Source organism: Ambystoma mexicanum, chromosome 14 (genome assembly GCF_040938575.1).
Source record: "Ambystoma mexicanum isolate Mex_15411 chromosome 14, UKY_AmexF1_1, whole genome shotgun sequence".
NCBI classification, from domain to species: domain Eukaryota; kingdom Metazoa; phylum Chordata; class Amphibia; order Caudata; family Ambystomatidae; genus Ambystoma; species Ambystoma mexicanum.
The window spans coordinates 482,605,478-482,749,656 of NC_090940.1; positions in this window are offsets into that span (position 1 = coordinate 482,605,478).

Below are 144,179 nucleotides of genomic sequence, written 5' to 3' on the forward strand. Positions count from 1 at the left end.
TTAAGATGTCTGCAATTTCAGTAGCATGGGCTACCACTGACCTAGAGTTTATGAGGGACCATGTTAGCATTAGGGTACTGTCAGGGTTGGCAATTAGCGAGGTTTTGTGAGAGAGGGTATCTCGGGAAGTGTGATTTTTAGGGGGAGTTTTGTCCGTGGTATTAGTAGTTTGCGTTAGTGTGGAAAAGGGTTTCTTAGACCGGGCAGTCGTTCGATTATTGACATTGTTAGGGAAGTTTCTATAATGTTCATAGATAGGATACAATCTAGGCCTAAGTCTCAGATTTCTATCCTTAGGAGGGTTTGTTATGATGGCAGTGGCCATAATGGTTATGAAGGCACAGGTAAGTAGTGCCATCTGGGCTAGTTTAGTCAAGTAGGCAGAGGTCATTGTCAAACTATGCTGAGGACATACTAACATCTAAGTGTTAATTTAGTGTAGATGAAGGGGGGCGGGACTTCTGTGCTATACCTAGCCTATGTTGTAGTTAGAACACATCTAGGCTAGTCAATGCAAAACACACATAAACTAAATGCAATTGTAGGCACAGAGGACATCTAGGCTAGTCAACGCAAAACACACATAGGCTTATTCGATAGAGCATTTTGTAGGTTAGTACACCATGCTTTATCCTTTGGGGAATTGTCTACCGGTTCAATTGGGGATTCTAGTTCGCCAAGGATGGAGAATAATTCTTTAGTGTTGGATTTAGCTTTCTCAATCCTGTCATTGAAGGTGTTCTTTTTGGCTTTGGTTATTTCTTTTCTGTACATTCTCGCAAATTCCGTTAGGTTATTTTTGTTATTTTCAGAGGGGGAGTGACGCCAGATAAACTGGAGTTTCCTTTTTTGTGATCTTGAGGATTTGAGTTGGGGGGTGAACCAGGCATTCAGGTGCGCTACTTGCCTAGCTTTGCGTAGTTTGACAGGAACAATCATGTCCAGTGCCTTAGTCATAGCATTGTTAAAGGTATTTACCAATGCGTCAGGGTTGTTATTTTCCATTCCAGAGATGGCAGGGAGGAGAAGAGGGATACGTTTTTCAGCAGTGATGTCCTTATTACTTCTGGTAGGGAAAGGCGGTGTCATATTATTAGGCTTGGGGCTGAGGAGGTCTATTGCGGCAAAGAAATATATTAAGTGATGATCTGTCCAAGATTGTGGGACAATATCGGTAATGTTGATGTTGCACTTTAGTTCGGATACCCAGTCAAGGGTCCTTCCTTTGATATGCATTGGTGAGAGGACTTTTTGCGTAAAACCGTGGTCATTTAGTAAGGCAGCAATAGATTCAGCATGTGTGTTGTCAGTATCATTAAAGCCTAGATTGAAATCTCCCAACAGCAGTGTTTGGGAGTGATCTTTGGTTTTGTCGGCTAGAAGACTGGTTAGGTCGTCTTCGAAGGTGCCTAGAGGGCCAGGGGGTCTATATATCAAATGGATATTTAGAGTACGGTTGTTGGAGAGGGGCAATTTGGCGGTTAGTACTTCACAGGATGTAAAGGGAGCTGAGGTGGCAAGTCTAATAGGGTGGGTTGTTTTGAAGATGATGGCTAGGCCCCCACCTCTGGCATTAGGCCGGTCCACTCTAATGATTTGGTAGTTGTCAGGAACTGCTAACATGAGAGTTGGTCCTGCGGCCTCATGTAGCCAAGTCTCAGTTATACCCAGTAAATCGAGATTGTCATTATTTAAGATGTCTGCAATTTCAGTAGCATGGGCTACCACTGACCTAGAGTTTATGAGGGACCATGTTAGCATTAGGGTACCGTCAGGGTTGGCAATTAGCGAGGTTTTGTGAGAGAGGGTATCTCGGGAAGTGTGATTTTTAGGGGGAGTTTTGTCCGTGGTATTAGTAGTTTGCGTTAGTGTGGAAAAGGGTTTCTTAGACCGGGCAGTCGTTCGATTATTGACATTGTTAGGGAAGTTTCTATAATGTTCATAGATAGGATACAATCTAGGCCTAAGTCTCAGATTTCTATCCTTAGGAGGGTTTGTTATGATGGCAGTGGCCATAATGGTTATGAAGGCACAGGTAAGTAGTGCCATCTGGGCTAGTTTAGTCAAGTAGGCAGAGGTCATTGTCAAACTATGCTGAGGACATACTAACATCTAAGTGTTAATTTAGTGTAGATGAAGGGGGGCGGGACTTCTGTGCTATACCTAGCCTATGTTGTAGTTAGAACACATCTAGGCTAGTCAATGCAAAACACACATAAACTAAATGCAATTGTAGGCACAGAGGACATCTAGGCTAGTCAACGCAAAACACACATAGGCTAAATGCAATTGTAGGCGCAGGGCACATCTAGGCTAGTCAAAGGAAACACACATAGGCTAATTGCAATTGTGGGTGCAGGGCACATCTAGGCTAGTCAATACAAAACACACATAGGCTAAATGCAATTGTAGGTGCAGGGCACATCTAGGCTAGTCAATGCAAAACACACATAGGCTAAATGCAATTGTAGGCGCAGGACACATCTAGGCTAGTCAATGCCGAACACACATAGGCTAAATGCAATTGTGGGTGCAGGGCACATCTAGGCTAGTCAATGCAAAACGCACATAGGCTAAATGCAATTGTAGGCGCAGGGCACATCTAGGCTAGTCAAAGGAAATACACATAGGCTAAATGCAATTGTGGGCGCAGGGCACATCTAGGCTAGTCAATGCAAAACACACATAGGCTAAATGCAATTGTAGGCACAGGGCACATCTAGGCTAGTCAATGCAGAACATACATAGGCTGAATGCAATTGTGGGCGCAGGGCACATCTAGGCTAGTCAATGCAAAACACACATAGGCTAAACGCAATTGTAGGCGCAGGGCACATCTAGGCTAGTCAATGCAAAACACACATAAGCTAAATGCAATTGTAGGCGCAGGGCACATCTAGGCTAGTCAATGCAAAACACACATAGGCTAAATGCAATTGTAGGCGCAGGGCACATCTAGGCTAGTCAATGCAAAACACTCATAGGCTAAATGCAATTGTAGGCGCAGGGCACATCTAGGCTAGTCAAAGGAAACACACATAGGCTAATTGCAATTGTGGGTGCAGGGCACATCTAGGCTAGTCAATGCAAAACACACATAGGCTAAATGCAATGGTAGGCGCAGGGCACATCTAGGCTAGTCAATGCAAAACAAACATAGACTAAATGCAATTGTAGGCGCAGGACACATCTAGGCTAGTCAATGCCGAACACACATAGGCTAAATGCAATTGTGGGTGCAGGGCACATCTAGGCTAGTCAATGCAAAACGCACATAGGCTAAATGCAATTGTAGGCGCAGGGCACATCTAGGCTAGTCAAAGGAAATACACATAGGCTAAATGCAATTGTGGGCGCAGGGCACATCTAGGCTAGTCAATGCAAAACACACATAGGCTAAATGCAATTGTAGGCACAGGGCACATCTAGGCTAGTCAATGCAGAACATACATAGGCTGAATGCAAGTGTGGGCGCAGGGCACATCTAGACTAGTCAATGCAAAACACACATAAGCTAAATGCAATTGTAGGCGCAGGGCACATCTAGGCTAGTCAATGCAGAACACACATAGGCTAAATGCAATTGTAGGCGCAGGGCACATCTAGGCTAGTCGATGCAAAACACACATAAGCTAAATGCAATTGTAGGCGCAGGGCACAGCTAGGCTAGTCAGTGCAGAATACACATAGGCTAAATGCAATTGTAGGCGCAGGGCACATCTAGGCTAGCCAATGTAGCCTAGTAACAATAATAGGTTAAGATGCATGTAATTATTTGAAGCAATGAAGGTAAGTCTAAGTATGGTGGACACAGTGAAGGCTATGAGTACATGTGACTGGTAAAGCAGTGATGGTTCTGCTAAATGCTCTAGACCCCTACAAGGGCTGATCATACAACAATAGTAGGGGCTGTTGTTACTTTCATCAGTCTAAGGTCAATAGTTAGTATTAGGCAGTAATTCAGTGGATGCAGCACGTAGGATACATTTGTCTATTTATCATCTCGCAAAAGTGGGCGGTCATGTAAAGCACTATGCAGGCACATGATATATTACAGTCACAAACGTTGTTTCCTGTGCCTTGGTGAGGTGGGCCGGCTTTACGCCTGCCAGCGCCCGATAGGCCAAGAAGTAGCACCAGTAGCCTATCCGGAGCCAGGCAGTTGGGCTTAGGCAGAGTTAGGTGGAGGTGCTAGTCAGCCAGTTCTCGGACCTTCATCTTGGAATAAGCACTCCTCGTCATGCTCAATGGTGGATTCAGAGAGCAGGGGGCATAAAACGATTTTGGCAACGTTTTTGCATTTGAAATAAAATCGGATGTGCAACATGCACGCACTTCGGAATTTAGAAGTGCTCAGATGATTTTTCGAGCGGCTGTGGAAAGTAGGTGCAGAATGGCAATCTGCTTACCAGAAATGCTCTGGAGGGGGGCTCTTTCATCCTAGCCTGAACACTGCTCCTGCAGTGCCCAGATGGAGCTCCTGCTCCACTGTAGGTCGTAGGTCCGACAAGCAGCAGAAGTGTAATTAGAAAATCTAGTGCAATTCAGCAATATATATGCATATTACAGGGCCTGTGGTAGCGGCCCTGTAGTTAAGGTTAAGTTGCTCAACTCATAGGAAGAACTCTTTTTGGGCGGCTTATAACTTTGCTCCCCTTGGACGAATCCTTACCAAAATTTGCAAAAAAAAAAGTATATGGGCCGCTTTGAATTATTTTGGCACATTTGGTGAGGTTTGTTTAGAGGGGCAAAGTTACAGGGGTTCCCACATTTTTTTTCCATAGATGCAATGGAAATTCTTTTTTGCTCATGCCTACAGTCCAAACCGCTGGACGGATTTTCACCAAATTTGTGGTAGGAGTGGCAGCTTGGTCCAGAAAAGCATGCTTTTGTAAATCTGGTGTAAATCTGTCTAGTAGTTTTCTTTAAAACAGACAAAATGTGGGTAAAATATACCTGGGTCTGGTCCACAGACTCACTTCCCTGTTCGCGGACAGGACTCCGATTGGTCCGGAGGGCAGCGCGATGTCCGCAGACACCCAACACGCCGACTGATTTGTTGGTGAAAAGCGTGATGTGCATCACATCTTTCCGACATACTCGCCATGTTCTATCCGCGGATAGCGGCATCAGTCTGCGGACAGCACAGTGGGGAACAGGGTTGGGAAACATGTTATGGGATATTTGGTGTTGGGAAGAGGGTCGGGGAGGGGTGGGAAAGTGAAAGAAAGATATATGGGACTGTTTGTTTAGGTGGAAGAAGTGCGTACGGGGTGCGGCAGTCTGCATAGTCCGCGGACAGGGTCTTGGGCGGGCGGCTTACCTAGTGACTCCAGGCAGGCTTTATTAGGGTAGGGGAGTAGAATGTAAATGATATGAGAATGTTTGCATAGGTTAAATATAGGCCATGCACCAGAGAATCTAAGCAAAGGCACAACAGCCACAGTATAATACAGTCATGCAACCAAGATTCTGGCCACAACCATTGTAGTAGTAAGTGTTTGGTGGTCAGTTGGAGAAACACATTTGTGGTTATTTGGTGACTACAAGAGGGCTTGTTAGAGTAGGGGAGTGGGATCTAGATGATATGGCGATATTGGCATTGGTGAAAAATAGGGTTGGCGGTCTATTTTGATGTCTGCAGACGATGTCTGAATTGGGAAGTTAAGGGCAAGTTGTGGTGTGTTGGTTGTGGCCAGTGGCCAGATTCTTGGGCACAGGGCCATATTATGCTGTGGTGGTTATGGCCAGTCCCTAGATTCTTGGGTGCATGGCCGCACCCATTGTAATAATGTGTGTACAGAAATGGAATTTAGCCATTGGAAAGAACCATTACAATATTATGTGTATAGTCATTATTCTCCATGTAGAATTAAAAAACCCTAGCACATTTATTTGACGTTATTAAGCCCCATCCCCCTTTGCAAATCCCTGTCGTATCGATCAAATGTTTTGGATTGAGGTTGCCCAGGTTCAGCCTACCCTGAGGGATTTCACACTACATGTGTTTATGATGGCACTATTTTTATCCTTCTCCTTCTTGAGATAATCATAGGGCAGTGTCTTGGACTGTGTGTGTGCACCCAATCCATCATTATTCCCTACCGTTCCCATTGAAGACTGTTGTACGGGGCATTTGTGGCTTAGAATGCCTGTGTCATTTCCCATGTAGCTGCCCCAACCGTCCCTCTTCTTTACTCCTGCGGTTGGTAGGTGTGCTCCCATATCTGGTGCTGAATTAGCACCTTTCACACCTTACCCCTTCTGTCGACCTTTCAATCAATACTTCTGCCCCTCTTATCCCTTTTCCCTTTTTCTTGCACACCCACATCCTTGTTACCCTGGTCCTGTCCCCTTCTTCGTCGTACCCATCCAAATCTTCCCCAAAAATCAGTATCTTTGTTCCATCAGGTGAACACTCTTCCCATAATGCGTCATAATTTTCCAAATCTGGTGGAGGTGCTCTGAACATTATTTCTACTTCATTCTCTCTTTCATTCATACTGGGGTGTTCCTCACCTAACATCTCCTCAAGTTCAATTTTCTGTAATGCCATTAAGGGAGCATTCTTATACTGGCGGCACTTACACCAATGGATGATTAGATGACTGATGCAGGTGGTGATGAGAATTGCAACAAGAACAGGGACAGTTACCTTAAATGCTGCCACAAGCCAGTTGGGTGCTGTGAGGGAGGCATGGTATCACAAGTAGATACTGATAGAAGAGCTGCACGTTTCAAAACCTTTATTGATGGTTTAAAAGGGGTTGGGAAACTCCTATCTTGCCCTATAACTAAGATGGGAGTATTCTCACCCATCAAACAAAAAGAAAATACAGTCCTAGTCAGTCCTTAGTCAAAATAAAATGGCCTATACTAATGAACTTAATGCATGCCCTCTTTTGTTTGTTTATTTATTTATTTGGTAATGCGCATTGAACCCTTGGTTTGTCAAGGATATATTTATTGGCTCCAAAGTATAAGGCGTTGCAATAATCCAGTTTTGACAATATTAATGCATTAGCGCGGGTAATGCAACTAGCTTTGGTTAGAAATGGTCTGCATGCTCTGATGAGCGTGCAGGTATAAGCAGTCGAGAATGCCAAGGAATTAACCTGTTTCCTTAGGATTAGGGTGGAATCGAGGTAGAAACCTAGCATTTTTACCTCTCTGACTACTTTGATTGTGTTACCGTCTATATTGAAAGAGGAGTAGTTAGGGTTCAATTATTTTAGATTGGCATCAGATCCAAGGATCAGGATCTCTGGTTTATCGTCATTCAGGCAGAGGCCATGAGCTGCCATCCATGCCTGAATGAGGAGATATATTTTATTTACCAAGACCGTATCTGTATCAAAATTGCCTGAAAGGGGTATGAGGATCTGGGTGTCGTCTGCGTAATTGGTGTAGGTGACACCCAGTCTGTCCAATTTGTTGAATAGCGGTTTGGTAAATATGTTATACATAGTAGGCGAGACATATGATCCCTGTGGAACGCTGCAGGTCGTCTGGATCAGGTCTGTCGATGTCATGGAGGAGAAGACTCTCCTTGTTCTATTTTCTAAGAAGGACTGGACCCAGGCTATTGCATCACTCGAGAAGTGGGTGGCCGATGCTAGGTGTTGGCCTACCAGGTCAAAGGCAGCCGACAGGTTAAGGAGGAGCAGCATGGCCGTTTTGCCATTGTCCTTAAGCTCGTGTATTTGGGTTTTAAGGTCAATTAATGCTGTTTCCGTGCCATGTTGTGGCCTAATCCGGATTGGCTGGAGCTTAGTAGGTGGTTAGTTTTGAGGGAATTATGAATTTGCAAATAGGCTACTCTGTCGATTATCTTAAGGAGGAATGGTACAGTGGTGATGGGTCTGTAATTAGTGGGGATAGATGGGTCTAGGGTCTGCTTCTTGAGCAGAGGTAGAACCCAGGACTCTTTTAGGTTAATTGGGATGTTGTTGGGCTTGAAGGAGGCATTAATTTGTTTTGAAATGACCAGTGCTAGGTCTCTGGCGGCATTTTCATTATTTGGGCCAGGCAGTTGTCACCCTGATAGTTAGATGGCTTTAGGGATGAGATGATTTTCTCAGTTTCCTGGATAGTGACTTTAGTAAATCTAAATGGAGCTGGGCTGTTTATGGCTTCAGTAGGGGATGTGGGTTGTGTCTCAGTGGGAAGCACGGTAGCTTTTCTGTTGGCTATTTTGATTGGGAGTGTGGTCATTTTGTTGGTCAAGGCATTCTGAATGCTGGTGCACCATTATTTGCCTTTAGGTGCATTATCTAGGGGGGAAATAGGGGATTCTGATTCCCGAAGGATCACAAAGAGTTCCTTTGTGGTTCTAATACAATAAATGTGTAAAAGGAATGTGTAATGCAAAAACGAAAATCAGTGTTAAAAAGAAATGTCAGTATGGCTAAGTAAACTCTCTTCCCCACATTTTGTAGCATGGGGTAAGGTGGCAAACTTTGGACCTTGCGACACACTCTGGCTTCGGACACAACAATGAAGTTTGTTTCATGGACCAGGGCCCACTTGGCCTTCCACGAAAAGTCACAAGTTTATCCACTGGACCTGTCGGCTTTCTCTCACTCCAGCCCAGGTCACCTTTTAACTTGTGATACATTTCAACAAAAGTGTGTTTCCTTCAGGTTCCCAAAATTCAGGTTATTTTTTTTAAGAAACTTTCAGAACAGATCAGTTTATTGGAACCAGTTTTCTGTTGTGCCGGTAACCCGTAAGTTCTGCGTTCAATTAGTTCAGACCAGTTAAATCTGACAAATATCACCAGTTAAGTGTCAGTGCTACCGACATAGAAGTTTCAGTGAACATATACCCTATCCCCAACTGCCGTCAGGGATATCATACAATAGAGGGGTCGACCGGTTTCAATGACATAGTCGGTGTAGTCACCATATTCAGAACCTGTATTTTTAGTGCGTATGATCAATCGCGCTGTCCATTTGATAATGGACAAATGATAATGATAATGGCCCCACCCATTTGAGGGTGGGGCCTCCATGCCCGACATGGGGAAGAATTAAAAACATGTTTTCACCTAAGTGTGCTGAGTTAATTCCAAATTCACTATAGGATATCATACAGATCATAAAGATCTAACAGTGACCTGATCACTGTTGGGGGAACTCCCCACCCACACAATGGTGCTTCAGCGTCTATCTCCCATGTGGTCCTAGGGGGGCATCTCTTATCCTTTACTGACCAAACAATTTGGACTACAGCCAATGAGTAATCCATAATATTTACCTCATATCCCAGCTCATGCGTCTCAGTATGGGCTAGAGGAATGTTCCTTTTCTTTATGGTGCTGTCTCCCTGTGATTGCTTCAATACAGGGCTTGACTTAACAAAAAATAGAAAAGGGGAAAAGGGGGCTGTTAGATTCAGTTTTTTGTTCACTGTCCATTTCTAGACAGGTTATCTATGCAGGAGACACATTCTTGTAAAAACGTAGTCTCATACTACGTGTCCGCAATGTAGTGCAGGATTCGGTTGTGCCTTTTATTATTAGAACTAATGTAAACCATTTTGTCACCTATTGTTCATGCCTGATTGCAAGGATTGAATAGCCTTTCCAGCGATCACGGGTGTGGTAAGCATGCATCTTCTTATACGTTTGCGGTGGGTGTAATAATCAGAAGATGTTGTTCCCAATCTGGGAACATGTTTTCATCCATGCACAAACGTAACTTTATTACAGTGGAGGTGCAGGTAGCATGCATCTTCTTATACGTTCGCGTTAGGTATAGTAATTAGGTGGTGTTATGTGTTTTCATTTGTATCCATGCGCACACGTAGCATTGATAACAATGATCTGGAGTGAACAGTCGTCTCATTACATTGATGCTTGGTACCTGCTCATTCCTTCTGATTTGTATTCAAATTTCCAGAGGAACTGTGCTTACTGTCGGGTGATGTGCCCTTTTTCCTCGAGAATTCTTCCTGCCGCGGTTCGACTCATGCGTACAGCAAACAAACTGGTTGCTAAGCGAAAAGGTTTCCGAGGATCCCAATATTTATCCTGGTCCCTAAGGATTCTGGGACCTGGCTGTCTAAAGTGATGGCCATTTTGTAATGGCAAGTTTTGCACTACCATTGAAGTAATTTTTCACTGTTTTGGGGCCCAGGTTGATGGGAGGCTCTTATTCTACTCAGCTCCAGTGGAGTTATTTACTACCAGAATATCTGAGAATGACATAATCATTTATTGATGAAATTATCAGGGTTGATCAGTGGTCATATCTAATCAATGTAAATCAATGTATATGATGGAATACAGAGTCCCCTAGATATTCAGCCCGTCAGTGTGTGCAGGAGATGTATATACTGGCGTCTTTCGAGATTAAAGCGGTTGGCATTTTTTATGAATTTAAGGCTGCAGAGCACAGGCTGACATATCTTTTGTGGGTGACAATGGAAAAAAAGTCTTCTATATTACTCATGTTAGTTGTGTGACACGGGTAATATGTCTAGGTTATAATTGGCCCCATTCCCAGTATTATGGTAACAGTGTCCTCTATCGGATGTGAGGCTCTCAGTGGAGGCTCCAGTTGAGGGGTACATGTAAACATCTTATAGATGTGTCCTTATGATGAAGGCTCTTGTGGTACATGGGGTAGGTCAATGGTACTGTGAGCAGGACAACAATGTTTCGAGGTGTAATGTGGTTGATATTATTTCATTACAGCCAACTCATGCCATTGGATTTCCTCATTTAGACCATTCTTTACGGTATCAAGTTGGAAAATCTATTGTTGTTCCCATCGTAGAAGGAGGTTAGCAAAGTTGCCACACCTCGAGGAGGACTGATCTTTTCCAGAATGGTCCATTTGAATTGTTCAGCGGAATGTCCAAGAGCTTGGAGGTGGGCTACAAGGGGAGCCATCAGTCTTATTGTCCTGATACAGGACTTGTGTTCTATCAGTCTTTTTCTGACTTCTCTGACTGCCATTCCTACATAGCGAAGGCCACATGGGCATTTTATGAGGTAGACCACTGCTTTGCTATTACAACTAGTTAGTTTTCTGTGTTGCCATGGAGTTTTCCATCCAATGTTGATGCTTGTGCTGTAGATGGTCTGCGCGCACATTATGCATCCGCCACAGGGAGTGTGGCCTGAGGGTCTACTGGTTTCCCAAATGGTTTGTGGGATATCTTCATGGTTGCTCTCATTGAGGGTATGCACCAGGTGATCCGGAAGGTTCTGTCAGCGTTTGATCGCAAATGCGGATAGTTCCAGGTTGCTTGACCCGGTGTTAAGTACGAGCCACAATCTCTTAATCTCTCTCTCCGGAGAATTGAAAATGGGCGAATAACTAAGCACTGCCATGATGTTCTCCCGTGTGTTAGGATTTGGATGTTGTTGCAGAGTAGTTTCCCTCAGTATTTCTCTCGCTCCTTTGCAAGTACTGTTGACAATTCTTTGGGGGTATCCTCTAATGTTGAGTTGTTTTTTGAAAGATCCTGCTTGTATTTTATAGTCTTGGATGCATGTACAGGCACGTGTATACTTCAAGAACTTCCCAAATGGTAAGTTGTCACATAAGGCTCATGGGAGGTAGCTGGAGGTAGCTGGGGCATATTAGAAGCGAGTTACGATCTGTTTCCATCTTGTACACCGAGCAATTGTCTGTCTTGTACTGTTATCAGTAAATCCAAGAAATGAGTTTCCTTTTTACTCGCATCAATTATGAATTTGAGGTGTGCATTGCAGTTGTTAAGCCAATGATTTTTTTAACTCCTTTATGCTTGTTGAACCAGTACACCAACTGATCTGCACTGTATGCACACACTTCTTTGGGGGTGAATAAAGAGAAACAGCACCAAGCCGGAAGGAAATGCTGCCTCCTTGAAATGTCCATACAAAATATAGATCTTGTTCAACAACTCCTGTTTTCAATTCTGTTGTAATACTACCCATTGTAGAGGCAGGGATAGATTCTCTCTGCTCTTTCCTATTAGATAGGCAGCGCACCAGCTCTGACCCAGGGACAGCACCACCTTACAAGGATAGGGTGGGCTTCATCCTAGCAATAGTGCTATCGTACAATTTGGGTGTCTGCTTTTGAAATGCTCATGATATAAATAAGAATTATGCTCTATGGTTGTTATTGTGTGATACAAATCATTTAATACTCAACCGTAGGGCTAATACCCCCTTGAGGTGTTTTTACCTTAAACTGGTTCACTGATTGATGTTGGATACCACAATTCAGTACAGGTGTCCCTCAGCCGGGCTCAAACCTTTCAATCACAATTTATGGGGGTTCGCTTCCACAAGTTTCAATCACACCTTCATAGGCTTCCCTAAGTCGGGCTCAAGTCTCCTTTCCCCTTTCCTTCTGCTGTTGAAGAATTTTGCTTTTACCTCGGCATGACCACTTTGACCTTCTTTCCCCAAATGTCACTTTTTCTCTCCGACAACAAGGCCTCTTGATAAATGTAGTTTCAAGCACAGTACTTATTTCAAAGTTCAAAGATATCTCTCACATCCACGTTTCCCTCTGCCATGATCAAACCTAACAACATTTCAAATCTTGCATCTCAGTTTCTTTCTCTTCCCGCTGCTTCTATGGCCACTGCTTTGCATTTTCTTGCATCTTATTGGCACACGCGCAACCTTCATTTATCGGATACTGCTGCCATCAATTTTCATTTAATACAGACCGGACTTTCATTGCTTTCATCAACTCACCTGCTGTGTTAATTCATTTTCTTCATTCACTGCTTTGATCCTGAAGTCAAGGCTGATACCACAACTGCTGCTACACCTCCCCAACTCTGCCGTTCACCCAGGAGGGTGGTTGGTATCTTTGAAACAAAAAAGAGGCTTGTCTATTTTCTCTGGCTGGGCTTCCTTGCACAACCTACAACGCCCTTCGGAGGTAACAATCTCTCGCCGGGGTGTCCAAGGTTTCCCTGTACCTTTGTTTCATCCCTCAGCCTGTCGCTCTGCTCTGCTCTGCCTAGTTCGCTGTCACCCTGGAAGAACGGCTCCTTCTTGTGCATCGCCTTGCCCAGAGTGTGTCTCAGTATTTTACCTTTTAACCATGTGGGGAGAGCTAAAAGGTACCAGGTGTATTTAATTAAGATCAAGTGCCTGACCCTGCCTGATCTTATTAGTGGGACATGTCTAATGTATCACATGAGTGGTACTCATTTTAGCCCAAGACCTCCTTTTCTTAGGCTCAGTGTTTGTGTAGGAAAGATGGGGGATCCGGGAAGTTGGATTATCCTATAAATTAGGATGGGACAGGGGTATTTGGAAAGGGGGAATACCATGTTTTACCATCGGGTGTTCCTCCCTCACTCCCTGAGGACCCCTCACCCAGGCGATCCTCCCGTACTTGTCCACCACCAGGGTTTGGATCGAAAAGTGATGGCCGTGCTCAGGCCACCTGAGTAGGGGATCCCTGGGATTTAGGCAGTGAAACACCCTCAGGTTTTTCACATACCCTTTCCCTATGCAGTGTGGATGGATCTGTTTAGCAGGGGGACTGGGAAAGGAAGTCAACGTTCCCCTGGTCATTACCCTTTCAATGTTCCACAACAAAACAGTATAGTTGCAAGTCCAGCAATCAACACATGAAGCAAGGGTTAGATTCCTTCCTCTAACTTATCCAAACTAAGGGTGAATGATCAGTAATAAAGGTACATTTCGTTCCCAATAGGTAGTGCCTGGGATGGAGGATTGCCCATTTGATGGCAAAGGCTTCTAGTTCTAACACAGAGTAGTTTTTCTCTCTGGGAAATAGTTTGCAACTGGTAAATAATATAGTATGTTCCAAGCCATCATGTATTTGAGACAGTATGCTTCTAATCCAGTCAGGCAGGCATCAGTCTGTAAATCAAACTCTTTCGATAAGTACGGGGTTTTGACACAATGTTTGTTTGTGGTTGTTATAACAAACATCATCCTCATCGGTCCAACTAATATTCTGGGGTTTTGTATTTCGTAATTTATCTGTCAACCGTGATGTTTTGTTTGAAAATGTTGGGATAAACCCGCGCTAATACCCAATCAAACCCAAGAAGGCTCTAAGATCTCTTTTGGTCTTGGGTGTGGGAGCATCTAAAACCTTTCCACCTTTTCTTGCTGAGGTTTATACACTATCATTCCCCAAGAAGAAGCCCATATATTTCACGACTGATTTAGTCAGCTTACACTTCCTAGGGTTGGCAGTCAATACAGCCTCTTTATTTATTTATTTATTTATTTATTTATTTGCATTTATAAAGCGCACAGAACTGCCCTGGGGCATCGTGGCGCTGTTACAGCAGACTTAGTCATGAACACAAGCATAGGAATGTGTTTACAGATGTAACCGAGTTACATAGTACATTTCACATTGGTAATAAACATTGAGCTTAAAGGTTATGCTATGCTGTGGATACAATGCAAGCATGAGAGTGAATGTGGCAGACTTTAGCGGAATAGGAGGGTTTTGAGGTTTTTACGGAAGGTATGGTATGATTTTTCGTTCCTTAGTGAGGTAGGTAGGGAGTTCCAGTTTTTTGGTGCGAGGTGTTGGAAGCTGGTTCCTCCCGCCCTGGATCTTTGAAACGTGGGGACATCAATCATGTTGGTGCGGTGAGCTCTGGTGGGTCTGATGGAGGCTTTCGGTGTGATTCTTTCTGCGAGATAGGGTGGGGCATCCAGGGATAGGCATCTGTGTGTGATGGTCATGGCTTTGAACAGTATGCGTTCCTTCACAGGTAGCCAGTGGGCATCTCTCCTTGCTTGCGAGATGTGTTCTCTTTTTGGAATGGACAGTGCTGCCCGGAGCGCATTGTTTTGCGTGATTTGGAGTTTTTTTAGGTTGTGGGCGGAGGTGCCTAGGAACAGTGCATTGCAGTAGTCTAGTTTTGTACCTATAGTGGCTCTGGCGATGGACAGGCAGTTTTTGGCGGAGAGAAACGGCTTGACAGCATTTATCATCTTGGTGGTAAGTGCTGAGGAAGAGGCAATGGCGTTGACTTGGCGAGACATAGATAGTGAGGCATCTAGGTGAACGCCTAAGGTTTTAACAGACTTGGAGACTGAGATGGTGGAGTTGTCAATGTTGAAGGATTTGTATTGGGGGGGGAGTTTGTTGAGAATTTCATTGGTCCCTACTATGAGGATTTCGGTTTTGTCCCCGTTTAGGCAGAGGCCGTTGGCCGCCATCCAGGTTTGGATGGCTGTGTAGATTTTGGTTAATGCAGTAGCATCTTCTTCGTAGGTCCCAGTTAGAGGGAGTAGTACCTGCGTATCGTCTGCGTAGTTGGTGTACGCTATGTTACGACAGTCGAGGTCCTTGAAGAGAGGAAGGGTGAATATATTGTAGAGAGTGGGGGCGGTGCAGGAGCCTTGTGGGACGCCGCAGTGGATGGTGGTAGGGGTTGCCGAGGCAGTGTCTGAGAAGACTTTCATGAGTCTGCCATTTAGGAATGAGGCAACCCATGCAATGGCTTCCGGGGAGAAGTGTGCTTCATTTTTTAGGTGCATGCCTAGGATATCGTGGTTGACAAGGTCAAAGGCGGCAGATAGATCCAGTAGGAGAAGGAGTGCCGGTTTGCCTTTATCCATAGTGTCTGCAAGCTGTATTTTCAGATCAAGTAGGGCTGACTCTGTTCCGTGACCTGGTCGGAAGCCTGACTGTCTTTTTCCTAGGATATGGTTGGTTTCGAGATAATCCTGGATTTGTGTGTAGGCCATTTTATCCAGAATCTTGAGCAGGAAAGGCACAGTGGTGATGGGCCTGTAGTTGGTAGCTACTTCAGGGTCGAGGGTGGTTTTTTTTAGAAGCGGGCGCACCCAGGCTTCTTTTAGACTGTCAGGGACAGTGTTGGCTTTGAAAGAGGCATTGATGAATGATTTAAGGAAAGGGGCGAGTGTTTCAGTGCAGTCTTTGATCAGGCTGGCGGGGCAGGGGTCTCCTTTACAATTGGATGGTTTGATCTTGTTCATTATCTCAATAACTTCGTGTTCTGTGACTTCCCTGAATTTGAACGGGGTAGTGGGGGCTTTGGTGGATGTGGTTCCCGAGCTAGGGGTGGGCATGTGGCTCGTGGTGGTGTGAGATTTGAGGTGCAGTGATAGGTTTTTGTGGTGCTCCTTAATTTTTGTTTGTAGGAGTTCAATTTTATTTAGCAAGGCAGATTGTATGGAATTGCACCAGATTTGGTCTTTAACAATGTCTTGTGATTTGGTGGCCGGTGTGGTGAGTTCGTTGAAAATGGCGAAGAGTTCTTTGGATTCGGAGCTTGCATTAGCAATTCTATCATTATAAGAGACTGATTTAGCTGTGATTATGGCTTTTTTGTATTGGGCAGTGATTTTTTTGTAGGAGGATAGGGTGGCTGGGGAAGGCGATTTCTGCCAGGAGTTTAGAGCTTTTCTTTTCTGTGAGCGGAGTTCTTTGAGTTCAGTGGAGAACCAGGTGTTTGAGTGTTTGATAGCTTTGGCTTTTTTGGTCTGCAAGGGGGCAATGGCGTCAATGGCGGTGCTTATGGTGCTCTTGTAGATATCTGCTAATTCTGACGGGTCAGATGACTTGAGGTCTGTGGAGAGGATGTGAAGGTGGGGAGTAATTTTATCTTTAGTGAGATTTTTTACACATCTTGCCAGTGCTGGGGGAATGGGGTTAGGTTTGTTTGTGTTAGATACAGCGGGAATAAAGAAGTGAATGAGGTGGTGATCTGACCAAGGAGTCGGGGTGATGGAGCTAATGTCGACGTGACAGTTGTGGTCAGCTATCCAGTCCAGGATACGGCCTTTGTTGTGTGTGGGTGAGGTTATTTTTTGGTCGAAGCCTAGTTCTTTTAGGGCTAGTGCAAGAGATTTAGCAGGCTTGTCCTTTTTGTCGTTATACCCCAGGTTAAGGTCACCTAGAAAGATGCTTTTGGAGGTGGGTTTTAGGTTTTCTGTTAGGCGGTGTACAAGGTTCTCATGGAACTCTGTTAGTGGGCCGGGCGGGCGGTAGACTAGGTTGAAAGTGATGGTGGAGTTAGGGGAGAGGGCAATTTTTATAGCTAGAGAGTCTCCTCTCCTCCTCTCCTCTCAGAGAGGCCTCATAATATTGTAAAGATGGGAAAGATGGTCCTCCCACATTTCACTGTTTATAACTATATTGTCAATGTAGAATAGGGTTGTAATATTATGTAATTGAAAAGTTGCTGGGACCCCAAGCAGATCAAAAGGGAGAACTTTAAATTGGAATAGCTGTATGGGTGTCAAGAAGGCTGTTTTATCATTATCCAGTCCATTTTACACAGACCTGCCAAAACCCTTTTGTTGAATCTAGAGTAGACAAGAACACTGCATTTCCCAGTCATCCATGCATGGCAAAGTATATGCATCAAAGGCGGAGATGGCGCTGACTTGCCGAAAATCTATGTAAAATCTCCTAGACTGGTGTGGTTTAGTGACCACCACGATAGTGGAGCATCATGGGCTTGAAGAGAGCTCGATAATATTTGCCTTCAGCATATTCTTAACCTCATTAATGACTATTTTCTTTTGCGCTTCTGGGAGTCTGTATGGCTCTCCCTGGTTTTTCACAAAATATATTGGGGGAAAGAGGGTAACAAGGTCATTTAAATTTTTTTGTTTGTCTTTAGGTAGCTCTTGGGGAATTAGTGTTAGGTTATCACTCTCCTGGGGTACCAAACAGGATAACATGGAGGTTTTAGAGGCAGAAGGGTTCTGCTTCCATTCTTTCAGGAGATTTACATGGTAGAGGTGGGTGTTTTGTCTTCTAGCAGGTTGGGCTACCCTATAAGTACATGTTCCAGTTTGCTCTAGTATTTCTTAGGGGCCATGCCATTTTGAAACAAGCTTATTTTCAGAGGTAGGACAAAGAACCAGAACTTTCTGACCTACTGAAAACTATCAAAGATTTACCTTTTTATAGTAGGAAAGTTTCTGTTGTTTTTGAGCTTTTTAATATGTGCATGAACTAGAGTTCTGACTAAATTCATGTGTTCTCATTTTCTCATAACCCGGTGGCTGGCTCTGAAAGCCATCGTTTCCCCATTCTTCCCAGGTTTCCCTGAGAATGTCTAAGACATCTACCAGAAAGAATTTTGTTATGATAAAGTGTGAACACGCGTGATGAAGAAATGTTGTTACGTGTCAGTCCCGATGTGGCAGTAATATGCCAGATGGTTCAGTACACCACTACGTCCGTCACCTACTCTATTTGTGTAATAACATTCACTATTATGACGCCATCTAGGATCCGTTAGCAGACTGCATCTGTGGTAGTCTATTGCATGTGTCATTTAGATCGCGCATTTTATTGTGGGTCTCCGTCAGTTCTCTACATTTAAAAACACATTTAGAAGTATTCGGGGGAAAAAACTGTTCACTTTTACACTTTGAAAGCAGAGTACTCGGGTTTGAACACAGTAGGTATATATTGCGGTGACTGATGGCCCCTCTTTTCATTTGTGTGTCTTAGGCTTGTGATTTCGACCAGCCTCATATTAACTATATGGACAGGGACCAGCACCTCTGTCCCTAGAGCGGGTAAGCATTATTCTTTAACTTTCTATTACCTGCTCATTGCCGTTTGTCTGTATTATGATACCCTAATGGGGTTCTTTGTTTTTTGCAATTTGTTTTTAAAATATAGCTTTGTGGGACTTTCCATACCAGACCATCCTACTCATAGTGTTTGATGGGGCCTGCCTGAGTAAGGTAGGATTCTGGTGGGTCCGTGCAATTTTATTGCAATTTACCTTGTGTTGAAAGCACTTTGCTGCCCAATGTGGGAGACTCACAGTTATGTATCTCCTCCATAGATAGTTTGCTCTGAATACGCCCATTTATTGAAACTTGCTCCTACATGGGGCTCATCTCCGAGTGGGGATCTTGCTGGGCTATCTCTTCACAAGGTCGGAAGCCCTGCCAAATGTTGACTTTCTAAGTTTATGTGTAGACACATTTATATGTTCTCTTTGAAGAAATATGTCACTCCCCTTGCATCTTATTCCCCCGTAGACACAATACACATTGAACACATTGATGCTAGAAAATATATTTTGTGCTAATGGAGGCTGTATACTTGTGACACCGCAGTGGGTGAAAAGACGACCGAAAATCATTGTGTTGACCGTGTACATACAGGTACCATCAGCACTGCTTAAATTAGGGTGGGTGTATGTTTTGCTTTAGCTTGGCAAAGTGAGGAGAACATTTACACTTACGTTTCCCCGGCACCCTGGCAAAACAAGTCATTGGACTCAGACAGGCAAGAAATCATACATAGGATAATTGTTATAATAAAACAAATGGCTTATGACAGGCCCTTTATTCAAACAATATATGTATATATGAACTTGGCAAACATGAACAAACATACAAAATGGCTTCACCATTAGTAAAAATAGATAAAAATGGCTTCACCATTAGTAAAAACATGGAAGACACCTTCATCTTGGCCACTACGACACTGCTTAGTCCCTCGGCAGGTAGGCGAAGAGATCACTCGTGCTAACAGGGTCTGAGGCGGATCGTCCTCCCGATCAGCGAGACTTTATCACCTGTGGGTCAAACTTCTAACTAACTCTGTCACGTAATGCACTCTCCTATATTGGGACATATCCCCGCCCTTCTCAGTTGTGTCTGCCCTCGGCCGAAGAGTAGATCCCAAGTGGAAGGGACAGAGGGTGGGAAAAACCAGTCGGAAGTGGAAAAACCCAGCGCCCCTCTCCTCGCATTCATTCCCAGGACCCCTTATCATGCACCTGCTGGATGCTCTGACTCCCTCCCCGTATTCGTCCTTCAGTGGACAATACAATAACTATTCTCCACAGTAAGTCCACTCAGCAATAATATTTATGTAGCTATGTGACCTTGCTCTGCTTTCGCTACTGAAATGCTCATTTATTTTCCGAGGCCTGCAGAGACGCAGGCTTTATTACTGTGATAAGAGATAAGTGTCCAAAATGGCTGCGCACCGACGCCATGTTTTTCTAGCTTGCATTTTAAGCATTACATACACTCCACCCCTTGGACACTCAACTGCCATAACATGACAGGCGTTCAGGGGACACCCAAAACCTTTGAATCATTCTCCATAAATTAGGAATACATGAAGCACAACAACATAAGCTAATTACGATAATAGCGATACCAAAACCAAACCGGCCAGCGCGGAACGCAGTGCTTCAGAAATCCACGAAAATAGGTTTTCCCACCAATGCTCATCCCGATCTTGTGTTACTCGGGTCCCTAGATCCTTTATACCCTTAATATGTTTTTCAATAGAACGAAAATGGTCACCCAGGTCGAAACAACACATGCCTTCCACTGTTTCACAACCTAAATTATGCTTCAAAAACAAATAATCTATAGCTGCTCTGTTTTGCAACATAGCTTTCCAAAAGTTTCTATTGTCTAACAGCAGTTCAGCCAAGGCTTGAGAGGTCTCTTTAAGCCCCTTAACCATCAGACAGGCTAATTAAATCATAGTTTTATAACCCCCAGCAGCTAAGCCTCAAACTCCAATAATGTAAACGGCTAATGCTTCTGCCTCCGAGAGCAAATGCACTTCAGAATTGCAGTCTGGCGCTAAAACAGTATTGTAAGTGAAGTTCCCACAGGAGAATAACCAACCAGGTGGAAGTTTTACATGGTTCAGGTGGCTAGCACTAGAAATAGTAAAATTACATACCATATCATTTGAAACATCAACACAAACATTTATAGATCTTGTGACAATCGGTTTTTAAAATCAGTTTTTTTAACCTTGTTAAGTTTCTCTGTTGTTGACACTTTCCAATGTGGGTCGATCATAAATCATTTGACAACACACGTTTGCAGGAGTCATGTCATGTGTCATGATACGGGTCATGTTTCTCCATTTGTGAAAAGTGTAAAAACAGAACCTAAAGTATTCCTACACAGAAAAAGAATTCTGGCCATCTGACTGCTCCACTAGGGAATCATTATGCAAGATTCCAAATAACTCTTTCAAAATCAGGGTAGGCATTGGTATCGCCACAAGACATGTTGAGATTATATCAGCGGAGCTATACACATCAGTTAAGCAGAAATGCAAAATGTTCCAAACTCGCTGGGCCAAATAGACCCACATGTTTTTGGGTTGTCTGACAAGGGCTGAATAACCATGATGTGAAAAGGACGTTGAAAATTCCAGAACAGGGCAAAGGCAAGATCTTATTTCGCTGCTCCCATCGTTTCCTCAATGCACCATGATAGGCTGCAACAGACGCATCCTTAAGTGTAAAACTGGTAGGAGGATCATAATTCTTCAACCATATCCCCTGTTCCACTTGGAGAATATGGACATCTGCTACATACCCTGACATGAACCTGGACCCTCCCGAATGGACTCCAACATGCATGAATGCACATACATTCAGCATGGTCAGGATCTAAAAAAGGTCAGAATTCAAAAACAAGATATCAGTGGAGTACATCACTCATGTAAATAAGATTTGTCAGCAGGGATATGAGTTCACTTCTTTTTCCCCGGTTCCATCACTAGAACCACTTGATCTTCCCTGGCTGCAATCACATCCGCCGGCACAGGCTGACCAGAAGGTTTCTCGACCCATACATTGGCACCTGGAACCATTGCATCTGATGAGCCAAAACCCCTGTCCCCAGGAACTGTCAATATCGCGGGGGCTCTCCTTTCTTAACCATGAATAGTTTAACAGGAACTAGTATCAATTGGGCGACTCTGTCCGCTTTATGTATCGGTAGCATATTTTCACCACTGTTCAAAAGAATCACCTTAATCACACCTTGATCGTCAGCATCCACAATCCCTCCCAAAGCTTGAATACCCTTCAGGGCTAAACCTGATCTCGGGCAATTAATCCCATATGTGCAGATGGTATTTGTACTCCAATTCCTGTATCAATCACAGTAATTTCTCTTGGTTCAAGTCGAATTTCCTCCCTTGCATGCAAATCCACCCCAGCAGACTCAGTAGTGGCACGATAAGGGGCCAACACACCAGGGGATACTTCCCAATACATCAGAGTTTCAATGGCTCGAATTGTTACATAAGCACATTTTTGTACAAACAATTTTATGGGCACCTAAAAACACTATATTTACATTCATATAGTACAGGGCGCTTGAACATGCAGTGAGAGGGGAGAATATATTGTAACTCAGTGTGTTGCTCTTATTCCAATACACATTTCAAGTCTTGAGACTTACTTTACTATATGAATGTAAATATAGTGATTTTAGGTGCCCAGAAAATAGTTTGTACAAAAATGTGCTTATGTTACAATTGAGAGTCTGCAAATAGGCCTTTTTTTTTTTACAGTTTTTTACAGTGTATGATGACTTATTATATATTTTTTGTAATAACAAATATTTGTGATCTGCTAAATGAGGAATACAGAATAACTGAGTAATCTGTTTGAGTGGTGTCCTTTTCATATATACATTTAACTTAATCCCTCATTACATAGGCTCCTGGAAAACAAAAAAGAGGGTTTCTCTACCCCATACTTTATTTTAAAATGGTGTTAACATATGCATTAATGGGGTCTCACCGTTCGCAATGGGACAGTTATTCAGGATCTGAACAGCTTCAAATATATGTTCTCGCCAACCTTTCAAAGTACCATCCCCTATTTTGCGCAATTGTTCTTTCAATAACCCATTCATTCTCTCAATCAATCCAGATGTTTCCGGGTGATAAGGGACATGAAAAATCCATTAGATTCCCTTCTCTTGACAATAATCCAGGACCATTTCCCTTTGAAGTGGGACCCGTTATCACTTTGAATTTGCAAATGGATACCATAGTATACAGCCACTTGGTCCAATTATGTAATTATATTCAATTGAGTAGCTTTCTTACATGGCAAAACCATCAGGTAGCCGGAATATGTGTCCACAATAGTGCACGCATATTGACATCCCTTACCAGTGGGCATAGGACCAATGTAATCAATCTGCCAAATCTGTCTGGGTAATTTAACACATTTAAATGTACCATGAATTTTGTGTGGAATAGATTGATATTTCTGATGTTGACACGTAGGACATTGCAAGATTATGGTTTTTACAATTTCCAACAGGACGCTGATTCCCCTGTCTTGTGCCCACCTGATATTAGCCTTCTCTCCGAGAGGTCCACTTTTCTGGTGGGCCCATTTGCCAATTCCCTCCAAATCATCCTTGCGTCCATGACTTAAATCTTTGCATGTTCGTCTGCAAACAGACTTGAACCAACTTTCTAATGAGTCCATTGCGCATTGTGCGTCAACATGAAATACAGTCACAGTAGTATGCATCAGCATCTCGGCAATGTCTTGCCATATTTCCTTTCCTCACACCTCCTTAGCATGAATTTTCCATCCATTCTTTGTCCAAGTTGGCAGCCTCCTACAACCCATTTGCAACAGACCATGAATCAGTATGAATATGACAATTTCCAGGCGTTTCCTGCTTTAATGCCTCATATACAGCATATAGATCCGCAAATTGGCTACTCTTCCCTTTCCCTGAGGTGGTGAGCACCTTTTTCAGTTTTGGATTGTACGCCACCACTTACAATATTGTTCAACTCCTACATATTTGGCTGCCCCATCAGTAAACCATGCATGTTCAACTTGTACACTTGATAATTTCCCATATGGGATCCCCCATTTAACTGGAGATTCCTCAACAATCCTCTCCCCCTCCAGTTCAAGATCTATCAGCAGGACACTTGCCACTTGCTCATGTAATTTCGCCATGCCACTCTTACCGGACTTGGCACAATCTTGAATGTACCATTTCGATTTAATAAAACTAGCTTCTTGTGCATGACCAATTATGTGTGTCTTTGGGGAACTCAGTACCCATAGCATACTTGGTATTTCAGGTCGGATCACTATATCATGGCCCACCATCATTTGTTCAGTATCTATGAGTGCCTAGTAGCATGCTAGTAATTGTTTCTCCAAGGGGGTATATCACTCACCCGCATCGGGCAGCTTTCTACTCCAGAATCCTAAAAGCACTTGTTTTCTGTCCTGTTTCCCCATAAACTTCAATAGGCATAGGCATCCTGTGTGGACACATTCAACTACACCTCACCATCCCTTAATGGCCACAACTCAAGCACTTTTTGAATGGTGTCTTTCGTTAATCGGAACGCTCTTTCTTGTTCCTCACCCCATTCGAAATTAACCTTTTTATGAGTAACTTTGTAAAGGGGTGCCAAAATCTGCCCAGATGTGGAATGTGCTGCCTCCAAAATCCAAACATCCCAATAAACTGTTGTGCTTGTTTTTTGGTCCTCGGAGTCAAAAACAAGAGGATCTTCTGTTTCGCTTTCTACACCATCTCACGGTGCCCATTGTGCTATTGTATCTCCAGGAAAATAACGTCTCTTCCGGACCCTGGGTTTTAGCATCATTGATTTCCCATCCCTCTTTGCGCAATCCTTCTCTAATGAGATCCAAGTGCAACTGCACACTCTCTTCATTTTTACCTTGAATCAATATGTCATCAATGTAATGCACAATCTGTACATCCGGTTTGCATGGAATTTTATCCAAGTGTTCCGCCACCTGCCAGTGACATATCGTTGGACTATGCATGTATCCCATTGGCAAACGATTGAGATGTACTGCCTCCCATTTCACGAAAATGCAAACTGCTCTTGGCATTCAACCGCCATCGGTACAGTGAAGAAGTGTTAGCCAAATCCAACACCGCGTACCAAGTAGCCTGTACATTTATGTACATTTTCAACCAAAGTTACTGTATCTGGTACTGCTGGTACTAGCGGAGGAGTGTATTTATTCAACTCGCGATAATCAATCGTCATTCTAAAGCTACCGTCTGGTTTTTTAACAGGCCAGATAGGATTGCTCCAAGCCATGGTTACGGAACGTAAGACGCCTGCTTCATCATACCTTTTGATGGTTTCTGAAATGTCCTTTTGCCCCCTGGGAATCTGATATTGTTTCATGGACACTCTTTTCGTGGCTATCGGAACCTGCACCAAGGGCATTTTTAATTGACCAACCACTACAGGCGTGCAAGTGAATGCACTCACTCCAAATTTGTGAATTTTACCCCCTAATCTTAGGGTCAATCCTTCCAAAATATAAAATCCAACAATTTATTTAGTAAGAGGAACAATTAATATTTGATATGTGTCTCTTTTTAATTGACCCATTTTCATGTCAATTTCTGTTTGGACTGCTGAGGTTTCTTTACCTTCCAATTCTGTAATCATAAAATGTTTTTTTTCTTTAAATCTGGAAGGGTTTCCCTGTATCAAAGAGGCCTCCGCCCCGGTATCAATTAAGGCTTGAAACTCCTGTGTATTTTCCGAATGCCAAAATAATTTTACTTTTACATGAGGTTGTCTGTCCACCTTAACATGGGCTGTTGTCTCCCGAGTTTGACCCTCATCTTATTTGTTTTTAGAGTGTATGTACTTGGATTCTCTTTCGACCATCGCACTAACCATTTTTCTTAAGTCAGAATAAGTTTGCTGGGAAGGTACCGATTTGTCGGACAACTCATTGTCTCCGGCCTCTGGAGATGATCCAAAAGGATCTGCCTCCTTCTTTGGTTTATGTACATCCTGTCGTTTCGCTTGTTTGTAACGCTCCTTCCCATCTAGACCTCGTTTTTTATACAACAAGTACATTTTCGCATTTTAATTCCATCAATATCCTCTTGGAGCACACCATCCTTCAACAAAGCCAGGAACATGTCCTTTCTATACACGCGAGAATCTCGGCTGTCAACCTTCTGTCAGGAGTGCGTTTTTCATGTCGCCCCTCCCGCTCTCTAGATTGTTCCTCTGGTTTGTCCCATTCTCCTAGATCTGCAAGTTGTCTAATTGTATCGACTACTTCATTAGTTATCTTACCCATCATACATACCAATAGGGTCATTATGATGTTTTTATATGCAGGAGGGGCTGTTTGAAATAGGGAGTTTCTAGCAGAAACAGGCAGGTTTACCATCCCCATATGCTCCGGAGTTTCCAGATGAATGTCCTCCTTCATAGCATGTTCCCTAACTCTTTCAATAGCTTCTTTCAATGTGTACCACTTCTTATCATCAGTCAGCCAGTCCGACGTAATAGGGTATTTATGATTACATCCCTGTGCTGCATAGAAGAGACATTTGTCCTTCGTCACCATTACCCTCACGAGGATAACCTACACGCAGGGTCTCCTGTACCTGAACATCATGTGACAAGGGCATAAATCTAGCAGAATCCGTTGCATCTACCAAGTGACCCACCGCCCCTCCATCTAACAGTCTAACCATCCAAGCTAGCAAAGATTCACCAGCCCTCTGTTTCAATCAGTTAATTGCCTCTCTGACCTCCTGTTGTGAATAATCCTCAAGGGCTGTAATCTCCACCACAACACCATCTGGATTCAATGGATGACGACCCATCTTTCTTCATATTATAGGCTTAACCATCACCTCGTTACATGCTGGTTCCGGCTTGATTAAAAGGTCTGGTTCAGAAGCACTATCTGTAGTAGTACTATCAAACACATCACTATCCCACTGATTGGGGTCCCAATCTACACCTGCGGAAGCAATCACAGTTGCTACCTTATGAGAATTAACCCTTCCTCTTCTCTTCCGGTATTTATAGTGAGCCACCCTTACCGCAGCCCGTTCAGCTACCGCTTGGTATTTGTCTGCCTTATCATTATAAAATTTCATTTGGAACTGCTGGATTAAAGCAATTTGTTTTTCAACACTCGCTTGTAATTCTATATTCAGTTGATGCATTTTTCAAAAAGCATGCAACAGAATCCAACCCCTTCTCCCAAGAGAGGAACATTCTTTCCCCTTCTCCACAGAGACTTGCTATAAGCATTTTGTCACTTCGACTGGACTCGCTTCTCCTATACTCGTATCCCAGCTCTCAATTAATCCTGCACCACATGCCCAAGTTTGTGAAATTTTACCATATGATATGATATGATATGGCATTTGTAACGCGCCTATACACAAGTGTTTCCCTTTGTCCACCCCGCGATAATCACCTCTGGACATTCTCTGCCTGCAGAGCTACCTTTTTCCTAAACAGGGAACTCATTGTATTAAATGGATGTTCCACTTCCCTATCGTCAATACCTCAACACATACACACTTACATATATTTTCTTTCAACATGAAGGGAGAAAGGAAAGAAAATCTTTTTTTATTCTTTGCCGTTCTGTGTCCAGAACTTTAACTTCAATTTATTAGCAGGATCCCATGGCATAAATATCAGCACAAAGACACTGCACACAGCGCCAAAATGTTTTGCTTTTGCTTGGCCACATGAGGAGAACACTTACAAGTTATTGGACTCAGACAGACAAGAAATCACACATAGGCAAATTGTTAAAATAAAACAAATGGCTCGTTACAGGCCCTTTAGTCACACAATATATGTATATATGAACTTGGCATACATGAACAAACATACTCTTAGATTGATAGTAGTATAGATATAAATGGCTTCACCGTTAGTAAAGACTTGCAAGACACCTTCATCTTGGCCACTATGACACTGCTTAGTACCTTAGCAGGTAGACAAAGAGATCACTCGTGCTAACAGGGTCTGAGCCGGAGCGTCCTCCCTCTCAGCAAGACTTCATCACCCTAACTAACTCTGCCACGCAATGCCCTCTCCTTATTGGGGCATATCCACGCCCTTCTCAGTTGTGTCTGCCCTCGGCCGAAGAGCAGATCACAAGTCCAAGGGACAGTCAGAAGTAAAAAAAAACAGCAACCCTCTCCTCGCATTCATACCCAGAACCCCTTATCATGCACCTGCAGGACGCTCCGACTCCCTCCCCGTATTCGTCCATCAGTGGACAATACAATAACTATTCTCCACAGTAAGTCCACTCAGCAATAATATTCATGTAGCTATGTGACCTTGCTCTGCTTTCGCTACTGAAATGCTTGTTTATTTTCCGAGGCCCGAGGGGTTGCAAGCTTTATTACCTTGATGGGAGATGAATGCCCAAAATGGCTGCACACCAACGCCATGTTGTTCTAGCTTGGATTTTGCACAAGCATTATAGTGTATTACAATGAAAAAAGGAATTGGAAGAGGATACTGGAAAATACCAGGGTTTTGATTTTTGTGTCTCTATTAGATATGTGTTGTTATCATTGTATGAAACATTGTATGAGAACCTTGTTCTGACTAAATGAATGTGTATAAATGTACTGTTTTTTAATTATATAAAAAAAGAATAGATGTGTTGTTCCGGTACAAAATAATTAACAGAGGGTTTGATGAGACACTGAAAAACTCTATGGTATTGGTCCGAACATTTGAGGTTGGGAGTTTGACATTATAGGATTGGCGATTTCTTGCTTTTTTGTCTATATTGAACCTGGACGACCAAGGCTTACCAGGAGCCCTTATTAGAGATGTTGGTTCTCTACCATACAATAATTCCAAGGGGAAGAATTCAGTAGATGCTTGAGGGGTCTTTCTCACCGCAAACAGTACCCAGTGAATCATGTGATGCAAATATTTTCCATCCTCGTCTACTAACTTTCTTAGAATAGTCTTGAGGGTCTTATTAAATCTTTCTACCAATCCCTTGGTTTGGGGATGGTACACCAAGGTCCTTAAGGTTATAATATATATCAATTCCTTTATTTCACCCATAAGCTTACTTATGAAATGTGTCCCCTGGTCAGTCAGAATTTCTTTGGGGAATCCAGCTCTAGAAAATAATGGTAGCAAATGCTTTAAGATTTGCTGGATGGTGTTATTTCTCATGGGAACGGCTTCTGGGTACCTGGTGGTGTAATCAACGATCACAAGAACACATTTGTTGCACAACTTAGAGGTTTCTAATGGTCTGATGATATCCATCCTGATTCGGGAGAAGGGAACTTCGATTATCGTTAGCAGATTTAAAGGGGCAGGTAGAGGAATATGCAAGCTGGTCTTTTGACATATCTCACATATCTGAACAACATTTTCTATATCAACATGTATCCCTGGCCAATAGAATTTTCCACTAATGTGAGGTGAGCTAGGGTCTTAGATTGTCCTAAGTGTCCCCATCTCAAGTGAGAGTGTGCAATTTCTAACACAATTTTCTGATGTGTTTTGGGTATTGCCAATTGGGTTTTACTTATGCCTTCACCTGTGGTTTCTCTATGATCTAGTAGTCCCTGTTTCAGAGAGAAAAAGGGATTTATTTATTCTTGGCCTTCTCTCTCAGGAATTATTTGTGAGAAAGCCTCTGCCAGAATTGGGTTGTTTTGTTGGACAAAGGCTAAGTCTGGAAGGATGGTGGGTTCATCTTCCACTTTTTCTCCGATTTTAAGTTTCTCATTGGCCTCCCCAAAACTCAAGTTACCTCTCTGTTTCCTTTTTTTTTTAAACTTTGTTTATTGGCATTTCGTCAAACACAATTGTTAGCAATTCAGTTAAACAATAGTGTGCATCATAACATACTTGGCCAAAAACATTTAACAAATGAAAGGGGGAGATAGGGAGAATAGGGTGTGGGTACGTATTAACTAGGAGAAGAGAGAGATAGTAAGAAAAGAGAGAGGGGATCAGATACCCAGCCATTTAGGCAAATGTTGTACATGTTCATACCGTTTTGTGGCTATGCAGCAGCTTATTACATTCAGAGTTCCAGAAAAGGCTACAATGTAATATGATCCACACAGTGCCTGACATTGTATAACTTGCATCTCAGGAGTCAAACATTACTGAAAGGGCCAACACGTGGCCTTCTATTCTCAAAAGCAGTCCACAGGGGTTTATCATCCAAGGGATAGAGGACGGATTCAACTAGTGTCTTCAAACAGGAGTCCTACCTCACCTTCATGCACATCAATAGCATGGCCCCATGCATTAGTTTTAGCCACACACCAGTGCTACATTTCTCTGAACCATACTTCGAACTGTGGACCTCTATTCGATTTCCAGGTCATGGCTATATACCTCAGACCTAGTATACAAGCTAATCCCATGAACCTAGAGACGTGTTTGTGTTTACTGGTTCTCATATACATCCCCAGTATACATTCCCGTGGGGTCCATTTATATCTGCTAATCCCTGCATTTTCGCTAGTGTTTTTGATTTTGGCTCAGAACCTTTGGACTACCCCACATTCCCAATGCATATGCATTAAGTGAGCCTTGTCCTGGTCACATCAGGGGCAGAGAGATGATGCTTCATTCTTAAATTTAGCCACCGTAGCCGGGGTGAGGTATATGTGGTGAAGCACATTAATCTGGATCAGACGGAATCTCGCATTGCGTGACACATTTATTACATGGCTGAGCGCCCACAGTCAGTCTTTGTCTGTGATGACTCCCTCTAGATCCATCTCCCATTTCAGCTTAGCTCTTCAAGGTCTGTGTTTGTGTGTTCAATGAAGGCTTTGTACAATCTCTACAAAGCCTGTATCCAAGTCGTACATTACTGTCAGGAATGCGCTCGGTTGGGGTTCTGCTGGCAAGTCCGACCAGGATACATTTGTCGAATTTTGGTCACCTTGACGTATATCACAAACTGCCCCTACAGGAGGTCGTCTCTCTGAATGAAGTCAGTAAATTCTCTATAAGTACCATTCTCATACAAATCTCCCCATGTTGTGATGCCTGCCTCCTCCCAACATCATGCCATTTTCAGTTTTTGGGGGTCCCACTGTGTGCTGACCAGAATGGGTGCTTGGGAAGAGTAGGGACATGTGAACTTTAGAAGTTTTTGTGTCCGTAGCCAGGTCTGTCTGCCTGTTGTCAATTCTTGTGGGCAGGTTACCCGCTTGCTTGGAGGGTGCCATAATGCTTCCTGTTGTTGCATAGGGCTAAGTAAGGCTTCTAGCAGACTGTGCTCTGTGGTGGTTCATCTGCTAACCATTGGCAATGTGACTGAGCTGAGCTGCTAGGTATTAGTATTCAAGTCTTGGTAGCTGGGCTCTGCCTGGTTCGAAACGGAGTGACAGAACAGTAGTAGTCAGTCTGTGCCTCTTAGGACCCCACAAGAAGGTCTTCAGCATGGTCTCTAATTCCCAGAAGAATGGGGCTGTCATGTAGTGGGGAATAGTTGTGAATCCATAGAGTAGGTTGAGTAGTATGATCATCTTTGCAATGGCCACCCTTCCCAGGAGTGAAAGTGGGAGACAGGACCAAAACACCATTGATTTCTTAACCCCTTCCATTGCCCTCAATGTGTTTAAAGTATGCATTTGTTCTGGTGTGTGAGCAACCCATATGCCCAAGTACTGAAAGACGTCATTCTCCCACTTTAGGCCCCAATCCAGTGCAGAGGTTAACCTGGTGTGATTCAGCCCAGCTAGAGTAAAACAAGCATGATTTGTTTTTGGCAAAGGTGACCCCGGAAAATCTTGCAAAGCCATCAAGTACTTAAATCACTATGGATAGATTGTGATGTAGTTGAGATAGATAGAGCAGAACATCGTCAGCGTACAGTGAGAGTAGGTGAGTGGTATTTCCTATGCATATCCCAGCCTCAAGATATTCGTGCTTGAGATATGCTGCTCTGGGATCTAGCACGAGTATATAGAGCATTTGGGGGAGGGGACAGCCATGTCAAGTTCCTCTCTGTATGTCCCATGGCCTGGAAATGTGTCTCCCTGTTCTGACTCTTTTGTAACCTAAGGGATAGCCTGTGGTCGGGCAGGACGTTAAGGCTGAAATGATATTTAGTACAAGGGGGTAGTCCTGACCTCAAACATTTAAACTACAATGGTTTGCTGTAGAAACAATTATAACACATCTCCATATTAAGTAAAATACATCTTCATAGGTATGCATCATAGGAGGGAAACGTACAAATCCAAATTCTGGAAGAACTGGAAAACCAGTTATTAAGACCTTTATTTATTTAGGTCACATGTTACAGCATGGATAATTCAATTTTGCTAGCTGAAAGACTTACATATAGATAATAAGCAGTAAACGTAGTCACCTGCTTGCTGAGTTTTGTAAAGCAAGGACACAAATGTTTAACACAAAAGCCACAAAATGCTGCCTGTTATACTTAAAGTCATACAGAAATCTAAAGTGACTTTTTATAGGCACTCTGCCAACATGTGTGCATGCCGTGCTGGTTACATAGTCAAACTTTGATAGTCTCTCCTAGGTAGCCAGGCAGTCCCATCGGGCCTCACTGAGGGCTCGTCCATCAGATTGTTCAACTGCCTGCCTTGACTCTAGGTCTCTTACTATGCCTCAACTGCTTCTGGACTCCCCCAGCTCCAGCAATTACCTTGCCCTGGTGACCACCATCAAGGTTTCTCAAACAGTCCTCCAGCTTCCGACACTGCCTATGTTTTCTTCTAAAAAAATTTCTAATGTTTTGTGTAGTTGCTCCCGAAAAGGCACATCTGTTAGTGCATCTGTAGGCATGTGCCACATCAGCACTGGAGCACATGGTATCTGGTGACTCCAAATCACAATATGCGGAGTCTGTGATCCGATATAGTGCGACCCATATATCCTGCGCCCACAAAGTCTTGTAGATGTTCAGTGCTTGCGAAAATATAGTCTAACCTCCTGTGAAGTTTATGGGGTGAGGAGTAATAGGAATATTCTCTCAGGTCTGGATGGATTTGACGCTACACATCCGTCAAGACCAATTCCGCCAGTGCTGCCTTAAGAACTGTCGTGGCTGGGGAAGTCTGGGACCTAAGTGGTATGGACCTATCACATGTGGTATCGTGAGCACAATTAAATTCTCCGCCCCATATGAAAAAGGCATCTCTGTGGAGTGTTATGGGGGCGCACAGTGCCTGGATATGCGCTAGTATGGTATGGTTAGGGAAGTAAGAGTTGACTATGATCACCTCTACACTACCCATTTATCCCCTGAGAATGACAGATCTGCCCTCAGTGTCTGTGTCACAACTCAGGAGCTGAAATGGGAGCGAAGCATTGACCCATATGAGGACCCCTCTCGCATACTTAGAGTTAGGGGGCCCATACACTGTGCCTCCCCAACATTTTGCCAAATGTTTCCTGCTTACTGATCGCTAAGTGAGTTTATTGCAGCAGAGCTATCGAAATCTTTTTATGCTGAAGATATGATTTGACTATGTTTCTCCGTATATACGTACCAAAGCCTCTTAACCTGTGCCATATATCATGCGTGTTCCTTCAACCAAAAAGCATGTATATACTGAATTCTGCTGCACACAAGAATGCAAGAGCAAAGCCACCACTATGTGTATCTCAGAGGATAACCAGTCTAGCACATCTTTCAGTCTCACATGATGGGTAGAACAGACAATACAAAGGATCACATTGGATGTGTAATAGGGGATAAACATAAACAACCAGCCCCGAAACATAGGGCTCCAACTATGCCCAACAGATGGAATCTGTTTGGGCCTTCTGATGCATGCTTCAAGAAGCGGGCACAAGCCCAAAAGGTCAACAAGAGTCTCTGGTCGACTGTCCATATGGTTTGGGGTGAGTTCCATCAGAGCCCAATGGGCCAGATCGCTGGCTCCAGCATATTAGCTGCTATGTCCACGGGTTCTTATATGTATGATTGTGGGTTGTTGCTTGATTATAGGCCGCCTCCAGCAGAGTTCAGGACTGAGCCATCGACATCTATGAAGCTAGAGTGCATCATCTGCCATGCAAGTCTGGGCATCCCATATCGATGAGGTGCAGTGGTGATCTTTATTGACCACTATCTAGGAGGCCCCAGTCTCTGTCGCCTGTTGCATGGAATCTTTATTCGTGTCCACATTATTGTCTTCCAGCCACATTGATATGGCCTCTGGGCTCTCAAAGAACCTCGATCTGGCCTCATACAGTACATTAAGTCTCGCTGGATATGTGAGTATGTATCGGATCCCTTTTTTCCACAGTCTGCCTTGACTGAAATAAGCCTGTTCTGTTGCTGCTGCACCAGAGGCGTATAATCTGGGTAGATGGCTACACTTGATCCACTCCGTTGTATCACTCTGCCATCTCTAGAGAACTGTAAAAGCACTTCTCAGTCTCAGAAGTTCAATATCTTGGCTGAGATGGGGCGGGAGTGCAACCCGGTGGAGGCCTTTTTTGCAGAGACCGATGAGCTCTTTCCACCACAAATCCTTGCCAGGTCCCACCTCATGCAGGAATAAATGTTCAATATATGTCGTTGGATCTTTACCTTCTGTATCCTCTGGTATGCCACGGACCCGTATGTTGTTTCTGCGGGATCGTCCCTCCTCATCCTCGGCCAGGGAGTGATTTTTGGCCTCTAGAGTTTTCAGTCGGGTGGCAAGGTTAAGTGGTAGTGGCAGCAGTGTATTTTAAAAGTTCCTCTGCATTAGTGACTAGCTCCACCAAAGAGCAGACATCTTGGTGTAGAAGTTGAACATCCACCTTGACCTCAACCATTTTGTGTTCTAGAGAGGACCTGAGTGCCGCAATTGCAGCCAGTATTTTATCTTCCTGAGGGTTTGTGCATGCTCCTGCATCTGCAGTCATCGCACTGCTCCCCATCCTACTCTACACCTGCGTCTTACCAGTTCACGCAAAGGAGTCCATGATGGTGGCTTTCTGTTTGTTCTTTGTTGCGGGCATGGCATCCGTCTAGGTAGTCGTTAATTCACAGCAACACTTGTGTGTCTGAGTATGGTGTGCGGTATGCCACATGCTGCGCTAAAGATTACAGTCTGGGGGGATCCCCTGGTGTTTTGTGAGACACGTGAGATCTATGCCGACCACGCTGTTGGGTTCTCGGGTGCCACCTCACACAGCCTGTCCTTGTGCTGTGTCGTCACGCTGTAATCTGCAGCGCAAGGGAAAGGAGTATGCCCATTCAATTCACTAATGCGCTATTTGGTTGTAGCACCATATGAGGGACACAGGCCAAGCGCCCCGGGGCACAGGAGCAACACAATCCAAACTGAAGTCGGTCATGGGAGTGTGAAATCCTCCAGGCACCCCCTCAGTTTTCCCCCAAAACTATAAACAGGCACCTACAGTCAGGAAGAGCTAACTGTTTAATGGCTGTGGTCTTAGGGGGCCCCAGGCACCGAACATGGGCCCAGCAAAGTTGGCTGTGCCCCAGCAATGCGAGTCGCACTCAGTAGCCACCCACACACATCCTGCAAGTTCCAAATCTAGTTCAATATGTCACACAGGCAATTGGGGGGCCTCTCAGCAGGCAGCGTATAATGCAGGGTATACATCTACCAAGGGAGGGAACAGCCACTCACTAGTCCTCTGGCCGATCCTCAGTATAAGCACCCACAGGATCATCCAGGACCCAGCTGAAGCGCTATAACACAACAAAGTACCTGAGTGTTCTGTAGGGAAAAGAGAGTTCCACTGGCGTGTGTGCGCTTTCCGTCTCTGCTTCAGCATGCGCACTGCATTGGAGTCTTTGCTGATTTAATCAGTCATGCTCTGCCCCACTCAGTCTATGCCGCGCTTCCCTGTGTGGAGGGCACGACCAGCGGCCACAGAGAAAGGAAAAAAGGAAACGGGGAAGCAGGCTCAGCGTCGTATTTGAGCATATATATCTGCTCACTTTCTGCATGAGGGGAGCAGCGAGATGACTGCGAGCAGCGAGAGTACTGGCACCAAGTTTCCCCTTGGTGCCAGTACTCAGGGAAATGCTACTTTGATGTCCATACCACAGCGTAGCCGTGGAGCTTCAGGAGCGCCCTCGAATAACGCCAGCTGCGCTGAGCCCCAATTGCGAGGGTGGCACTGATCTTCCTTGCATCCGTTATATTTCTTATGTCCGTGGGGTACAGCATACGGATGGCTGAATGATCATTTGCAGCGCGCCGGTTGCCAAAGGTGCAGTGTCCTTACCGCATGAATGGAAGCAAAATCAGGCGGACTTCTCCCAGTGTCACCGTGCCTCGTTGCAATTGACCGGAGTCATGAAGCCTGTTTGGCCAGCTTTTCCCCTCGGGTGTACGAATCTCCTACGCTGTGTCTAGTGAGCCATTGGGGGCATTGGGGAGAGCACTCCTGTTGTACATGAATAAAAAAGACACTGTCCCTTTAAGGGCAGCCAAGGAGAAAGAGCGGGAGGAAAGACGGAAAGGGAGGGGCTGGAGGGAGGAGACGGCAGTTGGAGTTTGGAGGTGAATAAAGTTGGTTCACCATAGATTTGGCTCCGCGTCATTTGTAGGCCTGAGTGTGTACGTATGAGCGGGGTCCAACACTGGCAACGAAGCCGATACGACCCTTTGCGTGCCGGCAGCAGTTTGGAGGGCCTGTGAGCCCATCAGTGCGAGGAGGGCCCGCGCGCCCAGCAGCGTTCAAGGAGGGCCCGTGTGCCCAGCAGATAAGGAGGACTCGAGAGCCCAGCAGACCCGGTGGGCCCGTGTGCCCTGCAGCGTATCAGGACCGGAGAGCCCAGCAGAGTGGTGCTCAGCAGTGGTGGCCTGCCAGCAGCAGACCAGCCGACCAGAAGATTGGAGGGGCCCGTGCGCCCAAGACTGGAGAGCCCGGCAGTGAAGACCAGCGGACCAGAAGATCGGAGGGCCCGTGCGCCCAAGACTGAAGAGCCCAGCAGAGTAGAGCCCAGCAGCGGAGGCCTACCAGCAGCTGACCAGCCGACCAGGTGATCGAAGGGCCCGTGCGCCCGAGACCGAAGTGCCCGACGGCAGAAGCCCGCCGACGGCAGCCCAGCCGACCGGGAGATCGGAGGGCCCGTGAGCCCAGGACCGCAGCGCCCAGCAGAGGAGGTCCCGCGACTGGGAGATCGTAGGGCCCGTGAGCCCAGGACCGCAGCGCCCAGCAGAAGAGGTCCCGCGCCCCCCCTCGGCAGGAAGAGGACCGCGGACGCCAACAACGAGAAGAGCCCGCGAGCTGGAAGAGGCCCACAAGAAGAAGGAGACCACGAGGGAATGCAGCAGGCCCACACGTCACGGAAGAGGAGACCCGCAGGCTCGCGGCATCCACCCCTCAAGTAAGGTGTCGGAAAGGGGTAGCAAAAGGGGAACCCCGAGTCTCCCACCCACGTGACACATCAGTAAAAACACCCAAAGGGGAACCCCGAGTCTCCCACCACGTGACACATCAGTAAAACACACCTAAAGGTGACATTTACCACATCAGTAAACAGTAAAACACACCTAAAAGTGACATTTACCACATCAAGAAACACACCTAAAGGTGACAATTGCAAAGAGGAACCCCGAGTCTCCCACCCACGTGACACATCAGTAAAACACACCTAAAGGTGACATTTACCAGAGCGCCGGTCTGCACACAAGAAGCAGAAGGTGAACAGCGTGCCCCAACATGCGAACTTACACCGCAGCAGAACAAAAGAGCCATTGTGCAAAGCCTACTAGGGCACCCTGAGCACCTGCGACGCAGCACTCCACGCTGCACATCAAGAAAACCCACAACCAGGTGATAACATACGCACACCTCAGTGGACGTAGGACCACCAAGCGACACCACCATGTCAGCTGCAGACGCGCCAAACCCTAATGTACCACCACCAGGAGCTCCCTCCTCTCACGCAAGCCTCATGAGGAGACCTGCCCCGTTCACGCTAAACCCACACCATGACCAGGGGCAAAGATGGGAAGAATGGATGGAGGAATTTGACGACTTTGTAGGTGCCATTGGCACGCAAGAACCTCCCAACATACTGAGCATATTTGCAAATGTCGCAGGGAGAGAAATAAAAAACATTATACGCACAATTCCTCCACAAGATCGCACCACGTATGCAAGACTCCTGCAAGCCATTAACGAAAAGCTGCTCATCACACCTAACCGGGACTATGAAAGATACACTTTCAACCAATGTGGCCAGCTACCTCACGAATCAATAGGGGAGTTCGTAATACGTCTCCAAAGGAAAATATCCAAATGTGACTTTGCTAACTTTAATGATGAAGAAGCCATTAGATTACGCATCATAGAGGGGTGTGTATCCTCGATGTTCCGGAAGCACCTCCTCAAGAAACCCTTATCTCTAAAAGAAGTGCTAGACCTAGCCAGGGTCTACGAAAGAGTGGACATTCAGGCAGCAGCCATTGAGAATCCAAAAAAGGGAGAAACTATAGCCGCAATACATCCCTATGCCCGCCAGCCAAACCCCCAACCAAGGACCAACCAGAGGTACCCGACACAACGAGCACAGGGTGACCGCCAATGCTATCGCTGTGGATTCGAATATCCACACAGAGGACCATGCCCCGCCATCGGGCAACGGTGCATGAGATGCGGAATGGAGAACCACTTCCAAGTGATGTGCAAGGAGCCACTACCGGAAGGGGGATCAACACGCCCACAACCTGTCCCTCGCGTGATTGATGCGCATAAAGAACAGCACCACCAAGTGGACAGGAATGTACCTCTCGCGCCATCATACCAACGCCCAAACACAGTGAGAGCCCTGGAGGGACTTCAGATTGAACCGGACAGGAAAGACCACAAACTATATGATGCCTATCAGGATGACTTCATGCGGGAACTAGAACGCGAAGACAACCGCAAAGCGGAAGCACCAGACATCCGGGAGCGCGACAGGGAGCCATACCCTTATGCCCCACCACATTATCCACCAGGAGGAAATGAACAACCTCAATACCTGCAAGACGGCTACGACCGAGAGTATGTATGCCTTCTCAGTGTGGAGGAAGAGGACACTGCGGCTCCCAGAGTAACAATTCAAATGGGAAGAGCCCAAAACAGATTTATCGTTGACACAGGAGGAACGGTAAACGTCATGAATGAAGACATTTATCGTGAAATAGCCTCGGCATACCCCATCCAAGAGTCTAAGACACACATCTTCCAATGGGGAGCAGCCCAACCCATGACATCTAAAGGGAAATTTCAATGCGATCTACGGCACAGAGACATCACAACAACCGCCACGATACATGTGATAAGAAGCCCAGCTATTGGCCGCTGCCTTCTCAGTTACAGGACAGCTAACGCACTTGCCCTGATTGACCTACATTATGACCAGTCGGAGGTCATTGAAGGACTACCACTACCACGCGAATCCGTCAGGGCAATGATAGACAGACCATTGGAAAAAAGGGAACTCAAGAACACTTTCCCCAAACTGTTCAAAGGAGTAGGAATGTTAAAAGGACCATGCATCAAACTACACATAGACAAAAATGTCAGGCCAGTTCCACAACACCCACGGAAAGTGGGTTTCCACCTCCAGGAGCAGGTATCAAAGGAAATACAACTTCTCCTCCAGAATGACATCATAGAGAAAGCGGAGGGGCCAACACCCTGGGTGTCACCAATAGTAATTGTCCCCAAGGACAATGGTCGCCTTCGTATATGCGTAGACATGCGCATCCCAAATACCGCCATCCAGAGAGAAAGGCATCCGGGACCAGGACTGGAGGACATGCTAATCAGGTTAAACCAGGCGAGATTCTTCTCAAAACTCGACCTCAACCAGGGCTACCATCAACTCGGTCTGGATCCAGAATCACGGCCCATAACCACATTTGCGAGACATGACGGCCTGTTCCGATATAAAAGATTAAATTTCGGCATCTCATCTGCCGCGGAAATATTCCAAGAGACCATCAGGCGTCTCATAGCATCAGAGACGAATGCATTAAACTACAGTGATGACATCCTGATATTCGGGAAAGATCAAGACCAGCACGATAGGGCTCTCAGAAACATCTGCTCCATCCTACAAGATGCAGGGCTAACACTGAATGAGTGCAAGTGCGTCATTAACAGAACAAGTCTCAAATTTTTCGGACACACATTCTCAAACAACGGAATATCCGCAGACCCGGACAAAATAAAGGCCATCACTGAGCTTCAAGCGCCGACAAACACAGCAGAGTTACGCTCGCTATTGGGAATGGCAGGATATTGTGCGCGATACCTTCCGAACTACGCCACAACGACTGACCCGCTCCGCAACCTCCTGAAGAAGAACCAACCGTTCATATGGGACGCACCCTGCCAGGAGGCATTCATAGCGATAAAAGAGGGACTTACCAACAACAAACAACTGGCATATTTTGATCCTAACTGGCACACCATCATCACAGTTGATGCGAGCCCGGTGGGGCTGGGAGCCATCCTAGCACAAACTGACTCTGCAGACAACGGCCACCATGCTATAGTTGCCTACGCCAGCCGAGCCCTGTCACACACGGAAAAAGCCTACTCTCAAGCAGAGAGAGAAAGCCTGGCCGCGGTATGGGCGTGTGAAAAGTACCACCACTTCATCATTGGCTGGAAATTTACCCTAGTGACAGACCACCAAGCCCTCTTATCCATCTTTGGGAACCCCAGGACGAAGATGCCACCCCGCATAGAGCGATGGGGGATAAGACTACAGGAATACGATTACACCATTATCCATAAACCAGGAGGAGACGCAAACCCAGCGGACTATTTATCCAGACACCCCCTACAGGACAAAGATGACACTTTGGCACATGAGGCCACTGAATATGTCCTGTACCTATCGTCAAATGCCATGCCGCCCACCATCTCGACCACGACGTTCGAGGAAAGGAGCAAAGCCGACCCAACGATCAGGGCCGCTATCACACTTACCCACTCCAACAAATGGAGAGAACGCCACTCAAGCAGAACTGAAGAAGGAGATGTAGACCAGAAAGAATTGGACCGGCTAGCCAAAGTAAAAGATGAGCTTATAGCAACTGACCAAGGGCTGCTACTACGAGGAAAGAGGTTAGTAGCACCAAAAGACCTAAGAAAGACACTAGCAACGCTGGCACACGAAGGACACAGGGGAATCGACAACACAAAAAGGTTCCTCAGGAACTATGTCTGGTTCCCATATATGGACATGATAGTGGAGGACATGCTCAAACACTGCAGACCCTGCCAACTGGCAGCCCAAGGACCAAACCCAAACCCCCTCCAACTCACCACACTCCCAACGAGACCCTGGCAAAAGGTTGCAATGGACTTTTATGGACCCGTAGAAGAGGGAGGGTATCTATTAGTAATAATAGATGAGTACTCAAGATTCCCGTTTGTTAAGCAAACACCCTCGACATCCTTCACTGACAATGCACCCATAGTGGATGAACTTTTCAGCGAATGGGGCATCCCCAATGTCGTGAAGACTGACAACGGGTCCCCTTTCCAGGGACGGGAATTCGCAAACTTTGCAAAGTACCTAGGCTTCTCCCATCAAAAAATCACACCACTCTGGCCCCAAGCCAATGGGATGGTCGAACGGTTTATGGCCACAATCAAATTGACCCGACAAAAGGCAGTAGCGGAACAGACACCCCATCCGAAAGCCATCTGCAGCATGCTCCGAAGCTACCGGAACACTCAACATGACGCAACTGCAAAGCCACCCGCTGAACTCATGGTGAGATACCAACCCAGGACGCGTATCCCACGATGGGAGGACTACACACGGGAAGAAGACCTAGCCATCAGGGAACGCGACGCGGAGAAACGAAGGAAAGCCAAGCAATGGGCTGACGCAAGGAGGAGAGCAAAGGAACAACAGCTGGAAGTTGGACAAACAGTACTGGTCCGACAAACACAGCGCAAGAAAACGGACACTTGATACCATCCAGAGCCAAGAATCATCACAGCCATCAAGGGGCCCATGGTCACGGCAACCGGAGAACTAGGGGACATTACCCGCAACTCCTCATTCTTCAAGAAGCTATATCTGGAAGAACCTGAACCACCAGAGATACCCGACGAGAGCCTCAATGAGGAAGAGGAAACGGAACCCCCAATAGAGTCAAGCGGCGAGAGCCGAGAATCACCAGGGAGACCCCCTAGGACAATAAAGAAACCGGTGAGGCTCATCGAACAGATGTAGCTGGACTGTCATGATAAGTACGGGGGAGGTGTTGTACATGAATAAAAAAGACACTGTCCCTTTAAGGGCAGCCAAGGAGAAAGAGCGGGAGGAAAGACGGAAAGGGAGGGGCTGGAGGGAGGAGACGGCAGTTGGAGTTTGGAGGTGAATAAAGTTGGTTCACCATAGATTTGGCTCCGCGTCATTTGTAGGCCTGAGTGTGTACGTATGAGCGGGGTCCAACAACTCTGTCAGTGTCAAGGGCTCCACTTCACCGTTACCCGGGCTTCACAAGGCTCAAGGAGAGGGGTCAGCAGTGATTACCAGCTCCCTCATCTCTGCCGCTTAGTGTCCGCTGGTCATCATCTGCAGGTCAGAGAGTGTTATGGGCGCCGGCCACCATTTTATCTCTCCATGTTGAGCAAACCTCTGATCGTCTTCTTGCTCTTAGGCACCAGTATGCATATCTTGCACGTCCCGTTCTGTGTGGCAGAGGATATACTTGAAGTATTTCCGCAAAAGGCAAGTTATAGCAGTTTACACGCCGTGTGCAGGATCTTTTAACGGATGGATGCCAGAGCTCAACACAAACACAGCCTCACACCATGAGCTCCAGGCAACCCCCCCTCCACCCCCCACCTCTCTCTGTTTCCTTATGCTCTATCTCGTCCTGAATACAGGGAAATAAAGCTTTCTCATGAATTCCCTTTGTAATCTTGTCCCCAGGACATCTGTCATGCCTGCGGTAACAGCTAGGGTTAAATTACGCCCCACTGCTCTCTCAGGTCACACTATTATACAGAGCAACATGACACGCATTCATGCAAGCAGTAACAACATAAGTTTCCCCTCTGTACACAGGAACATCAGGTTATGCAATCCGCACTACAACTCCCACAAATGCTGGCGCTTCAGTTTCAAGAACCGCTACAGCATTGAATGGAGGTTACCATGGAGATTGTGGCCACGTACAGAAGCTGCGGCTCCCCAGCATCCGCTTCAAACACATGACGCGGACCATGTCATTTAAGCGTCTAGATCCCCGGCAGCGTTGCTTCTGATTCTGCCTAAGTGTTTCACTACGTACTTTCTTGTTTCCTGTTTTGACCATTGTTCTTGCTAACGGATATCCTCAGCCTGCCCCTAGTCAGTTGTATTGTTCTGGACCCTGCTTGCTTTTGCTCCTGCTTGAAATCGGACTGTTCCTCGGATTGCTTTCCCTCGTTTTCCCTTGGTACTACGCTTTGAACTTACTGAAACTCCTTGCACCTCGACCAGGACTGTCTATTGGATTTCTCTTGCTTCACAAGTTTTGGGATTCCACGCCTTGTACCAGCATTTTCAACAGCGCCGGAGCCAGCAGTTTTCATCCAACACCTGAGTGCGACCCCTTTTCATACAGAGCTATTTCCTGTAGATCAAGTGTTTCGCGTGGTGTACTTATCACCTCACACGGACTGGGACTCTGTGTGTTGATGGTATTCCTCATAGGCGTACATGTTCCGTCGGGATAGCCATTGGGACTAGAGACTTTCATCCCGTCCTAGGCATCCTCCTTCTGTCGGGACAGCTCCTTGGGTTGCTCCATCCTCTAAAGTGCTTTCATTGTTGTGCGTGGAAACGGCTGCCTGTTCCCTCATTGGTAAATTCAGTTCCATTTCACACAGACACCACAGACAATCACCTTCATTTTTCTCGTACCATCACTCAAGGGTCATTCTTATGACATGACAGATCCTGGTGATGTCGTAGAGTCCTTGTTATCGAATCCCTTTGGGTACTTGAGTGGGAGTGATATATCCACCTGCTATTTGAAGGTTAGTGGTTGTCCATTAGGAATTCACAGTTATTTTCTCATTGTAAGAAATATTGATTATTTCTTCTTGTATCCTAGGTTGACAGTTGTTTGCTTGTTCCATTCTTTTGAGGAATACTTCCTCCTGTTCTGCACTCATTTCAGACAGGGTGTTCTATTGCTAAAACAAATTCATCGGCTACACTACAGGGTCAACAGTACGATGGATTCTGACAACATCTCTCAAAAGGAGTTTTTCCATGATTTTGCAAGAGTACTTTTATGTCTCCCTTAAAGTCCGGATCTATAACTTCTGCAAATACATACGGACCAAATTCCAGCCTAAACCAGATTTTGGTGCCAACCTAACATAACAACCAGAAGAGGGTATTAGAACTAAGCCAGTGGGAATCAGTCCTCTTTTCCCTAGAGGGATGGTAACCTCTCTACTGCTGCATACATCAAAGGCGATAGATTCTTTTGTGGTGGTAGTGGAGTCTGAGGCTCGGTTACTAGGTTTCTGAAATGTTATGGTTCCCCAACTTGTTTAAATTGAATCGTATGCCACTTCTAACACCATATGTGAGGGGGGCATGGTATCGCAAGTAGACACTGATACAAGAGCTGCAAGTTTCAAAACCTTTATTGATGGTTTAAAAAAGGTTGGAAAACTCCTATCTCGCCCAATAACTAAGATGGGAGTATTCTCGATCCTTCAAACAAAAAGAAAGTACAGTCCTAGTCAGTCCTTAGTCAAAATAAAATGGCCTATACTAATAAACCTAATGCCTGCCCTGTTTCTAATACAATAAATGTGGAAAGGGAATGTGTAATGCAAAAAGGAAATGCAGTGTTCAAAATAAATGTCAGTATGCCTGAGTAACTCCCTTCCCCACGTTTTGTAGCATGGGGTAAGGTGGCACACTAAGACCTTGCAACACACTCTGGTTTCGGACACAAGGATGTAGTTCATTTTGTGGACCAAGGCCCCCTTGGCCTTCCATGAAAAGTCACTAGTCTATCCGCTGGACCTGTCAGCTTTCTTTGACTTCAGTCCAGGTCACCTTTTAACTTGTAATACAGTTCAACAAAAGTCTGTTTCCTTCTCGTTACCACAATTCAGTACAGGTTTCCTTCCGCCGGACTCAAACCATTCAATCACTTTTTGTGGGGGTTCCCTTCCCCAAGCTTCAATCACACCTTCATAGACTTCCCTCCATCAGTGTTAGGAAAGATTTCCCTTAGGTGAAATGTTCCCTCCGTTTGTGAACACCCCCACATTTTTTTCTTTTGTTTGGAGTACCTAACTTGAATTTTTCAAGTGGCACACTGACTTCATTTGCGCTTCTCTGGGATTTTGCTCATTTGTTATGAGGAAACTGACACGCCCTTCAAGCTGTCAGTACTGGGAAACTATGTATCCCTTAGTGTTTGACTTGGTTGCCATTTCTTGGTAAATTTGTATCTATTTGTCAAGTACATTACAGTACTGTTCATAGGGGTCCTCTTGTTTTATGGCCCTAGCCACCCTCTAAGGATTTCTTGGTGTTTGTACAAGTGTGCCTAGGATGAACTGACTGGTGGCAGCAGTTTACCTTTAAAGTATTTTTACTTTATTTTAATGGACCATACCGCATTTACAGGGTTTAGCCCAAGACTGTGGGCAGAGCCAGAAATGGCAATGCCACTAAGTCTTTTGTTCTGTCCTTTGGCCATTTTGTCCCTTTGTCTTCCCCCTGGTCGAGAGACCCGCATATTCCTTATTTGGGCATGCAGCATCCTGCAAAAAACACACCTTTTGCGGGATCCTGTATGTCAAGTGTGCTAGTGCCCAGGAAGAGGGTTGGGACTGTCTGGTCCCAATCCACATTACTGGTGCCAGTATGTCTGGTAGCAATGAATGACTGGAACAACCGTAGGCCATGATTGGCCACGTCTGGTGTGCATGCAAGAGAGCAGATCTTCCGTTGGCTATCTGAGATTTGAGTGTGAACTGAATCTTGGATATGAGATGGGGCTCTAGATCCATTCCAGGTTGATCTACTGAGGTTCACACCAAACCTCATAAGGAGCCAAGTATCCGTAAGAAGAAAGCAGACTCGAGGAACCAACGGTGACGTGCTAGGAAGGTTTGGCACCCTGACCCCACTGTTGTCCCATCAAACCCCTGTTTCTTCATCAAACCAAGAAGGCCTGCAAGGGTGCTTCACCCCTTTGGAGTAGTGGGAACAACTACTCTAAAGCTTCTCCTACTTAACCTTGCAAAGAGCCTCTTTGGAGGTGTTCCTGGGCCATCCAGTGAACTGACCAGCTCGAACCCAGGGTATTGCACAGGATCACCGCCATCTCAAGTTGAGAGTTGATACTTGGGGAATTGTTAGCTTGTAGTCCTGGGCCCTAGCTCCTCTGGGTCAAGATTTATCAGAGTGCACCATGTAACAAGAATGTGCAGTCCCTGTGTTGTCCTGCAGTGGCAAACCTCGCTGAAAGTGCCTGCAGTTCTTGCCTACCATGTCCTGAGATGAATCGTACCAGAACGGACCTTCTTCTCCATTCAAGGGCTGAGAAAAAGAAACCATCCCTTTACAGACTATCGTCCTGTACCACAGCCGCTGAGAGCCGGAGCATCCTGAAACTGCAGGGTTAACACCAACAGGCAAAGTGGGCTAGACTGCCAAAATTTGGTCTGGACTGTGTTGAGGGTCGGTGAGTACTATCCTAACTTACTGGTGGTCACCTGGCACATCCATTCATTTTTACGCACGAGTGTCCCTCAAAAGATACTCACCTTGGCTGGGATAGCCTGGCTCCCCAGCTATTCCTAAACTCTGAAAGTCACTCTATCCGCAAGGGTAGACCCTCTTCTAGGAGTAGGAACTTATTCTTCATCGCATCAAGCCCCTTCCTGAGAAGTTACAGCCCCCTGAAGAGAACCTGCTTTTTCATTTACGCACAACCATGCGTTGTTAACGCGCATCTGTACTTTGAGCGATAGGCTCCTCTCTTCGTAGGGCTGGACTACATACGTTAGGGATTGTTGATGGACTGCCTAAACTGATATCTGTGCTGATTTAACACATTTACTGTTACAGGCCGTGGTTATTTTCTTTCCCCATAATCAGCCTTAGGCTAATCGCATCATTGTATATATGTTAAATAGTGTATGATCGTGTTTGGTGTTGTTTCTTCATAAATGTGGTTTATTTGGGTTTTGATTATAAGTCCTAAAATAAATGTATTTTTGAAACATCTGTCTAAGGGTAATATATGGAATTTTACTGTGTGTGCTCATTGTGGGCTTCCGACCACTCTCACCCCTTCTGACACTTAGTCTTGACCTCCTGCCAAGCTACTGTAGATTGGTCTGGTTTGTCCAGAAGGTTTCCCAGTTCCACTAAACTAGGGTGGCCTCCTAGACTTCTGCCCACCAGGTAAGATTTTAGAAATCCATTTGAGCAAATCCCACCCCTGAATTAGTCTCATGTTCTGGTTGACTAAACTTTCTGGACAACCCATCAGCATTTCTATGTTGGACACCTAGCCTGTGCTCAGTGGTGAAGTTAAACCCTTGCAGGGTTATGGACCACCTGAGCAATGTTGTATTCTCTCCCTTCATGTCCATTAGCCAATTTAAGGGAGTATGGTCAGTTTGCACAGTGAAGTGGGTCCCATAGAGGTAGGGACTCAACTTCCCTGGGGTAAGAAACATTCTTTCTCTACAGTGGCCACCTGAGCTCTCTGGCCTTAAACTGGCAGCTAATAAATCCAATCAGGTGTTCCTTGCCTTTCTCATCTATCTGTGATAGTACAGCACCTATGCCAGTATCTGAGGCATTTGGCTGCACAATAAAAGCATGTTTGTAGTCAGGGGTCATAGTCTAACATGAAGTTCCCATAGTACCCAGTGAGACCTAAGAAGGCTCTCACCTGAGTTTGTGTACTGGGAGTAGGCCGGTCTTGAGCTGCTTGTACTTTACTGGGCAAAAGCTGTATCCTCCCTCCACCTACTTCGTGTCCAAGGTAGACCAAAGATCCTTGTCCAATCTAGCACTTGCTGGCCTTTATGGTCAAGTGGGCCTTCTGAAGAGCCTGCAATACTATTCCCAGGTGTTTCACATGCTCTTCCCATGTGGCACTGAATACTTCTATATAATTCAGATATGATAAGCAGAATTCATCCAACCCATTTAGGACATGATTTACAAGCCTTTTAGAGGTAGCAGGTGCATTCTTTAATCCAAAGGGCATTGCCCTGAACTGGTAATGACCCTCTGGGGTTGAGAATGCTGTATTCTCCTTGGCATGTTCTGCTATGGCTATTTGCCAATACCCTGTAGTGAGGTCAAATGTGCTGAGGTACTTGGAGGCACCCAAGGTATCCACCAGCTCATTGGTTCTAGGCAAGGGGTGAGCATCTGTCCTGGTGACAGCATTCAGAACCCTATAATCCACACACAACCTCAGCTCAGAGGTAACTGCCTTTGTGACCAGAACCACAGGACTGGACCATGGACTACTAAAGGGTTCAATCACCCCAAGATCTAAAATTGTGTTGACCTCTGTCTTGATGTAAGATCTCACCTTATCTGAAATCCTGTACCCCCTACTTTTGGTAGGTACACTGTCTCCTGTGTCAATTTTGCGTTTGCACCAAGGTGTCAAACCAGGAGTCAGAGAAAACAAGGTGGGAGAACTGCCTAAGCAACGTTCTTACTTCTTCTTGCTGGGTACAAATCAGGTGAGGGGCCACAATGACACCCTCAATAGAGCCATCTGAAGGGCTACCTTGGAAAGTCAGGCAGAGGCTCGGATTCCTCTTCCTGTATGTCTGATGCCAAAAGTAGTGCTGATATTTCAACCCTATGGATGAATGCCTTCATCCTATTTATATGGAACACTTTAGGGGCCTGTCCAGGTCTCTTAAGGTCCACTAAATAGTGTACCTCACCCAGCTGCTCCACAACTGTGTAAAGGCCTGACCGTTTATCCTGTAGGGCTCAAGGCCTTATCGCATTCATGATTAGGAGTTCTTGACCTGGGGTATAGTGAATGAGGGAAACCTTCTGGTCATACCAATGTTTCAGAAATACAAAGGGCCCCATTCCGAGTTCAGAGGTAACCACACCGCTATTTGCGGCATGGCTGCCTCCGAACTCATCCGGACTCCGGCCTGGTGAATGAAGTAATTACCGGTCCATTCCGGGGTCGGAGGGACCAGTAATTCCCCATTCACCAGGGCCATTCCCCATTCCCATTTGAGCCCCCATAGGGTTTAATGGGAAGGGAGAAGGCGGCAATAACGGTACCGTAAATTACAGTACCGTTATTGACCTCAGAGTCCCTTTGCGGGTCCCGTCCTTAACGCCTGCTAAAAGCAGGCGTTAAGGAAGAACCCGCAAAGGGAACTCGTAGTAGGGCGGTAAGGGTTTAACGGCACCGGTCTCGTTACCGGTAACCGTTAACCCTTACCGCCCTACTCGGAATGAGGCCCAAAGGGTTGGAGGTCTACCCCACCATTAATTGCTTATAGGCAACAGGAATTTCACATAAAAGAACAACATATGGGATTGTCCCAAGGTAGGGATCGTCCCGCGATTGTTCAGATACGAGACCCAAAGATTAGAGGTGCATACACAGGAAGAGAGTAGGATAGATCTGAAGGCTAAACTATCTTGCCTATATTGCCAAACTCGCTAGAGAGCACTGGTGTACCTTTTATCTAATAGAGACAGGAAACGTAGAGGAAACTTTAATCAATTCTAGTAAGCACCTATCATGCATGGATTAAGATGGGTCTCACATCAGAATAAGGCACACTGCGTACATATAAAGTGTATCCTAAATGAGAGCAGTCAAAATTGGGCTAGATAAGATAGCACAATCACATCCCGTATGTCAATATACTTATGGTAACAGTAAATGTTCATTTGCCTGTAGAAATTGACTAGGGGTGTGTAGATGTTGATATAAAATGAAGTAGGTCATCAGATTACAAAAACAGGATGTGGAAATATTGCCCAACTCTTATATATCAAAAACCTAAGAATGTGTATTCATTCTAGAGTTTCTCAAAAGTGAGCAGATGACAAACATAGCCCCTTCCTCAGTCTGATGGAGTGCCAAGGAGGGCACCCACCCTAGTGTGGAAGGTAGAACTGACAGTTGTTAACCAATGTTTCACCAGAGCTTGACCTGCTTTCAACTTGTCACTGGCCTGAGCCATCAGAAGGACCATTATTTTTCTTAAGCCCAACACATAGTTAACTACATTGGTAGTGATAGGAGTAGGGAGCCCCCACCCTTCCTTGACTATGGCAAATGGTTCCCTAACAGGGTGACTGAAAAGAAATTCAAAGGGCCTGAAACTAGCAGCCTCCTGAGGTACTTCTCTGTAGGCAAGAAGTAAGCATGGCAACAGGAGATCCCATTTTCCCCTTTGATGTGCTTCCAGAGCCCCAATCATGTTATTGAGAGTTCCATTAAACCCCTCAACTGAGTTATTAGTTTGTGGTGATAAGCTGATGAAGATGTATAAGTAACCCCAGACTCCTTCCACATGGCTTGCATGTACTTAGACATAAAGTTGCTGCCTCTGTCTGACACAACTTTTTAGGGAAGCCAACCCTAGTAGAACATGCCTAGCAATGCTTTTGCAACTGACTTGGCAGTCACTGTCTTCAATGGGATGGCTTCAGGATATCTGGTGGCTAGACCAACCAGCACCAAGTTAAACCTATTGCCAGAGGATGTCTGAGGGTCAAGGGGAGCAACAATGTACATCCATACCCTTTCAAATGGCACCCCCACCACAGGGTGTGGGACCAATAGAGCCTGGATTGTTGAGACTCTCTTACCAGAAATCTGGCAAGTGGCACAACTCCTACAATGGCCTTCTACTTGGGCCCCATCTTGGGCCAGTAAAAATGCATGGATAGTCTCTGTTTGCTTCTCCTGATCCCAAGGTGACCAGCTAGAGAAACTTCATGCGCCAGTTGTAGGAAAAAGGGTATGACTTGAAGGGGCACCACCAACCTCCTATGGTCACCTTCAGTAGACTCTGTGGGCTCACTGTACAGGGGCCCACCTTCCCAATAAATCCTCTGCTTGCCAGGAAGTTCACCCTCAAGCTGGAAGCAGGCCTGTCTCCTAAGGCCTTCTAGTGATGGGCACTCAGTTGGACCTTACTAAAGTCATCCCTATCAGGACCACCTTCAACCAACAAACTTTGGAGTTCAGGATGGTCATGTGGGTTAAGAATTTCAGGCAGCACCTCTTCCTCGTCATGTTCAGGTGCTTGGCCAACTACCTCCACCACAGTGGTAGGTGAGATAGGGGGAATATTCTCTTTCCCTCTTTTTGATTTCTTGACTATCTTAGCCTTGGGTTCCACTTTGGCTTTGGCTCAGTCTTGGATGTGGCCAGGGCAGCCTTTGTTTGTGATCTTGAGCATGGTCGGTCTGCTGTGTCCCCCCACAATACCTAAGTCTCTGAGGTCATTTCCCAGCCGATCCTTCCCAGGGACTTGCCTCCGGAGACACAGGAATAGTTACTACTGTACCTTTGATAGTTAGATGTACAGGCATTACTGGGAACTTGAGAGGGGGCCATCAGCTAACTTGGTGGGCATCGAGGGAGCTCTGGCAAGCTCTTCTGGGTTTACCAATGTGGCATCCACCACAGTTCTGCTGGCCCCACTATCCCTAAGGGCAGGATTTTCTACTCCATTGATCAGCACACTGTCTTTAAAGTAGTGCTTGGTGTTGTCAGGAATACTAGCATAAGCCTCTGAGACTCTCGGCTCCCAGGATCAAAGCGATTCTAAGACTACCTCAGAATCTATCCCACTGGGGAAGGAGTCTGAGGAGAATGATGCCCCTGTAATAATTTCTTCCTCCTGATAAGAGGGAGAGGCCAGACTCAAAGAGTGGACCACCAAGGTGTTCACCTTAAATCTGGGGTCCCCCTTCATGGGTTCACTCACTCCACAAGCCACACAAGATCCACTGGGTCTTGTGACATAGGGAGGCTTACTGTAGCCAGATTTATTCTTGGGAGGATGACTCCCACTATTCTGAACATTCTCATGTGACTTACCCTTGTTATGCTTTATGTGGCCCTAATGGAAGGACGTTTTATCAGATCCCCACCATCCTTATCTTTGTGTTCTTGCCCTCCTCCTGCTTACCAGGAGCAGGCGTGTCCCTATGGGACATTCTGTGTGACACCTATAGATCTGCTGCACTGGCTAGTTTCTTAGAACATATCTCCTTAGAATCAGCCAAGTGCTGCTTAAGCTCTGGGGAACAAGAAGCAAAACATCAAGCATGAGTAAACAAATCATACCATCAAAGGTGGCGACCTTGTAACCTTCCACCCAGCCAGTCAAGTTTTTCAAAGAATCAGTTACATATGAGAGCCAAGTAGTACCATCTTTCTTTTCCCTGAATCTTTTCAAGTATTGGGCAGGAGTCTTCCCAAACTTTAAGACCAGGGTTTGTTTTAATTTTGCAAAGTATTTTCTGTCAGCCTTAGACATTTCCATAATGGCACTGCAGCCAGAATGGGATAGTCGACTGAGCACTCATGCAATCTTATCAGCATCCACAACTTCTTGCACTTCACATGCATGCTGAAATGCAATTAGCCAATCCATGATGTCAATTTTGTCATCATACACACTAGGCATCTCTTTAGGGAACTTTGATTGATAAGAGGAGCTAGACCCATTACAAGATCCTCTAGGGAGCCATTGGTAGCTTGTATCCTAGCAAGCTCCAACTGGTGATGCCTGTAATTCTGCTTTTCTGCTTTCTCTAGTTATAGCTTATCCATGCAGAATTCAAGCTCCTTCTGCTTAAACAGCAGTTCTTGTCTTTTGAATTCCAGCAGGGCTTCGGCCTCAGAGCCAGCAGAGGAAGCATGGGACTCTAAATCATCCTGAAATATCACCTGTTCCTTTGATGAAGGCAGCATCAGCCCTTTCAGCACTGTCACTGAGAGCATCCCCAGAAGCTTCTGCACGGTCATTGGAAGGATAAGCTGTGGTCTGGTTTTCCTGCCATTCCATGATTTTTTGGATAATTTTATCTTTTGTTCCAGAGGCTGATAAGCCTCTTTCAGAACAGACCTTTTCAGAGTTTCAGATTTGGAAGCAGTCAAAGTTATGTTTGCAATTGCTTCCATGTTATAAGTGAGACAGGTGGCCCACTGTTAAATTAAACTAAGGTAACTGTGTTTTCTGTGTAGGTACATCCTGGGTATTTCACCAGTGTGCAACACTGGGTACCTCTGGTCTTATCCCACCACTTTACACCAATTTGTTAAGAAGGATTTCTAAACTCTGACCCGGTGGGCAGAAGTTTAGGAGGCCACTATACAACATTTGGGTGGGGGGATCCAAGTCCTAAGTAAAGTCACAACTCCTTAGACTTCTAAGGTAGCCCATTGGTTTTCTGGACTTGTCATTCATTTCTGGTTTGCAGATTGGCGTACGTCTCCACTTTTGATTATAAACTACCACGCAGTAATTCTTTTGGACCACTGAATATCATTGATGAGGAGTCTCAACTGTCCATAAAGGACTCAGTGCCTGTCGTCTGAATTTGGCTCTAGTGCGGCCATCGGGAAACCGCCCACAGCTGAAACTGCAGTGTCAAACTCACTCCTTCCCGGCTCGAACCGCTCCGTAAATCTGCCTGTGGCAGAAAAGAAAAAGTTAGCAAATGTACACAACTCATGAACAAAACATGCTCGCAAACACACACCCTTCGCAGTCCACTAGAAAAGAAAAAAACACTCAACAAAATCCTTAATTACATATAAATTAACCAATCCTCATAACAAGCAATCAACCTCTTTAATTACATATAACTGAAACAATACCCATAACCTACTCAGTAAATTTCTGATTCGTGCCAATGCTATCCTGCCTAACGGGAGAGGAAGGGTGGGTCTTCAGGCGGGAGGCTTCAAAAGACAATGAGCAGAGCAGCCCCCGTGCCTTATAATAGCTCCACGGATCCCAGCCGGAAGTGGCTGGGCCCAGGGACGGCCCTTCCTACCACGGAAGAGGCGAGGTATGAGTACCCCCGGTGGTGGTGATGGCCAGAGCCCCCCCATATTAACATTATTGTTTATATGTTAGATAGTATATAATTGTGTGTGGTATTGTTTCTTCATAACTGTGGTTTATTAGTGCTTTGATCATAAAGCCTATAATAAATGTATTTTTAATACATCTGTCTAAGGGTAATCTGTGGAGTTTTACTGTGTGTGCTCATTGTGGGCTTCCACTCACTCTCACCCCTCCTTAGACTTGGTCTTGACCGTCTGCCAAGCTACCATAGATTGATCTGGTTTGTCCAGAAGGTTCCCCTGTTCCACTAAACTAGGGTTTAGAAATCCATCTTAACAGTCAGGCTTAAGCCTCCTTTCACTTTCCTTCCACTGTCTAAGACATACAAAACTACAAGGCTTTTGCTCTTACCTCGGCACGAACACTTTGACCCTCTTTACTCAAATGTCACTTTTTCTCTCCTACAACAAGGCCTCTTGGTAAATGTAGTTTTGAGCACAGTACTTATTTCAAAGTTCAAAGATACCACTCACATTCAGGTTCCCCTCTGCCGGGATCAAACCTAACAACCGTTCAAATATTCCATACCAGTTTCTTTTTCTTCTCACTGCTTCTACAGCATTAGACATTTCACAGAGATTTTCGATTGGGCAATCTTCTTTCACTGGACCACTCTGTTACTTTGTATCTTTCGTTTACAGTTCTTGACAATGCTTTGCTTTTTCTCGCGTCTTATTGGCACACGCACAACCTTCATTCATCGGATACTGTTGCCATCAAGTTTCATTTAACACAAACCGGATTTTCATTGCTTTCATCAACTCAACGGCTATGTTCATTCATTTTTGTCTTTTGCAGATTTGTTCCTGAAGGCAAGGCGGATACCACAACTGCCGCTACACCTCCCCAACTCTGCCGTTCAGCTGGTGTGGTGGCCGGTATCCTTGAACCACAAAAGGGGTTTGTCTCTTCTCTCTGTCTTGGCTTCCTTGCACAACCTTCAATGCCCTCCACATGTAATGTTCTCTTGCCTGGGTGTCTAAGGTTTCTCCGTACCTAAGTTCCATCCTTCGGTCGGTCACTCTGCTCTGCCTGATTTGCCGTTGTCCTGGAAGAACTGCTCCTTCATTGCATTGCCTTGCCCAGAGTGTCTCTTAGTGTGCCACCTTTTGACCATGTGGGGAGAGCTAATAGTGGGACATGTCCAATGTATTGCATGGGTGGTACTCCTTTTAGCCTCAAACCTCCTCTTCCTCAGCTAGTGTTTGCGTAGGAAAGAGGGAATCTGGGAAGTTGGAATATCCTATAAAATAGGATGGGACCGGGATATTTAGAAAAGGGGGATACAATGTCTCGCCATTGGTCATTCCTCCCCACTCCCCGAGAACCCCTTACCCAGGTGATCCTCCCACATTTGTCCACCTCCAGGGTCTGGATTCAAAGGTGATGGCCATGCCCTCACCACCTGAGTAAGGGATCTCTGGGTTTTAGGCAGTGAAACACCCTCTGGTTTTTCACAGTGCCCAGGTGAATAATGAATACAGCCAGGTTGCCAATTAAATGTCTTGTGTTTCTTTTACCATTCTCTCATGTATTGTTCTTATTTCTTCTACTACATCTATAATTGTTCCATTTGCAGCATCATTAGCAGGAATTGCGGTACAGTACATGCTCCCTATCTTATGGCACACCCCTCCCTCCATCGCCATCATAAGGTCTAAAATAACATGATTTTGGAGGGTCATTAATCATAGAACACATAGTTCTTCACACACCGCGTTGAGTCCCTTTTCGGTTTCATTTGCTAGTTGAAGCAGTTCATAGAGTGTGATCTGCAACTATTTGCATTGGCTGTAGCTTGTACCCCGGGGAGCGGGAGAGAAGTAAAAAAGGCAGATGCTGAGCTGAACCATTTCAAATGGGGTGGAATGTTCTCCAGGCTACTGCCTTGGTGGATTCTGCCTAGATGGAATTGCTCTTGGATCTGACGTTTTTGCTGTCGTTTGGGGTAGCTAACACTGGTACATGTGCCAGTGCATCTTTTAGTTCTGTGAAACTTTTATTCATTTCAGGTGTCCATTTTATGCCCTTCTGCTCTTTTTGTGCCTCCTTAAGGCCCAGCAATAGGGGTTTAGTAAAAGCGGCATAATCAAATACCCATGCTCAGCAATAATTACATAGACCTAGAAACTTCTGCATCTCTTTCACAGTTCATGAGATAGTGGTGGAATGAATGGCCTGTGTTCTTTCGGGTGTTATTCAATGCCCTTTAATGGATATTATTTGCCCCAGGTACACAACCTCTTCTACGCAATATTGTAATTTTGCCTTATACCCTTTTTCTGCAAGTAGTAACAAAATGTGTACTGAGTCTGTTCTACACTCTTTTTCTGTCTCATGGCATATTAACAGATCATCAACATATTGAATCACAGTGCTTGATGTTTGCACATTGCATAGGTCAATTTGTATTCTCCTAGAGAACATACTCAGTGACTCACAGTACCCCTGGGGCAAACAAGTGTGTTTGAATCTAAATCCACGATACGTGAAGGTGGTCAAATATCTTGAGTCTGGGTGCAAAGGTATAGAGAAGGAGGCATTATTCAAGTCAATGACCCAGAAGTACTTTGCCTTCACTGGAATATTACACAATATTGTAGCAGGGTTTGGAACCGCAGGAAATTCAGCTCCCACCACTTCATTCACGGGGCACAAATCCTGGATGAAACTCCATGACCCACCCTTTGATTTCTTTATCGGGTAGATTGCTGTGTTACAGGTTGATGTAGATGTCTAGATTATCCCTTGCTGGCATAATACATGCAAAGTGAAGTATATCATGTCATCTGCTTCTCTGATCAATGGGTATTGTTTAGCCTGGGCAGCAGGGTCTAAATAGGAATTCCAAAGCCAGTCGAAACACCTTCCCCTGTATTCCCAGGATCCATCCCAGCATAATGTCGACCCTGTACAGGAACATGCTGTGGTATAGTGGCTGTGCTCGCTAAGTGCTGTGCTGCCAAGAGAAGAGCTCCTACCCGGACATAGTAAATGCCGCATGTGGAGCAAATCATCCCTTTCTCTGTGAATGATATGGTGGCATTCAGTTTGCTCTGCATGTCTCTCCCCAAGATAATGATGGGTGTGTCTTAGGAGTACAGTAAAGGAGCTACAAGATGTTGTGTCCCTAAGGTTAATGGTACGTCTTTTGTTACTAGAACCACAACCACCACCCCAGAAAAGCCCTGAGTAGCCATCACTTTGTTAGATAGGGCAACTTATTTCAGTTTTATTTTTACTGCCCCAGTCCCTTTCAGTACCCCCACATTGTGAGGTCCCTTGGTCCAAAACTCATAAGCCACCCTTTTGAGATCTCCCTGTGTGTGTTTATTTTCCCTCTTCACTAACTGTGCCAGAATGGACACCATTGTTTCCAATATCTCAACCTGGCAATGTATTTGTATCTGGAACACAATCTCTCTTTCCTCCTCCTCATCGGCGAACAATTGTTCATCCGATACTCCTGTTATTGTCAGAGTGGGGTTAATGCACTGCACTGTTCGCCACTCTATGTTGTCATTATCTGTTGCACACAGAATCACCATGTCTTTGTGTATTACTAATTCTTTCAGCTGTAACACCACTGTTTTCCCCTATAAGTCATCCTACTGGCACTGTGGTCTGAATAGGAATTCCAAAGTCAGTCAGAACACTTTCCCCTCTATTCCCGGGACCCATCCCAGCATAATGTCGACCCTGTACAAGAACATGGTGTGGTATAGTGGCTGTGCTTGCTAGGTGCTTTGCGTGTGTGCTGCCATGGTAAGAGCTGCTACCCGAACATAGTAAATGATGTGTGTGAAGCACACCATCCCTTTCTCTGTGAATGATATGGTAGCATTCAGTTTGCTCTGCAGGTCTCTCCCCAAGACAATGATGGGTGTGTCTTTAGAGTAGAGTAAGGGAGCTACGAGGTGTTGTGTCCCTATGGTAATGGTAAGTCTTTTGTCACTGGAACCGCGACCACCGCCCCAGAACAGCCATGCTTATCCATTGCTTTGTTAGATAATGGGAATCCCCCCTCCTGGATGCAGTATTTGGTTGCTGCTGTATCTATGAGAAATGAAAACTCACTTGGTCCTATTTCACTGACACCTCAGGTTCCTCTTCGGGGTCATAAATTACTGCTAGGACTGGGCACACTTGGACCTTCTGTTGGCCCCCCTATTGCTGTATGTTACTTGGCGGAAAGGAGAAAAGGTTTCCTCTTTCACGCTGACTCCTGTGTAATGGGGCACCATGTTTTGCCCTTGCACTACTGTGGTTCCCCCTGCTACCATGGGTGGCTCTGCCATTGCTGGGACTATTACCCCACTGTCAGGTGTCCTTCCTTGGGGCTGCACTTCTCCCTGCTGTGCTGGCATCGTGGAAGACACTGTATCTGCGGCCACTGAAGCCCTTGCTGTTGCGCTACTTGGATTGCCTGTGCCTGTTGCATAAATGGACAGGTGTGTGTCACATGTCGATTGTTCTGACATATGTAGCATGGTCTGAAAACCCTGTATCTTGTCCCTCGATACCCCCCCTTGCCTGTTGTGAAAACCCTCTTCCTATAGGAAAGTATCCCCCATGCATATAATTCCCCTGTGGTGGTGTTCCCTATTGTGGTCCATACTGCGGCTGCATGTACCCTCCTTGTTGTGGTGTTTGTCCTGTGGGAAACCCTCCCTGTGGTGCTGTCATCACGGCAGTGACATCTCGCACTAACATTGCTCCTACCATGGTCTATTTGGCAAGTTTCTTTTGTATTCATTTGTTTTCTTCCTTTGCAGTATTCTTGGCTGCCTGCCTCTCGCTTTCCTGCTTACTTTCACAGTAATGTACTATTGCTTGTATTTAGGGCCAGCCCTTAGCTTCCATACCCACTACCTTATCCAAGGAAGCCTGAACTTCTGTTGGCTGACCTTCTACTAGTATGTGATAGAATAATGGTATGCATTCATCCCAGGACCTTTGAGTCTCTTGGGTCCATAAATCCTGGACTCACTTTATATATTCAGCTGGGTCATCGTCACCTTTCATTTTATAAGCCACTACTGTCGCCAGGTCATAGCTGTCTGCGTACATGCTACTTAGAACTTCCCCGACATGCGCTGGACAATTGTTAGATGGAGTTCCATTATGAGCATTGGTGCTCAATTTCACTCCTTTTTGCCAGCTTGATTCCAAATGTTGTCTACCTGTTCTATAATAGCGGCAAACAGACTTATCATGTCCACTAATGCCAGCATCACCCCCTCTGTCTTTTTCTGAAGTGCATGTATCCATTCAGAAGGGAGGGCAAGCAACATATTAGGTTGTCCCAGTCCATTGTTTGCCAGGGCACATAATGGGCTCACCCTCTTCCCTTCTGTAGTAACAGCATTACCTGTGTCTTTGGTCCCATCTCTCCCTCTCTAACAGCTTGTGTTAATCCCATTTTACCTTCACTCTCCTACTATGTAAGAAGGTGGATCTGTCCCTGTCACAACCATCACTGTACTGTCATTTTTGCTCTTTTCGTCCCCTTCTCCTAAGTATGTCGGGTGTCCATTCATCTCTTTCCCTGTCACTCCATTCGTCTCCTAATAACCCTTTGTCTGAGGCTGTGTCTTCCTCATCTAAATCATTTTTTTTATTCTTCCTCTTTGTCCTCCCCATCGAATGTTTTTTTTTAAAAAAAATATAGTTTTTATTCGCATTTCTTTAAGGTTATTACAACAAACATGTCATTTCAATCCGATGCCATTCCCAGAAAAAACGTTCAAACAATAACCCTTTCCCCCCCACCCTCTCCCCACCCTCCCCTAGCCAGTGAACAGGTGCCCGAGTTCAAGCTTATTTTGCAGGGACGCGTTATGCATTTTTCGAGTTCGGACTGTCGAATAGATTAGTGCACACATAGTCTAGGGCTCAACCTAGCAGCACCCCACGGGGGGGGGGGCGCGTGCCTTGTACAACGGATACCTAGTAGGTCCTCCATTTTCTCTGGACTCAAAACCCAAACAGACCAACAGTTCATGGGCTCACCCCTCAGGTCGATCGCTCATACTTTTCAAAGAAGGGAAGCCATAGTTCCTCAATGTTGGATCTGGATTCATCCAGGACGTGGGTTAAAAATTCTAAGTCATATATCGTCCGCACCTTCGTTAGCCATTCCCTCTCATCAGGCATGTGCGGATTCCTCCACTTCTGGGCCAAGCAGCACCTGGCCGCTATGAGCATGACCTGCAACATGTGGCCCTGGGTGTCCTCCTGGTCATCACCCACCTCAATACCGAATAGAAGCAACCAGGGACAGAGGGGCCTAGAGACACCAAACACCCCCTTAACCCAGGATAGGACCTCTCCCCAATATGACTGCACCCTCAGGCAAGACCACCACATGTGCATGTAGTCCCCTTTTTTCTTTTTGCATTTCCAGCAGTGTGGGTCGTAGCCCGGACTCATTCTGGCTATCAACTGTGGGGGGTAGTGCCATCTGTGTAAAACGTTGAGGGCTTGGTGTCTGTACTGGGGGAGGTCATTGAGCGATGGGCCCGGAAGCACATCTTGGTCCACCTTTTATCATCTATTGCCGTGCCCAAATCCTTTTCCCATTGTATCCGTGCTGGCGGTGGATCCCTGGGTATCGAAAGCAAGAGAAGTTTGTACAAACGAGATATGACCCCCTTGGAGCCCCGTGTGGAGATGATCGTTTTCTCGAAGTCCGTGAGTTCCCTCCTGAGTGTGTCCCCCAATGAGGGTTCGGAGAGGACTCCCTTCAGTTGGAGGTAACGAAAAGGTGAAAGCTTGCCCAGCCCCAGGGCCTCCTCCAGGTCCAGAAGGGGCATCAAGGAGCCACTCACCCACAAGTGGCAAGCCCTAACAAGGCCCGCCTCATACCACCTCTGATACGCGGCCGGCTCCGCAACCTTAACTATGAATGGTGGTGCCCAGATGCAACTCAGTGGGGAAGGCCAGGTTGTGAGCCATCTATAATAACCCCCTCCTTCCAGACAGATCACAGGACACCCAGTACCGGGTGGTCCAGAACACGCCTGGGGATGTGCACTCTGGGAACCCACAACCACTCATCGAGCGTGACCGGGGCAAGTAACCTATTGTCCAGTGCTACCCACTGTTTTTCTGACCCAGGGTTGAAATGGTCGACCAAAATCCTCAGCTGGGAGGCCCTATAATATGTATCGAAGTCTGGGAATCCCACCCCACCGTCTTCCTTGGGTCTCGTTAGGACATCGTAGGAGATCCTATGTCCCCCCCCCACGAGGAACCTGAGTAGGGTGCGTTTCATGGACTGTAGGAACGCGGCTGGGACCTGAGTGGGGAGCATCTGGAAGAGGAATAGGAATTTGGGAAGTACCACCATTTTGATCAGGTTGAGTCGTGCCATCCACGAGAACCCCGAGATCGCCCACCTCTCTACATCTCTTTTGACCTCAGTCCACAAAGGGGTGAAATTGCTCGGGAAGAGGTCCTTTGGGTCAGGTGTTATTTGTATTCCCAAGTGCCGGAACCCCTCTCTCTGCAATTGGAAGGGAAGGCCCTCCACATACTCTCTCTCGGTGTCCAGTAGTCGACCTCCCATAAAAGCCACAGATTTGCCCAGGTTGAACTTGTACCCCGAGAGGCTCCCATAACGCTCCAGTGCCCGCAACACATGAGGGACCATCAGTGTCGGTTTAGTAACATAGAGGAGAGCGTCATCGGCGAACAGGCTGATCTTGCAGTGGGAACCGCCCATCTGTACTCCAGTGATAGCCTCATTGTTACGCATCAAGATCGCCCAGGGTTCCATGACAAGGGCGTATATCAGGGGGGATAGTGGATAGCCCTGTCTCGTTCCACGCTCTAGGGGAAAGGCTTCTGATTCCATCCCGTTGGCATCCACCCTGGCCGTGGGGGTTGAATATAGTGCAGCCATCCATCCCAACCATCTCTGGCCCATCCCTATTGCCGAGAGGACCTCCACCACGAAGGTCCAACTCACCCGGTCGAAGGCTTTTTCTGCGTATAGGGACAGCAGGAGGACCCCCTCGTTCCGGGTTTCCCTTGAGTGTAGTACATGGAGGGTTTTGCGCATGTGGTCCGAGGCTTGTCTGTTTAATATGAAGCCCAACTGGTCTGGATGAACCAGGCGGGGCAGGCATTTCTCCAGGCGAGTGGTCAGGATCCTGGCAAATATTTTAGCATCCAGGTTCAAGAGGGAGATGGGTCTGTAGGAGCCGCGTTCTGTGGGGTCTTGTCCTGGCTTGGGGATTACCGAGATGAGGGCCTGTAGGAATGTGGGGGGATCGTCTCTTTTTTGCGGATGTGCTTGAACAATTTGGCTAAGGGTTCCATCAGGATGGGCTGGAATTGTTTATAGAAATCAGCCGTATATCCATCACCCCCGGGGGCCTTCCCTACTTTAAGTCTCTTGATAGCTGCCTCCACCTCCTCCACCGTTATGTTCCCCTCCAAGTCCTGCAGCTCGGCCTCTGTTAAGCGGGGTAGCTGGTGTTCTTCCAGATAAGCCCGGATCTCCTCCAGCGATTCCCCCTCCTGTTTTGTGTATAGGTCCCTATAAAAGGTTGCAAAGGAGCCCACTATCTCTGCCTTTTTGTTGAGAGCCCTGCCCTCCCCATCATTAATAGGTCCAACCCTCCTCTCCAGTCTACAACCTCTAGCTCTACGTGCCAATAGGGTCCCCATCCTATCCCCCTTTTCGTAATACCTGTGTCGCGTATATCTCAATTTCTTGACCACCTCCCTGATGACCACCGTGTGCAGAGCCTGGCATTTCTCGCACATTTCCAATAGGAGGGACTCCTTGTCAACCCCCTCTTGGGTAAGCCTACCCCGCAGGCTCTTGAGTTCAGCCCGTATCTTGGCTTCAATGAGCCCTCTCTCCCGCTTGCGCCTAGAACCCTCGGCTATAAGGAGACCACGGAAGGTGGCCTTCGCCGCCTCCCACACTGTCGCCATATCCGTCTCCCCATCATCGTTTATCTCAAAATACGCCTCCATTTCGCCTCTCAGGAATTCCCTGAAGACTGGGTCCCTCAGGAGCGTATCATTACACCTCCACCGGGCCGACCTGGGGGACAGGGGGAACGACCAGTCCGCCACAAGAAGCTCGTGGTCGGACCATGTTATTGCCTCGACACTCGGAGCTGTAGCCACCCCGCTCCCCTCTTTAGAGGTCAAAAGGAAATCGATTCTGGTGTAGGTGTGGTGTGGGGGGGGGGAAAGAATGTGTATCCCCCGTGCTCCGGGTGTGTCGTTTGCCAAACGTCCTCCCAATAGTGTTCCCTCAGCAGGGTCTGGAGCGTTAGGTTGTCCTTGGTTATCCCTTTCGGTTCAGTCACCCGTGCCGTCCACCTGTCCAGCCCGGGGTCCAATATGAGATTGAAGTCCCCCCTCAGTATCATGGCCCCTTCAGCCCATTCATCCATTACCCCCAGAATCTGGATTAGGAAACCTATCTGGCCTGAGTTGGGAGCATAGAGGGTGGCTAGGGTTATGCGTTCCCCTTCGTAAGTACCCTTGATCCCCAGGAACCTTCCCCCAAAGCCTCTCTTGGTTTCTGTGTTAGTAAGGTGGAGTGTCTTGCTCAAGGGAATCCCCACGCCTTCCTTCTTTGAGCTTCTGTGGGAGGCCCAGAAGTTGGCGCCAATGTCCTTCCCCCTGATGGGTGATTCTTTCCCCTGTCTGTAATGGGTTTCTTGAAGGAACAGCACCATTAGCTGCTGTTTGCGGAACATGTTACTGGTCAGGGACCTCTTGTTTTGTGAATTGAGGCCCTTGACAATGAGTGTGCCTATCTTGCCTTCAACCATTATCGTCTAGGTAGTCCATCTCTAACTTCACCGTAGTGTAATGCTTGCCTATGGCACGTTGAAAAATTGAGGATTCCTGTTTAGGCTGGCTAGCCCCCCCACTCCCCCTGTGCACCCCTCTAAACGCTCCCATTTTGGCCTTGATGATGGTCGTTCTCCCCCCTCGACCCTGCTCCTTTCCCCCTCCTCTCTCCCCCCAATCTTGAGGCGTTCGTCCATGTCACCCGATCTTCTTCGGGGACGGTCAACGAACCACCAAGGACTCTTACCCAGCCCCGGGTAGTGTAAACATGTAGATAACCCATTCTCTTTTAAATGAGAATGAATGCATGTGAACCTTTAAACAAAACTTGTGAGATGTAACCCTGCTCCCGTGGTCCCCCGTGTCCCCAGGCAAAAGCCCAACACGGAGGTCCATCGAACCAAACAACAAACATTATGAAAGTTACAGTCACTTCAGGTGATCCTCAGAGGCCGATGATGGGTGCCTGGTTTTTTTAAACTTGCGTGCCCCCTTGACCTTGGTGTTGCCGCTGGGTTGTCCCAGTCTGTCGGGCCCCGCGGTGGGTTCCTGGCCTCACCCCCCACTCCGCTGGACGAACGGGCACGATCTCCCACCAGGTCGCCAGTGGTACGCACAATGTCTTCCTCTGTCACAAGGTGGTGTCTTTCCCGCGACCACTCGAATGCCAGGTAGAAGGGGTGGCCCCAGCGATATCTGACCCCCTTACCCTGTAACCATCTGGTAAGGGCCCCACATTTCTTTCTCATTGCGAGGGTGAGGGCCGAGAGGTCCTGCTAGATTGGCACCTTAGAGTCTCCGTATTGGATATCACCGAAGTTCCTCGCCTTCTCCAGGATCCTGGCTTTGTCCCTATAGTAGTGCAGTTGAGCCAACACCGACCTCGGGCCTCTGCCACCTCCGCTGGCTCGGTGGACCCTGTCAAATTTGATCTCGATGTCGGCCTCCTCCCCCATGACGATTCTTATGATGTCGTGGACCTTCCCTTCCAGTGCCTGCGGGCTCTCCCCTTCGGACTCCACAAGGCCAAAAATGCGCAAGTTGTTCCTCCTTTCCCTGTTCTCCATGTCGTCCACCTTGAACCATCATTCCTCCTCCCTTCGATGTACCTCCTGGAATCTGGCCTCCATTTGCGTCTCCAAGATCGCCGTGGAGAGCTGGTTGTTCTCGACTCCCTCCACGCGATCCTCCAGGTTGGTGACCTTAGTGGTAAGGTCGGCCAATTTAGCACCCATGTCGGTTCGAATCCCACGTATCTCCTCCAAAATCATTTGGATGTTATTTTGGATGGCCCCCAGGTCGGGAGGCGGCGCCAATGGGGACCCGACGGCCATTTTGTCCAGTCTGGCCACAAACTGATACTTGGAGAGGGCCTCCTTCCAACTCATGGGGTGTTGGTTGCGGCTGAGTGTGTGGGGAGGGACGCCGGGTGGGGGGGGTGCCCTCGGAGTGATAGACTATGGTTGTGCCAACCGAATAACTCAAGGGGTTCAACGCCGGTGGGAAAGCGGCCTATTCATGAAGTCCTGGCCGAGGGCCTCTCACCTGGCATGTGCCTTCACCAGTGCCCTCTCCAGCCGGATTTAGTGTGGGCACGCTCCCGCGACGGCCCAGGCTGGGGAGTTCTGGTGTTCGGTTAGGTGGGCCCGTTCAACCCCGTGGGTGGGTGGAGTGTTGGGGCGATTCAGTGCGCGTACAGCGCCTCCGATGTCTCCGTTCAATATCGAGAGCGGCCTTGCGCCGGCTGTGCGCCACCTCGGCCCATCCGGGGATGGGGCACCAGGGGCCCCGGGGTGCGGTGGAACCTCCGAGGTCCCCCACCTCCGGCTTCTCCTTGCTCCAAGTGGACACTCCCTCCGCAGGCTTCCCCGCTCCTGTGCTCTGCTGCGGCCTCTGCGAGCCTTGGCGCGCACCGCCTGCATGTTGTTCACGACCGCGGGGGGAGGGGCCGCAGAGACCTCGGATGGTCGAACTCGGTCCGTGGATGTCATCAAAACTCCTGGTTTGGAACACCTGGCTGGGCAGGGGTTCACACGCCCTTTCTTGAGATGCTTGCGAGAAATGGACACCTTCTTCCTGCTAAACTCCGCAAAGTTCCCGGGGCTGGGTGCGGAGCTGTCGGCTCAGGCGGCCATCTTGCCTGTGCCCCCTGGCGGCCTTCCACCCCATCTAATTTGAACGGTATTCTTCCTGATAGCCATTCTCCCTTATCCGACCTTGCTATTTTTCTTCACCGCCTCCTCGATCACACATTCTGCTTCACTGAATAACACATCCACCTGTTGGCGTGTATTCTTTTCAATGTCTGCTAGATATTTTCTTTTGTCCAGTATGTGCATCTCCTCTCTTTGTGCTTCTTTCTCTTTCCCCCCACTGCATTGCCCTGGTCTCGCATTGTAGTTTCTCGCCACGGGTTAGTATATTCTGTGGCTGGTTTCAAGGTGGGATGTAACCCATAGGGCAGGGGCGGGGAGCTCAGCCTGCTGCCTCCCTCTGTCTATTATTCTTCTTTCTTCAATTTCTCCCCTTTAATCTCCCCATATAATTTCCAGAGGCCCAATATGTTTTGCCTGCTCTTTAGCTTAGAGCCTTTATATTTTGTTAATAGGTACGAGAACATATTCTCTATTATCTTACTGCCAAATGTTCCTTCCTATTAGGCAGAATCCTATGAAGTTAGTTCCCTTAGGGAGCACTAAAGAAGATTAGGACTACAGGTATATGCAATAAATCCCCTTTGGTATCAGTCTGTACTGCACAGATTTAGTTGGTAGCTGTGGCTGAGCTGCCAGACTTATCTCAAGATGGATCTGAGCAGTATTCAGGGTTTACACAATAGGACTACAGTACTATGGGACAAGAAAACACTGACCAAAGCTTTGTATCAATAAGAATATATATATTTATTTTTCACACTCTTAATTCCACACCAAGTCACTATCATGAAAGCAAGTTTAAACTGTCAAGAAAAGTATACACAACTCCCTATTTAAATTGTAGACAAGTTTGAGCAAGAGTGAAAACTGAGAAAAATGGCACAGTGTAAACCAAGCAGAAATGGCACTCTAACAATTTCTTCAGAGGGAGGGAAATGTCAAGTTATACAGGGTTAGACTCCTAAACACAACAGCAACACTTCCCAATTGGATTGTGAACACGATAGGCAAGGTGCTACTTTAGCATAAGCAATACTTAGGTGAAAACCGAGCAAAATGGCACTTCAACAATATATAAAGGGGAAGGAAAGGTGGTTATAAGAGTTTTAGGTGCACCAACACATTTCTTGATGAAAAGCAATTTAGAGAAGGCAGTTGTAAAAGAATTGGCCAGAGTCAATAGGCCTGTGCCAGAGTCAGTGGTACGAGGCAAAGTGCCCAGGTTCAAAGGGTTCTAGTAGCTGCAATCAAGTCTTTGTTTAACGGTTGAAAAGGAGGGTGCAGAAGGTAAAAAGACCATTTTGGAGAGGAGATTAAATTCAGTGGAGAAGCTATGGTCCCATAGTTCTCTATGAAATTCCTGTAGTACCCAGTGAGGCCTAAAAAGGCTATCATCTGGGTTTGAATAGAAGGGGTTGTCCAATTTTGCACAGCTTCTATCTTGCTGGGCAATGGCCTTATTTCGTCACCTCCTACTTCACAACCAAGGTAGACCACTTTACTCTGACCAATTTGACATTTGCTTGCCTTTATGGCCAGCTGGGCCTGCTCACGAGCTTGCAAAACATATCCTAGGTGATCAACATATTCTTTCCAAGTAGGGCTGAACACTGCAATGTAATCGAAGTATGCCATGCAGAAGTCCTCCATCCCATTCAGAACCTGATTAACCATCCTTTGGAATGTAGCAGGTGCATTCTGTAATCCAAAAGGCATAACCTTAAATTGGTATAAGCCAGCTGGGGTGGAGAATGCAGTTTTCTCCTTGGCATTCTCTGTCAAGGCTATTTGCCAATAGCCTGACGTGATGTCAAATGTGCTGAGGTATTTGGCTGAACCAGGTCTATCCACCAGCTCATCTGTCCTTGGCAAAGGATGGGCATCGGCCTTAATGAATGCATTTAGAGCTGTATAGTCCACACAGAATCTCAACTCCTTGGATCCTGCCTTTGGTACTGACACCACTGGGATAGACCATGGACTAGTAGAGGGCTCTATTACCCCGAGATCAAGCATCTTGTTGACCTCTCCTTTGATGTGGGTTCTTACATTCTCTGACATTCTGTAACCCCTGCTTTTGACAGGTAAACAGTCACCAGTGTTAATATCATGCTGGCCCCATGGGGTCAAGTCTGGTGAAAGTGAGACCAGGGGGGCAAATTGATTGAACAAAACTTTGCAGTCCTCCTGTTGTTCAGAAGTCGGATTAGAAGAGAGATTAACTCCTTCTATATTCTCATCTAAAGGTTTGCCTCTGAGAAGGTCAGGCAGAGGTTCACTCTCCTCCTCCTCTTGAGCTGAAGCTAGAAGCAAAGCTCCCACTTCTGGTCTCGAGACATAAGCCTTCAAACGGTTGGTGTGAAAGACTCTGGGAGCCTCCTTAGGATTGCCTAAGTCCACCAGATAGTTCTCCTCTCCAAGTTTTCCCACAATCTTGAAGGGTCCTATCCATTTGTCCTGCAAGGCACTCTGCCTTGTTGGCACCATAACAAGAACTAGCTGGTCTTGAGCGAACTCAACCATGTTGGCCTTCTGGTCATGCCAATGCTTAACCAGTGTCTGACCTGCTTTCAATTTGTCACTTGCTTCAGCCATCATGTGTGACATTCTCCTCTGGCGTCCTATCACATAGTCAGTCACTCTGACTGGCTTGGGGGAAGGAGCACTCTCCAACCCCTCCTTAATCAGGGCCAATGGATCTATGACTGACTGGCCATAGAGAAGTTCAAAGGGACAGTAACCCACTCCCTCCTGAGGGACTTCTCTATATGCAGAGAGAAGGCATGGCAGTAGAAGATCCCACTTTCTTTTAAGGGGGTATTCTAAAGCTCCTATCATGTCTGCATGGTTCTGTTGAACCTTTCTACCAACCCATTTGTCTGAGGCTGGTATGCGGTACAGAACCTGTAGGTAACTCCACAGTTTTTCCACATGGCCTTCATGTAGTGGGACTTAAAATTCGACCCCCTGTTGGATATTATCTCCTTAGGAAACCCAACCCTGGTAAAAATACCAAGGAGGGCCTTAGCCACAGCCTGGGCTGTAACAGTTCTCATAGGAATAGATTCAGGGTACCTAGTAGCATGATCTACTACAAGTATAAACCTATTGCCTGAAGAGGTTGGAGGATCAAGAGGACCAACAATGTCGATTCCCACCCTCTCAAATGGTACTCCCACCACAGGGAGAGGCACTAAAGGTGCCACGTTCTTGGAGCCACTCTTACCAGAAGTTTGGCAGGTGTGGCAACTCTTGCAATACTTATCTACCTCAGCCCCCATTTTAGGCAAATAAAAGTATAGAGAGAGCCTTTCCTTGGTCTTCTTGAAACTCAAGTGACCTGCCAAATGTATCTCATGGGCTAGTTGCAAGAATTGGAGTCTGTTATCTTGGGGCACTACAAGTCTTTTGTAGTCTCCAGGGGTTGACTCCGTCGGTTCACTGTAGAAGAGGCCATCTTCCCAATGCAACCTATACTTCCTAGGCTCTTGCCCTTCAAGCTGAGAAGCTGCCAGGTGGTGAAGACTTTCCAGAGTTGTACATCCTCTTTGCCCTCTACTGAAGTCTGCCCTGTTGGGTCCACCTTCTGCCAGTAAAGACTGCAGCTCAGGATGGTCTACAGGGTCCAGATCTCCAATCTTCTAGTAGATCTGAATCCTCAGGTTCTAGTTCATCCACACAGGGTGGTACCTCACTCTCAGCCTCAGCTGGAGGAGGAGTCAAAGGTGTGACTTTGGACAACCTTGGGGATGTCCTTGTTGGAAGCACAGGAGTGCTTCCTGCTGGTTTCTTCTTAGAAGTTTTGGGTTTCCCCTTTGCTTCTGGTTGCTCAGAAATAGCAGTTAGTAACTCCAGTGGAGTAGGAGTGATTTCTTTTTCTATCATCTCCTCAGGGGAGCCCCTCAAGGTCCTCTCCCTTGCAGGTCTGGTGAGCTCCTGTAGTCTTTTGCTGGGAGGTCTGGGAGTACTTGACACTACTCCAAGATCTTTTAGGTCATTTCCCAACAGAACCCTTCCCGGTACTTCAGATTGCACACTAACAGATATCCTTACAGTCATGTCATTGCACTGGATGAGAGCTGGTAACTGGGGAAGCATCTGCACAGGCCCTCCATCTAACTTGGTGAGGTGTTTGGGTGCCTTCGCAACATCCTCCACCTTGAAAAAAGATTCGTCCACCACAGTTATGTCGGCTCCAGTGTCTCTAATAGCAGGGGTTTCCTGACTATTCACTAGGACACAGTCCTTATAATACACTTTAGTATTATTTGGGATAGAATTACAGACATCTAAATTATGTTGATCCCACAACCCCAAGAACACTAAAGAAACACTAGCTGAGACTCTTATGGGGTCTTTAGCTAGTATTTGAAAGTTTCCACTGGCCATTTGTACTTCCTCCTCAGGAGCGAAGGCTAAGGAGACAGTGTGGACCCCTGAAGGTTTACCCTTGCATCTGGGATCCCCTTTCACATAGTCAGTTGAACCACAAACATAACATTTCCCAAATGTCTTTATGAATGGTGGCTTGTTCTGACCTCCTTCTGGTCTGGGACCAGAAGGTACACTAGCCTGATTCAGTTTCCCTTGCGGCTTACCATTAGAGTTTTGTTTGTGGCCCTCTTTGGAATTGGAATTATTTGAATTCTCTTTGTTGCCTTTCTTAGGCTGCTTTCCCTCATCCTTTTTCTGAGTGACCCCAGAATCCTTGTGAGTAGCCCTGTTGGCAACCCATAAGTCAGCAGCCTTAGCTAGCTTCCTGGAATCTATTTCCTTAGAATCAGCCAAGTGCTGTCTGAGCTCAGGAGAGCACGCATCACAGATAGACTCCAACATGACAAGATTTTTCATTCGTTCATAAGTGTTCACTCTGTAACCCTTAATCCATTCCTCTATGTTTTTCAAACACTCACTCACCCAGGTAGACCAAGGGGTACCATCATGCTTTTTGAGGGTCCTAAACCTCTTAAGGTACTGGGAAGGGTTCTTCTCAAATCTAGCAATTGAAGCTAGCTTCAAACATTCATACTCCATCCTATCCAACTCCCCCATCCATTACCACATCAGATGCAGCAGGGGGGAGCCTAGAGAATAACCAGGGAAGCAACTGATTCCTTGTGATTTCCTGGAGCCCATGATTGTATTCAAACATAGCTAACAAATCTAACACATCCAACTTAGGTTCATACATACCCACAATCTCGTTAGGCATCCAGGGTCTCTTTGGACTGGAAGATCTAGAGGATCCGGGGAGAGAAGAATTTTCCACAGACAATTTCTTCATTTCTAACTCACGATTGAGCTCCATTTCTCTGAGCCTTAGTTCTTGGTGTTTCTGTTCAGTCTGGACACTAATTCTTTTGAATTCAAGCTCAAGCCTCATTTTTTTAGTGAGATAAACTCAGGACTTAATGTGGGACCTGACAAAGGTCCAGTAGCCAAGGCTTGAGGCCTTTGAGCAGGCAAAGGGTCAGTGGGGGCTAAATTGTCAGCCTCCTCTTCCTCATCTGTCTCAACAATAACATCATCAACATTATCATCCTCAATATTTGCTACAGTTGCTGGAGGAGTAGGCACTACAGCCCACTCTCCAGACTTTGTTTCTCCAACAATCTTTCAATCAACTCTGATTTCTTGCCTTTGACAACAAGACTTTTCTGTCTACATAGATCCCTTAAATAATCAGCAGTGTTTACAAGGAGGGTCTCCTGGCTATATCTTTCCATATTTGACTTGATTTTTTTAAATTAGCTTTATAGTGATTGTTAAGCCTTGTGGTTAGTTGAACCAAGGTACTAGCAGCACTCTAAAATGTAAACTCAATACTTTATCCTCACCACTGTACACCAGTGTTAGGCAGAATCCTATGCAGTTCCCTTAGGGAGTACTACAGAAGATTAGGACTACAGGTATATGCAATAAATCCCCTTTGTTATCAGTCTGTACCACACATATTTAGTTGGTAGCTGTGGCTGAGCAGCCAGACTTACCTCAAGAGGGAGATGAGCAGTATTCAGGGTTTACACAATAGGATTACAGTATTATTGGACAAGAAAACACTGACCAAAGCTTTGTATCAAAAAGAATATATATATATATATATATATATATATATATATATATATATATATATATATATATATATATTTATATTTATGCTTCACACTCTTAATTCCACACACAAGTCACTATCATGAAAGCAAGTTAAAACAGTCAAGAAAAGTATACACAACTCCCTATTTAAATTGTAGACAGGTTTGAGCAAGAGTGAAAACTGAGCAAAATGGCACAGTGTAAACCAAGCAGAAATGGCACTCTAACAATTTTGTCAGAGGGAGGGAAAGGTCAAGTTATACAGGGTTAGACTCCTACACACACCAGCAACACTTCCCAATTGGACTGTGAACAGGCTAGTCAAGGTAATACTTTAGCATAAGCAATACTTAGGTGAAAACCGAGCAAAATGGCACTTCAACAATATATAAAGTGGAAGGAAATGCGGTTATAAGAGTTTTAGGTGCACCAACACATTTCTTGATGAAAAGCAATCTAGAGAAGGCAGTTGTAACAGAATTAGCCAGGGTCAATAGGCCTGTGCCAGTGTCAGTGGTACGAGACAAAGTGCCCAGGTTCAAACCGTTCTAGTAGCTGCAGTCAAGTCTTTGTTTAACGGTTGAAAAGGAGGGTGCAGAAGGTAAAAAGACAATGTTAGACGATTGGGACGGCTAGCCCCGAAGGTAAGTAAAGGATTTAAAACACCTTTAGCACTACCCAACGAAATGGGAGGCCTGGCGGAACAAGGTACCTTAAAAGTGGAAGAGGCTCCGGCGGTGGCGGTAGTTCCTGACAGTTCCTGCAGTTCGGGAGATCCAGCAGAGGAAGAGAGGCTCTCATCGTGGAGGAAGGTTCGAGTCACTGCACTGCCCAGGGAAGAAGCCGGCCGCAGTGATGCCAACACAGAATAAAATGTACTCTCCTTTATATCGTGGTCATGGTGGACGGGTGCATGGCTATCTGGTCTCCTAGTGCGTGGCACTGGTGATTCGACCAAGGCAGGTCCGAGAAGGCGATTGCCGAACTGGTTGTCCCAACCAGCTCAATGGAAGAAGGCTCTTGCAAGTGAAGATCTTCTCTTGTCGTTGGAGAAAAGTGGTGATAATCTGCCGCAGGGCTTCGCCGGTGGTTCAGTCATTGCAGATGTCTTCGGCTTCTCTCCTCTTCGGATTTCTCAGGTCCAGTGGCGACGTCTTGTCCTTCAGTCCTCAAATCCCTGCTTTTATGCAGAAAAAAACGCATTCATACAGCCTAGCTGTCACTCACGCAGCGGGGTGGTTATCCCGGCGGGATAACCCCATAGCCTATCAGGGCACAGTGTGACTTGGGTTGCTTAGGCAACCCTGTCTAGGGTGCCTACTCCCCCTCCCACACATCCTGTCTACCCCAGACTCACTGGTGCCTGAAGGAGGGCTTCTGTTCAGAAGCCCGCCAAAAGGACGAACAAAGGGGGCCCGACCGGGGTTTGGATTAGAGAGCGAGACATGAGAAAGAAATATCAAAGATCTGGCAAAAATAAACACCGGAGTAAAGTTAATAAAAAGATAAACCGGCGGTATGTTAAAGGCTATCATAAAAAGTGGTAGCCTTGAACAATGGGAAAGTCCCGTAGGAAAATATTTGCGGCTGAATATTAATGGTAGTAACCACTTCCACCAACCAGAAACTTTGGAGAGAGGGACTGGACAGTACCCTCTCTAAAATGAACACCAGGGAAAAACTATTAACCCTTCCCAGTATCTCCATAGTAAGATGGTGTGTACTGGTTTTGTTCATAACTATTGACTAGCAAAGTTAATGGTAACTTTGCATGCCCTGGGAGACAGTAGTCAGTCCCAGGGTATAAAGTCTATGTTGGGGGGTCACTATGACACCCCTGTGTTACTGCCCTGAGGGTGCTGTGTAACACTCATGAATAAGATGATACCTATGGGGGGGAAAAAAAACATAGACCATAAGCACAAGAATAGCCTCAAACACACATCAAAAATATGCCTTAGAGTGGGAAAAAGAGTCTCACTCTTAGCAGGAGAAAAAGAAACCCTGGAAATCCAGCAAAGGTGCCGGGGGACACTATAGGTAAGGGAAATTAGCCTTTAAAGAGAATTCTCCCTAACACTTCCCCTGGCCATGCATAGAAACACTGCCCTGCAGTCTCCACGGCCCACTGAAAATTATATTTTAATAGTTTATCGCAATACTGGGGCAATTTGCGGCACATGTCTAGAGGGCTGTCCACATAAGCAATTATTTCCTTTCTTTTTATTCTACTACCCTGTGTTTCCCCCTTCTGTTCTCCCAACTCTTTCCCAATCACACCTCTCAACGTTCACTCTGGCCCTCTCCACAGGCCCTACCTACGCTCAACCCATTCCCAGTGGCCCTCTCCACAGGCCCGACCGCTCACTCAATGTTAGTACTTGGCAGCCCTCTCCAATGACTCACTGTTCCCGATGTTAGTGCAATTACGTCCGGTGTCTAACCATGCATCACCATCACACTCCTATTGGAATGCAAAAGCCTGCTATTTTACACAAGATAACTCATGGTGTTGATTTGTCCACCACAAGCCCTCACCACTACATGACTAACTACCACACATGTGTCCCTCTCCACACAAAAAACCAACACATCTTGTACCCCAATGATGCAACTATAAAATTGCCTGCACTACACACCCCTCCTGATCTGCTGTAGGCATGCACACACCAGCGCCCACTCCCTATCGAGTGGTACACTCTAATATCTACATACTATGGTGATCATCCTCCCTTCTCTGAGGATGCGTCCTATACACCATAAAAAGAATGTATCCCTCCCCCACCGGAGGCATGCACTATTGTGCATTGTCTTCTTGCACGGTTATACTCACGTCCTGGATACTCTTGAGCCCCCCAGGTGCTGAGCCTCCACACTTGCGTGAGTGTGGAATGGCGCTTAGTACCTGGCAGACCTTTGCAAACTCAGTGTCTGCAGAGCCTCTGTGGTGATATGCTGTGAACAGGTCTGCGGTCACCAAACCCGTGCCCCCAGGGAGGGTGGCAGAGGAGTTGCTAGGGGGGCATTGGGTGCTATAGCCCTTATTCTTTTGGTAGCAGCCCCGGATAGAAGCTCAGGGGCTATAGCTTTGTAGGTTTGGGTAGGTTTGTTCCCCTGATGGCGCTGAATTAGCACCTTTAACAGTACCATGTTGAGGCTTTTTATCTGAAAGGGGAATAGTTGGGGTGCTCAGTGTTAGGTAGCTGGGTGTGTTTTTGTTCTAGACCCATTGGGAGGAGGAATATGGATGTACCGGTAATACTGGGATTACTTACAGGTAATTTTCATTACTCCTAGCCCTGCTCTTACTCGTCACAATACCTTTGTCCCGCCTCTGCCACCAACTCTGATTTAATGAGCCCCTGGAAAGGACATATCTAATGGAGGACATGCAGGGAGAGGAGAGGACTATACAGGAGAAGGGAGGCATGACATCCAAGGAAGAAAATCATGGAAAAGAGAGAATGGATTCTTGCACAAGAGGTAAAATACTGCGCAAGTACTGAGACGAAGAAGAGAATGACTAGAATCAATGAAGATTACAGTAAGTAATCTCAGTTTTGTAAAGCTTTGTCTAACATGCTATGCGTTCCTGAAATCTTGGCTTTCTGCCTGTAAAACTTCCAATTTGCAGTTCAAAGAATGCATTGGAAATAGGGCCAGTGTTGCAGTGCTTCTGGCTGAAGGCTGCCCTATTCCTCCCAGACTGCTCAGAGGTGATGTAAAGTAATGGGGAAATAAAATGACAGACGCGGCAACAGATCAAACAAGACATTTCAAAGCTAGGGAACAAAATGAAGAAAGAAGCAAGCCAACATTATAATCCCCCAATGCAGCAAAACAAAGCGTGTAACTGTGTACGCATGGCCACTGCTAACACCTAGAGACCGGCAGTGTGTGATATTTTACACAAAGCAGCGCAGACCAGTCTCCAATGACTACATGACCAGTTATTGCACTATCCGTGCTGAGGCACTCTGAGGGGCTAATTAGTGCTTTTAATATGCAAATCAGCGACCGAGAAGATTGCATCTAGGAAAAAAACAGCTGGTGAATATCTTATTTTAATTATCATTCCAGAGAAATATGGCGGTGGCGTGAGATGATGACAGAGCAGGCCCTCGGCGCACACACCTACCTGCCCGAAATCACGCGGCCCTTGTCTCGGGGCGCTGCGTCTGATTATCAGTCATTACAGGGACGCAATCAGTGCCTGCTGCACAACTGCATTCATTTAGCAAACGGGGCATCCACTGGTATGCATGCTGATACAATGCAATTATAGCTTCGAAGTGTAAAGGAATCCTAAATATCAATATAACAAGTGAGAGCAATAGAGGCATGTCTTATATATCACTCACGGGTGTAATTGTACTTTCTTTAATAATCCTGGAAGGATAAAAAAGCTGTCTTTGGTGAAAGGCTGAGTCTGCCATCCTATAATTTAAATATTTGAACTTCATGTCGTACATAGATTTTAGTAGCAAGCACTCTAATCTGCTGTGACAGAATGTTTTGTGTTAAATGTGGCCTTCAAAGATATAATACAAAGGAAGACTTTTAAAGACATTCCGGTCATTTTAATTGCAGAGCAAATTGCATGAAGGGGACCGCTTAGATTTGCCATTCTATGCAGAACTTCCCCTACATGCAAATGTAATAATTTCTAACAGATATTTAACAACAAACGTGTAAAACAGGCAAACATGCGGTTACACCTTTGTTTTCCACTTTTTGTGTTAGAAAGAAGTGTAAAACGAATTAACTTGAGTGGTAGGCATATACCATGGACTAACTGCATCCTGCCCAACATGCGCTGATCTCTCTCTCTCTCTCTCTCTCTCTCTCTGTCTCTCTCTGCATTTTCTTTCTATCTCTCTCTGTCTCTCTCTCTCCTTCTCTCTCTCTCTGCATTTTCTTTCTCTCTCGCTCTATCTCTCTCTGTCTCTCTCTCTCTCTCTCTCTCTCTCTCTCTCTTTCGCTCTCTCTCTGCATTTTCTTTCTCTCTCCCTGGCTCTGTTTCTTTTTATATAGGCAGTAGTTACGCTGTGAAGTGTGCGTGGAGATGTTTTGGAATGAAAGCTATTGGACAATTAAAAACAAACGGAGATCATTTGATTGCTGTAGTTTACTAAAATTGTAAACTGACTTAAAAAAAAAAAAAACAATCTGACAATGGTCTTTTCGCACGATCATTTCCAGTATATGTTGGCATCGTAATAAGAACTTACACGCGGCCTACAGATCAAGCACATTATCAAATCCCACTAACCTGATACATTATTTTCTGATAGGTTATCATTGCAAGATGGACATGCTGGTGTCCACTCATTGTACTCTTCTGAAATACTCCCACGAGAGAGGGGAAGTGAACCAATACCCTTGTGTACGAGCACTGTGTCTGAAACACTTGTGTAGGAGCGCAATGCAAATAAAATATCAATATCAATACTGCCAATATGGATTCTTTAGTGATTTAATTTTCCACAACACTGAAATGTTTGCGACCATGAATCAGGTCTATTGATTCAGATAGCCTTAGTGTTTGCATGCGAAGTTAAATGGCTGTGTCGTATAGCACTCTATTTGGGTATGGGCTATCCTGCTTAGAATTTTGGAAGAAATGGGGCCTATAGCGAAAACTCGTCTCATTGTAAGTATGTCTGTGCACATGCTCAGTCGTCAAGGCACAGTCATCCGTGTAGAATTGCATATAGAGGATTCCAATTGAATCCATCTGATTTTACCAGTATAAAAATACAGCCAGAGTCCATAGGAATCCATTGGTTTAACATGCTGGCGTTGAACGATACCATGTTTTGAAGCGTAGCAGGGATGTATGACGGATATGGTTACCCTCATTCATTGCCCCGACTCTGCCCCACAACAGCAAGACAATCCCCCAGATCTGAAAAAAGGTGTGAAAACTCACATGAATGTGCCTCACCTGTCTTTATATCTTGTTTTTTGATGCATTTTGATCCCTAAATGGTCTGCATTGAATCGTTGCTGCCATCACATGTATCACTAGTCTAGGTTTTTAAACATTTCTAAATATTTCCACTTAAGTTGTGGTCTGAATTAGTCTTTTTGTAACCACAAAGAACCCAATATATTGATAATAATAAACATAATAATAATATTATAAGACAAATTGTTGCTTTTTATAACCCGTAATGCTGAAATCCTCCAGCTTCGAAGCGCTGTAATAACCAGTGTCCCTAGTATTGCCCACTTCTGCAGCCCAACATATTGACCTGTACGGTTGAGGGGATGAATGGCTGCCCCTCCCAGCTTGTAACACAATCCAAGTCTTCAATCTGGGCACCTGACTAAACCCTTTTTATCCTGAGTGGGGAACCAACAATGGAACTCAACTAGAAAATCCAGGAAACTCCTAGTAATTCTGAAAAAATATAGCTTATTAGCCATTAAAAGGGGATAGAGGTGTAAAATGGTATCGAGGTTTTCAGATAATTCCTAACACTTTTCTTGTTTGCCACAATTGTACACTAGGCTGCAGGATCGTGTCTAAACATCTGCAGACTTTGTACTGTGCACTTTTCTATATAAATATTCTTTTTTGTCAGTCAGAAAAACACACTCTGCATCAATAATCATTACATTGGGCATATGTCAGAAAACATGAAAACACACTCTGCCTCAATACACATTGCATTGGATCAGCAAAGCACTTCAAATGCAAGTGATTTCCCTCTAATCTCTGAGATTCTACTGGCACTTTGGCTATGAAAGCAAATGCAATATGAATACAGTTTTAGTTCTCATTTATTCCCCTAACCTTAGATAAAGTTGGGTTACTAGCAAGATTATGAGATTGTGAAATTGGGCTTCTGAGACTGTGACCTCTTTCTGCATCAAGGAAACAAACCTAAACAAATACTTTGGATTCTGGGTACTTTGTTAATCCTTTGGTACCAGATTACAAATGTTCTGTCTTCTGTGACCTGTATGACACTCTGCTAGTTATAATACCTTGCAGAAGGGGGTACTAATTGATTGCAGACCTATTTATATACTCACACTAAGCCCATTGCTCGCTGGCTCTTTTGCCGCCAAGTACGATCAGCTCGTCTCTGCCAGGACACTGGCCCCATTTGAATTGTGGAACTCCCTTCTGCAGCTACATCGGTCTCCAGAGACAGCTACGCAGGGCTGCCCCTCCAGCAGCCCAGAACAAACCATCTGAACACAGGAAGACCACCGAAAGCCTGAAGAATCAACCAGGAAGCACAGCAAGCCCAGCAGAAGACCCCTCCTTTCCCCTGCCCCCCTCTTTTAAGCCTTATATATTCCCTTTACCATTTTCCAGCCTCTTTCATGGATTCAGCATCCCATGTGCCAGAACCTTCTAGCACCTCTCCTGCCCCCTTCTGTGTCTGTCCATGTAACTTTCCAGCCCAGGCTTAAATGAGCTATGAAAAGTCTATGGCATAAGACTGCCCCATAATGTTGCTTATTCATCCTTCCTCTTCCTGCTCAGAACAATGAACAACTAAGGCCCATCGTGGATGTTCTGTCTTGTAAAGAACTGCTGCCAGCTCTCAATTTTGCATTATTTTCCATAAAATGCTTAGAATCAGTCAGAGATGTTCGTGTGCCTGCTATGCTACACCACACAGTACACTCACAGCCTGTGGGCTAACAGTGTCAACCCCTTTGTTGTCCCCAATACTAAATGTTAGTACCCATGTACTACACTAGACACAGCATATGCTGCACAAAACCTTTAGCTCACAACCTCTCCTGTATATTCCCCCTTTTTCTGCTGAGCAGACTGATTAAACATAGGGACTATGCAGAACAAATAACTTGACTAGACATCACGCGCCCCATGCAGATGTATATTTCATCACTGTCCACCCAGTTGAACACATGTATAATTTTATTGTGAGTGTCAATGACCATATGAAGATACCAAGCATAAACACCACCACAAGGATCAATCGTTTTTCTGTCCATTGCAACCTCCCCCACATGTGCACATCTCCGTCTGTCAAACCCAGATCACTCCCTGTGATATTATCCTTTTGTATATTCAATTGGATTGTGTGTGCTTCCTTGTGTTTCAGGAGAAACGCTATATTAGGGTACAACGGAAATTGGTTTCTTTGGAATAACTCAATATTTTCTACTTTTCCTTCCCATAGATCACCACCAACATAAAAGAACATTAACCAACCATTATCATGGTATCCTTAGGCACAGGGACAAAAACACTTTATATTGCAAGGCCCTGACAACAAAAGAACTATGATTGAGGTGTCTGATTTTATAATTCACTGCACATGTACTGTCCAGCCACCTGCACTTAATTAATTTGGCATATGCCAATTCGTCAGATTTTGGATTACTAACAGATACCATACATCCCTCTGTAACACTCCAATCTGCCTGCAACTGACACAGTGCATTTGTCGCATCCGGAAAGAATGGTTTCCCCCATGTGTAGTTTTGCTCTTTGAAATGTACACAAGTATCTAACTTTGGAATGAGGTGCAAACCCGTCTACCATGTCTGAAAGGCCACCATTTTGGGAGTCACAATTCTTACATATTTATAATTCTGCTACATATGTACTAATGTGGTCTGATATATCAATTCTGGTGTGTTATATGAAATACTCAAGAGAAAACCAATCCGTTGTACATCTATATACAGGGTAATCATGCTTCCCATTTCAAATGCAATCCTTTCCTGCATTGCCTCAATCTCTCTTTGAGTTATCCGTGTAATTATTTGCCAGATGATATCGGATGAAACAAAATACAATGCAACGTGACCCTGAAGCAACTGGGATACCCCATATTGAACCTCCCTCACACATTTTGTCAGTATCATCCCCATAGGATTCACAAAATTCAGAATATCCTTTAATATTCCATCTTGCTTAACCATCACATTAATACAATGCTCTAACACTGTTGATTGATCATTCAGGGTCACAATGGTCTGAGTCCCATACTGAACTAGTTCCTTCTGTTCCACTCTAACCTTGTCCAGTCTTTGTATCATTCTCAAATCTTGGCCTTGTTCTCGGCCGTGTCCCCTCACGTATTCCCTGACACTGCGTTTAATGTTGATAGAGTTGTCCACACAAAAGCCCCAATTATTCTACCAATAATTGCAATCAAAAACCCTGCCATTCTGCGTTCTCTCCTTCTCTTGATACTTGATGTGGTCATAAATGTCTTCAACTGCATTCATATCTCTCTCACTGCTCTTTGAGCCCCTCTCTGTGTATTTGAACCCATTTTCTTACTTGAGGGGATTTCATCTTTGTAAAATTTAAACTCTTTTTCAAAACCCTATCTTGATTTACACTTGTATAGATATTCCGATGTAAGTGTCGTCTATTCCCTAATACGAATCCAGGGGCATCCTCTATCACAATTCCCGATGCTGGCCCCGTCTCTTGTCCATTTGCTAGTGTGGCAGGTGTCCAGGTTATTCAACATGTAGTAACTAGTATATTTTTAAAGAAAACAACATGAAAACAAATCCTTTTCTTCACTCATCCATGGACATCTGGCTCCAGAGAACCTTCTTGGAGGCAATCAAATAAAATGTTCTAAATAGGAGAGAGACAAACAGTTAAGTACCAAGCAACAGTAATCTTTCCTTTCAGGTGCTTCCTCCTTAGAATCAAACCTTAGAATTCTCTCAATTCCTTCTCATTTTGTATTTTTTTAAATTTATTTATTCATCTATTCTATACTTTTTACAATTTTACATGTTGTCACATTTTTTATTCTTCACATTTACACCTCCACCTTTTATTAAGTCCTTTAGGTACACCACACCCAATGCACCTACGTACCTGTTATGATGAATCCCCTTAGTCTTAATCTTGTGTTCTTCCCTTTGTAGACAATCATAAATTGATCTACTCACCTAGTTCATGAGGTACTTTTGCTTTCCTCTCAGTCCCTATCTTTTTCTCCAATTTGCTCCATATTTTGGGTGAAATGGTTTTATTTGATTCACATGGAGAAGCAGTTACACAACTAGATCCCCTTCCTTAATCAACATTATGTACACCAGAGGTCAAACTTTGTCTACACCTTTTAATGGACCACACCAGGATTCCATGAACTTGGAATTCTTGCTTTTTCCTTTCATAAAGTTACATTTGTACACCTGGTCACCTTTTTCATACTTCCTGTCATAGTACGATTTTGCACCCTGAGCAGCTCCTTCTAGGTTTCGCTGTGCGAATGCAAATGTGTGTTGCAAATGTTTTCTCAACTCTTCCACATACTCATGAATTGTGAATGCATTTACTAAGGGCCTCATTACACGGATGGCGGTGGACCAAGGTGCTATTTGCACCTTGGTCCATGCCGGTAAAATACCGGCACCGCCTTGGTGGAAAGGGGAATTAGCGCCCTATTCCAAGGTTGGTGGGGCGGTAATTCCCCCTTCCCCCATTGCCCTTCCCCATTTTTGCCCCATAGGGCAAATTGCGGACCGTAATTAGCTCCCTGGTCCCTTTGCGGGTTGGTTTTTAACGCCTGCAAAAAGCAGGCGTTAAATTCCCCAACCCGCAAAGGGACCTCGTAGTAAGGCGGTAAGGTTTTACCGGTACCGGTAAAATACCGGTACCGGTAAACCCTTACCGCCATCCGTGTAATGAGGCCCTAAGACTTGCTCATTGGTCTTGTACAACAAAGGTTGGGGAAGTACCATTTTCCTGCCTTCGATAATCTCATGTGGACTGGCATTCGTACATTTTGATGGTGTCGCTCTAATGGCAATCAGTACCAAAGGGAGTTGCAAATCCCAACTAGACCCTGTTTCAGCCACAAACCTTTTAAGTATGTCAATTATTGATCTGTTGCTTCTTTTCACCCCACCACTGTAGGATGGCCGGTACGAAATATGTAACTTCCTTTTTACTCCTGAATGTGCCATATCTTGGTCATTACTGCACTGGTAAATGGCTTCCACAATCTGATTATTTTCTTTGAGGCAGACCAAACCTAGAAAATATGTGGTTCACCAACAACTTAGCTGTGGTCTGTGCACTACAATCAGGTGCAGGTATAGATTCCAACCATTTTGACATCAAACATGTAGCGTTTAGCATGTACTTGTTTCCTCGTGATGATCTTTGGATTGGGATAATGAATTAAATTTGCAAATCACACCAGCGAAGTATCAAACCTTTCATTAACGGTGCTCTATGTGTAGGGGAGGCGGGCTGGAATTGTGCATACACTAAACACCCTCAGCTATTAAATTCCACATCTTGAGACACATGAAGCCAATAAGCATATTCTTTTAATATTTCCAATGTTTTCAGTGAAACGCCATGCCCTGATGTTATCACATCATGTGTGCAAAGTATCAGTAACCCCTGAAATGACACAGGAACCACCCTGAAATATATTTTTGGACCAACAGTCCACCTTACTGCTGAAACTATCTTTTATTCTTCATCATCACCCTCAATTCCTCTCTACCCTGCCCGATCTCCTCTGTTAAGGTATTATTTTCTGTATCTGACACACAAGAGTACAACATACCTATGATTGGGTCTTCTTTTTGTGCTTGATCAATGCCTGATTGGGCGTGTCAAAGCTCCACTGCAACATTGGTTGATTACTTTTTCCTTGGGATTTGCAACGTCACCACGTCCACTTGTAGGTAACTGAGCAAGTGTTACATGTGATACTGTTCTTCCATCACTGCCCCCATTTTGGCCAATTGATCAGCCTTACTGTTCCCTTTCTCATCTTCTCCTGGTGTTTTAGAGTGCCCTCTTATCGTCCTCCAATGTATGTTCATCTCATTCTCTGACACAAGATTGCCGATGACCTGAATCAGCTTTCCATGCTTTAGTGTTTTTTTTTTAACAATTGATCATCCCTCTCAGCTTCCACCCAAGTAAGTATTCCACAAAACTATTCTGAGCAAAGTCGATAACAAACACTATTCCTTTTCATTTGTTTTCTAATGCTGTGCGTATTGCCTTTTAAATTGCAGCTAACTCTGCTACCTAACTGCTCCTGGGACCTCCCCTCATACTCACTGATAGGATACCTTCACATTTGACCCACACATTCCCAATTCCTGCCACCAATTCCTTTTCAGGGTTGCCACCCACGCGGTTTGTACATCCATCCACATACACAGTTTTGAAATTTCTACACTTATCTTCAACAAAGGCCTTTTGCGGTGACTGTTCAAATTCAATCAAATCTGTATCTATTGCTGTACTATCTGTAGTACCTACAAATGCACAGTCATGAAATTCTGCCAGCCCCTGAGCTACTGGACTTCTCTTATTCTGCCCATATCTCACTTCTACAGGGAATCCCTGTAATACCAATGTCCACGATGTAATTCTTGACTGGGCTACATCTGATCCTTTCACTCTTTAAAAATTGCAGGGGTTGACGAGTAGTCTCAACAATCATCTGCTCTCTTTGAATAATGGGGTGGAAATGTTGTAATGCCCAAACAGTTGTCAATAGTGCTTTTTCACATGAATTAAACTCGGTTTCACTTGTGACAAGGCGTTGCTGGCATATGCAATGGTCTTGTGATTTGAATCATGCTTTTGATACAAGACTGCTGACATGCATAGGTCTGTGAATCCTACCTGCAGGACGGCATCTTGATTCCTCTTTGGATATGCAAAACATGGGGCCCTTACCAAACAATCTTTCAATTTGGCTTCTGCCTAACATTGTTCCTGATCCATTTCCAGGGCACAACCTATTTCAGTAACTTAGTCAACGGTTGTGTGATTTCTGCATAGTCTTCAAAGAATATTCTATTGTAAATTATCATCCCTCACAAGCTCTTCAAACCTTTCAAATTTGTGGGATTCTTCAACTTTTGAGTGGCTTCTACCTTTTCCTTTTGTGGGTTCAATCCCTAGTTCGTCATTTTGTGTCCCAAGCAATGTACCCTTTTTCTACCCCACTGCACCTTCTGCAATAATACATTTTGCCTGTGCCATTCAGTACATGTCTGATTTAACCGAAATGGCCTTTTATGTCCTAATTTTCAATCAGGACATCATTCACATAAACTACAGTTCCTGTGTCGGCTCCATCCGCGAGTGCTTTATACAGGGAGATTTCAAACTCACTCCCACTATTGATAAAGCCAATATTGTGTCCCTTCGAAGGTAAACACAAAGGATTTTGTTTATCCTTTGCTAAAGGCACACACCAATAGCGTAAAGACCTTTGACCATTGGATTTGTTCAAGGCCTTCGTCAATGAATGGGAGGTACCGCCTTGACACAGGTACCCTTTTATTCAATTCTATCCAGTCTGGACACAACCATCACTGACTATTGGTCTTAAAAAACACCTAATAGTGTTGTGTTTGTGGTACTGTTGATAGGTCTAATGATTTCTCTAAACTCTACATTTTTAAATACTTCTGCCAAAGCTTCTAAATAGGCCAAGTGCAGCCTATATTGATGCACAAAGATAGGTCCCTACCCTAAACTTTTGGCAATGTAGTGACATGTAAATCAGTACGCCCACAATCATAGGCATCTCTGGCAAACACATCTTTGAATTCTAATAAGATTTTTCGCTACTGGTCTTTCTCCAGCTCATGTGTGCATGCATCCGCAGCTTGGACATGTTCCTCTACCATTTTAGAAAATTCAGATAAATCTCTGTGCTTTCTTATAATTGTGTGGCAGAATCTCTTTGGATATATGCCACTCTAAAGTGTCTTGGCATTTTAGAATCTGCCCAGCTGTTTCTCTTCTGCCTCATTTTCAGTCATCTGTACCAGAATGCAATCATCCTGGTGATGATACATGACATATTTTGGTTCATAAGGATACGCTGACTGAATTCTGAAGATCCCTTCGGTTTGGAGTCTAAAGGCTCAGGCAGTTCATCTTGTGTAGTGACATAGCTTTCAGGAATATTCCCAATAGCTGGGTTGTTAAATATGCAGTGTAATATGATTTTTGCTTTGCCATCTCTAATGGTATACCTTCATCCAAGTAAATATCCTGACATCCCTTGTTATCCAATAGTATCTGGATGGGAGCATCTCCAACTTGTACCTCAGGTGTGTAGTCACATTTTAGCTCCTGCTGTCTCGTGGATTCATTGAGACACACCAAATGGACCAGGCTCTAGAATGGTCTGTCCCTTTCTGTATTTTAATGCTATTGTAAACTGCCTTGTGAATGCAGGAATGGAAACATCCTTCTTTACTTAAAGTCCATCTGCATATGGCATCATGTGTGCGCAATGGTATGATTGCTTTCTATTCCCAAATGCAGGTGCTGTCCCACCAAGACTGGACCAAACATTTTGTTTAAAAAAATCTAAAACCATACTCATTCTGTGCATTCCCCATATACAATTTGGCCTTAGTTCCTCTGACGATCCATATCTTGTGATGAATGCGTTTAGAGCCTATTGTTATTTTCAACATGCATCTCCCAACAATTATGTTTCCCAAATCATGGCTGTCTATACTGAGTATTTGTTGTTTTCTTATTTTAAAACTTCTTTTTCATCTCTGTCAAGCATTTGTTTGAACAATTTCTCATTAATGAAACTCCTCTCCTGTTCCAGGCCCAATACTGTCTCAATAATGTATGGATGCCCATTCACGTGCAATGGTATCTATGCCTGTCCTTCATTCATGTGTATTTCTGCAATGGTTGAAATATATGTTCCTTGATCTGATGCCGAAGCATCACATTTGTTAAAATCGTCATCACTGAGATAGAACCGTAATGTGTTCATCTACTTGTGATTGCCAGCTTTTCTTGGGATCTAGATGAATCTACAATGACTGCTTTTCTTTTCCCCCCTGCATTTAATCCTGGCATATGAGAATGACAGTGACGCTAGGCACACAGCCATTTTGAAAATATACCTGTACTGCTCTCTTTGAGTTGGCAATGGTATGGAATTCCTTTGCACTGCTAGTCTGGCTCACCACATTTTGAGGCTTCAGGGGCTCCTTGGCCAAAGACCTGTAGAATACTGTGGTACATGGCATTACTTTCAATAGAAGCAGTCAGTAAAAATAAATGCAAATAGAGGCAGCAAATTATTTACTGCAGGTAGAGGCAGCAAATTAAAAGATAATGCATTGGGTTCATGTGGGGCAATGAACTAGACTTTCAATGGAATCAGTAAAGTGAATGCAAAGACAGCAAATGGAAATACATTGAGCACATGTAAAACATTCCCTATTATAAATGAATTCGACATCTGTGTAGTTTGCAGTGAATAAACTAACCCAGATTAATCCATTAACAAGTCTGTATTAAATATCATTGAACTCTATTTAATCTGTGTTCCCTTTGACAGTGAAATGCAACGTGGCTCAGATGGAAAAATCTGTTTTACGTTCAGTGGAAATTTGAATGTGCAAGAAGATGTATTTGCTGTTTTGAGTGACAGTGCTGATCTATAAATGTAGGAGGAAGAAAAGGTGGGAGCAGTCGTCATTTTGCAGAGAGAAGAGATCAAGTCGGCAGCTCGGCTGTGCACGTGGGCATAGCCAGGCTGTAATCTGAAAGAGGTTCGGGTGAAGTCGCCAACTTCTAACTGGGCTGTCAAAAGCTGCGACATTTGCAACATTCCGTTCGCAGATAAGACGATCCAGATAGGGGCTCCTTCAGCACGGAAATGCTACACATTAGAGTAAGTATGTTAACTTTGAGGAGCGTGCGAAGGAGAGCATGTGCATTTTCTGTCAGTTAGACAGTTAGGATTAAATAGTATTTTAACAAAGTCTTTGCTGTTTTTTTCACGCATGTGTAATGAAGGAAAAGTTACATGTTTTGTGCTCTGTGTATTATATCTTTTCTCTTAGACAAATACGCTCTGTAACCGCATCCTGTTTCAAGATTTGGTTAGACATTTTTTTTTCCACTGTGCACAAGGCTGACATGTACTTTCTACTAAAGTGTTAACTGTGTAATATATGTATTGCTAAATCTTTTTAAAAATGTTACATGCATAAAAGAAAATAGTTACATAAACCGAAACAGTAGGGCTGCGATTTTGTGTGTCTGTTATTTATTTATTTTTTAAAGGGGGAAATAACAAGGAAGTATCATAGTCCAACCCAAAAGCGGTAAAATATTTACCTCAGTGGTAAAGGTTGGAGAACCAGCTAGCAAGCTAGAAATCCTGTAATACATGTGTGTGTGAGTGTGTCTCAGCTGCACATGCTGGTAGCTGAGCAAACCCATTAAAGACGGTAGGCCTATTTCGTAAATAAGTTATTGGCAAAACAGCTGATGATGTTATGTTCCTATAAGTGTAAAGTCCAATAATTAGTACTTACAGTCAACCATAAACAGAATACGAATATGAGAGGGAGAAATTTGTCTCATCATATAGGGCAGTACCATAGCTATGCTAACCATTGTTATACCACAATGCTAAACTTTTGCCACTTTAACAACAAAACTAAAATGCCACCCAAGTTATGTAATAGCACTATGACAAAAGCCCTAACATATTCTGGTGCATTGGCCTTGTGGGAACAGACTGTAAAGCAGTTACTGGACGTGGCAAGTGTGTTCTACACAGCCATTGGTGCATTTAAAGGGAACTAATTCTATGAGGTGATAGTGTAGCGCTGCACACTGTATCATTATGTCCCAAATAGAGGTCACATTCTCTGAGCTGGTGAAATACCTGGAGACAAATCTATTTGCTCATGGGGTGTGGTCATAAGAAAATGCTTTCCTTGGGCCTGACCGCATTTGTGGGGAAGTGCAGAAAGAACCATTGAATGATATTTTTGAAGAAGGCAGCATAATCCAAGTCTGCCTTTTGAGACTGTTTAGAGCTGAGACAAAAATGCTGAAAAAGACTGCTTAATAAGGCTATGTGCAAAAATGTGGTTTCCCTTAAATCAGTCTTTGAGACTGCAGGAGAATGACGATGAGATAATTAACAGATTTCAGATTAGTTTGGATGAGGCTAGTAAGCAGGAAAAGAATTTAAAATTGGAATTGGAGTCATGTAACAGAGAGATGCAATCTAAATGCAGTGAGTTAGACAGGTTCCTAGTGATAGTTTCGAATGACATAGTTTTGAATGTCAAAGTGTCGAATAAATATGCGTCGAAAAAATGCATTTAAAAAAAAAATTAATGGGGTCCCCCCAGGCCCTGTTCTTTTACCCATTAACACCCATTTTAGTTATAAAAAAAAAGTTTACCTACAAAAAAAATGCATTTTTTAAATGCATTTTTTTATCAAACCTTTGTCATTTGAAATTATGTTTTTGAAACAATGCCTGGATACTGTTAGACATATAGCTGTCTCAGAAAAGAAGGCAGTTTGAGGAGAGTGAACAGGAGCGAAAACAATTAAAAGGGGTGGTAAGTACCATTTGATAAGATAAAGATGATGCCATTTTGGAGATGCAAATGCTTCAAAAGGATAACATGGAGAGGGGAAACGAGTTTGAGGCATTGAACAAGAAATTATCGAAATGCTACAGGAAAATGACAAAAAGAATTGGGAGTTTAATCAGTGCCAAGTGCAAATAAATGAAATGCAAGACGTGATTAACAAGATTAATAATGGGAACTCTAACCTTTGTCAGGAGATAGACTGTCTTCACAAAAGGTGCAAAGATTTTGAACAGCAAATATCCAGTTTTAAATTTCAGGAAAAAACAACAAGGCACCATGTTTAATGGGATTGAGAATAGCCCCAACTCTGCACAAGGGAATAATATACTGATGGCTATACCGTGACTAGTCCTGATTGTAGCCCATTTGGGGGGTTTGATTCACCCGCAGGTGGTTACCATCAACCCTGTCCACCTGAGAAAAGAAATGAGCGACAGAATAATGCATCCTCGAATATTGTGCTAAGTAGTCCTATTAAGATAATGAAATCGATCAAAGCTTTAATTAAACTGTTAAAAAAGGGTGGTGATTGTTGTATAGAAGATGACTTAGAATAAGTGCTTGAAATATTTAAAGCACTTCTAATACCAAGGGACCAGTATAGACAGTACTATCACCTAACTCTTGATTCTGGAACTGCAAGCATTATCAGGGGTCTCAATGAATGAGAAAACTTGTCCTGGCAGACTTTGGAAAAGAGGTCAGACAACATATCAGCCGATGCAAGATGCCAAGAAAGCGGCATATTCAATGACAGCAAGGCCAGATATGTCACCTCGCTGGTCTCTTCAGCAGTTAAAAAGAGCATTTTCCCATTTTGATGTGTCTTTTGATCCTAATTCTGTAGAATTCAAGACTGCATACTTGTATGGTCTGCAAAAATACATTATATGACAGTTAATTCGCAAATTTGATCGTGAGAAATAGCTAGAGTGGATTGTTGAACAGGGGACCAAATTATATGAGGTAATCTATAGTAATAGAGAGACAAAATCAAAATCTAAAGAGTCCACCCTATCGGTAATGAAGATAAAATCTGCAAAAATGCCACTAGAATCATCCCAAAATCAGAAAAGGAACAATATGACACACGATCAAAAGGGTGCGCCACCACAGAGGATGCCACCCCAAACACCTATGTTCCAATCACATGATCCGAGCAATAGAGAAAATTACATTAGTCCTAGGTATATGGTAGAAGCCTCTGCAATGATAAAGTATGGAATCCCATGAACCAGCTTTGTGTAACGGTCCTGAATTGCTTGTTGATTCAAACATGAAAATACCCATCAATGAAAGTGAGATACATAGTACACACCCACACAAAAAGGAAGAGTGGTTCAATTTAGAGTTGCACCAGACTATCGAGGTATGCGCAAATGAAAGACAGAAAAGAGAAAATGAACAAGAAAATCCAAAGGAGCAGAGAGACGGATTTCAAAGCAACATCACATGCTATGATAAAACACCTGATGAAGAGGTAGGATTGATTTTTAAAACATCTTCCCTTGGTAGTCAAAATGCTGATGAAATGTAGACAAAAGAAATGAGTGCTCAAAAGGAGGGTACAGGCCAGTCACCTGAAGAATACTTTGAGCCACACATATTCCAAGAGACCGAGAGAACAGGAACCATACAAGATGCAAATGGGTGTTCTAAGCCAGAAAATGACATGCTACCACATGATTTTTATGAGGATGTCCAATCAAATAATTGCAGTGTGAACGCTGATGGTCCCCGAACAGAGGGGCGCACAGTGGTTATACTACAGATGGCTTCTGAACATGGAATGATAGACAAAGATTCCCAAAATGGAATGGGCGAAAAGGGCGGAAAGGTATCATTTCCCTTGCCCATGTGTTTGGCAAAAAGTGAAAAGGGCCTGGGAAAGGAGTCCTGAAATCAGCAGAAATTCACACTTTGTGTGTGCTGGAAGAAGTTGAGGACAGATATTATGCTCCTATCACTGTGGAAGATAAATGCAATGCATTTGCAATGATTGACACAGGTGCACAACCCACAATCATGTCCAAAGTGTTGATGAAATGTATCAATGAAAGGATCTCCCCGCAAAGTCATATTAAAGTGAGGCAAAGTGAAGGCCCAGTGCACAATTTTAATGGTGAGGAAATACCTATCGAAGGTGTCACTGAGGTTGACATAAAGATAGGAAAACATAGGATGAGACAGGGAGTGTTTATCACATCTATCAGTGAAATTCTGTTTCTGATGGGGACAGATTGCCTAAAAAGGTTGTCACCTCTCATTGATGGGGTTAATGGGGTCTTGTGATCCCTAGCCAAAAAGCTATTGAGACCTAAAAAAGTGAGGTCACAAAACAACAGTATAAAAGAATGCCATAATGTGACTAAATCGGGTGATGCAGTGCAAGTGTATCTTCAGAATGGCTGTGTGCCTAGTGTCACTGTCATTCTAACATGTCAAGGTGAAATGCAAGGTGATGAAGAGAAACAGACTGTAGAGATTTGTTTGGACCAAGAAAAAATAGAAAACAGAAATAGATGAGAATACATATGCTTTTTCTTAAAAGAAGGAAAATGCAAGACACCTGTCTTTTAAGAGATGAACACAGAGAAACACATTTCGACCCTTTCTGAAATAAACATAGGAGATACACAGCCATGGATCCCTATCCGTGTGAATGGTCATCCTGGAATGATAAAGGCCACTACAGCACTTGAGCAGGAAATAAGTTTCATTAATGAGAAAATACTCCAACAAATAACTGACAGGAAGGAGATCCCAAAACACAGAATAAAAAAAACGACGCTTTCTTGGGTTGTATGATCAGAGTGGTAGGAAGATGCATGCTAAAAATTACCATTGGCCCGAAAACTATTTGTCACAATGTGTGGATTGTGAGTTGGACACAGAACAGCGTTTATTTGGGAAATTACATTATGCACAGAATGTGTGTGGCGTTGCACTTTCATAATCAAAAAGTGTGGTCCAGGTTAGGGGGACCTGCACCTGAGTTTGAAGACATGAGACAAGCTTATCATTGTGCGCAATTGGTGCTATGTACAATTGAGGTACAGGTGAAGAAGAATGTTACTATTCCTGCATTCACCAAACAATATAATAACGTTAAAACATAGAAAAGGTTAGCAGATGAAGGGTTCTCGTGCATTTGTGTGTCTAAATGAATCCATGAGGCAGCAAGGGATAGAATGTGAATGTATGCCACTGGTTGACACTGGGGATGGACCCATTAAGATACTGGTGGATAAAAAAGGAGGTCAGGATATTCATTGAGAAGAGAATGCAGCCTTAGGACTGGCAATACAAAAATCACATTATACTGCAGATTTCAGTAATGCAGTAATTGGGAATATTCCTGAAAGATATGTGAATCTGCAGGGGGGGCTGTCAGTGTCTCTGGACTCCCAACCTAAAGGAATCTTCAAAATTCAGTCTGTGTACCCTTAGGATTTAAGTGAGATGGTGTGCTGTCACCAAGGGAATTGCATATTATTTGATTTAAACGAAAATGAAACAGAGAAATAAAACAGAGAAACAGCGTATTGAAATGGAAGCAGAGATTCCAAAATATTTAAAGGTGGCAACTCTACAAATAGATACAACCACACGGTTAGAGGAGAGTGCAGAGGTTCCTCCATTTGAGGATTTCCCAGAATTTTCAAAAATGGTGGAGGAATAGGTTCAGGCTGTAGATGCATGTACTAATGAAAAGGAATGAGTTGAGAAAAATATTCATGGACTAGCTGTACCCGGCCACGCGTTGCTGTGCTCAGTCTGATTAAATGGAAAAGAAAGAAAAGAGAAAGTGCACTTTTCTAATATGTTTAATTTCACAATGCTTGTGGGTTTACAATATTTGTTGTTGTTCCGTTGTCTGTGCAGATATATAGATTGTTTGGTTTGTTGACTCTAGAACATGCAGCATATAATTATCCATGTGAGAAGCAATCCGTGTCTAGATCTAAACTGCACAATTCTAAAGATTGGCCTTGAGCTTTGTTGATGGTGATTGTAAACGCAAGTTGGCATAAATTGAGCTGTTACAATTTCTGCGCTGAACAACGTCATTTGGAAGCATGAGTTGTATTTCCTGATGTTAGATAGGGAATGCCTTGATTCAGCTGTATATCCAGCAAGCTAAGTTTTTAATGGTTCTGGCGGTTCTCCAAGTTGAGGCAGTATAACACATTCCTTTCGTTTCTCTATTAAATTTCAAAGCCTTGCAATAAGGACACACTTCAATCATAGTGCCGATGAGAACATGCCGGCTCAAACTGCAATCATCAGCTGGGTTGTACCGGAATGCAAGGCGATTGTAATCATGTGAGCTGATGCTGATCTGCTGTTTCCCGTTGACGTCTTTCAGCCACTCTCAGCCTGTCATGTTCATTCTGTTGAGAACGAAGCAGATCTGAAGCTGCAGAATGCGATTGCCGTGCTCGCAACCATGCATCCTGAAGTCTGGCTGCACGTCGCTCTGCTGCTTCCTCGGCATGTATTTGAGGCATTCTAAATCGGAAACATTGAAATGGAATCATAATATATTTACAATAGCGTGTGTTGCTTTTACGTCCTCCAGATGGCACTGTTTTTCTGAAAAAGCATGGAAATATTTAGTATAGCGTGTGTTGCTCTTACGTCCAACAGATGGCGCTGTTTTTCGGGAAAAGCATGTTTTTACTTGTCATAGGTGTGACATCTATGTATGGTAGGTATATAAAAACACGCGCGTATTCAAATGCAACGTTGTGTCAACATTTCAAAGCAATCGGTGAAGAACTTTCGAAGATTTAAGATTTTGAACAAACAAACATTTACATTTTTATTTAAATAGATTTTAAAGAGGTTTTTTCCAAAGACGCATATGATTGCGGCATAACTGATTTGCATGTTGCCACATTACCAGAGGGACATGGTAGAGAACCGGTGTTTGTGCGTCAATATCGGTTGCCACTAGCATGTTTGGAATCATTGGCTGAGATAATTAAAAATTTAGAATCCATAGGAATTATTAGGCCCATTCACAGTACCTCAAACATTACCATTTTGGGTGTGTTGAAACCAAATGGTCAATGGCGTTTGTGTGCTGACTTAAGAGGATTAAACTAAAGAATGCCTATTTCCAGGTGGCCACTTGCATTTATTGATCAGGGCCTCGCACAGGTCCATGGGCCAAAGGTATTTTCCACATTGGATCTTACAGCTGGATACTGGTGTGTGCCACTGGCAGAAGACATACAACATTTGTTCACATTTTTGTTTGATAAAGATTGTTGAAGCAGGGTGTACCCTGGAAATGGGAAAAATAGCAATGTGAAACGGTGGCTAAGCTGAACGAATGTCTCATCAAGGCGCCATGTTTGGCCTATCCCATAAAGAACCAGGATTTCTTTGTAGAAATAGGATTCACTGACCACTGTATGCCAGCTGTATTATCTCAGAGGCATGATTTAAATCACAAAGCTATTGCCTATGCGAGCAAGGCCTTATCTCAGGTTGTAACTAAATTCAGTGAATGTGAGAGAGCACTCCTAACCACTCTTTGGGCATTGCAGCACTTCCGCCCCATCATTCAAGGAGAAAAAGTAATTATTGAAACAAATCACCAACCCCTACAATTTTTGCAAAGTAAAAGAATTAGATCAGGTCATTTGGCACAGTCCAGGATTACTTCCTGGACTTTGGCATTGGAGGAATTCCCTGTAGAAGTAAAATAGGGTCCAAATAAAAAGAGCCCAGTTGCTTAAGGGCTGGCAGATCTGCATGATTGTGCAGCTAGATGCATGCCTGATGAAACAGAAATAGGACCCAATTTGAAGGAACTTGAGCAATCCCCACACAAAGCTTTCAATGAGGAGGTCTGTAGAAGTTTGCCAACAGTGTATGTGGATGGATGCGCATATCATATGGAAAATAATGAAGACAAACAACTTGTGGTAGGGAGAGGAAATATTTGGTTTATTTGTGACAACATCCCAAGAGTGAGCCTAAGAATTGGAGCTAGGAGTAGCCAAGTAGCAGAGTTGGCTGCCATATATATAAGGCAATTGTTACCGCAGTTGGAAATAAATTCAAAGAGATAGTTTTAGTGACTGATTCTCATTATGCGCAAAACAGTTTTGTAGAGTATTTACCTGGTTGGAAGGCAAAAGGTATGCTCACATATAAAAACAAACTCCTTAAACATGGTAAAATGATTCAAGCCATGGACAAACTAGTATCAGAAAATGATTTAATAGTACCCTGGAGAAAAAGTTCTGGCCATTTAAAGGTACCAGGAGAGGACAAGGAGGGAAATGACAAAGCAGATCAGTTAGCTAAAATTGGTGCAGTAATGGGAGAGTTGTTTCCTATTGAACTTCTATTGGGTGAAATACAGGTAGATGCGATCATACGCTCCTAATCTTGAAAGGAAATCGAACAGCCTGTAGTGCAATGGAGTTATGATACCCCAGATGAGGATCTGATCAAGGCGCAAAAAGAAGATACAATTTTAGGTCTATTTTATAATCATTTGCTAGATGCAGAACAAAATCCTCTGTCTGAAAACAATTGCAAAGGAAAAGAAGAGCTGAGGGTGGTGTTAAAAAACAAAATGTGAATTAGGCTATGTAAGGGAGGAAGGGTCTCCCAGGCCCCCGTTCATTCCAATGGAACGCATGTGATATGCTCATTCCGCGGTTGACAACGCACCTCTGGCCAAGGTGCGAGGTAGCCATTGAATGACACATAAATGTGTATGGCGTATGAGCAGCGAGACTCCATTTTGTGTTAACTACCAACTACATTTTCTATTAGGCAGCATGTAAATGCTGAATACAAGCCTGCACCTCTCCCCTTCATTCTCTGCGCACAGCCAGTATGTCAACCCCTCACCTCCTCCCCTCTGCCATCTCCACGGCTGTGCTGTTCTCACGGAAGCTTGGCCGTGAAATGTAACAAGCTAAACACTGTATCTCTCCTCTTTCTTTTACATCACTGCCCTGTGTGTGACCGGGCCAGAGCCTGGTCCTGGAGAAAACCATAAATGTCCACAAACTTGCCTCTACACCAGCAGACCCCTTCTAAAGAAATAAGGACCACGAGCCCCCCTAACCCCACACCTCTTTTATGTAACCGTTGTAAGCCCCTCGCCCCTGGGCCACCCTGGCTCACCCCCCTGTCACTAATCCCCTGTGGCTATATATTCTTCTTGTACTAACAAAAAATAAGACACCCGCATCAAGATGTAAAGGGATGTTTCATTAATGTGTTTATTGAAATACTGTGTTAGATAAGGCACCTGGGCCAATGTACCCTAACTGTTGATGGCTCAGGTCAACTGCTTAAATGATATATACAATGTGCATTGAAAATTATGTGTAGTACTAAAATGTGTGTGGCAAAAGGGCAAACAGTTAGATAGCATGAATTATAGCAACCTGGACATCGCCTGATCCTACACCCCTCCCAGATGAGCCCAGCTGACCCTCATGCTCCACAAAGTTACAAGTCCAGAGCTGACCAATAAGGGAGCAACAAACCTAAAGAAAAGATACTGTCCAGTCCCCTTTGCCCAATAACCACGACTTACTGTATCCCCTATAGTACACATCATAGATGACGTGTTTTTGTAATATAATGTGTATCTTCTCTTGTTTTGGCAGAGCACTCTCGGAGTAGCAGAGTCCTCTGCATTCCCCATTTTAACTTTATATAAAGGCTTATCTTTTACCTTGCATGCACTTGGTCCTGGTCTCATTCCCTACTGGGGTGTGTCCATTAGTGTCTCTTATTTGGTTATTTCACTGTAATTGTGGGGAGTGCCAGCTTTCGTTTGGTGACCCCCAACGTAATAGCGTTCTTTAGTTCTTTTTGGTACGAGACATACAACAGCGAGATCCAGGGTGCGCCCTGTCAAGGCTGCCCACCTACGGCAACCGGTACCCTTAGAAGTGCGCGCATTAGGACAGAAGGTTTTACAGGTCCCGGCTTTGCAAATACCCGGCCGTACCGCTCGCCGGAGCCGGGTGTGGCCGTTGAGTGTGGGCCGGCACCTTGACAGACCGGGTCTGGAGGCTCTCGGATCTATACGGACACGTGAGTATCAAGTGCGAGAGATCCTAAAAGAAGGTGGGGGGGGGACGGGGAGGGAGTCATATTGTTAAGAATCTATGGTAGGTATGAAAGTGGGGAACTTTTCTTTACTGCCCTTTTCTTTTGCATATGGCCTTTACGATTTTTGTAAGAGGTTAAGAGGTGAACCGAGGTATGGGAACCTAGCTCCGCGAGGGGATAGAAGGCGGCACTGCGTAGTACTATCTTGACTAATACAGGGAATTAAATGGTGGAAAGGTGAATAAAGTAGTCTTGAATAAAGAAAAGACTCAGAGTAGTTTTTAGAAATGCTTTTTATTTTTCTCTTTCCCTTTTCTCCTTTAGAGGGTGGTCCAGGTGGGGCCAGAACAGGGTTGAGATTCTGGGTGAGCTGAGGGAAGGGGGAACAGGGGACATTACGCAGGCAGGATCTATGTTTTAATGTCCATGCATAACGCTTTGTTCAATGTTGCATGATCCATGTTGTGTCTGTCCAATTGAGTGTTATATGTCACGTGGCTAATGTCCTTTTTAATTTTGGTTTAACAATGACAAAGTGTGTTAATTGAAAATCTAAGAAAAAGTATTTTGTGAACAACATTGCTATCATTTTGGTGAAGAAAAGATAATTGCTCTTAAGAAATTGGTTGAAATTGGTATTAGATTGTCCATACTTGCACACACACACTATAGGCCACAATCAAGGCGCGATGGGGGCAGCGACACCAATTATGCATATATGTCAAAGTTTATCAGGGTATAGCGAAAAAATAAAAAAATACTGTGAACAGTGGTGTACAGAAATGAAAGGGCAGGGTATGCCCCAGGTATGGCCTGAAGGTGGGTCATTTGATAAATCGGTACTAGACATGGTAGCAACATACTTGACCATTAAATACAAAGGCAAACAGTTTCAAAACAGAAGAGAAGTGTTGGATTTGTGGAGGTTATTTGAAGAAATACCCCTAAGCAAGAATAAGGGCCAAGGCACGTCTCCCCAGGCAATGAATAACAGTGAGGGGGGAGGGTAAAGAAAAAATAACACAACCTACAAAAATATACCCAATGCGAACGAAACCTGCAGAGGGATATAGTGACCCTGTGTATGTATCAAAGCCAAGCACACCCCCCTGGTCACCAGCAACAGCCTCAGCCCCACCCCCATATGATCCATAAGGGTCATTCGGACAGATGTGCACCCCTCCGCTAAATATAGAACATCTAACACAGGACTTAGAAACACGATTAACAATGACACAAACAGAACTATTGCGGCTCAGAGGGCTATGTGGACAAAGCACGCCCTTACAGAGGGGCGAGCGGACCCCGTCGCCCCAGGCGCCCGCTACCCCGGTAAACATAGTGGGTGAAGACTGGAAAAGGGGAGAGATTCTATTTCGAATTAATGACGCCCCCGCCAGAATAATACAAGTAGATCAGGGAGAGGAGCAGGTGAGTACGGGGCAAGAAAGTGTGTCATCTGAGAGGAAGGAGGAATACTGCAGTAATCTATAAGAAGATGGGAGGGGAATGGAGCAGTTGAGGAGGCAGGTGAGGCATCAGGTGGAGCGTCACTGCTCATAGGATCATCGCCCGGTGAGAAAGGGGAAGAGGAAGGGTGGCACCAAGGGAGACTAAGAAATAGGATGGGAAAGTTGGCGGTAGCAGGAGAAAAGGAGTAAAGTTGAGTAGGGGAAGAGGAAAGAGCAAGTTACAGATGCCATTGATACACAAGGAGGTGGGGAAGCCACATTATGGCGCATGGGCACAAATTGACAAAGCAAATCTGTTGAAAACATTACCTCCACTTTCAGGGCGAGCAAGCAAGTGGATATACGCATTTGAGAAAAATACTGCCGGGGTCCCCCTAGCAATCTCTGATGTTAAGAGTCTGTTGGTTTCTGCAGTAAGTGATCAGGCTAACAGGGTGTGGGCGAAGGCGGGGTTCCCTGGGCTCATGCTGGATTGTGACTGCCATGATGGAGCATCATTTAGCACTGTGAGAGCCCGGGTATGGGACGCACCGAGGAGTACATTCCCAGACACTCCTGATTTGAAGTCAATAATGAAGTGCACCATGGGGGAGAACGAAGATGCTTCGACTTACATTCTTTGGGTGCAGGACATGTGGAGAGCAGAGACAGGCACGGCTTGGGATCAATCCACCTCCCTTTTTTACTTCATAATTAAGAGGGGCCTCCAAAAGGAAGTACAGAAGGCACTCGATAAAATTGCCAGGATAGATGCCAAAGGCTGGCCAGAAATACAGAGCATCATAGTGCACCACTGTAGGAGGATCAAAGAGAGGGAGAAGGAGATAGTGCAGAAATGGTTGGCAGATGGGGCAAAGCTAGTACAAACGAAATTGGTGATGGTCGCAGCAGTAGCTGCCGCCCTCCCCGCAGAACGCCAAGGAGATGGGGAGGAGGGGCCAATAGCAATACAGGCAAGAATGGGAGCAAATTGGGCAGCAAACGGACAGGAACAATGGGCAGGCGAGGAGCAGTATGGAGGGCCACAATGCCAAGGAAGAGCCGGAAGAGGAGGAAGAGGTGGGTACAGAGGGTGAAGAAGGGGGTATGGAGGTCAGGGGCCCAGAGAAGGAGGGCAAGGAGTGTGTTGGAACTTTGGTAAATGGGGCCATTTTTCAAGAGAGTGTTGCAGCCGTCCCATGGCATCTTACCAAAAAGAATAACAGCATGGCCACCCCCACCCGGGTAGCCCATATGGCTTGCGAATGGGTAGATATAGACACGAAGAAGAAGCAGATTCCCAGTATGCCTATGAACATAGAGCACTCCCACAAGGCACACAGAAATATCCACCATCACAGAGTCACATGACACCTACACGCGGCAAACCCATTCGCTACCACAGCAAATAGCGCACCGGCTCCATTCAGAGGGACAGCAGTGGTGGGAGAAAATGTTTTCAACAATCATGAAACAATGAGACACCCAGCATAGGACAGCCCACAGAGAGCACTTGCATGTCCAGTACTATCAACGACCCTCCGCGCAAACGAGGAACCACTAGTGGGGGCGGAGATAGGAAACAAACAGTTAATCTTTATGATGGATTCGGGAGCAGAAATATCATCTCTAAAAGAAGGCCGGTTTCCGCTTTCGAATCGAAAAATGGAGATGCAGGAATTTTCTGGTGCGGTGGTCGTGGATCCATACACTGAATATTTGGCTGTAACAGTGGAGGGAAAAACAGTGCGGGCACCCCTGTTGTATTATGAAGATTCGCCCATAAATTTATGGGAAGAGACCTCCTCAGCAAGCTTAACATGACCATCTCTTTTACAGAAAGAGGCATGGGGCCTCATTACGACCCTGGCGGTAAGGGGTTAGCGCCATCGTTAGCTGCGCCGACCCCTTACCGCCAATCACGAGTTCCCTTTCCGCCATGGCGGTTTTTACACCTGCTTTTAGCGGGTGTAAAAAACCATGGCGGTAAGGGAACTTGGTGTTAATTACTCCACCGTAATTTACGGTGGCGTAATTAACGCCTTCCCCACTCCCATTATGCCCTATGGGGCAAAAATGGGAATGGGGAAGGGTAAATGGGGATTGGGGATTTACCGCCCCGCCAAGGTCGGAATGGGGCGGTAAATCCCCTTACCGCCATGGCGTTAACGTAGTTAGCACCATGGCGGTAAAGTCACGGCCCTGGCGGTAACTTTCCGCCAGGGTCGTAATGAGGCCCATAGTGTGTTCAACACCAGGGATATGTGCCATGAGGGCCATGTTGCTTATACACACACAAGCCAATGAACTAACAGTCCGTGGCATACCCATTGACCCAGACATGTTTGTTCAAGGGATACAAGTGTTTGCGAGAGTGGTGCCAGAGATAACACGCCAAGAGTGGCGAGTACCATCAGAATTTGTATTTCGCCCCATGGCAACCCCAGAGATGGTGCCCGGGTTGATAATGTACATAGATCTGCACGGTGTGCAAGTATCCGCGCGACGGATAATGATAATAGGAATGGACATGCATGGGTGTGAGTGGCGGACAGTGCTATGCATAGATCCCAATATAGCACTGCATGACATATCAGATGAGGAGCTGTTCACTGACAATGCCACTGATGGAGAAATAATAATGGAGATTTCCATCCCATGTGAGATAATGATTCAACATAGATAAGTGACGACACCCCTCATGGCCATTGGCAGTGCACCGCCAGCATTTTTTGATCAAGACATGCAACAAGTACCTTCCATACTGTGGACCACAGAGCCCCACTATGTAGGACTCCTGCAGGAGGTAACCCCCGTTAAGATCAACTCAAACCAGGCGCAATACTACCCTGTGTAAAACAGTACCCACTATCAAGAGAGGCAGAGGAGGGGATGAAAGAAATGATACATGCCCTGTTAGAGCAAAGGATTATTGTGGCATCAAATTCACCCTGTAACACTTGTATTTATCTGATCAAAAAAGCAAAGGGCGGGGCTTGGAGGATGATACAGGACTCAAGACCTCTTAATGATATCATACAAAAGGAATTTCCACTTGTCCCAAACCCTGCATCCTTTCTGTGCAGCATTCAAAAGTCAGCAACATGTTTCACAGTGGTAGACTTGAAGAATGCGTTTTTCTCTTGTACCACTGGAGCCAGAGTCACAATACATAACCGCATTTACATTGGGGGAAAGAGATAGGAGCATTGCTGGCTGCTCCAAGGATACTGCGAAAGTCCAAGTATCTATAACAGGGTACTACATGAAGACCTTGGGAGCATTGACACAAAAAGCATTATTATTCAGGACATAAATGATCTGCTAATTTGCGGAGAGAATGAGGAACAGTGCAGAAATGTTTCAATAATATTGCTCACCTTGTTTGCCCACAAGGGGTACAAAGTAGACAAACAAAAATTGCAGTATTGTCTAACTGAAGTGTTGTATTTGAGACAACTGATATCAAAAGATGGGAAGAGAATAATACCAGACAGAGCAGCAGCAGTGCGCACAGTGAGCAAACCCAGCACAGTAAAGCAAATGCAAAAATTCCTGGGCATGTGCAAGTATTGCCGAGCCTGGGTATTAGACTATGCACCATACACAAAACCACTATTGCATGCACTAAAAGAAGCACAGAGAAAAAAACACCACATTTACATGGACACCAGAAATGAGCCCAGCTTTCGACACACTTAAGGACTTGATTTCAACCGCACCAGTTTTAGCAACCCCTGATTATGACCACAAGTTCTACCTGTTCTCACATTGTGATGGAATATTGATGACAGCAGTACTGACACAAAAAACGTCACTAGGGCACAAGCCTTTAGCATACTACAGCGGAACACTTGACACAGTAATGCAAGGATACTTCGCATGCGAACAGGCTCTCGCAGCCGTTGCGTTCATGATCGAAAAAAGCGCCACAATTGTGATGGGATGCTCAGTGACTTTGTTTGTTGAACATTCATTGTTTGCCATCCTTGAAAGGTCAAAATCCACACTGACAACACAGAGAGCCACAGCATATGAGATTATCCTGTCCAGCACAAACATACACATAGTGTGGTGCAAAACAGTAAACCCAGCTACGTTTCTTACTGAGGCCTTTACAATAGAAGATATGCAAAACCATAACTGTGCCACCAACAGGGGGGAAGATGATGATATGCCCAAAGCAAATGAGAATGCCGTGGAGGAAGGAGAAGTGTACTTTGTGGATGGGTCAGCATCAATAAACTCAGAAACAGGAGAACAACATAGGGGCAGCAGTAGTGCGACTGGAAGAAGGGGAATATGAGACAATAGTACAAAAGAGATTGCCAGCACACTTTTCATCACAAGCAGCAGAGTTAGTAGCGCTAATTGATTCATTACACACAGCAAAAGGGTGTGCAGTAACTATTTACACAGATTCAGATTACATGACCACAACAGTACACGGGGGAATGTCACGATGGGGGAGAAGAGGGTTCAGGAGAGCAGATGGGTCCCTGGTACAACATGCCAAGCTTCTAGAAGAGCTGATAGAAGCATTAACAGAGTCAACAATGGTGGCCCTGGTTAAATGCCAGGCCTACACGAACAACAATGATGTTATCTCCTTGGGAAACACGGCAGTGGATGATGCTGCCAAAGAGGCAGCCTACCTAGGAAGGGAGGTACAAGGAGAATTCAGAATAAAAGGAAGTGTGAAGGAAGAGAAAGGTGATGGTTACAGCTCAATGCCAATTTCACAAATAATTGATTTGCAAAAACGGGCTTCACCTGAGGAACAGGAGTTATGGGCACACAAAGGGTGTACCCAGTCGTCCACTGACCTCCTCTGGCAGAAAAATTGTAAAGGAAAAGTAGTAATGCCTGTGGAATTATGAGAGATAGAATTCCAGCAACTGCACTTCCCCGCACACACTGCAAAACAACACATAGCAGCAGAAATCCAAGAAAATTGGTTCATGCCAGGGTTAAAGGAACACGTGGCAAAGGTGGCGATAGAATGTACAACCTGTCAGACATACAACTCAGGATTGACTTTGAGAACATTGAGAGGAACACTGCCCCGCTCCATCGGACCATTCCGTGAACTGCATATTGATTATGCAGAAATGGGAGAAAGGTGTAATGGAGCACGATATCGGATTGTGGTGGTCTGCCCCTTCTCGTGTTGGGTGGAAGCAGGACCCTGCACCCACCCGGATGAAAAATGTGCAGCAAAATTCTTAGTGAGGGAAGTGTTTCCCCGGTGGGGACGTCATACGATCCATGTCAGGAGGACGCATGTATACCCCCATATCACCCCTAAGAAGAATGTCTGATGCACACAGAACAGCCACAGTACTGGGTGAGGAGTTCCAAGATTACCTAAGGAAAATGACTAGAGCAGCAAGGATAATAGCAAAACAAATAGCTTTGGCCTTTATACGGGAAAGTGAAAGTGACACAGTGACTGCGGCAGGAGATAGCCCAAATGTACAACTAATGCCTGGGGAGTCGGTATATGTGCGCAGCTTTGTACGGCGATGCAATGCTCCACGATCTCATGGCCCATATGATGTTACTGTACACCCACTGCGGTGAAAATAAAAGGGCTGAAATACTGGGTTCATCTATCGGACGTGCGAAAAGCACATGACAATGTTATAGTGGAAGGGGAAGAGAATGTTGAGGAAAGAACAACGCAAACGTAGCATTAATGATCATGCAGAGAAGTTATACAGTGCTACATGAACAAAATAAATACAAAGGGGAACAAAGAAAAATGAACTGCAAAGAAATGGAAGAAAAAGGTGTACGTAAAATAAAGAAAGAAATGTATATAAAATTAAATGATACTCGCAAAATGCAAAATACATATGTCTGCAATTGCAGGAATTGAATGATTCTGATGTGTGTCTCTCTCTCAAACTCTTTCTCTTTCGTTCTTACTCTATGCTCTCCCAGTGTCTTTCGCTCTCTCGTTTTTCTTTCTTTCCTTCTCTCTTTCTCATGAGTACGATAAAATTAAGATGAAAACGTAAAAATACTTCTATGAAAATAAATGCAACATGAAGTTAAATATACAGTGTATGCTTAACCCAATTGTATCTCACTCTGTCGGTACAAAGATGGCAGAAAATAGGGCCCTCAATGCCACCAACTCTACAATATATAGTAATAGGAGAAATGTTAGCAGTACTAGGATGTATTCTGTCGAGTGTGCGCTTTGTTTATCTGCAATTCTGTTTTTTACACTATTGTTTGGCTTAGCATTATACTGGGCAATATCTTTCATATATATATTGATATGAAATAGGGGGAGCAGGAGTAAAACTAATACAAGACGGATCCCACTTATTATGGGACGGTTTTAAACTAATTTGGGCCCATAATGTTCCTACAAACCTCACCACACTACACAAAAATAAAACTGTCAAAGCCCCACTGATGAACTATTCCATAGCCGACTACTATGAGCATGAATTTAATGTGTACGACATGAATGACCCCAACCCTTGTGCATTTACATTTTCATATGATAATCTCTATACAACCACACAAGTTACCTCAAGTAGCGATTATGTAAATGATGAAAAACAGACTCCCGCCCTGGCTTATGGTAAAATGGGTGGGCAGCAAAGTGATGGGAGGGGAGCAAGGGTAATGGCTGGAATATTCCCAATCCGATACCAGATGTTAGTAGAAATCCAAAGTGGTCCAGGGGAGAGCAGGATGCAGAAAAGGGGGGGCGGGACGGAAAAGGTATGATGAATACCATGGTCTAAGTTTAGATGCAGTAGAAGACTGATGACACCCAGATCAGTCCAACAAATGGTACGCAGACATGAGCCTAATGCCGAAGCAAGCTACGAATTAAAGCTGATTCATATGCTCTTTGATTCCCCATGCCTTAGGGACCCCTAAAGTGTTGTTACCACAGGAGTCGCATATTGCGGAGGCCCAGTGTCTGATCCATCTTGCACTCTGTAGAATCAAAAGCACCTATCAAGCGCACACCGTTTCACTGCAAATGCTGCAGAATGGAAAAACCTGCTACAACAAACCGCAAGGAGTGATCTGCATCAAGGAACCTTTTTTTGTGATCCAAGGGACAATGTTTACAGACAACAAGTGGCAGGAAGAACAAGTAACGTGTAAGGCAGAGGCTCTGTGAGGACTGTCGGACGAGAAGCTGCAATGGATTAGAAGAACATGCACTCCAATCTGGTCTCAGCACATCACCAAACTAACGTGGGTTACAGCTCTCGAGAAACCGATCAAGGTGCAACATGAAATATTATACGAACTGTGTTTCCACTGAGGAGGGAAAGTGCCCTTAGGAACAAACAAGAACTGTAGCAAAAACTCTCATCATTCCAGACATGAAAAAAGGAACAGCAGCTTTAATGGACACTTACTTGGTATGCAGCAAACAGGTGTATTTGCACCTTCCACAGTCATGGAGATGCACCTGCGCTCTGGCAACGCTGCACTCAGCCTTGATGGCGAAACCAGAAAGCCACATCTGAGGGGAGTGGGTGCCAGCAAAGATGTCCCAGGTAGCCCCGTCAAAGACCGAAGAACCCCTGAATATGAAGTTTTATCTGAAGAGCAGCTACAAAACGCAGTATCCCAAAAACAGAGATCATCAAACTATATCTCCGCACAATCATCTGAACTTTTGGCGCAAATCCCTGACAAGTTTAAGTTATTTACTTCAGCAGAATCATTCTTTGTGTCCCTCGCTCCAAGCATCCAAGCTCAAACAAATACGAAATGGGTACAGGAAATCCGCTGGGAGCTCACCCAGCTAGCCAATGACACAGAAGAAGGATTCAATGTCATCAAGGTGGAACTGAGAGCTCTGCGGCTGATGACCATGCAAAACTGGTACGTCCTGGACCTTCTAACTGCAATGGATGGCGGTGTTTGCCGAAAAATAGGGAGTTCATGTTGCAGTTGCGCACCTTCTGCCGATGTGGAAAACGGAACATTATCACATGAGATAGCAGCAGTGCATAATAGTGGAGAAAGAATTAAGGAAGGAGGAGTGCAGTCCAGCACATGGCTCGACAACCAGTTTGAGTGGGTTCCGTCGTGGCTTGGGATGGCCGTGAAGCTGCTGATACCCATCATCGTCATTTTCTTACTAATTTTCTGTGTGTGCCAATTGGGACTCAGGTGCTGTGCAAAGTCTATTCCTAGCAGTGCAATGATGATGGTGACAATGGGCAATGCAGCAGGGGTAGTACAAGTAAAACATGAGGCCCAGGTACAAATGGGAGAAGACTCAGAGCCAAAATATAGAATGACTGCTAAATATAACACTGGGTATATTGTAGATCCACTATGGTACACCACAATAAAAGAACCCCATGAATTAGAATTGTATGATGAAGTATGGGTAGATCTGGAGGGGAACGGGCTGCGTATACATGACTTGTACCCCAGATGAATATGCATGAGCAGGGGAGAGTCTCAGGGCGGTGTGTCGGGCCTGGATGCCAAGAAAGGGAACCCCAGCTTGGGATGAAGCAGTAGCTGAGGAAGCCGAACGGAAATGTTTGGGAGAGTTGCAATATTCGTTACTTAAGTAATTGAAGGGGGGAATGTAAGGGAGGAATGGTCTCCCAGGCCCCCCTTCATTCCAACAGAATGCACGTGATATGCTCATTCTGTGGTTGACAACGCACCTCTGGCCAAGGCGCGAGGTAGCCATTGAATGACACATAACTGCGCATGGCCTATGAGCCGCGAGACTCTATTTTGTGTTAACTACCAACTAATTTTCTATTAGGCCACATGAAAACGCTGAATACAAGCCTGCACCTCTCCCCTTCATTCTCCATGCACAGCCAGCATGTCAACTTTCCACCTCCTCCCCTCTGCCATCTCCGCGGCTGTCCTGCTCTCACAGAAGCTTGGGCGCAAAATGTAACAAGCTAAACACTGAATCTCTCCTCTTTCTTTCACATCACTGCCCTGTTGTGACCGGGCCAGAGCCTGGTCCTGGAAAAAAAACATCCGTCTCCACAAACCTGCCTCTACACCAGCAGACCCCTTCTAAAGAAATATAGACCATGAGCACCCCTAACCCCACACCTCTTTGATGTAACCATTGCAAACCCCTCACCCCTGTGCCACCCTAGCTCACCCCCTGTCACTAATCCCCTGCGGCTATATAGTTTTCTTGTACTAACAAAAAATAAGACACCCGCATCAAGATGTAAAGTGATGTTTGATTAATGTATTTGTTGAAATAATGTGTTAGATACGGCACCTGGGCCAATGTACCCTCACTCTTGATGGCTCAGGTCAACTGCTTAAATGATATATACAATGTGCATTGAAATGTATGTGTAGTTCTAAAATGTGTGTGGCCAAAAGTGAAAAAACTTAGATAGCATGAATTACAGCAACCTGGACATCGTCTGACCCTACACCCCTCCCAGATGAGCCCAGCTGACCCTCATGCTCCACAAAGTTACAAGTCCAGAGCTGACCAATAAGGGAGCAACAAACCTAAAGAAAAGATACTGTCCAGTCCCCTTTGCCCAATAACCACGACTTACTGTATCCCCTATAGTACACATCATAGATGACGTGTTTTTGTAATATAATGTGTATCTTCTCTTGTTTTGGCAGAGCCCTCTCGGAGTAGCAGAGTCCTCTGCATTCCCCATTTTAACTTTATATAAAGACTAATCTTTTACCTCACTTGCACTTGGTCCTTGTCTTATTCCCTACTGGGGTGTTTCCATTAGTGCCTCTTATTTGGTTATTTCACTGTTATTGTGGGGAATGCCAGCTTTCAGCTACAAGATGGTTTAATTATTAGGGAATCTATAACAGGTCAAATCCAGTGGGTGGTGCCACTGTCATTTCGGGAACTGATGTTGCACCATGCACATGATGCAGTAACTGCAGGACACAGGGGTTCACAAAAGACTTTGGACATTTTGAAGGATTATGCGTACTGGCCACATATGTCCCAAGATGTTGAACTATACACCAGAGGGTGTTTGGCATGTGCACAATTTCAACCTGCTTCACCTATGCATAGGGCTCCATTAAGGAAAAGAGGTTTGACCCTTCCATGGTCAAATTTGCAAATCAACTATGTTGGGCCTGTAAAAAAGATCTGCTAGGGGTAACAAATATATATTAACTGTGGTATGTCTGATGTCCAAGTGGGTGGAATGTATTCTCACACCGGATTGCAGTGCGCAAACAGTAGCCACTCTATTAGTGAATCATATATTTTCAAGATTTGGGTTACCTCAAAGGATAGAATCAGATCGGGGAAGTCATTTCACTAGTGTATTCATGTATAAAGTTTGGCAGATATTGGGTGTAAAGAGGAAGTTGCACATATCTTATTGAACATCTTCGTCAGGGGGGTTGAGAGAAACAATAGATCTATAGTAGATATACTAAAAAAATGTGTATCTAAGGCAGACTCTAGTTGAGATCTTTGGTTGCCTTTAGTATTGATGGCCATTAGGTCAACTCCTGCTAAGGCAACAGGTATCAGCCCTCATGAGATATTGACAGGAAGAAAAATGGTATTGCCACAACATTTACGTTACAGGACGCATGAGCAAACACTTGTGAATGAATCCACAATTCACGAATATGTGGAAGAATTGAGGAAGCACTTACAACATGCATTTGTGTTTGTGCAGTGAAATCTGAGAGAGCTGCTGATGGTGCAAAAACATATCATGATAGAAAGACATCTGTAAGGGAATACAAAATAGGTGACCAGGTTTATAAATACCGCTTTGGAAAAAATAAACATAAAAACTCTACATTTCTAGTGGCATGGCAAGCGCTGTTTGAAATTATAGACAAGGGGGTCGATTCATGGAAATAATGTGCGCCGAAAATTCCCGCGCAGAGGTGCAAAAACGTGCGAATCACAGAGCAAGTGCGAAAATCGCAGTGTAAGTGCGAAAATCGCAGGGAAACCAGCGAACAGCGATTCATGGAAGTCCGTGCGCGAGAACAACATTGGATGTGCGCTAAAAATGTGCGCCGCGCACGCCGGCGCACAGGTCATCCACTGCGAAATCGCACATAGCACGGCGCACATCACAAAAGTAGGCGGAACAGGGGGCGTAACACTCGGAATGGGGAACAACGCGTGAAAATATGGGCGTCACGGGGGAAGTACAGGAGGCAAGTGCGCGGAACGCCCACACGCTCGCCTACAACCCGTATTCATGGAATCAAATAGGGCAAACCAGCGCACGGTCAAAGACGCGCACAGGGCCAAACAAGTACGCCACAAGAAAGCAGGCGGTAGCGCCCCTGCGACTTAAAAAAATGTGCGCCAAAATGTGCGCTTACAAAAAGCACCCACATACAGCCATGATGAATGGGCCATACAGTGGCCCTCTAGGACAAATGAGGTGCAAAGGGGTACCGACAAACACGGACACCCGCTGTGTGAAAAATAGCGTGTGCGTGTGTTCCTGGGGGTGCGGGAAGTTCCACACGCGATTGGCCTGGGTACGTGTACTTCGGGGTGCGCTGGAAGTTCCACACGCGATTAGTCTGGGTACGTGTACTACGGGGTGCGCAGGAAGTTCCACACGCGATTGGCCTGGGTAGGTGGGGATGCACAGGAAGTCCCACACGTGATTGGCCTGGGTATGTGTACTTCGGGGTGCGCGGGAAGTTCCACACGCGATTGGCCTGGGTACTTGTACTACGGGGTGCGCGGGAAGTTCCACACGCGATTGGCCTGGGTAGGTGGAGGTGCGCGGGAAGTCCCACACGTGATTGGCCTGGGTACGTGTACTTCGGGGTGCGCGGGAAGTTCCACACGCGATTGGCCTGGGTAGGTGGGGGTGCGCAGGAAGTTCCACACGCGATTGGCCTGGATACGTGTACTTCGGGGTGCGCGGGAAGTTCCACACGCGATTGGCCTGGGTACTTGTACTACGAGGTGCGCGGGAAGTTCCACACGCGATTGGCCTGGGTAGGTGGGGGTGCGCGGGAAGTTCCACAAGCGATTGGCCTGGGTACGTGTACTTCGGGGTGCGTGGGAAGATTCACACGCGATTTCTGCAGGGTACGTGTATTTCGGTGGTGCCGGGGAATGCTACACGTGATTTGGCCATGTGGGTCCTCCCAGGTGTTCCCTCTACACCCTCCACGGCCCCTGCAGGCAGCCCACACCACAGGGTAATACCCTGCACCCCTGCTCATGTCCCACAGGCAACCCATCCACCATGGCCATGCCCACCAGCCAACCCACATGTCACCTTGCACTACTGATCACCAACACATGTCTCCCATCACCCCCACCCCCAGCAGTGCAGGGGCAGCCTCCACCAGGCCCCCACTCATGTCCAACTCATGTCTCCCTGCACCCCCACCCCCCAGCAGTGCAGGGGCAGCTTCCACCAGGCTCCCACACATGTCCCCCTGCACCCCCACCCTCTAGCAGTGCAGGGGCAGCCTCCACCAGGCCCCCAAACATGTCCCCCTGCACCCCCACTCCCCAGCCACCAGGGGGAGCCTCCACCAGGCTCTCACTCATGTCTCCCATCACCCCCACCCCCCAGCAGTGCAGGGGCAGCCTCCACCAGGCCCCCGCCCATGTCTACCACCACCCCCACCCCCCAGCCACCAGGGGCAGCCTCCACCAGGCTCCCACACATGTCCCCATGCACCTCCACCCCCCAGCCACCAGGGGCAGCCTCCACCAGGCCCCCACTCATGTCCCCTATCACCCCCACCTCCCAGCAGTGCAGGGGCAGCCTCCACCAGGCCCCCACCCATGTCTACCACCACCCCACCCCTAAGCAGTGCAGGGGCAGCCTCCACCAGGTTCCCACACATGTCCCCCTGCATCCCCACCCCACAGCCACCAGAGGCAGCCTCCACCAGGCCCCCACTCATGTCCCCTATCACCCCCACCCCCCAGCAGTGCAGGGGCAGCCTCCACCAGGCTCCCACACATGTCCCCCTGCACCTCCACCCTCCAGCAGTGCAGGGGCAGCCTCCACCAGGCCCCCACCCATGTCTACCACCACTCCCACCCCCCAGCCACCAGGGGCAGCCTCCACCAGGCCCCCACTCATGTCCCCTATCACCCCCACCCCCCAGTCACCAGGGGCAGCCTCCATCAGGCTCCCACACATGTCCCCCTGCACCCCCACCCCCCAGCCACCGGGACAGCCTACACCAGGCCCCCACTCATGTCCCCTATCACCCCCACCCCCCAGCAGTGCAGGGGCAGCCTCCACCAGGCCCCCACTCATGTCTACCACCACCCCCACCCCCCAGCAGTGCAGGGGCAGCCTACACCAGGCCCCCACTCATGTCTACCACCACCCCCACCCCCCAGCAGTTCAGGGGCAGCCTCCACCAGGCCCCAACTCATGTCTACCACCGCCCCCAGCAGTGCAGGGGCAGCCTCCACCAGGCCCCCACCCATGTCTACCACCACCCCCACCCCCCAGCCACCAGGGGCAGCCTCCACCAGGCTCCCACACATGTCCCCCTGCACCCCCACCCCCCAGCAGTGCAGGGGCAGCCTCCACCAGGCCCCCACCCATGTCTACCACCACCCCCACCCCCCAGCCACCAGGGGCAGCCTCCACCAGGCCCCCACTCATGTCCCCTATCACCCCCACCCCCCAGCCACCAGGGGCAGCCTCCACCAGGCTCCCACACATGTCCCCCTGCACCCCCACCCCCCAGGGGAAGCCTACACCAGGCCCCCACTCATGTCCCCTATCACCCCCACCCCCCAGCAGTGCAGGGGCAGCCTCCACCAGGCTCCCACACATGTCCCCCTGCACTCCCACCCCCCAGCCACCAGGGGCAGCCTCCACCAGGCCCCCACTCATGTCCCCTATCACCCCCACCCCCCAGCAGTGCAGGGGTAGCCTCCACCAGGCCCCCACCCATGTCTACCACCACCCCCACCCCCCAGCCACCAGGGGCAGCCTCCACCAGGCTCCCACACATGTCCCCCTGCACCCCCACCCCCCAGCCACCAGGGGCAGCCTCCACCAGGCCCCCACTCATGTCTCCCATCACCCCCACCCCCCAGCAGTGCAGGGGCAGCCTCCACCAGGCCCCCACTCATATCTCCCATCACCCCCACCCCCCAGCAGTGCAGGGGCAGCCTCCACCAGGCCCCCACTCATGTCTACCACCACCCCCACCCCCCAGCAGTGCAGGGACAGCCTCCACCAGGCCCCCACTCATGTCTACCACCACCCCCACCCCCCAGCAGTGCAGGGGCAGCCTCCACCAGGCCCCCACTCATGTCTACCACCACCCCCACCCCCCAGCAGTACAGGGGCAGCCTCCACCAGGCTCCCACACATGTCCCCCTGCACCCCCACCCCCCAGCCACCGGGGCAGCCTCCACCAGGCTCCCACACATGTCACCCTGCACCCCCACCCCCCAGCCACCAGGGGCAGCCTCCACCAGGCCCCCACTCATATCCACCACCATCCCCACCCCCCAGCAGTGCAGGGGCAGCCTCCACCAGGCCCCCACTAATGTCTACCACCACCCCCACCCCCCAGCAGTGCAGGGGCAGCCTCCACCAGGCCCCCACCCATGTCTACCACCACCCCCACCCCCCAGCCACCAGGGGCAGCCTCCACCAGGCTCCCACGCATGTCCCCCTGCACCCCCACCCCCAGCAGTGCAGGGGCAGCCTCCACCAGGCCCCCATCCATGTCTACCGCCACCCCCACCCCCAGCAGTGCAGGGGCAGCTTCCACCAGGCCCCCACCCATGTCTACCACAACCCCCACCCCCCAGCCACCAGGGGCAGCCTCCACCAGGCTCTCACACATGTCCCCCTGCACCCCCACCCCCCAGCAGTGCAGGGGCAGCCTCCACCAGGCCCCCACTCATGTCTCCCATCACCCCCACCCCCCAGCAGTGCAGGGGCAGCCTCCACCAGGCCCCCACTCATGTCTCCCATCACCCCCACCCCCCAGCAGTGCAGGGGCACCCTCCACCAGGCCCCCACTCATGTCTACCACCACCCCCACCCCCCAGCAGTGCAGGGGCAGCCTACACCAGGCCCCCATCCATGTCTACCACCACCCCCACCCCCCAGCAGTACAGGGGCAGCCTCCACCAGGCCCCCACCCATGTCTACCACCACCCCCACCCCCCAGCCACCAGGGGCAGCCTCCACCAGGCTCCCACACATGTCCCCCTGCACCCCCACCCCCCAGCCACCAGGGGCAGCCTCCACCAGGCTCCCACACATGTCCCCCTGCACCCCCACCCCCCAGCCACCAGGGGCAACCTCCACCAGGCTCCCACACATGTCCCCCTGCACCCCCACCCCCCAGCCACCAGGGGCAGCCTCCACCAGGCCCCCACTCATGTCTCCCATCACCCCCACCCCCCAGCAGTGCAGGGGCACACTCCACCAGGCCCCCACTCATGTCTACCACCTCCCCCACCCCCCAGCAGTGCAGGGGCAGCCTCCACCAGGCTCCATCCATGTCTACCACCACCCCCACCCCCCAGCCACCAGGGGCAGCCTACACCAGGCCCCCACTCATGTCCCCTATCACCCGCACCCCCCAGCAGTGCAGGGGCAGCTTCCACCAGGCTCCCACACATGTCCCCCTGCACCCCCATCCCCCAGCAGTGCAGGGGCAGCCTCCACCAGGCCCCCACCCATGTCTACCACCACCCCCACCTGCCAGCAGTGCAGGGGCAGCCTCCACCAGGCTCCCACACATGTCCCCTGCACCCCCACCCCCCAGCCACCAGGGGCAGCCTCCACCAGGCCCCCACTCATGTCTCCCATCACCCCCACCCCCCAGCAGTGCAGGTGCAGCCTCCACCGGCCCCCACCCTTGTCTCCCATCACCCCCACCCCCCAGCAGTGCAGGGGCACCCTCCACCAGGCCCCCACTCATGTCTCCCATCACCCCCACCCCCCAGCAGTGCAGGGGCACCCTCCACCAGGCCCCCACTCATGTCTACCACCCCCCCCGACCCCCCAGCAGTGCAGGGGCAGCCTCCACCCGGCCCCCATCCATGTCTACCTCCACCCCCACCCCCCAGCAGTGCAGGGGCAGCCTCCACCAGGCCCCCACTCATGTCTACCACCACCCCAACCCCCCAGCAGTGCAGGGGCAGCCTCCACCAGGCCCCCACTCATGTCTACCACCACCTCCACCCCCCAGGAGTGCAGGGGCAGCCTCACCAGGCTCCCACACATATCCCGCTGCACCCCCACCCCCCAGCCACCGGGGGCAGCCTCCACCAGGCTCCCACACATGTCCCCCTGAACCACCCCCCCCCGCAGCCACCAGGGGCAGCCTCCACCAGGCCCCCACTCATGTCTACCACCACGCCCACCCCCCAGCAGTGCAGGGGCAGCCTCCACCAGGCTCCTCTCATGTCTACCACCACCCCCATCCCCCAGCAGTGCAGGGGCGCCTACACCAGGCCCCCACCCATGTCTACCACAACCCCCACACCCCAGCCACCAGGGGCAGCCTCCACCAGGCTCCCACACATGTCCCCCTGCACCCCCACCCCCCAGCAGTGCAGGGGCAGCCTCCACCAGGCCTCCACTCATGTCTCCCATCACCCCCACCCCCCAGCAGTGCAGGGGCAGCCTCCACCAGGCCCCCACTCATGTCTCCCATCACCCCCACCACCCAGCAGTGCAGGGGCACCCTCCACCAGGCCCCCACTCATGTCTACCACCACCCCACCACCCCCCATCAGTGCAGGGGCAGCCTCCACCAGGCCCCCATCCATGTCTACCACCACCCCACCCCCCAGCAGTGCAGGGGCAGCCTCCACCAGGCCCCCACCCATGTCTACCACCACCCCCACCCCCCAGCCACCAGGGGCAGCCTCCACCAGGCTCCCACACATGTCCCCCTGCACCCCCACCCCCCAGCCACCAGGGGCAGCCTCCACCAGGCTCCCACACATGTCCCCCTGCACCCCCACCCCCTAGCCACCAGGGGCAGCCTCCACCAGGCTCCCACACATGTCCCCCTGCACCCCCACCCCCTGCCACCGCGGGCATCCTGCACCAGGCTCCCACACATGTCCCCCTGCACCCCCGACCCCCAGCCACCAGGGGCAGCCTCCACCAGGCCCCCACTCATGTCTACCACCACCCCCACCCCCCAGCAGTGCAGGGGCAGCCTCCACCAGGCCCCACTCATGTCTACCCCCACCCCCACCACCCAGCAGTGCTGGGGCAGCCTCCACCAGGCCCCCACTCATGTCCCCTATCACCCCCACCCCCCAGCCACCAGGGGCAGCCTCCACCAGGCTCCCACACATGTCCCCCTGCACCCCCACCCCCCAGCAGTGCAGGGGCAGCCTCCACCAGGCCCCCAATCATGTCCACCACCACCCCCACCCCCCAGCAGTACAGGAGCAGCCTCCACCAGGCCCCCACTCATGTCTACCACCACCCCCACCCCCAAGCCACCAGGGGCAGCCTCCACCAGGCCCCCACCCATGTCTACCACCACCCCCACCCCCCAGCAGTGCAGGGGCGCCTACACCAGGCCCCCACCCATGTCTACCACCACACCCACACCCCAGCCACCAGGGGCAGCCTCCACCAGGCTCCCACACATGTCCCCCTGCACCCCCACCCCCCAGCAGTGCATGGGCAGCCTCCACCAGGCCCCCACCCATTTCTACCACCACCCCCACCCCCCAGCAGTGCAGGGGCAGCCTCCACCAGGCCCCACCCATGTCTACCACCACCCCCACCCCCCAGCCACCAGGGGCAGCCTCCACCAGGCTCCCACACATGTCCCCTGCACCCCCACCCCCCAGCAGTGCAGGGGCAGCCTCCACCAGGCCCCCACTCATGTCTCCCATCACCCCCACCCCCCAGCAGTGCAGGGGCAGCCTCCACCAGGCCCCCACTCATGTCTCCCATCACCCCCACCCCCCAGCAGTGCAGGGGCACCCTCCACCAGGCCCCCACTCATGTCTACTACCACTCCCACCCCCCATCGGTGCAGGGGCAGCCTCCACCAGGCCCCCATCCATGTCTACCACCACCCCACCCCCCAGCAGTGCAGGGGCAGCCTCCACCAGGCCCCCACTTATGTCTACCACCACCCCCACCCCCCAGCCACCAGGGGCAGCCTCCACCAGGCTCCCACACATGTCCCCCTGCACCCCCACCCCCTAGCCACCAGGGGCAGCCTCCACCAGGCTCCCACACATGTCCCCCTGCACCCCCACCCCCCAGCCACCAGGGGCAGCCTCCACCAGGCTCCCACACATGTCCCTCTGCACCCCCACCCCCCAGCCACCAGGGGCAGCCTCCACCAGGCTCCCACACAGGTCCCCCTGCACCCCCACCCCCCTGCCACCAGGGGCAGCCTCCACCAGGCTCCCACACATGTCCCCCTGCACCCCCACCCCCCAGCCACCAGGGGCAGCCTCCACCAGGCCCCCACTCATGTCTACCACCACCCCCACCCCCCAGCAGTGCAGGGGCAGCCTCCACCAGGCCCCCACTCATGTCTCCCATCACCCCCACCCCCCAGCAGTGCAGGGGCACCCTCCACCAGGCCCCCACTCATGTCTACCACCACCCCCACCCCCCATCAGTGCAGGGGCAGCCTCCACCAGGCCCCCATCCATGTCTACCACCACCCCACCCCCCAGCAGTGCAGGGGCAGCCTCCACCAGGCCCCCACTTATGTCTACCACCACCACCACCCCCCAGCCACCAGGGGCAGCCTCCACCAGGCTCCCACACATGTCCCCCTGCACCCCCACCCCCTAGCCACCAGGGGCAGCCTCCACCAGGCTCCCACACATGTCCCTCTGCACCCCCACCCCCCAGCCACCAGGGGAAGCCTCCACCAGGCTCCCACACGTCCCCCTGCACCCCCACCCCCCAGCCACCAGGGGCAGCCTCCACCAGGCTCCCACACATGTCCCCCTGCCCCCCCACCCCCTGCCACCGGGGGCAGCCTCCACCAGGCTCCCACACATGTCCCCCTGCACCCCCGACCCCCAGCCACCAGGGGCAGCCTCCACCAGGCCCCCACTCATGTCTACCACCACCCCCACCCCCCAGCAGTGCAGGGGCAGCCTCCACCAGGCCCCTACTCATGTCTACCCCCACCCCCACCACCCAGCAGTGCTGGGGCAGCCTCCACCAGGCCCCCACTCATGTCCCCTATCACCCCCAGCCACCAGGGGCAGCCTCCACCAGGCTCCCACACATGTCCCCCTGCACCCCCACCCCCCAGCAGTGCAGGGGCAGCCTCCACCAGGCCCCCACTCATGTCCACCACCACCCCCACCCCCCAGCAGTACAGGGGCAGCCTCCACCAGGCCCCCACTCATGTCTACCACCACTCCCACCCCCCAGCAGTGCAGGGGCAGCCTCCACCAGGCCCCCACCCATGTCTACCACCACCCCCACCCCCCAGCCACCAGGGGCAGCCTCCACCAGGCTCCCACACATGTCCCCCTGCACCCCTACCCCCCAGCAGTGCAGGGGCAGCCTCCACCAGTCCCCCACTCATGTCTACCACCACCCCCACCCCCAAGCCACCATGGGCAGCCTCCACCAGGCCCCCACCCATGTCTACCACCACCCCCACCCCCCAGCAGTGCAGGGGCGCCTACACCAGGCCCCCACCCATGTCTACCACCACCCCCACACCCCAGCCACCAGGGGCAGCCTCCACCAGGCTCCCACACGTCCCCCTGCACCCCCACCCCCCAGCAGTGCATGGGCAGCCTCCACCAGGCCCCCACCCATGTCTACCACCACCCCCACCCCCCAGCAGTGCAGGGGCAGCCTCCACCAGGCCCCACCCATGTCTACCACCACCCCCACCCCCCAGCCACCAGGGGCAGCCTCCACCAGGCTCCCACACATGTCCCCTGCACCCCCACCCCCCAGCAGTGCAGGGGCAGCCTCCACCAGGCCCCCACTCATGTCTCCCATCACCCCCACCCCCCAGCAGTGCAGGGGCAGCCTCCACCAGGCCCCCACTCATGTCTCCCATCACCCCCACCCCCCAGCAGTGCAGGGGCACCCTCCACCAGGCCCCCACTCATGTCTACCACCACCCCCACCCCCCATCGGTGCAGGGGCAGCCTCCACAAGGCCCCCATCCATGTCTACCACCACCCCACCCCCCAGCAGTGCAGGGGCAGCCTCCACCAGGCCCCCACTTATGTCTACCACCACCCTCACCCCCCAGCCACCAGGGGCAGCCTCCACCAGGCTCCCACACATGTCCCCCTGCACCCCCACCCCCTAGCCACCAGGGGCAGCCTCCACCAGGCTCCCACACATGTCCCCCTGCACCCCCACCCCCCCAGCCACCAGGGGCAGCCTCCACCAGGCTCCCACACATGTCCCTCTGCACCCCCAGCCACCAGGGGCAGCCTCCACCAGGCTCCCACACATGTCCCCCTGCACCCCCACCCCCCTGCCACCAGGGGCAGCCTCCACCAGGCTCCCACACATGTCCCCCTGCACCCCCACCCCCCAGCCACCAGGGGCAGCCTCCACCAGGCCCCCACTCATGTCTACCACCACCCCCACACCCCAGCAGTGCAGGGGCAGCCTCCACCAGGCCCCTACTCATGTCTACCCCCACCCCCACCACCCAGCAGTGCTGGGGCAGCCTCCACCAGGCCCCCACTCATGTCCCTATCACCCCCACCCCCCAGCCACCAGGGGCAGCCTCCACCAGGCTCCCACACATGTCCCCCTGCACCCCCACCCCCCAGCAGTGCAGGGGCAGCCTCCACCAGGCCCCCACTCATGTCCACCACCACCCCTACCCCCCAGCAGTACAGGGGCAGCCTCCACCAGGCCCCCACTCATGTCTACCACCACCCCCACCCCCCAGCAGTGCAGGGGCAGCCTCCACCAGGCCCCCACCCATGTCTACCACCACCCCCACCCCCCAGCCACCAGGGGGAGCCTCCACCAGGCTCCCACACATGTCCACCTGCACCCCCACCCCCCAGCAGTGCAGGGGCAGCCTCCACCAGTCCCCCACTCATGTCTACCACCACCCCCACCCCCCAGCCACCAGGGGCAGCCTCCACCAGGCCCCCACCCATGTCTACCACCACCCCCAGCCACCAGGGGCAGCATCCACCAGGCCCCCACTCATGTCCCCTATCACCCCCACCCCCCAGCCACCAGGGGCAGCCTCCACCAGGCCCCCACTCATGTCCCCTATCACCCCCACCCCCCAGCCACCAGGGGCAGCCTCCACCAGGCTCCCACACATGTCCCCCTGCACCCCCACCCCCCAGCCGTGCGATTTGCCTTGGTATGTGTACTTCGGGGTGCGCGGGAAGTTCCACACGCGATTGGCCTGGGCACGTGTACTTCGGGGTGCGCGGGAAGTCCCACACGCGATTGGCCTGGGTACGTGTACTTCGGGGTGCGCGGGAAGTTCCACACGCGATTGGCCTGGGTACATGTACTACGGGGTGCGCGGGAAGTCCCACACGCGATTGGCCTGGGTACGTGTACTTCGGGGTGCGCTTGAACTTCCACACCCGATTGGCCTGGGTACGTGTACTTCGGGGTGCGCGTGAACTTCCACACGCGATTGGCCTGGGTACGTGTACTTCGGGGTCCGCGGGAAGTCCCACACGCGATTGGCCTGGGTACGTGTACTACGGGGTGCGCGTGATCTTCCACACACGACTGGGCCTGTGTGAGTGGGGTACATGTATTCCAGGGGTGGGCGGGAATATTTACCCGCGACTGGGCCTGGGAGAGCATGCTACGTGTATTCCTGGGGTGGGCGGGAAGATTCACACGTTCTCCTACGACGTGCCGAACAATAAATGGTCCAATCCTGAGACACGTACGCCAGCCTGAAGCAGGCGTACGTCGACCCGCGCAGCATAAAAGTGCGCGCAAACAACAAACAAGCTCATACGCCAGGATGAATATACCATTCCTAGCAGCAGTGGCCGTGGGTTACCAAAGGAGGAGGAGGAGGATAGTGAGGGCCCGAATTTTCACTCCCAGAACCAGCCTTTTTGGGATGCCTGATGACCAGGTGTATGGGAGGTACAGGTTTCCCCCACACATAATACTGGACCTGGTCAGTGAGTGGGAGGATGACCTCACATCACCCACCCTGTGCTCCCAAGCACTCAGCCCCCTGGAGAAGGTCCTCAATGTACTGCACTTCTTGGCCACAGGATCATTTCAGCGGACAAGTGCCATAGTGGGTGGGGTGTCACAGGCCACGCAGTCACGCTGCCTACACCAGGTCTTGAACATCATACTGCACGCCCATCAGTCCGTAGGCACATATACCTGCCCAGGACACCTGCAGAAAGGCAGGCTGCCACCCTCGATTTCTACGGTGTGGCACAATTCCCAAAAGTGCTAGGTGCCATTGACTGCACCCATGTGGCACTACGTCCCCCCAGGGCATCTGAGCACATCTATAGGAACCGCAAGCACTGGCATTCCATCAACGTGCAGGTAGTATGTAATGCTAAGGGAATCATCACCTCAGTATATGCCGACTATCCAGGGTCCACCCACGACAGCTTCATTTACCGAATGTCTACCCTAAGCCGGGACCTAGAAGCTGGGCGTCATGGCGATATATGGCTGCTTGGTGAGTATGAATGCCACTGCACATGCATGCATGTCAGATGCAGAGTTATGTCACTACCCCACTAATGATACCCATCACCTCCCCACCAGGGGACAGTGCCTACCCTCTGAGCACCCACATGATGACGCCAATTCGGAACCCCATCACGCCTCCAGATGTAAGATACAACACAGCCCATATTGCAACCCGGGGCATAGTGGAGCGCACATTCGGAGTGCTCAAGTCACGCTTTCGCTCCCTTGACCGTTCTGGCAGGCAGCTGTTATATATGCACCCAGTAGTGTGCAGGATCATAGTGGCAGCATGTGTCCTGCACAATGTTGCAACACGCCGTGGCCTGGCTGTGGACATGGTGGTGCCCCCACATCCCCAACCACATGCACGGCCGCTGCGCATGGGAGGGGAGAGGGCACGGGATGAGGCAGCCCGTACGCAGCTGGTGGCTAATTACTTCACATAGAAATCACACCCCAGTGGAGTGCAAACAGGCCTGGCACATACCATCTGATAAGTAATGATGACTCGACCTGACAATTAAGACGAACAAAGGGACTGTCAGCTGTCAGAACCATAGCAGCCTGAGATTGTTCATGTGGAAGTGTCACAATTTGTGCATCCCTAACTACACAAACACCACCAATGCAGTGTCATGAAAAGACACTTCCATGCTGCAGAAATGAATACCCACTCGCAAAATACTACATGAAAACAGTGCCATGTCACCCACCCCCTCCCCGGCACGGCCACACAGCACACCATGGCATGTCATGCAATGTGAGAGGAAAGAAATGAATCCCCACAACATGCCCCAAGTGTCACCAGCTACAGTGTCCCTAATGGAAACATGTCCACACATGAAATGCTCACAGTAATGCAGGACCTACAACCAACATTACCAAATACTTACCAAGAATACACAACCTCCAGCCTACCTTAAACATGACATTACAGACCTAAAAATTAGCTAGCCTCACCACCTGATGATGACAGCCCTCTGAACACTTCCAAGTATAAAGTGTTAGCGGCACGCAAGAGTGTAGGTGCACTGCTTACAACATGGACTCCAGTTCCAAGGTGGACCGCATTGTGAAGACATGAGGAATGGACCTGCAAATATGGAGGATGAGATGGATGCAGAGGCACATATCAATACACCATGCAGTGTACAATACATCAACAATATGCACTATGAATGTATACACAGTATTGACTACAGACTGCCCACACAGCTCATGGGAGTCCAATGTCACCATGTACGTCAATGTCACTTGGGCACACCCTTTGCAAGCCCATGGAAACGGGAAGCAGGAGGGGTGTGTGTGACAAAAACCCAAGCATCTGAACCAAATCCATGACAAGCCTGCATGTGCCCAGCCACAATGCAGCTTATGCCCACGGGAGCCACACAAGGCAACACGCTGTCCCAAAAATAAAAAAAAATAAAAAAAATAAAAAAAATAAAAAATGGCCATTAATGGGCCCGGGGGGGGGGGGGGTTGGGGGAGGCCACCCAGGAGGTCCGAGGACAGGGTGCACACCAAAACCCACCTGTGTGGATCTTGCGGAAAAAAAACACCTCCATGGGCTCATGGCCTACACGGCTACCCTATTGTGGGAGTATCACTGCTGTCGCTATCCTCACCCTCTGCAGCTGCATCATTAGGTGGTGGCACTATGGGAGGCAGCCCACGCAAAGCCCTAGTCTGTTCCTCCATGGCTGCAAGCATGCGGGTGTGGTAGGTCTCGTTCTGGAGGATAAGTGTGCGGAGGTCCCCATGCAACAACTCACGGGATGCCCGGACCTCCGCCCTAGTTGCCTGCATCTCAGCTGAGAGCGTACGGGTGAGACGCTCCAGCTGCTGTTCTGTCCTTCGGTTTGTTGAAGCCTCAAGCTCAACAAGAGTCGTCCTGAGGTGAAGGAGTTCCAGCCTCAGGGCTTCCCTGTGGCCCTGGGACTCTATGGAGATGGCTTCCTGCAGAGTCGCCAGTGCCGCCCGCCTTTCCCTGTCGGACGCCAACATGTCCTCCCTGTGTGACTGGCAGATGGAGTTGGTTGCCTGCTGTAGTCGCTCCATCAGCCTTTCGGGGGGGGACAATGGAAGTGGCCACCCTATCCATGGCCTGAGCCATCATCTCTGATGATGCTGCCTGTTGGGTTGCCATACCGTAAATGGATTGCTCCCATGCGGTATTGCCAGGTGGCGTACGGCCACCACGTCGGCGGGCACCACACCTGTCTGGGGCAAGGCGAACTGCGCCTTGCTGTGCCGGCACTGCCTGAGGCTGCAGGACTGCATTCCCCCTCTGATCTGCTGGCCCAGGAACAGGATCAGATGTCGGGGAGTGTGACCCTGCATCCGTATCCACCAAAGGCGAACCTGCCAACACTGACATCCCCATTGAGGGTTCTAACCCTGGTGCAGGTGGGTCGGACAGAACAGAATCCCTCCCAGGAACACTCACCTGCGACGGCACGTAGGTCTCATCATCCGAATCGACACCTGAATACAGCTCGGGGGAGGTGCAGCCAGAGACACCCCTTGAGAGCACGACTGTCATGATCTCTGCTTCCAAAAGGTCAGGGTTTTCCCAACTCCCTTGGAAGCAGATCCATAACCCAGGTTCCGAGTGCCAACCAGTCCCAATTGGGACCTTTTGGACCCAGTCCTGGTGCCAGTGGCACCAGGCTCATAAATATGCCCAGTCCCAGCGCTGGAAGCGCCGGGCTCATAATGCTTGGGTGGACTTACCTGCAGCAGACCATGCTGCTTACTTGCCTGCCAGTTGAGCCTCTGATCCTCTTCTGTTTGGAACTACTTTTCCTGTTGGGTGGGGCAGGAGCCACTCCCTAGGTTCAGAACACTGGAACTCTTCTGGAAAGCAGGAACTCTTTTCTTACCTAGGCGTGGCTGTGGAAGGAGACACCTAAGCACTACAGGAGGCTATTTAAACCACACCCGATGGATGAATCTTGCTTTGCGTTATTCTGCATCCTCTGCAGCAGAACGCTCATCGTGTCTTCTGCATCTGATCCTGGGCCTAAGGAAAAAGGCTTACCATCCTGAATCCAGTCTTCAGCAACACCTATAAAGACAAGAAAGAACAGGTTAGCATTACGGTCTTCAGTGACAGCGCTTCACTTACCTGGTCCATCGGCTGTCACCAACGCCTCGCGCTGCATTCCGGCATCTGAAAGACAAAGGCTTACCTACTCTTCGTGCGCTCCGGAGGTCTTCGCACTGCATTCCGGAATCTGAAAGACAAAAGCTTACCAACTCTTCGCACGCTCCGGAGGCCTTCGGCGCTGCATCCCGCATCTGAAAGACAAAACAAGGTGCGTTTAAAGACATTGGGGAACTTTAATACTCACGTGCCATTACTCCTTTCCACATCTAACCCAGTGGGTATTCCGGCACCCTGCCGCCGCTCCGAACTTGTACCTGCAAAATAAAAAGACAGTCAGAGCGCATCGTGAAGCAGGCAACAAGCGCTTACTTACGTGCTTCCAGGCGCTTCTATTCATCATACGGGCTCCATCTTCAACTCACTTCAGCCCGTCATCCGCCATCGCCGGAACCCTGCAAAACAAGAGACATCATTACTAAAGACTTTTAAAGACATTAGAATTACTCGAAACTTACCGTTCGTGCAGTAAACGACGGACAGCAGTCCTCTGAAGTCAAGAGGCCTGCTCCCCTTATCCAGTGAAGAAACTGGTTACAGCACCCTGCCCCGAGGCAGATGGAGAGCACGGCGTTCACTTACCTAAGGTGAGAGCGTTAACCTTTGGGGTTCTACAGGAGAAGAGAAAGGGAAGAAGAGAGAGACATTCAATAACCCAGTTCATTAATCCCATATTTTCTATCTGCAGACATCTTACCCTTCGAGTCAGACATACAGTGCACAGAGGTCCAGCCCAAAGAGCCAGCCATGTGTTACACATCACCTTTGAAGATACGGTATACGCCCAGTCAAGACCGGCGCCTCTACGGGAATCAGGTGAGCGTTACAGAACGCAAAGCCTACCGCAAAACTCACGTCCAGGCGCTATGGAAACCTCGGATACCGACCAGCTAGCCCAGGCACTTGGGGAACTAAGGGCAGAAGTGCATGCAGCCCATCAGGAAACGAACGCTCTAAGAAGGGAACTGATTATTTCCAAGGAGCGAACAGATGATCTCGCTAGACAATTGCTACAGTCACAAGCCGGACAGACCCCGTTACCCGCATCTGGGGGAAATCTTCCTTCTACATCCTCTATGAATCCAGTGCAGATCAACCTACCTGGGAATGTACCTCTGGCTCCGCCCGAACGATTTTCTGGTGACCCAAAGAGGTTTGCAGTATTTATCAATCAGTGCCGGTTGCATTTCTTATGCCGGCCAGCAGACTTTCCAACTGATCAAGCTAAAGTAGCTTTCGTGCTTTCGTACCTTAGTGGCAATGCGGCAGACTGGTCGATCCCTCTAGTAAATCAAGATGATCCGGTCCTCCATGATTTTCAAGCTTTTCAGCTCAGTATGGAAAAACTGTTCGCAAGACATTCACAGGGGCAGGCCTTGGACAATGAGCTTCTTTCGTTGCGACAAGGTAATCAAGACCTTTTGGCTTATATTGCGTCTTTCAACAGACTGATAGTGGAAACTCAATGGCCTGAGGACAAAAGGATTACGCTGTTTTATAGAGGTCTACGTGGAGAGCTCAAAGATGTGTTAGCCCAAGTAGTGAATCCCCCACAAGATTGTTCGGACTATATAGACTTAGTCGTTCAAATAGATCACAGACTGCAGAACAGGAAGGCCGATCGTTCCAAGTTTGATGCTCGAGTATTTTCCAAACCGCCGACTCCTTCCAAAGGAGTAGACTCCGGGGAACCCATGCAAATAGGGGGCCTGAAAGGTCCTCTAACACAAAAGGAGCGGGAAAGGAGAAAACAGTTGCAATTATGCCTCTATTGCGGAAACTCAGGGCACTTTCTTCGAGACTGTCCGGTGAAACCTGCCAAGAAGGCAGTAGGAGCTGCAGTTACCAAAGTTACAAACTCTGAGCAGGGAAACGACCTCGCCCGACAAGAATAGAGGTCCTCTTGCCGAGCGTCAAAACCAGTTCCGTGACCTCGCATTTCGTGATACCTATGGTCCTCATTAGCCCTGATAATCCGGCTCGATTACATGCAATTGAAGCTTACGTCGACAGCGGTGCCATCGGCAATTATGTGGATCATGAAATGGTTTTGAGGATGAATCTAACTCTTTGTCCCAAGGCTGTAAAGGACGTTATTACTACGGTGGATGGAACGGAGATAGCCTCCGGACCAGTAACGCATACCACTCAAGAAGTGACGCTAGTAAGTCAAAATGGACACCATGAGAAGATCGTGTTCGATGTGATTAAGGCTCCTCAGTTTCAGATTATTCTAGGAATACCTTGGTTAGAGAAACACAATCCTCTGATCGATTGGCGAGCAAGAACGGTCCAGTTTCCAGAATGTGTCTCTACTTGTCACCCTCCACCTGGTGTTGCACTGGCAGCAATTTTTTCAGAGACTCCCCAGTTACCTCCCGAATACCTAGAATACCAAGATGTTTTCCGGAAGGATCAGGCTAACTCTCTACCTCCTCATAGGTCTTATGACTGCCAGATAGACCTGATACCTGGATCTACTCCTCCTTGTAGTAGAATTTATGCCCTCACCGAGCCTGAGAACCTTCACCTTCGACAATACCTGGATCAATACCTGGCAAATGGGTTTATTCGTCCTTCCAAGTCCCCTGCTTCTTCAGCTTTGTTCTTCGTTCCAAAAAAGGAAGGAGACCTTAGAACTTGTATAGATTATCGCTCCCTGAACCAGATCACCGTCAAGAATAGATATCCGTTACCTTTGATCCCTGAACTCCTGGACCAAGTCAGAAAAGCATGCATATATACAAAGCTGGATCTTAGAGGAGCCTACCACTTGGTAAGGGTAAAAGAGGGCGATGAATGGAAGACGGCCTTCCGCACCAAATATGGGCTATTTGAATATCAGGTCATGCCCTTCGGACTTTGCAATGCCCCGGCCGCCTTTCAATATTTTATGAACGATGCTCTCAGAGAGCTCATAGATGTGTGTGTTGTTGTTTACATTGACGACATCCTCGTTTATTCTTCATCGGAATCTGAACATCGGAAACACGTGAAAATGGTCCTCGAAAGATTGCGTCAACACAAACTTTTCGCTAAGTTGGAAAAATGTGTTTTCAACGTGACTGAAGTTGAATTCTTGGGATTCATATTATCACCTAGCGGAGTGCGTATGGATTCAAAGAAGGTCGATGCAGTTCTCAAATGGCCATCACCATCCTCCGTAAAAGGTGTGCAAAGCATGTTAGGCTTCGCTAACTTTTACCGCAGGTTTATCCCTGAATTTTCTCGAATAGTCCAGCCCATCACTGCCTTGTTAAAGAAAAACAAACGTTTTGAATGGTCTACCGAGGCGGAACAAGCTTTCCAGGATTTGAAGACTAAATTCATCTCTGCACCAATCTTAAAACACCCTCGCCCCGAACTCCCCTACATCGTGGAAACTGATGCTTCAAGCCTTGCCATGGGGGCAGTTCTATCACAAAAGGACCCGGTAACCAATCAGTTGCATCCCGTGGCATTTTGGTCCCGCAAATTCTCGCCTCCTGAAATCAATTACACGATTACTGACAAGGAACTTCTGGCTATCAAGTCTGCCTTTAAGGCTTGGCGGCATTATCTGCTGGGGGCCCGACACACCGTTACTGTGATTACGGATCACCGAAACCTGCAATATTTGAAAACCGCAAAAGCCCAATCCTCTAGACAACTCCGTTGGGCATTATTCTTTGCCGAGTTTGACTTCATAATTACCTATCGACCTGGTACAAAAAACGGTAAAGCTGATGCCCTTTCTCGGATGGGAGTGGAAGAACACTTGATCAACCCTAAACCTGTACCAATCATTCCCGAACAAAGAATTCTGGGTGTAATCGCCACACAATCCATAGAGGAAGTTAAGGATAAAGCCAGGCAACTTGTAACTCCAGCAGACATACAGAATTTGCATCTGCAGGGAAAGGACTTTGCAGTAAAGGACAACTAATTGTATTTCCAAGAACGATTATACCTGCCCAGCACAGATTTACAGAAAAAAGTAATCTCTTGTTATCACGATTCTTTAATGGAAGGACATCCCGGTATGGCCAAGACCTCAGAAAAGATCAAGCGCTGCTTCTGGTGGCCGTCTTGGAAAAAAGATATCAGAGACTTTATAATGTCCTGTGGAGTATGCACCCAAAACAAGAGTCAAAAGGAAAGACCAGCAGGCCTCTTACGCCCTATTGACATCCCACCTCGCCCTTGGCATACGCTTTCTATGGACTTCATCACCGATCTACCTCCATGCTCCGGATACAATACGATTCTAGTAATCGTGGACTTATTCTCCAAGATGGCGCATTTCATTCTGCTCAAAGGCTTGCCAACAGCAGCAACTCTGGCCCGAGAATTTCTCGAAAACATCGTCCGACTGCACGGTTTTCCTTCGGTTCTAATTTCGGATCGAGGTAGTCAATTTATTTCTCATTTTTGGCGAAGTTGCTGTCGGTCGGCTCAAATTGATGTGAGACTATCGACCAGTCACCACCCTCAGACCGACGGACAAACCGAGAGGACCAATCAAACTCTGGAACAGTATTGACGCTGCATGCTGCAACAAACTGAAAAAACTTGGAAAGACATCCTTTGGATAGCCGAATATGCCTACAATAACTCTGTCCATTCGGGAACTGGGAAAACCCCATTTTTTCTTTTATACGGCAGTCACCCTCGAACCTCGGAGTTGGATCCCCTCCAAGATCTTGAAACACCAGCAGTAGACTACCTGCATTCTACAATCACCCAAGCCTTTAAGGAAGCTGTTTCTCACCTTCAAAGGGCTAAAGAACAATACAAGAAAGGAGCAGATCAACATCGGAAGGAAGCCCCTCAATATCAAGTAGGGGATCAAGTCTGGTTATCCACCAAATACCTACCTCTAAAAGGGCCACGCACATTCAACCCAAGATACCTTGGTCCCTATTCCATCACTACCATAGTAAACCCAGTAGCGGTCAAGTTGGACTTGCCCCCGCACATGAAGATACATCCGGTCTTCCACGTCTCTCTATTAAAACCCGTGCAACCTCAAACCCGACTAACTAAATCTCCAAAACCCATCCTAGTTGATGGAGAACTCGAGTTTGAAGTCAAAAGCATTCTGGACTCCAAGATCTTCAAATCTAAACTATTTTACCTAATTGACTGGAAAGGCTACGGCCCCCAAGAGAGATCCTGGGAACCTGCTGAATATGTCCACACTCCTCGCCTAATCAAAAGATTTCACCGAACATTTCCTGACAAGCCAAAACCCCCGGAGAAGCCCGGTTTGGGAGGGGCCTTGAGGGGGGGTACTGTCATGATCTCTGCTTCCAAAAGGTCAGGGTTTTCCCAACTCCCTTGGAAGCAGATCCATAACCCAGGTTCCGAGTGCCAACCAGTCCCAATTGGGACCTTTTGGACCCAGTCCTGGCGCCAGTGGCACCAGGCTCATAAATATGCCCAGTCCCAGCGCTGGAAGCACCGGGCTCATAATGCTTGGGTGGACTTACCTGCAGCAGACCATGCTGCTTACTTGCCTGCCAGTTGAGCCTCTGATCCTCTTCTGTTTGGAACTAATTTTCCTGTTGGGTGGGGCAGGAGCCACTCCCTAGGTTCAGAACACTGGAACTCTTCTGGAAAGCAGGAACTCTTTTCTTACCTAGGCGTGGCTGTGGAAGGAGACACCTAAGCACTACAGGAGGCTATTTAAACCACACCCGATGGATGAATCTTGCTTTGCGTTATTCTGCATCCTCTGCAGCAGAACGCTCATCGTGTCTTCTGCATCTGATCCTGGGCCTAAGGAAAAAGGCTTACCATCCTGAATCCAGTCTTCAGCAACACCTATAAAGACAAGAAAGAACAGGTTAGCATTACGGTCTTCAGTGACAGCGCTTCACTTACCTGGTCCATCGGCTGTCACCAACGCCTCGCGCTGCATTCCGGCATCTGAAAGACAAAGGCTTACCTACTCTTCGTGCGCTCCGGAGGTCTTCGCACTGCATTCCGGAATCTGAAAGACAAAAGCTTACCAACTCTTCGCACGCTCCGGAGGCCTTCGGCGCTGCATCCCGCATCTGAAAGACAAAACAAGGTGCGTTTAAAGACATTGGGGAACTTTAATACTCACGTGCCATTACTCCTTTCCACATCTAACCCAGTGGGTATTCCGGCACCCTGCCGCCGCTCCGAACTTGTACCTGCAAAATAAAAAGACAGTCAGAGCGCATCGTGAAGCAGGCAACAAGCGCTTACTTACGTGCTTCCAGGCGCTTCTATTCATCATACGGGCTCCATCTTCAACTCACTTCACCCCATCATCCGCCATCGCCGGAACCCTGCAAAACAAGAGACATCATTACTAAAGACTTTTAAAGACATTAGAATTACTCGAAACTTACCGTTCGTGCAGTAAACGACGGACAGCAGTCCTCTGAAGTCAAGAGGCCTGCTCCCCTTATCCAGTGAAGAAACTGGTTACAGCACCCTGCCCCGAGGCAGATGGAGAGCACGGCGTTCACTTACCTAAGGTGAGAACGTTAACCTTTGGGGTTCTACAGGAGAAGAGAAAGGGAAGAAGAGAGAGACATTCAATAACCCAGTTCATTAATCCCATATTTTCTATCTGCAGACATCTTACCCTTCGAGTCAGACATACAGTGCACAGAGGTCCAGCCCAAAGAGCCAGCCGTGTGTTACACATCACCTTTGAAGATACGGTATACGCCCAGTCAAGACCGGCGCCTCTACGGGAATCAGGTGAGCGTTACGACCTGCAGAAGTTGTGGGTTCTCACCCACCACCACACCACGTCCCTCACTGGTGGTCGGTCGGCCCTCAGACCCCTCCTGGGTCTGCACCATCTCCACAACCCCAGCAGTATCAAGTGCGTCTTCCCCTGCAAAGACATAAAAGAAAACAAATGGAAAAAGGCATTAGCACTATGGCACACAATTAGGGCTGAGAGGCTACAGAAACAGTACTTGATTGAAACATGTCCCACATGACTAAAACACTCCCATGCATGCACCGTCACTGCGTGTGATGGGGAGGCAGATGGCACACATTGATGACACCAAGATGGAAGATGAACACATTTGCTGCATGCTGCCTAGCAGTGGCATCACACATTGGCCAGTGATTGGCAGGTCAAATACACATGCCATCACACAGATGCACTGCTGGGGGGTGGGGTGATGGGAGACGTGAGTGGGGGCCTGGTGGAGACTGCCCCTGGTGGCCGGGGGGTGGCGGTGGTGGTAGACATGGGTGGGGGCCTGGTGGAGGCTACCCCTGCACTGCTGGGGGGTGGCGGTGGTGGTAGACATGGGTGGGGGCCTGGTGGAGGGTGCCCCTGCACTGCTGGGGGGTGGGGGTGATGGGAGACATGAGTGGGAGCCTGGTGGAGGCTGCCCCTGCACTGCTGGGGGGTGGGGGTGATGGGAGACCTGGGTGGGGGCCTGGTGGAGGCTGCCCCTGCACTGCTGGGGGGTGGGGGTGATGGGAGACATGAGTGGGGGCCTGGTGGAGGCTGCCCCTGGTGGCAGGGGGATGGGGGTGATGGGAGACATGGGTGGGGGCCTGGTGGAGGCTGCCCCTGCACTGCTGGGGGGTGGGGGTGATGGGAGACATGAGTGGGGGCCTGGTGGAGGCTGCCCCTGCACTGCTGGGGGGTGGGGGTGATGGGAGACATGAGTGGGGGCCTGGTGGAGGCTGCCCCTGGTGGCGTGGGGGTGATGGGAGACATGGGTGGGGGCCTGGTGGAGGCTGCCCCTGCACTGGGTGGCGGTGGTGGTAGACATTGGTGGGGGCCTGGTGGAGGCTGCCCCTGCACTGCTGGGTGGTGGGGGTGATGGGAGACATGAGTGGGGGCCTGGTGGAGGCTGCCCCTGCACTGCTGGGGGGTGGGGGTGATGGGAGACATGAGTGGGGGCCTGGTGGAGGCTGCCCCTGGTGGCATGGGGGTGGGGGTGATGGGAGACATGGGTGGGGGCCTGGTGGAGGCTGCCCCTGCACTGCTGGGGGGTGGCGGTGGTGGTAGACATTGGTGGGGGCCTGGTGGAGGCTGCCCCTGCACTGCTGGGGGTTGGGGGTGATGGGAGACATGGGTGGGGGCCTGGTGGAGGCTGCCCCTGCACTGCTGGGGGGTGGGGGTGATCGGAGACATGAGTGGGGGCCTGGTATAGGCTGCCCCTGGTGGCAGGGGGGTGGGGGTGATGGGAGACTTGAGTGGGGGCCTGGTGGAGGCTGCCCCTGGTGGCGTGGGGGTGATGGGAGACATGGGTGGGGGCCTGGTGGAGGCTGCCCCTGCACTGGGTGGCGGTGGTGGTAGACATTGGTGGGGGCCTGGTGGAGGCTGCCCCTGCACTGCTGGGTGGTGGGGGTGATGGGAGACATGAGTGGGGGCCTGGTGGAGGCTGCCCCTGCACTGCTGGGGGGTGGGGGTGATGGGAGACATGAGTGGGGGCCTGGTGGAGGCTGCCCCTGGTGGCATGGGGGTGGGGGTGATGGGAGACATGGGTGGGGGCCTGGTGGAGGCTGCCCCTGCACTGCTGGGGGGTGGCGGTGGTGGTAGACATTGGTGGGGGCCTGGTGGAGGCTGCCCCTGCACTGCTGGGGGTTGGGGGTGATGGGAGACATGGGTGGGGGCCTGGTGGAGGCTGCCCCTGCACTGCTGGGGGGTGGGGGTGATCGGAGACATGAGTGGGGGCCTGGTATAGGCTGCCCCTGGTGGCAGGGGGGTGGGGGTGATGGGAGACTTGAGTGGGGGCCTGGTGGAGGCTGCCCCTGCACTGTTGGGGGGTGGGGTGATGGGAGACATGAGTTGGACATGAGTGGGGGCCTGGTGGAGGCTGCCCCTGCACTGCTGGGGGGTGGCGGTTGTGGTAGACATGGGTGGGGGCCTGGTGGAGGCTGCCCCTGCACTGCTGGGGGGGTGGGGGTGATGGGAGACATGAGTGGGGGCCTGGTGGAGGCTGCCCCTGGTGGCTGGGGGGTGGGGGTGCAGGGAGACATGGGTGGGGGCCTGGTGGAGGCTGCCCCTGCACTGCTGGGGGGTGGCGGTGGTGGTAGACATGGGTGGGGGCCTGGTGGAGGCTGCCCCTGCACTGCTGGGGGGTGGGGGTGATGGGAGACATGGGTGGGGGCCTGGTGGAGGCTGCCCCTGCACTGCTGGGGGGTGGAGGTGATGGGAGACATGGGTGGGGGCCTGGTATAGGCTGCCCCTGGTTTCAGTTGGGTGGGGGTGATGGGAGACATGAGTGGGGGCCTGGTGGAGGCTTCCCCTGCACTCCTGGTGGGTGGGGGTGATGGGAGACATGGGTGGGGGCCTGGTGGAGGCTGCCCCTGCACTGCTGGGGGGTAGCAGTGGTGGTAGACATGAGTGGGGGCCTGGTGGAGGCTGCCCCTGGTGGCTGGGGGGTGGAGGTGCAGGGAGACATGAGTTGGACATGAGTGGGGGCCTGGTGGAGGCTGCCCCTGCACTGCTGGGGGGTGGCGGTGATAGGGGACATGAGTGGGGGCCTGGTGGAGGCTGCCCCTGCACTGCTGGGGGGTGGGGGTGATGGGAGACATGAGTGGGGGTCTGGTGGAGGCTGCCCCTGGTGGCTGGGGGGTGGAGGTGCAGGGAGACATGGGTGGGGGCCTGGTGGAGGCTGCCCCTGCACTGCTGGGGGGTGGCGGTGGTGGTAGACATTGGTGGGGGCCTGGTGGAGGGTGCCCCTGCACTGCTGGGGGTGGGGGTGATGGGAGACATGAGTGGGGGCCTGGTGGAGGCTGCCCCTGGGGGCTGGGGGGTGGAGGTGCAGGGAGACATGAGTTGGACATGAGTGGGGGCCTGGTGGAGGCTGCCCCTGCACTGCTGGGGGGTGGCGGTGATAGGGGACATGAGTGGGGGCCTGGTGGAGGCTGCCCCTGCACTGCTGAGGGGTGGGGGTGATGGGAGACATGAGTGGGGGCCTGTTGGAGGTTGCCCCTGGTGGCTGGGGGGTGGGGGTGATGGGAGACATGAGTGGGGGCCTGGTGGAGGCTGCCCCTGCACTGCTGGGGGGTGGGGGTGATGGGAGACATGAGTGGGGGCCTGGTGGAGACTGCCCCTGCACTGCTGGGGGGTGGGGGTGATGGGAGACATGGGTGGGGGCCTGGTGGAGGCTGCCCCTGGTGGCTGGGGGTGCAGGGGGACATTCGTTGGTGGGCAGTAGTGCAAAGTGACATGTGGGTTGGCTCAGGGGCATGGCCATGGTGGATGGGGTGCCTGCAGGACATGTGCAGGGTAGGCCCCTGTGGTGTGGGCCACCTGCAGGGGCCGTGGAGGGTGTAGAGGGAACACCTGTGAGGACCCACACGTGCAATTCACGTGTGCTGCTCCCCGCGCACCCCTGTAATACACGTACCCCGATGGAATCGCGTGTGATACTTCCCGTGCACCCCTGGAATACACGTACCCTGCTGTTTTTGCATGTGATACTTCCCGCGCACCCCTGGAATACACGTACCCTGATGGGATCGCGTGTGATACTTCCCGCGCACCCCTGGATTACACGTACCCTGATGGAATCGCATGTGATACTTCCCGCGCACTCCTAAGATACACGTACCCTGCTGCTTTTGCATGTGATACTTCCCGTGCACCCCTGGAATACACGTACCCTGCTGTTTTTGCATGTGATACTTCCCGCGCACCCCTGGAATACACGTACCCTGATGGAATCGCGTGTGATACTTCCCGCGCACCCCTGAGATACACGTACCCTGCTGCTTTTGCGTGTGATACTTCCCGCGCACCCCTGAAATACACGTACCCTGCTGCTTTTGCGTGTGATACTTCCCGCGCACCCCTGAAATACACGTACCCTGCTGCTTGTGCGTGTGATACTTCCCGCGCACCCCTGGAATACACGTACCCTGCTGCTTTTGCGTGTGTTACTTCCCACGCACCCCTGATGTACACGTACACAGGACAATCACGTGTGGAACTTCCCGCAAACCACTGAAATACACGTTCCCTGCTTGGCGTTTGCTGTTTGCCAGCCCTGTGAACTGGTCCAGGGTTGGCGCAGCCCTTTGCGATTATTTGGGGATTTTGAAGGCTTTTCCTTGCGCAAGGGCGTTCTTGGGGGCGTAACTGGCGCTGCTGCAGGGTCTCTGTGCCACGCTGCGCCACGGCTGGTTTTGGATGTGAAAATCCATGAATACGCTGTTCGCGGAAATCGATTTTAGCGCACGCGGCTGGCGCAGACATTTGCACGGGCACGCTGTGCGCCAGCCGCGTGCGCCACTTTTGTGCAAATTTCTATGAATTACCCTGTGAGTTTATTGCAGACTTATATTTTTCAAAACCTTAATTAAAACTAATTGTATGCATTGTTTATCTTATTTTAACAAATTACAAGACGTTTTTCAACGGGAAACCCCCAATGAACAATGCTTTGGTAATCAGGTCCTATGGCTGTCACTTTTCTCCATCTCTTTCTCTCTCTTTTCTCCACTCTCTTGCAAATCCACATTTGTAAGGAAAACTTTAGAAAAAAGGGCATATGTCTACCCAGGGGCTAGGTCTTGCCTGCCAGTCAATGCTGCCTTCCAACCAGCCTGGAAGAGCCTTTAGCTGCCTTTCCTTTCCCAGCTCATGTTTGAAGCTGCGGCTGCTACTTGGCCGCCAGTGAAAGTGCTCATTTTTGATTAATCAAGTTTACTCTTTCTTTGCATTTAAACAATAATTGCATTCCTTTGAAAACTCACATGCACATACCTGGTGCACAGCCAGCCTCACAAAAACACACAAACTGTCTCCGTCTCACAGCGGACGTTGCCGGCACTTGTCACTAATGTTTTGCATCACTTTATTTATTTATTTATTTTAATTGTTGGATGGGGCGCTACATGCCTGAAGGCCTCAGAGCGACTTAGTTATTAATTGTATGTTGTATACGTTTTCAGTATAATGCCACCTAGATTAAAAGAAAATCAAAATCATATTCACGCTTGGCTCCAATTATCCATCATTAGTTCGTGATAAAATTAAGACTTTGGTGTTTGTAACATTTTAGTCGTGTCCTAGATGTCTACATTTTCAGCAATACAATTGTCATACCTTCTATTCCTTCCTCTCTTCACACAAAGGGGCTGATTAGGAGTTTTGTGGAACAGTAATAAGTGACACCACTTTTCCCACGCTGCCAAAGTATAAATTCAGAGGTAAAGTGGAGGAGATACCTCCAAAAGCTGTGTGGAGCTATCTCCTACACTTTACTGACAAAAACAGGAGGAATTATTGTGGGCTGAATTACCTGCCACCCGTGCAATTAGCACCCAAAATAATTTCTCGAAATCCCACTCATAAACTGGCGGTAAATCTGCCACACCGAGAGGCAGAAGTGGCCGTACTGATATCAGAGCTTGGTGGTTGTTCCACAGGAACTACTGCTAAACTCAGAAGTAACCTTGTGGGCCTCATCGCGGTATTCCTGTCTTATGTCTCCAAAAATGCCACTTGACTTGGTTTCCATTGCCACCATTCGGTCAGGTAGTTTTAAAATTGGATTACGAGTGGCAGGATGGCAGTTACTCACCATTTAATCACCATTTTTGGAGTCCGTGGGACTCAACTGGGAATTTGGCAGATCGACCACAACATGGTAAATCTGCCAAATGTTGGCATTAAAGTGTAATATTTACCAAGAGCACCTTCCTGGAAGTAAATGCTCCACTTCATGGTTATCTTGGTAATTTGGCGATGCACTAACACTGGCCATAATTATGTTGCTGCCAAAAAATGGCACTAACGGAATTGTCCATTTTTGGTTTACTGCACGCATCTCATTCCGCAATGTGAAATGACATAGCTAATCAATAACATATATGGAAGATCTATGTGAAAAGAGAACATTCCAGATGAGTACACAAGCCATTGAACGGTCGCTAAAGACAAAAGATTATTTCTTGTGAAAGAGTACGTTTATGAAGTTTGTAACAACCTTATAAATAACCCCTAGAGTAACAGCTATCTTCAGATATGACTGCGTACAAACGCGTGGCCAAACAAGGCATTCGAATATTCACGATGGGAGGTATTTTTAATTCCACGAAGTCTGGACTTGGGAAGAATGATGGATAGAAAATATTAGGATATAACGCATGGCAGCCTGAAGTACCCATATAAAAACATGTAAATAATGCTCTTATAATACATGGCAGCCTGCAATACCGGTATAAACACATGACAACTGTTCTGTGATCAGTTATTACGATGCAGGTGTGACATCACAATGCCTCCTGCTTGAGTCAGCAGAGAGAATTTCAGCTGTCACTGCAGCACTTAATTAAATCCGTAAAAAAACTTTAAAATTCCTCCCTTGCAGAATAGTTCTCTGTGGCATTTTGTAGCCAGTAATTGACAAGGAACTGTTTATGGCAGAATGTTTAATTTATGCACTGCTGGAGTTTAACTCGCGTGACTAAGAATCTGCATGTTATTACTTCGACCATTAGTTTGGGCTATCAGGTGTTGCTTGTGAGAGCTATAAGCCAAAACGATTGCATTTGAGTACAGATAGGGAGAAATTACATATGAGGAGTGGCACACAGCTTGTAGGTGTTGTTTGGTTATTTGCACACCCATTGACTGCCATGGCCATGCTAATCCCTATGGCCAACTCCTCCTGGGACCTCTTTGAGCTCCCTTTAATCAAGCCTTACCATCAAATGCTGTGGTCAAAGTGCCTGAAAGTGGTTTTTCAAAGCAGTCTACTGAGAGGTAATGGCTTATTGATCGTAAACCCACTACTGGTGTAATAAAAATGCTTTAACCAGGTCTGCCTTCAGCTACTTGATTTATAAGCACTCTGTGGGCCTCATTACGAGTCCGCCGATAACACTGCTGGTGCTACCGGCGGGTTGCCACCGGACTCTTAACATTATTACTGGTGCCTGACTTCCCAGTGCCACTGGGAGATTCCAAGTCTGGCGGCCGAGGAAGTCTGGCACCGGAAAAATGTAAATCCCCATTCCTATAGAGTCCGATAGGACTCTATGGGAGTGGGGATACGGAAGCGCCAGCACGGTTGCTGATGGTACCAGCGCTTCTATGACCATTCTGCCTACCGTGACTGCTGCACCCAGCATGGTCAGACCTGTCGGACACAGCGGCTCCGACAGGCAGACTCCTAGTTTGCCGATTTGAAAACAAGGGTGCTGGTGAGCTCACTGGCATCCTTGTTTCCGGACCAGCAAATATGTAATGAGGCCGTGTGTGTCCTTCACTGAAGTCCTGTTATATTGCAAGTCACCTTGGAGTTATGTGACATATAAAGGAACTCAGCCTTCAGCCTTGTTCCTCTATTTGGTCACGAAATTCCTCAGTGACTTGCACTATCCTTATAGAGTACTTTAGGGGTAATTTGCAAAGAGGAAGGAAACCCAAAACACAAACTGTAAAAATATTCCAAAATGACAAATAATCACTGCACCTCTTTGCAAAGGACAGCAAGGCTTATTACATGCAAACATTTCTCAGATGATCCCGTAAAACTGAACTGACATGGAGCTCGTCACTTCCCAAGAAGTTACAGGTCATATAGTGGTAAATTACAAAATGTGAACACACAGGTTAGAAAGTTATCCCACCACCATTCGTTACTACCTATAGAATATGCTAATCCCCCGTATACTCCCTGGACTGATTGGCCACACCTTATCTAAACACGTTCCTGTAGACACGTGACCCATTACATTGTCACTATTGAACCAGGAATGGGATTGGTTGTTCGAACATATTGACCCACTAATAAATCGGGACTGTCAGGTGATGTGCACCCCTAAAATCCAGACGTGTTCAAAGTAAACTGGGGAGGCCAACTCTGCTTTGATAAGACAATAGGCCTTCTCATTATATCAGACAGTGCCTCGCACACCAGCTGCACCCCCCCTGCTCCTCCACTCCCAAATCACAAACATTCCAGACACGGCTCCCACTTATCTCCTTCGAACCCCAGGAGCTCAGTGACATGACTTGGGCACTGCTCTTGTGTCTGAATTTCAGGGATTTATTTGCTTCAGTTGTGCATCTATTTGTAATTCAAATGGGATGGCCACTCCCTGGGTGGGGGCAGTAGTGCATTAAATTGTCTCCTTGCCCATTGGCATCACAAAACCTTATGCCCTATTGTCATGAATGTGCCTTTCAAAGAACACATCCCTTCAATACTCTCCCCACAGCATGTATCCGTGCACCGCGGGTGCCTCTGACCTCGGCTTCTCTCCTGGAGAACGGGAAAGGGGATTTGTTTTTGGAGCTGAGCTAAACAGAGCTGCAGCTCCATATCAGAGCCTGAATTCTATTCTGTTCATCGTGTACTATGCCTTAACATCCATTATGGTGACACTTCTGCCATGTTAACACGCTGACCTCACTTCCACCACTGTACTTTTCTGGCTCCATCTTCCACCTGTTTCAGCTCTTTTCCACACACCTCACTAAAGAACATAACCTCACTAAAGAAATTAACAATTAAACACAGGTCCTATAATACTGCCCTACCAATAACTTCTGCAACCGCAACATTAATACATTTGTTGCGTTTTCTGTGTTGCTATATGAGAGTATGTAATATGTGTCAAAACTGATTAAAAACAATACATGCACGTTCTGGCATGCAAAACGCATCCTGCTCACATGGTCGTATGTTCTTATATGTTTTTCTAGGCCTGAAACATTTTGCCTAGCTGGGACACTGTACATGCATCCAAATGTTCCCCTCTTTAGTTAATACTCCATGAACTAACCCTGGTGCCTCTTTCCCTCTATAGCCAACAGCCTTGGGTACCCACGCCCTACACACATGATGGAAACCCCTCCTCCAATCCTTGGGCACATTATTCTGGGGTACCCGTTATAAAGCAACACCCTCCATCTGCTGCTAAAACAGTGGCAGGGAATGAGTTTCAGTCTTTCGGGAACTAAGACCCTGCTCTGTTTGGTATGCCAACTGAAGCATCTCCCACCTTGTGATAGTTTTAGTAAATAATTTGTACTCATCTGGGATCACCTTTAATTGATCAGAGGAGTCTTTAGAGAGATCATTTGATCTTCTCTGACAACGAAGCCTTAGTGAACAATGGGCACCCTTGTCGACTTGGGTTGGCACATTTATAACAGTCAAATGGAAATCTGGCACTACTCGAACTGCTGAGTTCAAGGTAGTCTGTGAACATAGGCCCCTCCATGATGTAAGGATTTGTAAGTATGCATATTGTCCACACACCCAGTAGACATCCATTAACGCTGCTGTGCCATCGGTCCGGTCAGGGATAAAACACGGTTAATTATTACAACAAATGTTTGTTCCTAAAAGGCCCCCTCAGGTGCAGGCCATTAGTGAGCAGGGAGAGCAGTGGAGGGAGAAGACGCAGGACCACTGTCGAGCCTGGAAAAGTAGCCGGTCCTAAGGTGGTCTTTGCCTCCACTAGTCTTTACTTCAGAGGTCGCATAGCGGGTAGTGTGCAAGAGGGAAGCCTGCCCTCTGAAAACCTGTTTTGCAGAGGCTGCGCAGTGGGAAGCGAAACTGTGGAGAGCTTTCTTCCTTCTTCCTTAACAGGCTGTCTCTGATGGCCTGTTAGGGAGAATTCTCTGTTTAGGCTGAATTTCCTAACCTAGTGAGTCCCCCAGCAGCTTTGCTGGATTTCTGGAGTTTGTTTTTTTCCATCCTGCCAAGAGTGAGACTCTTTTTCTCCCACTCTTGGACATGAATGTGTGTAATTCCTTTGAATGTCATTGTGTTCTATGGGCTATGGGGTCTCTTACTCCATAGGGTCTCATATGTTTTTCTATGTGTGTTACACCGCACCCTACGTGCCGTAACACTGGGGCGTCCTAGCGGACCTCCATCAGAGACTGACTACTGTCTCCCCGGGCATGTAAAGTCACCATTGGCTTTACTAGACCTAAATTTACTAACAGAACTAGTACAAACCATCCTATTGTGGACATACTATTAGGGGTAATTCGATTACTCCTGGGTCTGTTATTCGAGGGGGCACTGTCCCGTCCCCCCTCGTCGAGTTTTGGCTGGTGGCAGTGGAAACTACTTGTTATATTCGACCCCGAATATAACCCTATGGGATTCTTACCATTGTTAGAGATTGATACCTTTTCTCGTTAGTCTCTAACATACCACCGGTCTACTTATCTTAAATAAGTCTATTGGATGGTATTTTCTGCCAGAACTCGGTTTTTAAAATGGCATCTGTGTTCGTCTCTGTGACTCCTAAACCAAAGGTTGAGCCCTTTGTTCCACTTTTGGCGGGCTTCTGTACAGAGACCCTCCAAAGTGGTGCGATTCTGTCTGGGTTGCCACGGGGGTGTGGGAGGGGGTTTAGGCACCCTGGACCGAGTTGCCTTGCCAACTCCGGTCGCACTCTAGTGTGATTGGCCCAAGTGGTGAGCCTCCCCGCTCACCACTTAGCGTGTTTTGAGTGACAGCTAGGCTGAATGAATGGGGGTTTTCTGCATAAAAGCAGGGCTTTTGGGACTGGATCTTGAGAAGTCGCCACAGGACCTAAGAATCCTACGAGGGTAAAGCTGAGCTGACCTGCAACGACGACACCTCCGGTGGAGCCCTGCTGAACCGACTCACCACTTCCCGACGACAGAGGAGATCTCCCTGCCGGAGAGTCTCTTCCCCTGACTGGTGGGAACAACCAGTCCCTTTTGCTTTTTCTTCGCCTCAGGACGCAGTGGTCGAATTGCCCGTGCAGAGCACCTCGGCAACCGGATAGCCACTACCCCTGTACCGTGACCAAAAGGTGGTGCCTTGTGACGGAGCACTCCGCGGCTGGCCTCTTCCCTGGTGGTGCACCGGACTTCCCTTTTCTTCGACGACGAGATCATCTCTACTCTTGGCAAAGACCCGACGTGCATCCACCACCAGGAACAACTGCCCCCGCCGGAGCTGTCTCTCCACAATCAAGGTACCGTGTCCACCTGGCTTCCCTTTCTGCCGGATCGAGTGGGGTGTCTTAATCCTCGCCTTTCCTTTGGGTCGCCTCCAAGCTTTCTTTAGCGTGTTGTTCTGAACTGGTCCAATCTTCCAATAACAATTTGCTACACAGACTCGAACTCATTTCCACAAAGAAACTTTTTGGGACATATCCCCTTGCCTCTCTCCGAGTGGGCCTGGCCTCTGAACTTTAAGATCTATTGTGGTTCTTGTCTTCTTGCCTTGCATTTTCCCGTGAAGTATTGAACTGTGTTGATTTCGTAACCTACTTATTTTTCTCTCCCGTCCTAACGAATACTAGAGTGCCATCTAGGTTGAAGCACACACCTCTGTCTGCAAATAAGTGATGCTGGTAGAACCTAGACTTGTCGAACTATTGTTAGGGGGATTGAACTGTTTTTCTTCGTAGAGTAATTGTAATTGAATTGTTTGCTGTGATAGTGCCAGAGTGTTTTCTATAGATGTTTCGTTATAAATAAATACCTTTATATCTTTACACCGAAGCCTTGTTGCGTGTTTGCTTGTCTTACTGTGAAGAATTGCCCTATATTGTATTCTCCACATACTGCTTAACTCTTCTTGAGGGAAGTCTGACTGCTCAGCCACAGCTACCAAGTGAATCTGTGTGGTACAGACTGCTACCAAGTGGGTTTACTGCCAAACACCCGTAGTCCTAAACCTTTTGCAGTGGTCCCAGAGGGAACTGCACAGGTTTCCGCCTAACACTGGTGTACAGCGGTGGGATTTGTATCGAGTATACAGTTTAGAGTGCTTTTCGACACTTTAGGATAACTAACCACAAAGCTTCGCACTAAAAAGCAACTTTCAAAAACATGTCTACTATGGAAACTTACAGTCAAGAGTCCTTGTCCGGTGAAAATACTGAGAGTTTACGAGCTCTCTGTAGGCAAGAGAATCTTTCTGTAAGAGGCAAGAAGTTAGAATTTATAGCAAGATTGCTGGAAAACCAAAGTCTGGGTACTGGTTCAGAGGAAACAATTTCTCCAGCAAATGCAGATAACAGTGATGGTGTTGATCTAAATCATAATTGTGATGATAGTGATGAAGAGGCTGAAGAGGAAGGAGAGGCTAACGAAACTGTCCCACCTGCTCCTCTACCTGCCTTACCAGCTGTGCCTACGGGGACCATACCAGGTCCCACATGTAACCCTGCTTATTTTGAACTTGAAAAAATGAAGCTCGAATTAGAATACAAACGGTTCTTGGCTCAATCTGAACGAAACCAAGAGCTCGAGTTCGGACGGATGAATGCCCAGGCTGAGCAGAAGCAAGCTGAGTTAAGACTCAGGGAAATAGAATTTAATCACGAGTTGGAGATGAAAAAGTTGTCTATAGAAAATGCTTCTCTCTCCTCTGGTTCCTCTAGGACAGGGGTATCCAACCTTTATGTTAGCTAGAGCTACTTGTAGTGGATGCCAACAGTGGAGAGCTACTAGCGGACGATATCGGGGTGGGGATATTTATAAGCCTCAGAATTTTTACCAATATTTTTTTGGCTCGATTATTTCCCCTCTATAAACAGATGGAATAACCTATGCCTTCACGAATATATTAAGAACTTCAAAAACCTCTTTGTTGCATTATTATTTATTAGTAGCTGTCTCAAAAAGACAGATATTTGTTTGACTACCATACAAATATCCTGCAATTTTGTGCCCCTTCCTTTGCGTTTTATGCAGGCTTTCTACATGCTAGGCACACAATTAT